Genomic DNA, 136,184 nt, shown 5'->3' on the forward strand with positions numbered 1-136,184 from the left:
AGTGTTACCATTTAACATAATAGGGCAGACTGTGGGATGATCAGATTGGGACTAGGGTCGGGAAAAGGGATGTGAAGTAGAAAAGAACAAACATAAAAATCTTTCATCTTCAGAAATCTTAAAATTTCTTTGTGTTTAAATAACAGTATCTTTTATTTATTCTTTACTATGTATCAGACACAATGCTAAATTCAATGCCTGAATTAATTTATTTAACTTCCCAACAATTGCATGAGGTAAATCTTATCAATTTTTCAGATTAAAAGAGTATTAGAATCTGGGCATGGTGGCACCCCCCTGTAATCCTAGTGATTTGGGAGGTTGAGGTAGGAGATTCACAAGTTCAAAGCCAGACTCAAAAACTTCGTGAGGCCCTGTCTCAAAATGAAACATAAAAAAGACTGGGGATGTATCTCAGTGGTAAAGCACCCTGGGGTTCAATCTCTGGCAATAATAAAAAAATTACTTGTCTGGGATACAGAATGTAAATGCAATGTGGGCTGGGGTGTAGCTCAGTGGTTAAGTGTCCCTGGTTCCACTCCTGGCACCAAAAACTTTTTAAAAATTTTAAAGAGACTATTAGAGAGATAATATGGCATACACATACACAGTGTTAATCATAATCTTTTTTCAAATAAATGTTTAAACTTTATTTTTCTCATTAGTCATCAAAAATTGTAATATTAATTGGAAAGTACATTTAGATTAGACAGGAGTATAGAAATTGTTACGTAATAAATGTGTCAAATTGAAAATTGATTTTTCAGTGTTCCAACATCTATTTGTCTCATTTCTAGACATTTTTTATTCTTATTTGTTATATATGACAGAAGAGTGCATTACAGTTCATATTAAACCTATAGAGCACAATTTTTCATATCTCTAGTTGTATATAAAGTATATTCACACTATTTGAGACTTTATACATGCACTTAGATTAATAATGTCCATCTCATTCCACCATCTTTCCTACCCCCATACCCCCTCTATTTCCCTCCCACCTCTTTGCCCTATCTAGAATTTGTCTAATCCTCCCTTGCTCTCCCTCCCTTCCCCACTATAAATCAGCCTCCTTATATCAGAGAAAACATTCGGCATTTGGTTTTTTGTGATTGGCTAACTTCACTTAGCATGATATTCTCCAACTTCATCCATTTACCTGCAAATGGCATGATTTTATTCTCTTTTATTGCTGAGTAATATTCCATTATGTATATATATACCACATTTTCTTTACCCATTCATCTACTTAAGGGCATCTAGGTTGGTTCCACAGTTTAGCTACTGTGAATTGTGCTGCTATAAACATTGATGTGGCTGTGTCCCTGTAGTATGCTGTTTTTAAGTCCTTTGGGTATAGACTGAGGCATGGGATAGCTGGGTCAAAAAGTGGTTCCGTTCCCAGTTTTCCAAGGAATCTCCATACTGCTTTCCGTATTGACTGCACCATTTTGCAGTCCCACCAGCAATGTATGAGTGTACCTTTGTCGTTTATATTTGTTAATAGCAGTCATTCTGACTGGAGTGAGATGAAAGCTTAGAATAGTTTTGATTTTCATTTCCTTAATTGCTAGAGATGTTGAACATTTTTTCATATATTTGTTAATTGACTGCATATCCTCTTCTAAGACGTATCTGTTCAGTTCCTTGGCCCATTCATTAATTGGGTTGTTTGTTTTTTGAGTTCTTTATTTACCCTAGAAATTAGTTCTCTATCTGATGTGCAAGTGGTAAAAATTTGCTCCCAAGATGTAGGTACTCTATTCACATCACTGATTGTTTCTTTTCCTGAGAGGAAACTTTTTACTTTGAATCCGTCCCATTTATTAATTCTTGATCTAATTCTTGCACTATAGGAGTCTTATTAAGGAAGTTGGAGCCTAATCCCACATGATAGAGATTTGGGCCTACTTTTTCTTCTATTAGACGAAGTGTCTCTGGTTTTATTCCTAAATCCTTGATCCACTTTGAGTTGAGTTTTGTGCATGGTGAGAGATAGGGGTTTAATTTCATTTTGTTACATATGGATTTCCAGTTTTCCCAGCACCATTTGTTAAAGAGGCTATCTTTTCTCCAATGTATATTTATGGCTCCTTTGTCTAATATGAGATAACTGAATTTATGTGGGCATGCCTCTTATCTTCTATTCTGTTCTATTGTTCTTCATGTCTGTTTTGTGCCAATACCATGTCATTTTTATTACCATAGCTCTGTGGTATAATTTAAGGTCTGGTATTGTGATGCCACCTCTTCCACTCTGCTTGCTAAGGATTGCTTTAGCTATTCTGGGTCTCTTATTTTTCTAGATGGATTTCATGACTGCTTTTTCTATTTCTATGAGGAATGTCATTGGGATTCTGATTGAAATTGCACTAAATCTGTATAGTGCTTTTGGTAGTATGGTCTTTTTGACAATATTAATTCTGCCTATCCAAGGACAAGGAAGATCTTTCCATCTTCTAAAGTCTTCTTTAATTTCTTTCTTTAGTGTTCTGTAGTTTTCATTGTAGAGGTCTTTCACCCCTTGTTAAGTTGATTTTTTTTTTTGAGGCTATTGTAAATGGGGTGGTTTTCCTCCTTTCCCTTTCAGAGGATTTGTCACTGTTATACAGAAATGCCTTTGATTTATGGGCATTGATTTTGTATCCTTCTATTTTGCTGAGTTCCTTTACTAATTCTAGAAGTTTTCTGGTGGAATTTTTTGGGACTTCTAGGTATAGAATCATATCATTGACAAATAGTGCTAATTTAAGTTCTTCTTTTCCTATACATATCCCTTTAATTTCTTTTGTCTGTCTAATTGCTCTGGCCACTGTTTCAATAACTATGTTGAATAGAAGTGACGAAAGAGGGCATCCCTGTCTTGTTCCATTTTTTAGAGAGAATGCATTCAATTTTTCTCCGTTTAGAATGATATTAGGGCACTGTGCGGCCCACGCAAGGACATCATTAAGCTCCAGGCTGCAGCTGGCTCCAGCTGGGGGACCATGGGCACCTCCACCTCCAGGGGCCGGGCCACCTGGGTCCCCAGGCCAAAGCTGGACCTCAGGAGGCACTGGACCTGAGCCAACTGCCACCCAAGCTGCTCCTGGTGGTGCTGAGCCATGTGCCCCCATGCTGGCTCCTCACCCGCTGCCACCAGGTGTGCTGGGAGTGGCGCACCCTGGTGCATGGCCAGGCCCTGTGGCTACTGATCTTGGCCCAGGACCATGGCACCGCTTGGCCGCGCCCTGCTGTTGTTTGTCTGCAACTGCCTGCCTCCCCAACCCGCTTGCGATGCCAGGCTTTGTCCTCTGGGCCGCTTCTGCGAGCGCAGACCTTTGGGAAGCAACCTCATCTGCAAACCACACGGCCAAGAAAGCCTCCGGAAATGGATGGTGCAGCACAGTGGAGATGGCCGCGTGGTGGGAAAAAAAACCAAGAAAACCGTGCGGGGGGGGGGGGGGGGGGGGAGCCCGACATGACAGTGGCTGTATGTATCCACTCCTTGTCCAACTTCTAGACACTGACCAGATCGTCCTAGATAAATTCTCTGCTGTGCCTGACCCCATTAAGCAGTGGAACAACAATATCTGTCTTCAGGTCACCCATGTGTTCTTCAACATCAAGACAGGCGTCCGTTTTGTGTCTTTTGAACACTGGGGGCAGGACACGCAGTTCTGGGCTGGCCACTATGGAGCCCGTGTGACCAACTCCAGTGTGATCATACGTGTCTGTCAGTCCTAGGCAAGGGCTGCCTTTCTTGTGAGAGAGCCTGACCATGCCGTCTAGGTGCTGGGACGTTTGGCTGGGACCCCTCATTAACCAAGTGCTTCTACCTCTCTGGCACAGTGAGAACTACAGGGTTCAGTCAGGGGTCCTTCTGGGCCCTGCATTCAGGTTCTGGAAACCACTGGAAGCATGGTCTTCCATCAGGTCTACCTACGGCTGCTGCTTTTGGTGGGCACAGCGCTGCTTAATGGAGACCCACAGGTGATGCCCGAGGAGGCCTTCTCACCCCCTCTTCTCTCTACCAGCATTTCAGCACAGCACCCTCTGCCTGTCCCCTCTGTTGGTCTCTTGTCCCCTCTCCTTTCTGCTTCAGGGACTTAGCTGGTCCTTTCAGGGAAGTCCTGTACTTGACTCTGAACTCTGACTTTCATCCTGACTAGCCAAATTCCAGCTGCCTTGGGTGATAAACTTGACCTCCGGGCCTTCTGAGCTACAGGGCTGGACCCAGGCCTTGAAGCTAAAGGTCACCTAGGTTCAAACAGGATTTGGAGATAAATCTGCCCACACTGACTTCCCTGGGAAATGAGGAGGTACTTCAAGTCCAGCCCTGATCCTCAAGGACCTCTGTAATTGTGTGATATTTAAAATGATTTTATTTTTCATTTTGACATTTTGTTTTCTGAACAGCAAGAGAATAATCTATCAGCTATAATATATAATGCATCTCGAATGTATCTGGCAATCATATATAATAAATTTATTATTTTGCCAAAAAAATAGAATGATAGAATGATGTTGGCCTGGGGCTTAGCATAGATAGCTTTTACAATGTTGAGATATGTTCCTGTTATCCCTAGTTTTTCTAGTGTTTTGAACATGAAGGGGTGCTGTATTTTGTCAAATGCTTTTTCTGCATCTATCGAGATGATCATATGGTTCTTATCTTTAAGTCCATTGATGTGATGAGTCACAATTATTGATTTCTGTATGTTGAACCAACCTTGCATCCCTGGGATGAGCCCCACTTGATAGTGGTGCGCTATCTTTTTTATATGTTTTTGTATTCGATTCGCCAGAATTTTATTGAGGATTTTTGCATCTATGTTCATTAGAGATATTGGTCTGAAGCTTCCTTTCTTTGATGTGTCTTTGCCTGGTTTTGGATGAAAGACCTAAGCAATCTCATTCTACTTGGGACCTCATTTTGCTCTGAAACTTAACCTCTGACCTACTGTAGTCCTAAAGTCAGGAAAATACCACGGAAAAGCTCTGCGGAAACAGTTCTCAGAAAAGCCACCGCAGATGGTGATCACCTAAGATAGGCCAAGATATCCACATATCTGAAATTCCAGATGGCCCCCACCTAGGTGTGGTGACCAATATCTAAACTAGAAGCCCTGCAGTTTGGCACATACCCCCCTTGCGACATCCTCACGATTTAAACCAATCAATTTTATGTGCATCAACCCCTTGAACTAACCAATAATTCTTTCCAGATTCTTTCCCACCACTTGATACACTAATCATGTTTTAGAGTTGTTATTTGATTTTCCCGCAGTGTGTGATGATTTGCTAAGAGATGCTATGATATATGTGGGGGGCCCTGCCTTCTCCAAAGAATGTATAAAACTACTGCAAATTCTGGGCTTGGGGCCTCTTAGCGTCATCTGTTGCTGTGTGTGCGTGCGGAGGACCAAGCTAGCTCGCAATAAACACCTCTTTGCTGTTTACATCGAACTTGGTCTCTGTTGGTCTTTTGGGGGTCCTGAATTCGAGCATAACATGGAATCAGGGTGATATTGGCCTCATAGAATGAGTTTGGAAGTGCTCCCTCTTTTTCTATTTCCTGAAATAAATTGAAGAGTATTGGTATTAGTTCTTCTTTAAATTGTGTATATCATCCTGATTCAACTTGGGCAAATCAAATGACCCTAGAAATTTGTCTATGCCTTCAATATTTTCTATTATATTAGAGTATAAGTTTTCAAAATATTTTTTAATAATCTTCTGTATTTCTGTCTGTTGTGATTTTTCCTTTTTCATCACATATGTTAGTAATTAGAATTTTCTCTCTCCTCTTCATTAGCATGGTTAAGGGTTTGTTAATTTTATTTATTTTTTCAAAGAACCAACTTTTTGTTTTGTCAATTTTTTCAATTATTTCCTTTGTTTTGATTTCATTGATTTCAGCTCTGATTTTAATTATTTTGTGTCTTCTACTGCTCTTGGTGTTGATTTGTTCTTCTTTTTCTAGGGCTTTGAGATGTAATGTTAAGTCATTTATTTGTTGACTTTTTCTTTTTTTAAGGAATGAATTCCATGCAATGAACTTTTCTCTTAGCACTGCCTTCATAGTGTCCCAGGGATTTTGATACGTTGTATCAGTGTTCTCATTCACCTCTAAGAATTTTTTAATCTCCTCCTTGATGTCTTTTGCAACCCATTGTTCATTCAGTAGTGTATTATTTAGTTGAAGTAGCTTTGATTTTTTATTTTATCATTGATTTCTAATTTCTTTCCATTATGATCTGACAGAATGCAAGGTAGTATCCCTACTTTTTTATATTTGCTAAGAGTTGGTTTGTAGCATAATATATGGTCTATTTTAGAGAAGGATCCATGTGTTGCTAAGAAGAAAGTGTATTAGTTCATTGAAGGATGAAATATTCTATATATATATCAGTTAAGTCTAAGTTATTGATTGTATTATTGAGTTCTTAATCATAATCTTGAAAGACACAATCTCAAATGTCATAATCCTAAATGTTGAAACCCTGAAAGACGGGCTGGGGATGTGGCTCAAGCAGTAGCGCGCTCACCTGGCATGTGTGCGGCCCAGGTTCGATCCTCAGCACCACATACAAACAAAGAGGTTGTGTCCGCCGAAAACTAAAAAAATAAATAAAAATTCTCTCTCTCTCTCCCTCTCCCTCTTAAAAAAAAAAAGAGACCCTGAAAGATTAAAATTCCTAAAGTCTAATATTCCCAATGTCTAAATTCCTTAAAGATCAAAATTCCAAAAATTATAATCCCAAAATATTAAAATCCCAAATACTGAAATCTTAAAAACCCAAATTCTGAAAACTACATGTCACATTTTTTTAATGCAAAAGCTTCTATAAGAAGGATATACAGCCAAATTCTAGGAAGGGCTTAGTGCATTTTCAACTATATGCAGAATAGTTGCCAAATTATTCAATCAGACTACTTCTTCTCCTGCTCTTTCAATAATAACAACAACAATGCCCTTCCTCAGACAATAAAAAGAACTTGACAAACTCAAGTTTGTCATACTGGTCTGGGAAAATCAGGATGGAGTCCTCATCCCCCCATCCCCCATACCCCCCACATCCCACCAAGTGTTGAAGATTAAACACCAGAGAAACACCAAGGCAAGCATAGAAAGCAAGTTTTATTTAAGAGACAACAGCTGGGACCCAGAGCTGGTGCCTGCAGGAGTGGGGGTCTTTTGTGCCTTTATAGATGTCAGGTTTCCTTTCCTCCCTCAATGCTCCTCCTCCTATCTTGCCTACCAAAAGGCAGGAAAGAGGCACCCCAGGGATTAATTGCTTGTGTTGGAAAATGGGATCTTTCCCATCCCCTGGAGGTATCAGCACCTCCCATTTCCTTTTCTTGGATAATCAGCCACCTGTCCTTTGCCTAGGTCTCTCACAGGCAATCATCCAAACACACAAAATACTTGGTTAGAGGTTACATACTTTCCTTCTGTGTTATAAAACCCAGGCATGCAGTCAGATAAGAAGAATAACTTCTAGTGTTCTATGGAATAGTAGGATAACTATGGTTGACAACAGTTAATTATATATTTCAAAATAGCTTGTAGAGAAGATTTTAAATGTTCCCAGTACAAAGAAATGACCGATGAGGCAGTGGATATGTCAATTACCCTGATCTGATCATTACACATTGTATACATGTATTGAAATGTCACACATGTATACAATATATTATTATACATGTATACATATTGATTTAATATAAATATAATTATTAGATTAATTGAAATAAAAATATATTTTAGATAAAATACATCTAAAAAAACATTAAATGGTGAACTCTTCTTGGTTAGGGATTTGACTGCTAAAAAAGATCAGTATTTACCACTAAATCTATCATTTTTAAAAAACTTCATGCATTTCACTTTGGCTAATGGACAGCATTTCTGAAATTGTCTCCACTGTTTTTTTATAATCTATATATAACATATAGATTATATATATGTATGTATTTCATGTCCCTGATGGATCAGAAAATTCTGAACTTTTCTGTTCATTTATCTGTTCAGGATATCTCAAATGTCATAATCCCAAATGTTGAAACCCTGTTGAAGCACTTTATAGTTAAGATTTGGAGACTTTGTAGAAAAAAAAATAGGATTTCAAGATAATTTCCAAACCATAATGACAAATTTGGAATCAGATGCAACCAGGGCTTCTAAAAGTGAATTTCAAAATGTTACCAATAAAGTTTGTTGTTGCCCATTAAGCCCAATACCTTTGGTGGAAATATCTCATGAGTGGACTGGCCATGCAATATAGTAACAATGAAAACTTCAGTTTAAAAACTTGCCATTTTGGGCTGGGGATATGGCTCAAGCAGTAGCGCGCTTGCCTGGCATGTGTGCGGCCCGGGTTCGATCCTCAGCACCACATACAAACAAAGATGTTGTGTCCGCCGAGAACTAAAAAATAAATATTAAAAAAAAATTCTCTCTCTCTCTCTCTCTCTCTCTCTCTCTCTCTCTCTCTTTAAAAAAAAAAAACTTGCCATTTGTCTGCATTGGCATTCCTTCCAGCTAATAAAAATCCAAGAACTTTCAATACATTAAAGCCACATTTACTTGAAGAAGCCAGCAAAGTTACTGACAGGTTAAAAAATAATTATGTGCACAGAATGACAAGAAGACACACAACAGTGGTGCTGTTCAATCACCAGTATTTCTGTCAAATCTGTGGTCTGTATATGAGTGTATGCAAAATAGATTTTCACATACTCAAATAAGATAGAAGCATAGCATAGAAAATGGGAAAACTTAATGGGGAATGTTCGTGTTGGTGACTATCAAATCATAGAAGAATTTCAAAAAAGAGCAGCACCACATAGAAAATAAACGCAAACACATTTTCCAAGAAGATTCATGCCCTGAAAGCAAAACAGCAGCTATTCATTACTATGCAAGACTTCAAAATATAGTTAAGGATCATGCGGGATGCTGTATGCTTCCTTCTACACACCTTCTCATGATCGTCCCTGAATATACCTTTACTCACAGTATTACCCCTTGTTTCCTCTGTCCACCTAGTTAAAATGATGACTTACTAATCACTCAACATGAAGTTTGTGGATCATATTCTCTATGAGACTGTAACTGACACTACTTTTGCTTCTAGACAGACAAAATAAGATAAAAATGCAGCTAACAATTACATAGTCACTACTCTGTGTCAGTTTCTATCCCAGGCACTTTGCATGCAATGTACTCATTCAGATCTCACAATGTATTCATTTAGATCTAGTACCATAAACTAGGTACCATTATTTATTACCACTTCACAGATAAGAAAAATGAGATACAGAAAACTTAGCTCACACAGGTAGTCCAGATTTCAATGAACATCTATATTTTTCACATTCATGCTCTCCTGCCTGGCCTTCACACTAGCTTTCTTGGCTGTTTAGCCAGTTTTTTGTCACTGTGGTCAAAATACCAGACATAAAGAATTTACAAGAAAGGTCCATTTTGGCTCACAGTTACAGAGGTTTCAGTCCATGGACAGACAGCTGGCTCCACTGCTTTAGGGTGAAGCGAGTCAAAACATCATGACAGGGCTGGGGCTATAGCTCAGTTGGTAGAGTGTTTGCCTTGCATGCACAAGGCCCTGGGTTCAATCCCCAGCACCACACACACACACAAAATCATGGCAGAAAAGAATAACAGATAAAGTTGCACTTCATGGCAGCCAGAAAACACAGAGAGGGAGATCAGTCTCTCCAGGACACACCCCCCAGTGATCTACTAGCCCAACCAGGGCCCATGTTCCTATAGCTTCCATCACCTCCTGTAGTCCACTCAGTTATCAGTAGAATAAAGCAATGATGAGGTCAGAGCCCTCGTGATCTAATCACTTCCCCCAAATCCTCACCTCTGAATATTGCTGCACTGGGGACCAAGCCCTCAGTGCATGAGTTTTAGGGAGACACCTCATATCCAAACCAAAATACTGGCCAGCATGCAGTCTTCTCTATGCCCTTCCTTCAGAGCACTGGCAAGGTTTGAATCCCTTCCTTGTTCATTTGTGCACCCCCAAAAGAGTCAGTTGTTGAAATCATTATTGTGTACCTAACAAGGAGTACAGGAACTGGTATACAATAAGTATTTGATAAACATTTTCTGAATTAATGAATTAATTTAGTACCATTCTTGAGAATGATGATCTTAGACCTACACTTTCCCATGAATTGTTGCATTTGGATTTTCCTAATTTTAGTAAAATATTATTTTTAGCATGGTTACATGTTGAGTAAATGAAAGAAGTGAAGCTAGAACTCATACATTTTTATACAAAAACCCTATGCTTTCCCTGGGTGTATATACTGGCTCATCTAGTGGTCTCTTTGCAGCATAAAATGAAACAGCAACAATTTTAAATTTTCTCATTTCTGCCTCAGGGACTAGGTCAAGCATCCACATCTTTAGAAAGATGACCAGGATTAAGCAGAATTTTATAGATTTGAAGATGAAATTTAGTCCATCAACAGATGAATGGGCAAAGAAATGTGGTACACACACACACACACACACACACACACACACACACACTGTGGAATATTAATCAGCCATAAAAAGAATGAAATCCTGATCCAGGTGTGGTGCCACTCACCTGTAATCCCAGCAGTTAGGGAAGCTGAAGCAGGAGGATCATGAGTTCAAAGCCAGCCTCAGCAATGGTAAGGCACTAAGCAACTCAGTGAGACCTTGTCTCTAAATAAAGACAAAATAGGTATGTGGTTCAATGGTCAAGTGCTCCTAGGTTCAATCCTCAGTACAAAAAAGAAAAAAGAAAAAGAATGAAATCCTGTCATTTGTGGCAACAGGGATGAACCTGGAAGACATTGTGCTATGTAAAATAAGTCAGACAGAGAAAGATAAATACTGCACCATGTCACTAACTTCTGGGATCTAAGAAAGTTGACCTCATAGAGATAAAGAATACAATAGTAGTTGCCAGACGATATAAAGGGGAAGAGAAAAGGGCAAGAGGAGGAAGTTATTGGTAAACAGAAAATTAGTTCAATAAGAGGAATAAGTTCTGGTATTCCGTTGCACAGTAGGGTCACTATAGTCAACAATATTATATTGTGTATTTCAAAATAACTAGAAAAGAGGACGTTGCATGTGCTCACCATGAAAAAAAGTGCTAAATGTTTGAGCTGATGGATATGCTAAATACCTTGATTTGATCCTTACAGAATTTATACATGTATTGAAACACTGCATCACACTATACCCCATAAATATGTAGTTATATAATTAAAAACTAAAAACAATTATGTAATCAAAAACTAAAAAGTTTTACTTCATCAGAGAAGATCATTCTAACAGAAAATGAGATTTAGCAAGACATCTACTTTTTTTTTCTTTTTGTTCAATATTGGGGATTGAACCCAGAAGTGTTCCACCACTGAATTACACACCTATTCCTTTTTATTTTTGAGACAGGATCTTGATAAACTGCACAGGCTAAAACAAGTCATCTACTTTAAAGAAAAGTTGTATGCTGTATTTTCCAATGTGTTAGGACTGCAACATATTAAAGAGAATAGTATAAGCATTGCAAGTATCCTTACCTTCAATGTTAAAGATTCCTTTCCTGATTCAGTTATACCACTCCTCGGTTTATATCCAAAGGACTTAAAATCAGCATACTACAGTGACACAGCCACATCAATGTTTATAGCAGCTCAATTCACAATACCTAAGCTATGGAACCTGGATAAAGAAATTGTGGTATATGTACACAATGGACTATTACTCAGCCATAAAGAAGAATGACTTTATGGTGTTCTCATAGAAGGTATTCTCATAGAAGGTATTATCAGTAGAAGGATGGATCTGGAGACTCTCATGCTAAGTGAAATAAGCCAATCTCCAAAAAATAAAGGTTGAATGTTCTCTCTGATACATGGATGCTAACACACAACAAGGGTGGAGGGGAAGAATAGTTCAGTGGATTAGACAAAGGGGAATGAAGGAAAGGGAGGTGGTAAGAATAGGAAAGACTGTGACATGAATCCAACATAACTTTCCTATGTACATATATGAATACACCACAGTGAATGTCCACATGATGTACATCCACAAGACTGGGATCCTGGGGCTGTGATTGTGGCTCAGTGGTAGAGCACTCCCCTAGCATAGGTGGGATCCAGGTTCGATTCTCAGCACCACATAAAAATAAAGGCATTGGATTGTGTCCATCTACAAAAAAAGATTCTCTCTCTCTCTCTCTCTCTCTCTCTCTCTCTCTCTCTCTCTCTCTCTTTAAAAAATAAATAAATAAATAAATAGGGAACTGTCTTTTTCTCATTGATTAAAAAAAAAGACTGGAATACTAATTAAAATATGATATATTCCATGCTTGTTTAAATATATCAAAATAGATTCTATTGTCATGTAAAAAAAAGAACCTTCCCCTCCCTCAGTACCCTACATCAGAATCTTTTGAAAGCTCCCCAGGCAATCCTCTTAGCAAGATTGACTAACATTTAGATCTATTAAATTAAGTCCCTTAGTTGGTTCTTTGAAGCTCATTGAAAGTGTTATTAATGTATTTTTCCACTCAGACAACAAAGAAGTATGGGCCAGAATTTAAATCATTGTCACATATTGAAAATAATTGCAATAGTTCATAGAAACAAATGGTCATGTAAACATTGATTAAACTTGTAATATATTCTAGGGATTGTGCTTAGTACAAATGGAAACAAAATAAATTCCATGAGGCTGAGGATGCAGTTTTAACTCACTATTGTATATACATAAATTAGCACAGGGCTTGACAGAATGAATGAATAAAGTATTTAAAATCAACAGCCTCTACTCTTGACAATATTGCAATTTACTGTATTTGAACTATACAAAATCCTATCATGAGTTCATGGGCAAGTTCAAGCTCCACAATTGTACATGAGCAACTGTGGGCCACAAGGTCAACACAGGGTAGCTAATTCAGTATGATTTGACATGCAGAACACTACACCAGCACATGTGGCTTTGTAGGGAAAGGAAAAGGCTAAGGAAAAGAATAGTAACCCAAGTGTGCCCAGGGCATCTTATAATGCTCATAGTAGAGAGCTATGTTTCTCTAATTTGTCCCTTTGGAGAAAAAAGTAAGGCTGTGGAATGTAGAGGCTGCTCATTTGTAGAATTCAGATCTTACATATTGTAGCTTGAGTCATTCTATGACCTCTGTGACCCAGATGCGGATCCTAGCACAGGGCTATGACTTAGTAGGTTCTTAATGAGAATAGTGGAATGTATGAAATTGGGTCAGATAAAATGGCTGCCCTTGATCTTGGGATCCTAAGGGGAAACTTCTAGACAAGCTCTATCAACATCTTGTGGTTATCATTGTACATAATGCCTGACCTGAGAACTGAGGAAGAACAACTCACTTTTACAAGTGGCTGAGAGGAGAAGAGGTTACTTAGTTGGGGTATGGGGTGGAGGTAAGTGATTTCTAAGTGAAGTCTCCCACTTTGATGTCTTTGTTCCAGAGAAGGGGCTTTAACAGTCTATTAGCCTCCCATCAGTATATCAAACACTTGAGACACTCAACTAATAAAGAGAAGAGGTTTATTTTGGCTCACAGTTTTAGCAGATTCAGTCCATGATATGTTGGCCCACTGGTTTGGGCTTGTAGTGAGGCAATACATCATGGCAGAAATGTACAGTGGAGTGAAGATGCTCACCTCATGGCTGAGAAGTGAAAGAAAGAAATGAAGAGATTGGGGTCCCACAGTCCCCTTCGAGGAATGCTCTCAAATACTTAAAGACTGCCCACTAGACCTCACCCCTTAAACTTCCCACTACCTCCCAATAATACCAATAAAGTTTCCAATAAAGAACGATGCCTTTGGGCTGGGGTTGTGGCTCAGTGGCAGAGCATTTGCCTAGCATGCATAAGGCACTGGGTTCGATCCTCAGCACCACATAAAAAATAAACAAATAAATAAAATAAAGAGAGTGACAAAGAATGATGGGAGAGTGACAAAGAATGATGGGAGAGTGACAAAGAATGATGGGAGAGTGACAAAGAATGATGGGAAAGTTAATAAGGTGCTTGAAAGAAAACGTGTCCTCTCTCTTCGGATTAAGAAAGAGGTTAAGAATCTGTTTTTTCACAAATCTATAGAAGAGAGCAGAAACACGACAATCAAAAAGAACTGGAAAGTAACGTGGACAACATGAGAAAACAAGGGAAAAAAGGATTTCAAACAATGCAAGACAACTCAATTCTACAAGAGGACATAGAAACTTCAGAAACAGGGATATGGAAAGAACTCAGGGGATACCTAACTCGAATGGAAAGGAATATTAGAGAAGACATGAGACAGCAAGTCCAAGCAATAAAAGTATATTTTGAAAATGAATTAAACAAACAAATTCAAATGGCAAAGAACGAGATCTACCAGGAGATAGAGATCTTAAAAAAAAATCAAACAATAATCCTAGAATTGCAGGAAACTATAAGCCAAATTAAAAACTCAAACGAGAATATTACAAATAGACTTGATCAAGTAGAAGTCAGAACATCAGATAATGAAGACAAGGTTTATCAACTTGAAAAGAATATAGTCAACACAGAAAAGATGCTTAAATCCCACGAACAATCTATTCAAGAGTTATGGGATGTCATAAAAAAACCAAATTTGAGAGTCATAGGGATAGAAGAAGGCACAGAGATTCAAACCAAAGGAATGGACAGCATATTAAATGAAATAATTCTAGAAAACTTCCCAGAGATGAAAGATGGAATGGATTGCCAAATCCTGGAAGCCTACAGGACCCCACACATTCAAAACCATAATAGACCAACCCCAAGACATATAATTATGAAGATAGCCAACGTACAGAACAAGGAGAGAATATTAAAAGCTACGAGAGAAAAGAGGCAGATTACTTTCAGGGGTAAACCAATTAGGTTAACGACCGATTTCTCATCACAAACTTTGAAAGCGAGAAGATCCTGGAATAATGTATTTCAAACGCTGAAAAATAATGGATTCCAACCAAGAATACTATATCCAGCAAAATTGAGCTTCAAATTTGACAATGAAATTAAAATCTTTCATGATAAACAAAAGCTAAAAGAATTTGCAGCAAGAAAACCAGCTCTGCAAAGCATTTTGAACAAAACACTACAAGAAGAGGATTTGATAAATAGTGCCCAAAACTAACAGCAGGAGGTATCTCAGTAAAGGGGGAGGAAAACAACCAAAAAGCAAAACTAGCCAAACTAAAATAAATAAATAAAGAAGCATGACTGGAAATACAAATCATATCTCAATTGTAACCTTAAATGTTAATGGCCTAAATTCACCAATCAAGAGACATAGGCTAGTAACCTGGATCAAAAAAACAAATCCAACAATATGCTGCCTTCAGGAGACTCATATGATAGGAAAAGATATACACAGGCTGAAGGTAAAAGGTTGGGAAAAATCATACCACTCATATGGCCCTCGGAAGCAAGCAGGAGTGGCCATACTCATATCGAATAAAATCAACTTCAAACCTAAGTTAATCAAGAAGGATAAAGAAGGTCACTATATACTGTTAAAAGGAACCATCCACCAACAAGACATAACAATCATCAATTTGTATGCACCAAACAATGGAGCTGCAACGTTCATAAAACAAACTCTCCTCAAGTTCAAGAGTCAAATAGACCACAACACAATAATTATGGGTGACTTCAACACACCGCTCTCGCCATTAGACAGATCCTCTAGACAAAAGCTGAATAAAGAAACTATAGAACTCAACAGCACAATCAATAACCTAGACTTAACCGACATATATAGAATATATCAACCATCATCAAGTGGATACACGTTCTTCTCAGCAGCACATGGATCCTACTCAAAGATAGACCATATATTATGCCATAAGGCAACTCTTAGTAATTATAAGGGTGTGGAGATAATACCATGCACCATATCTGACCATAATGGAATGAAATTGGAAATCAATGATAAAAGAAGGAAGGAAAAATCCTACATCACATGGAAAATGAACAATATATTATTGAAGGATCAATGGGTTGTAGAAGACATAAAGGAGGAGATGAAAAAATTCTTAGAGTCAAATGACAACACAGACACAACATACCAGAATCTATGGGACACAATGAAAGCAGTTTTAAGAGGGAAATTCATTTCTTGGAGTTCTTACCTCAAAAAAAGAAAAAACCAACAGATAAATGAACTCACACAACACCTCAAAAACCTAGAAAAGGAAGAGCAAAACAACAGCAAATATAGTAGAAGACAAGAAATAATTAAAATTAGAGCAGAAATCAACGAAATTGAAACAAAAGAAACCATTGAAAAGATAGATAAAACTAAAAGTTGGTTCTTTGAAAAAATAAATAAGATAGACAAGCCCTTAGCCATGCTAACGAAAAGAAGAAGAGAGAGAACTCAAATTACTAACATACGGGATGAAAAAGGCAATATCACAACAGACACTACAGAAATACAGAAGATAATTAGAAAGTATTTTGAAACCCTATATTCCAATAAAATAGAAGATAATGAAGATATCGATAAATTTCTTAAGGCATATGATTTGCCCAGATTGAGACAGGAAGACACACACAATTTAAACAGACCAATAACAATAGAAGAAATAGAAGAAGCCATCAAAAGACTACCAACTAAGAAAAGCCCTGGACCAGATGGCTATACAGCGGAGTTCTACAAAACCTTCAAAGAAGAATTAATACCAATACTTTTCAAGCTATTTCAAGAAATAGAAAAAGAAGGAGCTCTTCCAAATTCATTCTATGAGGCCAACATCACTTTGATCCCAAAACCAGACAAAGATACTTCAAAGAAAGAAAACTACAGACCAATATCTCTAATGAACTTGGATGCAAAAATTCTCAATAAAATTCTGGCGAATCGAATACAAAAACATATCAGAAAACTTGTGCACCATGATCAAGTAGGATTCATTCCTGGGATGCAAGGATGGTTCAATATACGGAAATCAATAAATGCTATTCACCACATCAATAGACTTAAAGACAAGAACCACATGATCATCTCGATGGATGCAGAAAAAGCATTTGACAAAGTACAGCATCCCTTTATGTTCAAAACACTAGAAAAACTAGGGATAACAGGAACTTACCTCAACATTGTAAAAGCTGTATATGCTAAACCTCAGGCTAGCATCATCCTAAACGGAGAAAAACTGAAGGCATTTCCTCTAAAATCTGGAACAAGACAGGGATGCCCTCTATCACCACTTCTATTCAATTTAGTTCTCGAAGTACTAGCCAGAGCAATTAGACAGACAAAAGAAATTAAAGGCATAAAAATAGGAAAAGAAGAAATTAAACTATCGCTATTTGCGGATGACATGATAATATACTTAACAGACCCAAAAGAGTCTACAAAGAAGCTGCTAGAGTTAATAAATGAATTCAGCAAAGTGGCAGGGTATAAAATCAACACGCATAAATCAAAGGCATTCCTGTATATCAGCAACAAAACCTCGGAAATGGAAATAAGGAAAACCACTCCATTCACAATATCCTCAAAGAAAATAAGATACTTGGGAATCAACCTAACAAAAGAGGTGAAAGATTTATACAATGAAAACTACAGAACCATAAAGAGAGAGATAGAAGAAGATCTCAGAAGATGGAAAAATGTACCCTGTTCATGGATAGGCAGAACTAACATCGTCAAAATGGCAATATTACCCAAACTTCTCTACAGATTTAATGCGATGCCAATCAAAATCCCAATGGCATTTCTTGTAGAAATAGACAAAGCAATCATGAAATTCATATGGAAAAACAAAAGACCCAGAATAGCAAAAGCAATTCTAAGCAGGAAGTGTGAATCTGGAGGCATAGCGATACCAGAGGTCAAACTGTACTACAAAGCAATAGTAACAAAAACAGCATGGTACTGGTACCAAAACAGGTGGGTAGACCAATGGTACAGAATAGAAGACACAGAGACTAATCCACAAAGTTACAACTATCTTATATTTGATAAAGGGGCTAAAAGCATGCAATGGAGGAAGGATAGCATTTTCAACAAATGGTGCTGGGAAAATTGGAAATCCATATGCAACAAAATGAAATTGAATCCCTTTCTCTCGCCATCCACAAAAATTAACTCAAAATGGATCAGGGAGCTAGGTATCAAATCAGAGACACTGCGTCTGATAGAAGAAAAAGTTGGCTACGATCTACAAATTGTGGGGTCAGGCTCCAAATTCCTCAATAGGACACCCATAGCCCAAGAGTTAACAACAAGAATAAACAAATGGGACTTAATTAAACTAAAAAGTTTTTTCTCAGCAAGAGAAATAATAAAAGAGGTAAATAGAGAGCCTACATCCTGGGAACAAATTTTTACCCCCCACACCTCCGATAGAGCCCTAATATCCAGAATGTACAAAGAACTCAAAAAATTAAACAATAAGATAACAAATAACCCAATTAACAAATGGGCCAAGGACCTCAACAGACACTTCTCAGAGGAGGACATACAATCAATCAACAAGTACATGAAAAAATGCTCACCATCTCTAGCAATCAGAGAAATGCAAATCAAAACCACCCTAAGATACCATCTCACTCCAGTAAGATTGGCAGCCATTATGAAGTCAAACAACAACAAGTGTTGGCGGGGATGTGGGGAAAAGGGTACACTTGTACACTGCTGGTGGGACTGCAAAATGGTGAGGCCAATTTGGAAAGCAGTATGGAGATTCCTGGGAAAGCTGGGAATGGAACCACCATTTGACCCAGCTATCGCACTTCTCGGACTATTCCCTGAGGACCTTAAAAGAGCGCACTATAGGGATACGGCTGCATCAATGATTATAGCGGCACAATTCACAATAGCTAGACTGTGGAACCAACCTAGATGCCCTTCAATTGATGAATGGATAAAAAAAATGTGGCATCTATACACAATGGAGTATTATGCAGCACTAAGAAATGACAAAATCATAGAATTTGCGGGGAAATGGATGGCATTAGAGCAGATTATGCTAAGCGAAGCTAGCCAAGCCCTAAAAAACAAATGCCAAATGTCTGCTTTGATATAAAGAGAAAAACTAAGAACAGAACAGGAAGAAAGAGCATGAGGAAAAGACTACGGTAAACAAAGACGAATGGGGGGAGAGAAACGGAGAGAGAAGGGAAAGCATATGGAAATGGTAGGAGACCTTCAAGGATACATAAAATTATAAGAGGTTATGAGGGGCAAGGGGGAGGGAAAAAAAAAAGGGAGAGAATTGAACAACAGCAGGGGAGGTAGAGAGGGAAGATGGGAGGGGAGGGGAGGGGAGGGGGGATAGTAGGGGATAGGAAAGGTAGCAGAATACAACAGTCACTAATATGGCATTATGTAAAAATGCGAATATGTAACAGATGTGATTCTGCAATCTGTATTTGGGGTGAAAATGGGAGTTCAAAGCACAATTTGAGTCTAATGTATGAAAGATGATATATCATGAACTATGTAATGCGATAAATAATCAATAAAAAAAATAAATAAAAAAATAAAAAATAAAAAAATAAATAAATAAATAAATAAAATAAAGATATTGTGTCCAACTACAACTAAAAATTTATAAATAAATAAATGAGAAGAAAGCTTTTAACATATATGCCTTTGGGGGAAAGTCCAGATCCAAACTGCAGTACAATCTATTTTTCATTTAGAAAGGCACACCTCTGGGCTGGAGCTGAAATGGGAAAATTATTTATTTCAAGGAGTTTAGGGCTTCCAGAACTCAGAGAACAGGGTCCAGGAAAGTTCCTGCCATACCTTTCCAATAGCAATGCTAAGCAATTGGGATGAAGGTGAGGAATTGATCTGCCATATCACAGCCATGGGAAAACAAAAGGAAGACTCAGATCTGAAAAAAGGCAAGACTGAGAGAATATAGGTATTCTGGTCCTGAAACAGAGGGATCCGCTGCATAGGAATGGTTACATTAATCCCAGAATCTTAAAATTGCTTCAAAAAGACAAGGATGATGAACCACATTTTGTTTATCCATTTATCAGCCAGAAAAAGGAATGAAGAAAAGTACTGATACATGCAACAACATACACGAACCTTGAAAACAGTGTTAAGTGAAACAACTTAGACACAAAAGGCCACAGATTGTATGATTCCATTTATATGTAATATCCAGAATACATAAATCCATAGAGACAGAAAACAAATTAATCATTTTCAGGAACTTAGGGGAAGGGGAAAGAATAAGGAATGACCTTTTAATGGGTATAGGCTTTTTGGGGGGTGGCATGAAAAAGTTCTGGAATTACATAGAGAGGATGGTTGCAAAACTTTGAGGATCTATTAAAACCCACTGAATTATGCAACCTAAAAGGACAAACTGTATAATATGGGAATTCTCTCTCAATTTTAATAAAATATAAGAAAGGAAATTTAGGACAGATAGAAGAAGGAAATCCTAAGCCAAGCTGAATTTGGTGCACAATTCCATAGGAACCATCAGTCTTTGCGGAACCTTGGGGCCTATCACAAGTCATTGTCAAGCAGCATTGTATACTGCAGTGGACACAAGATCTCCTGGGGGAAGCTTGTCTGAAGTCCCAGGGCAATATTTTACCTCACCTCCCTGTGCAAGTTCAAAGCCAACCTCAGCAACTTAACAAGGCCCCAAGCAACTTAGCAAGGACTTGTCACAAAATGGAACATTTAAAAAAGGGCTGCGGATGTGACTCAGTGGTTAAGCACCCCTGGGTTCAATTCCCAGTACCAAAAAAGAAAAATGTATGTAGGTACTACTACAAAGACTGTTGTGTACATGAGGAAACCTGAGAATAGAGAGACCAAGCAGCTAGCTTAAAGTCACAGAGCAACTAAGATGTGACCCATGACATCAGTCAAGCCCACAGGTGTCCTGGTCATTTGAGTCAATTATACTGAGGTCAAGAGACAACCAGGATCCCAGTCCCCTACCACATAGTGAAGGCAGGCAGTAGGTATAGGGAAAACGTGGACAGCCAAAGATGACTACACCCACAGCTCCTGCCCTGTGTGATGTTGTATGTGCCAATATTCGTTCACTGTTGTTGGGTGCAGAGCAGGTTGAACTGTGTTGTCTGCAGGGCAGGCTGAACAGATGTTGGCTGCAAGATAGCCCACGCACTCAAACCCCCCTCTATCTGGTCCTTTATCACCTGTTTGCGTTAAGTCTGAACATTCAACCCCTCTCAAGGCTGAACACTTAACCCCCCCTTGGGCCAGCAAGGCAGCTTGCAGACCCAGAGGCCCCATTAGATTTGGGCTATAAAAACTCCCTCCTGCCAGGCCCCCCTCTCTCTTGCTCTCTCTCTCTTGCTCTCTTTGTCTTTCTTGCATGCGCTCTGTCTCTCTCTTGCTCTTGCTCTCTCCCTCTTCATCTCTCCTCTTCTCTTTTCTCTCTTTCACTCTCTCTCTCCTTCTTTCCTTCTTCCTTTTCTCTTTGTTGCACTGCTGCAATAAAGATCTCTTTGTTGCTCCGAGTGTTGTGGTCACTTTTCTTTCAACTGTGCCATGTGGAAGGGAAAAGGAACATCAAGGGAGGTGTGTCCCAGGTGTGAGCAGAAAGTGGTTTTCACCCTTGTTGACTCAAAGGCTTGAGAGGAGAGGGGAAGGTATCTGGGCACTGGTTTGTCTTGAGGCCTAATTTCACCAGTTGGAACAGGACAAACTTGACCTGGGAAAAGTTTGTCCCCATCCTTAGATCTCTGTCGGCATCTAGTGGTCACTGGCGCGCATGACATGCAACTGGAACTGCCAGGTTGGTAATGAGCACCCAGAACTGGGTTCTCATCTGCGGCAAATGGCTTAGAAAAGCAATTTGACTATATGTCCAGCAGGTGTCATCAGATGCACAGTAGGGTTGGTGACCCGCGCCCCTGAGGACCACAGTCAGAGGGTGAGGAATCCTATCCCAGGCAGTAGGGTCTTGCAGCTGGTCCCAAGGCTGTGCAGACATGAGGGGAGGGGAGAGGACCTGAGGGGTCAAAGAGGGAGGGCAAGGGAGCAGGCTGAAGCGGGGCCCAACCCTGCGCTCTGCTCACTGAAGTGCCCTGGGACAACTTCTTGGTGGCTCTCAGAGCTTTCCCTGATAGCCCCTTGCCTTTCCTCAACCAGAAAGGGGCCTGGCTAGAACCCCTCCAATCTCTGCTCAGCAGCCTGGGGACCCCTCTCGGGCCCCCATTCTCTCCTTGTCCTGTAAGATCCAAGAGACCCCGCCTCCTCCTCTCTCCATAGCTGCCACCTCCTGCTGCTCAACCTTTGGGGTTCAGTGGCCCCCTGGACTGTGGCTGCCTGCAGCTCACCAGCCTCCTCCCTTCCCTGGGAGCCAGGTGGCCAGCACTGACGGTACCTGCTTTAAGGACTTCCCTCTGGGTCCTTAAAGGGCAACATTCAGGAAACACGTGGGGGGGGGGGTAGAGGGAGACAAACAGCAAAGAACCTCCCAGAAGGCCCCTAGGCACCATGGCTAATCTTCAGATTCCTCCTGCCTTTTGACTCAGAGAGGACACCTGGAAGCCCTCTTGGGCTCTAACCCAGGTGCTCCTCTCTGACGGTTGGCTCATGACAACTTTCTCTGTTTTCATTTCATGTCTGGAGAAATAATCCTGATCCAAACAGGACCTCCAGACAGAATGTGAACTGTACCCAACCCTCCACAGTGCAAAAGCCCACCAGGATCCTTGGCTGGGACCCCCAAGGCGCGACAATGAATCCAGGGAGACCAGTGTTAGACATGGGGCAGTCTCCAAGGTCTACCCCACTGGCCCACACACTGCCCCGCCTTCTGGGTGGTAACTTCATGCTCAAGAATGCTCCTCTGTTATGAAAAGACGGGATCTCATGAACGTTAGCAGAGCCTTAGGACCAAATGAAATGGCCATACAAAGACTACCCCCCAAAAAAGGATCAGTTATCCTGTTATCAAAATGGACTTAGGGCTAGGGATGTGGCTCAGTGGTAGATTACTTGCCTAGCATGCACAAAGTACTGGGTTTGCATCCCAGCACCCACCCCCAAAAAGATGAACTTTAAATTTGGAGTGCAGAAGAGGCCTGCTTAGGGGTGTGGTAAGGCTCAGTGCCAGAAACAACCATTACTGACTCCACAAAACATCTGTGACCAATTCTAAAGTTTAGCCTTTTCTTTATACCTTCTCCATGCATCCTCTACCTCACTCCATTCCAAACCCTGACATTATCTGAGACGCACGCATCTTCCCTCCTGACTTTGTAAAAAAACTGACAAACAAAACCCCACCGGATTTTATTACCAAAGGAAATTTCCTAACACGTCCTCTCTATTCCTCAAGCCATACCTTTGCCTCCCCCATACCTTACCCACCTTTAAGAAGTATCTGCCCCTTGCTGGGTGTGCTGGTGCACATCTGTTATCCCAGCGGCTTGGGAGACTGAGGCAGGAGGATCATGAGTGAAAGCCAGCCTCGGCAACTTATTGAGGCCCTAAGCAACTCAACGAGGCCCTGACTCTAAATAAATTAAAAAGAGGGTTGGGGATGTGGTTCAGTGGTTAAGTACCCCCCCCCCGGGTTCAATCCCCAGTAAAAAAAAAAAAAAAAACTGCCCCTCACTTTGTCTCTGAAACCATCCCATTTTACATCCAATGGGAGATCAATTTTCTTTTTAAAAAGATATATTACTAAGTAGGGGGTCAACTAGATATCTCTGAACCCAATATTTCTACACTATCCATAATCTTTAACATTTCCCTTACTCTGTACCCATTGAACCCCTTGCCTTTATAATGTTATACATGAATTCTTTAAAATAAACTTTGAATTTGAGACTAGATTGATCTTTACAGAAAAGTTGCAAATATAGCACAGAGTTCCTACATCCCCCTAAGCAGTTCCACCCAATTTTCCCTATTGTTAATCTTACATGATTATCATGCATTTGTCTCAATTGATGAACCAATATTGACATATTATTAATCACTACAGTCTGTAATTTATTCATATTCCCTTAGGTTTTTTTTTTTCTTTTTCTGTTCCAGAACCCTATTCAGAATCCCAAATTTTGGCATTTAGTCCTTAGGGTTAAAGGACCTAGGCTTATGGCATTTAGTCTGGGCACAAATCTGCACGGTAACAGTTCCCTCAGACTTTCTTCTTTTTGAACCCAGCAGTGCTTCACCACTGAGCCACATCCTCAGCCCATTTTATTTTTTGTTTAGAGATGGTTTCACCAGGTTGCCAAGGCTGGCTTTGAACTTGTGATCCTCCTGCCTCAACCCCCCCCCCCCAAAAAAAAAACGGCTAGGATTACAGATGTGCACCACCCTGTCTGGCCCAGGTTTTCTTTGTTTTTTATGAGGTATCAATCAGATATTTTATGGAATGCCCCTGTATTTAAATTTGTCTGATGTTTTTCTCATTATTAAACTCAGAAATCTGAGTATTTTGAGAAGAGATCACAGAGTCAATGTACCATTTTAATCACATCATACCAAGGATACATATGGTTAACGTGACGTCAGTGAGATACGAACCTTGATCTCCTGGCTGAGGTCGAGTTTGTCGGAATACTCTTTGTTTCACTTTGTTTTATACTGTATCTTTGGAAGAAAGTCATTATGTCCCCATCCTTAAAAGCTGAGTATCTGGGGCTGGGGATGTGGCTTAAGTGGTAGCGTGCTCGCCTGGCATGCATGGGGCGCTGGGTTCGAGCCTCAGCAGCACACAAAAATAAAATAAAGATGTTGTGTCCACCAAAAACTAAAAAATAAACATTAAAAAATCTCTCTCTCTCTCTCTCTCTCTCTCTCTCTCTCTCTCTCTAAAAAAAAGCTGAGTCTCTACATAAATTATTTGGAATTCATTTGTATGAGAAATCTGTTTCTTTTCCCTCATTTATTGACTGATTTTATTTATTTAATTTAGTATGGACACAAGGATATATTATTTATTTGTTCATTCATTTTTTACTTCGGGTTGTATTCAATAGTACTTTATTTTGTTGCTGTAATAGTTCCAGCTTTAGCTATTAGGAGCACTGCCTGTTGACGCCAGGTTCTCTTTGATACACCTCCATGGGATGTTTTAGGAACACTTCTTTACTTTCTGGCTTTAGAGATGCTCCAGGTTCATTTTCTATACTTCTTGTTCCAGTCCTACAGTTCAATCATTTTTCCAAGCAAACTTGGTCCCTTTCATTGGAGAATGATATTAAAAATCAACTTTAGGGGCAGGGACTGTGGCTTAGTGGTCGAGCGCTCGCCTAGCATGGGTGGGACCTGGTTTGATTCTCAGCACCACATAAAAATAAAGGCATTTTGTTGTGTCCATCTACAAAAAAAAAAAAGTCTCTCTCTCTCTCTCTCTCTCTCTCTCTCTCTCTCTCTCTCTCTCAAAAAAAAAAAAAAATCAACTTTAGGAGCTGGGCATGATGGTGCATGCCTGCCATCTTTATCTACTTGGGGCACTGAGGTGGGAGGATTACTTGAGCCCAAAGTTGGAGAACAGTCTGGACAACATAGCAAGGACCTCTCTCTAAAAGAAATTAATGAATTAATTTTTTTTTAAAGAGAGAGTGAGAGAGAGGAGAGAGAGAGAGAGAGAGAGAGAGAGAGAGAGAGAGAGAGAGAGAGAGAGAGAGAATTTTTTTTTAATATTTATTTTTTACTCGGCGGACACAACATCTTTGTTGGTATGTGGTGCTGAGGATCGAACCCGGGCCGCACGCATGCCAGGCGAGCGCGCTACCGCTTGAGCCACATCCCCAGCCCTAATGAATTAATTTTAAAAATCAAGACTTCTGCTAGGTACGATCATTGCTAGTGGGCAGTTGGTTTTCAAAAATCAAGTCATGTATGGTGCAGATATCCCTGAACTTGACCTCAAAACATTCCTGATTACAGTGTACAGTTTCATTACAGTGTGAACCCAAACTTATTTCTCATGTAGAATCATTGTTTTTTACTACAGAGTAATATAGCAAACATACATTTATGAAACTTATTCCATTACTAAAGCCTTAAAGTACCATTTGTTTCCATGTAAAATCTGCATATTTCATAGCCAAGTGGACATCCATGCTCCATGCTCTTTTCTGACTCACATCTCTCTTACTAGGCACTGTTTTTCTGGTGAATTAATAAGTGCTCATTCGTAGTACACCCCTTCTTCTAATATTTCTTTGATCTCTCACTCCACCCCTGACTTGACCTTATCCCTGACTCTAATCCAGTACTTTCTTTCTGTAAGTAAATCAGTACTTCAACGACTGTCAATGATATGGAAAATAGTTGCCAGTCATCCTTCCCCTCACAAAATCCCACTCCATCCCATTCCTACCTCATATCCTCGCATGCGTATAATAGGAGTAAAAACGTGTATCTAAATAGAACAAATAAAACATTTTAAAAAGAAAAAAAGTAAATGAACAGCTAATTGAATGAATGAATGCAACCTTATACCATCGGTAAATAAAATAGATACACATGGCTCTCACCCCATCAGTGACAGTCACTTGATCCTTGACTCCTACCAACACCCTTTTAGATGGTAGATGGCTGTTCTCTAATGTCCAAGTGATGTTCAAAGCACACATTCCCTGATTTCATCTGATCACTAATCCCGAGGCCATCTTTAACTCTCACCAGCTGTTAGACCCACACCTGATCTTTATCCCCTGTAAAGCCAGTGATTAGGTGATCATCCAGTACTATGAGAAAACAATGTCCCTGAATTTTAATCCATCCATCACCATCATTCTACTTAAAATCACTCTTTTTTCTACGAGTAATATAGTAAACAGAAATCTATGATCCTCATGCCATGGACAGCTGCCATGGAATTCAATTACATTGAAGCAAAACTACTACTGCATATTATCAAGTGTCTCCCCAACAACAACAATCAACTTCTGTGAAGACCACACACATGATTCTCACCCATCACTTACCTGTCACTTGGTCATTCTAATCATCGTGTCACCCTGATAACGACACTACTCTGTCTTATTTAAATGTCCAATTTCACAGAATTTCCAAGCCATGTAATGAACAGATAGACCTGATTCTTGCACAGCTGATCCTGATTTCACCCTGTTCCCCTACATCATCCCATACAAAGAGGAAAATTAACCATAGCCATAAAAGTGAAGTTGGCAACAGGCATTCCTGACCCTTTCCTGATCTCCAAAATGAATGCAACCTTATACCATCGCTAAAAAGCCCCGAAAATTAGCAAGGAAAATGCAGAACAGTCTCCCTCACCCTTTATTCGTCCCTGGTCCAGTCAACTTTCCTGACAATCTTGCACAGCTGTTCCTCACTCACCTCACGAAACCACTAACCTTCCCTCATACTTACTCAGACGCTCTTACTTCAATCCTCTCTGCTAACTACATCCTATAAGAATTAGTATTTGTAGTCTCCAAATAGTTTGAGAAGTCTTCTTGATTCACACCCAAGCACGGAACGTCACCCTCACCCTGGCTCTTCCCTTGGAATAGTATGTGTTTTCAAAAGACAATAAGTGTGAGAAAGAGATATTGCTCATTCTGTGAGAAATGCATCTCATTACAGAGCAAGATATATCATAGTCCAGAGAAGGAAAGGGAATTGTAACACGGGGCCTGGAACAGCATGGGGGTTCCATAATTATTTGATAAGAGAATGGAAATGAGTTGGCAACTTCCCTTATGAAATGGTTGCTTTCAGGTACTGCACTCAAAGGTGGTACTGTTTATAAAATGTCCTTGGCATTAGGTGACCATGGGTGTTTATAACTTAGATCCATAAATGCAAAAGGAAGAATGAGAATACAGGTTTTAATGAGAGAGAGAGAGAGAGAGAGAGAGAGAGAGAGAGAGAGAGAGAGAGAGAAACGAGCAAGAGAAGGAGTTTACCCCTTTCTTCTCTTCTCCTTTCTCATCCAACTCTGCATTCTTACTTTCCCCCACACTGCCATTCCTAACTGTGTTTGGTGGCTCTGCACCCTTGTCTTCCAAAGCTTGGCTACATAGGAGGGTTCCCTGTTCCTCCCTTCCTTAGGACCCCAGCTGGCCAGCACCCAGACACTTCATAAATTAAGGATATGACTATTCACCATGCAAAAACATTCAGAGCACTGCCGGGCTATCATGTGTAGAAACAAGAGATTTTGGTTTTTCGTTTTGGTACCAGGGATGGAACTCAGGGGCACTTGAGCCACTTCCCCAGCCCCATTTTGTATTTTATTTAGAGACAGGGTCTCACTGAGTTGCTTAGCACCTCCCCATTGCTGAGGTTGGCTATGAACTCGAGATCGTCCTGTCTCAGCCTCCCGAGCGGCTGGAATTACAGGCACGTGCCACTGCGCCTGACAAAACAAGAGATTTTAAAGAACTTAACAGAGTTCTCAAAATGAAGATCCTGGCTCTAGAGTTCCCAACTTCATTTTGACTCCATGGTGCTCCTGAGCTAAAAGCCCAATGGTTTCTTGCTTTCCCCTTCCCCCTACCCCACAACTTGCTGTCTTTTGAAAACGTTAAGATCTGGAAATAGAAGGCCATTAGAAATCCAGGAGCTGGCCCCTTGGTTCTTTGTGACAGTGGTCAGAGAGGCCTCCAGAAAAGGTGGAACTCTGCTCCCCGTGATGCACTGGGCCTGTGTCTTTCATTCAGGAATGGTGTCCATTGGTTTCCTGTAAGGCCATGTCATACAGAAGGTTATAACTTGTGTCTGGATGTCATTCCTGTGGCGTATTTCCAGGGCATGGCCGAACATGAAGTGCTGGTGTGTTTCATATAATGTTGACTTCAGTGAAATCATCTTCATGATGAGGAAGCGTGCATGAAATGAGAATGAGACTTCAAGAAAATGTTCTTTTTTGTGCTTTCATTAGTGCACAATAGTTTTACATAATAGTTGGGTTTATTCTGACATAATCATACATGCATGGAATTTAATTTTCTCATTTCAGGCCTGGGTGCGCCCGTTCCCTCCCCTTCTTTGACTCCACAGGTCAATGATCAACCACTGTGTTAGATGTTCATGCTCACCTCTTAAATCCATCAAAGCTCTCCCTGATCACTTGGTTTTCCATAACATTAGTGCAGGTTTATGATGATTTCTTTACCTGAAAAGGGACTAGGGATTGATTTTTGTGTACAGAGTGAGAGAGGAATGATGTTGCATTTGCATACATGGATACCCAGTAGTCCTTAGACCACTTATCGAAGGCAGTCATTTCCCCCATGGACTTGAAATGCTACCTCTGTCATAAATTACATGTTTTATTCAAAAAGCTGTGGCTTGCTCAACAGTGACTACAGAGCCTATTAGACAGTACAACCTCCTATTGAAAGTGGCGACAAAAAAAAAAAAAAAAAATCAACCCAGAGTTCTTCATCCACTGAGAATATCATTCACAGATGAAATAAGTGAAATAAATGTTTTCAGACAAAAAATGAGAAATTGTTTGGCACCAGCAGACATGCATCAAAATGGATGCTGTAGGACATTCTTCAGGTTGAAGAAAAATGGCAATGGAAGCAGATGTTCTGGTGCTAATCAAGAACATCAGAAATATTGAATATCTGTGTAAATACAAAAGACTGAATTTCCACTTAGCTCCTTTCCAATACACATGAATGCTTAAAAGAAAACTTATGGGGGCTGGGGTTGTGACTCAGCGGTAGAATGCTTGCCTAGCACATGAGGGGCCCTGGGTTCGATCCTCAGCACCACATAAAAATAAATAAAAGGATTGTGTCCAACGACAACTAAAACATTTAAAAAAAGAAAACGTATGACATTATTTTGTGGTGTTTATAATATAATGTAGATGAATTACATATTACAACACTAGAATAAAGGATGCTATGGAATAGACCTAAATTGTTGTAAGGATTTACATTCTGCATGGGGTGCTAAACTATCAATTCTGCATAGATTGCAAAATGTTAAGGACGCACAATCTCTAGAATAACCACTAGAAAATAACACAAAGAGGGGATGTCAGTCAGCGATAGAGCACTTGCCTGGCATACGTGAGGCCTTGGATCTCATCTCCAGCATACCATACACACATAAAAAGCCCACAAAGAGAAGTGATCAAGCGGCCCACAGATAAATTATAAGAGACAAGATGGCACCCACAAATTTAAATGTATTAGTAAATACATTAGCACATTAGCCATCAATAGACTAAACACCCCAAATTTTTTTAAAAAGCTTTTTTCTGGTTGGATATAAAGCCAAGACCTAATCATACCTTGTCTAGAAGATATAGATTTCAAATTATCAGCTTTCTCTATGTGTGTTCTCTCTGAATAGTAATATCAGTAAAAGCACTTTTACTTCTTTTTTTCCAAACTGTAATTTTTTTCCCCTTGCCTTAATGAACTTCCTAAAACATTTGGCACCAGATTCAGCACAAGAGGTGACAGATCTCTTCCTTGCTTTGCTCTAGATCTTAAAAAGTGTTGAATTTTTCACTGTTAAAGATGATATTGAATATATTTTTTTGTGGTTAGTCTTTATCATTTTGAGAGTGTTTTCTCAGATTTGTAATTCCCTGAGAGTTTTTTAAAATCATGATTGATGCTTGATTTTGTGAAATGCTTTTTTGTATACAATATGAGATAAGTATGTTTTCCTCATTAATTTTATAGATGTTGTGAATGAACTGCTCAATTTTTAAAATGTTTTAAAACAAATTTATTGAGATACACTATTAAATTATTCGCACACTATTAAATCTACCCTTTAAAAGTACACAATCAATGTACATATTCACAGAATTGTGCACTTATTACCACAATAAACTTTAGAATATTGTCATCATTCCCAAACGATACCTTATACCTGCTAGCAGTCAGTCTGTGTTCACAGCTTCTGAAAAACACTAGTCAAATTCCTTTCTCTGTGGATTCACCTATTCTGGATTTTTTATATATATATAAATGGAGTCATACAATATGTAGACTTTTGTGTTTGGCATTTATTTATTTATATAGTAGTGGAATTTTTTTTTTTTATTCCAGGCATTGAACCCACGAGTTTTTAACCACTGAGCCATGTCCCTAGGCCTTTTTTTTTTAAGAGAGAGAGAGAGAGAGAATTTTAACATTTATTTTTTAGTGTTCAGCGGACACAACATCTTTGTACGTGGTGCTGAGGATCGAACCCTGGCCGCACGTATGCCAGGCGAGCGCGATACCACCGAGCCACAACCCCAGACCTGAGTTAGTGTTTTTTTTCTATTATTGAGTTGTAAGTGTTCTTTATATTCTAGTTACAAGAACTTAGGCATAATTTGTAACTATTTTCTGCTATTCTGTACATTGTCTTTTCTCTTTCTTAACGGTATCATTTGCAACAAAAACATTCTTAGTTTGATGAAGTTCAACTAAACTCTTTTGTTGCCTGTGCTTTTGGTGGCCGTAAGAAATCATTGCCTGAATCAAGGTCATGAAAATTGCTCCTAGGAGATACTGTTTTCTCTGTTTCATGATTCTATGGAACCATATATACATATGAACAAAACAAAATATCTGGGAGACTTGAAGCAAACACCAGTATGGTTTTCCTCCCAAGAAAACAAGATGGTGCCGGGCATGGTGGTGCATGCCTGTAATCCCAGATGCAGGAAGCTGAGGCAGGAGAATTGCAAGTTCAAAGCCAGCCTCAGCAACTTGTGAGACCCTGTCTCAAAATGAAAAATAAAAAGAGCTGCAGATGTGGTTCAGTGGTTAAGAACCTCTGGGTTCAATCCCTGATACCAAAATAATAATAATAATAACAACAACACAAGATGGCACCCACATGGCACCTATGCTTGTATTAAGTATTGAAATGTTGAAACCCAGCAAGAGTTGCTTTTGAAATTCTCAGAAGGAAAAAAATGATCCCAATGCATATTTATTAAAACTGCAAGTTATAAAACATCTTTTATTTTCAATTTCTCTTTTTCTATAAGAATAGACAGTTCTATATACATGCCAGAATGACCAAATGTCCTACACTTAATGGTTTTGGATGCAAAAATTTTTGGAAATAATTAATTAACTTAAAATCCAGTCTTCTGAAGCATATTTAATGACTTCTGAAGTGGTAATTCTATAAAAGTCCAGAGAAAAGCACACAAAAAAGGAAATTTTTCAAACCACTCAAAAATCCCATATATAGATTATGTCATTAGAAGTTCATGTCTTCGAACCTCTGCACACAACCACAGACACATACACGTGCATGCTCACACCAGAATACACAGGGAAGAGAGGGCAGATACAATGCATTGAAATATGGAGTTGATATAATGAAGAGTATCCCCTCATACCTGTTTTATATTACTCCATTTATCATTTCTTTGCCATATGTATATGTTAGGTCTAGGAACTGATCAACACTAAAGGAGTTTTATGGAATTTAAAAATAAACTACTACCATGAAAACTTGGGCTATTGGAAAGGATCGATCATGTAATGCTGAGCAAAGAAAGAAGAGCCCAAAACTCCACCTACATTTTTAAAAAAATATTTATTATTTAATTTAGTTTAGTTTAGTAATGTGTCCATCTGTGGGTTAATGCATGTGTGCTTCAGGCATCTTGTAAGCAGATAGGGGAGTTTCTTGATATGCAGTAGGATATATTTATTTAGTTAAATAACGTTAGTTCTCATGAGCCATTGTACATCTCGTTTACAACACTTGAACACATGTACCCATTAAGCTGCCAATAGTGTATCCCCTGGCATAAGCTGATCGGGGATAAAGTGTTTCCATAAGACTTTCATAGATTTGTGAAAGATTTTTCATAATGCGTATATTATATTTGTAATTCAATAGCAAATCCAGAACAAATGTGTACTGAGGCAATTATTGGTGAAAACTTACTGTGCTGCCCACATGAGGGAGCCCTAAGGAATCTGTATTCCTGAGCATACACAACAGGAGACATGAAGACACAACTGTATCTCACAAGTCTCTGTCTGCTTCAGGTTGAATCATCCATGATTTCACTGTACTTCTTTATAAACAGATGTGGTATTTGAGCATATTGTTAAAGAAACAAGTCTAATTTTTTTAATTTAATTTTTTAACGGTACTGAGGAGGGAACCAGGGCCTTGCACATGCGCCACAAGTACTCTACCACTGAGCTACGCCCCCAGCCCCAAGAAGCATGTCTAATTTTGAGAATATCAAATATGATAGGTTACTTTTAAAAAAATCTATTTCAAAGAGTGGATAATGAAGCCTGGAAACTATTCTAGCTACAATAAGTATAGAAAACATATTTGAACACTGAAAGTACAAAGGAATTTTAATTTTTCTTTAGTATAAGAGATGAGACAAACATTGTAAACATTTTACTCCTGTTGAGATGGACCACCATTTAGTTTTGGATTTATGACTTCTCAAAATTTGAATAGTTTGCTTGTAGCAGTTATTGTTTTAAATCTCTGAGATAATAAGGCTCTTTGTAGAGTACAATAAACAAATTTTAATTTCTTAAAATATATGTGTGTGGGAATATGGAAATTATATAATATAATGATGACTATTTTGTTAAAAATTACCTTAAGGATTCATTCAATTGCTTTAAGAGAAATATATTACTATGTAACCATTTATATGTGTGGGCATGTTCAAAATTTATCTGTCATCCATCTATGTATCTATCTATGTATGTGTCTATCTATCTATCAATCTTCTGTGATGCTGGGGATTGAACCCAGGACCTCTCACATATTAGGCAAATAGTCTACCACACAGTAATTATAGCTTCAAGTCCCACAATATTATATATTTTAAAGCATGATACTTATTATAGTAATGTTGTAATTAAACTTCACCCTCTTTGTTCATATGTCCATTTAGTTTTTATAATGTCACAGATGTCTCTATGAGCTGTAGTTATCTAATGCCGTCTGATTTTTGCACACTACCTTTCTATTGGCATTACCTCTATGATTAGTAGAGATCTCTTTAACAGAGTTGTTTATGACCTTGCTTTACTTTTTTAAACTTTGTGTGTGTGTGTGTGTGTGTGTGTGTGTGTGTGTGTGTGCGCGCGCGCGCTTTACTCTTGATCAGCACCTGTTTATTTTGGGAATCCTTTGCAAGTACCATTCCTTAGTAACTTACCAGAAAAGGCTGTTAAGACTGCTCCCTAAGTTGCATGTACCTTTGCAATCAACTTATAGGAAGCCATTGGCAGACATAAAAATAACACGGGAACATGCCTGTATTCCGATATTAGATAAAACCATGAGACTCGGTTTCCTCTGGCTGGCATTCACCCATATTTGAGTATCTGTATCACTGCTAATGGGTGCTATAGAGTGGGAAGTCTTGAGACTCTCTGGACACTTAAGAATTCCAGAAAAACAGAAGCTTCAGGACTCCCAGGGAACCTGGGGAGCCAGCCAAGCCAAGAAGCGCAAGTACTGGTGCTTAGATTTGCTGTTATCCAAGCTCTTAGGTGTAACCCTTTCCTTTTCCCACGAGGTCTGAATCCCTGAGGTTTGTCCCCTGATACTCCAAGACGATTTGTGCCATGAGAAAATGTTGGAGATATATTGCTGAGTGCAGAAAAGCGAAATTGTTGAGATTTAGGTAGGTGGAAATTGAATTCTTGAACTGAAAAGACCCCTGATGAGAGCAGGTTTAAGCCTCAGTTTGACTTTAGATGGAACCAAAAGCAGAATCACAATAGTGGGAGCAGGTTTTTTTCAAACTGGGCAAAACAACAAGGCAACCTTATTTCCTGGGGGTTTATCTCTGGGTAGCCTTTTTTTTTTTTTTCCCCCACACGGGAGGGGCGGAGGAGAGGGCCGACCGAGGTGGCAGGGAGGACAGGGCAGTGTAAAATCCAGTTCCTGGAGCAACACTGACATCATGAGGCCATTCTGGGAAAAGCCCCTAGGCTTTCTCCTTGAGAGGAAAGATCCTCCTTAGTTTGGAAGGATTTGTTGTGTGAATCCTTCCAGGAGGAACGGGGTCTCAGTTCCTTTTCCTGAGGAAAGGTCCCAGTGTAGGTGACAAAGACTGGGCTGCTGTGAGGATGTCCAGACACAGGAAGTCCTGGGGTGGAGTCTTGGGATCCTCCCAGTGTGGGAGGGACTAGAGGAAGCCACCAACAAAGTTCTGGGCCTCCGGATATTTGCATCTTTCCCTGCCCCTTAGATCTTGAGAAAGGCTGACACGTGGTCTCCACAAAGAGTGGGGCCTTGGCCCTTTTAGGTCGGAGGGTCAGGGGACGGAGGCAGGACAATAGCAGGTGGCTTAGAGAAGGACTCCATGTGCTTGCCGGGGGTCTCAGGTACACCTAAATGGCTTGGAGCAACCCAGCCAGGCCAAGAAGGGTTAGCGCTTCTCCTGGGAGAGCAGAACACCCACAAGCAGATGGGGACCCAAATCAAGGCAAGAGGATGAAGACGAACCGACATTTTCAAAGCCCCGGGCTGCTGGAGGTGGCATTCATGACCTGTGACCTCGCTTCACTTCTTCATTCTTGGCTGTCCTACCAGGTACATTGTAAAGAAGCATGATTCTTTCTAGAAATGCAAAAAGAGGCACCAATTTTAAATATGTTAGTATTCCAGGGAATATTTCATAATATTTTTAAAGTGTTAAAGCTACAGATGGAGGGAGCTTCTTTGAGCGCTCCAAGTACCAGGGAATTTGAACATTACTTTTTAAAAGTAGGTATTATACCTGCAAAGATGAAAGAATGATGGCAACGCCATTTTGATTATTTCTTCTTACCGGGATTGAGGTACCATGTACTGTCCATTAATAGTTTCTCAAATATTGAATGCTTTGCCAGCAGCAGGTAAATTTTGATAGATTTCTTGAACTAGAAATCTCGAAGTTGCCTGGGAATGTGGGAATGTAAGTCAGGTGGTACTGCCCTTGCCTAGTGTGCACAAGGCCTGGGTTCCATCCCTGGCACGCACGCACGCGCGCACACACACACACACACACACACACACACAAATAGAAAAGTAAACTACAAAAACATTCCTAAGCACTCAGAAATCTGTGCCTATGTGCATGTGTCCCAAAGACTTGATGGGAACTATACCCAGTGTGCATCCAGTTCCTTTAAGGAGAAGCAAACATGCATCCTAGTGCATAAGTGTGGAAACATTTTGAAGTTACATGTTTATGATCATGGTCCATGTTACACTTGGTGTGAGTAGGCATTTGAATGAAATTCTCAACCAACATATTAATGTCTGCTTGTCCAAACAATTATATTAGCAGATGTTAAGGAAGATTATAGCTTCATGTAAAGAGTTTTCTTAGGATAGGCATGTGGGTGATGGAATTTGAGAAATAGCAGTTTCTTCTTGTTTGAAACGTCCCCTTAAAACCAAAACATCTGCTAAATTTTGGTCCTTCCTGATCTTGAGTAGATACTTGAGCTGATAGGGTGACTACTTAATTTTCAAACCAGTATACTTTTCCCAGCTTTATTGAGGTTTGATCAAAAAGGGAAAATTGGATAATTTCAGGTATACAGATTGTATTGAGACGTATTTACATGGTGAAAGGATGACCACAATCAAGCTAATTAATGGATCCAGCCCCTCATGAATACCTTTTTGTGCACATGTAGTTAGAACCCTTGAAATCTTATTTTCAAGAGAAATGCCACTATCAACCTTCATTTATGGAATTCTGTTTGCTCTCCAGTTTACCCAGAAAAAGATAAAAATTTGGTATACATTCTGAAAAGTAGATAAAAAGAGGAACCCTAGTGTTCTGAGACAAAATACACAGTGCCTGTTTAATTATATATATATATAATTATGAGTACATGTATTTTAGATATTTTATGTCTAAGTATATAAATCTCACCATAGCAATGATCAAGTAAGGCAGGACTGAAAATTGTTGAGTCGCAGTATTACAAGTATTTTATGTACTATACATAAATTTTGAACAATTAGATGAGAACCTAATATTCTTTCATGAATGGGTCAACCTAGAAAGTCTTTGGAAATATTGTATTGTCTAAAATCCAGGTCTTGCAAACTTTTCAGAATAATTTCAGTGTACCTGGAATCAGAAATGAAAATTTGAGGTTTAAGAAATGATGCATATATAGATCCAATTTAATTGTAAATTTAGTGTAGTGTGACACTATAAATAAGAATGGGAGTGAATATTATTGGTGATTAGCACTTTTACTCTTGATCAGCATTTGGTGATTTTTCTAAATTCTATGCAAGCAGTATATCTTGCTTATGCTAAAGCACTAAGACTGACCCCCAGGATTAAATGAGTGGGACATGCATACACAATAATGTCATTAAAGGTCACGTAATGACTTACGTGAAGGCACTGTGCTTGTATTGCACTGCTATATGATGAAACCGTGGGGAAAACTCATCAGCTTCTTGACCAGAATTTATACGAGTTCAAGAATATGCGTCAGTCTGAGAGATACATACTGTGGAATTTGGATATGAGAACCCACTGGCCCCTTCTCTTAAGGTGCTACAACTTCCATTTGAACACACAAAGCCTAAGGCTCAGGTCAGAAAATGGAGGCCTCCCAGAGAAAATGGCCATGAGACAAGTCACCTGACCCGGGGCCCAGGATTTTAATTCTCTAGGCCCTTATTTGCATCTGTTTTTTCACTTTCTTACCCCGACCTCTGAAAATTGCTCTCAGAAGCAAATAACTTGAGGAAATGTTGGGAATCCAGGATGAAGGAAGGAGACCAGATCTGCAAAGGCTTGGTAGAATGCAAATGGAATTCCTGAAAGACAAAGAGCAGTTGATGCTCTGGGTGATTTAGTCCTCAGGTGGATTTCAGAGTGAGGCCAGAAGCAGGATTTCCCCAAACAAGGCAAGCTCCCTAGGGCAGCTTCCTTTCTGGCTCTTTTTTGTCTTTGGGTGGCTGGCTTTTTTTTTTTTTAAGTCAAGTGGGTGGGAGTACAGGGGCCTGGGAAGCAGGTCTAAGCAGCTTTCCCAAGGCAGTACTGCCACCAAGAGGAAGTAGTTTGACAGAACCCCAAATTGTGAGGGAACTCCCTGAGGCCCAGCAGTTGGGCCTTTTGTGAAAGTGAGTGGACCTTAGTCCTGAGTAGGCCTCCTGGACTTCAGATCAGGAGCTCTGGACAAAGGCGGGAAGCCAGGAAATGGGACAGTCTCCGCAGTGAAGGAAAGCCTAGAGTAAATCACTCAGATCCTTTTTTTTTTTTTTGCAGGGGAGGAGTCTGGGCATCCTTCTTTTTCTAAGGGACAGAAATGGGTTATTTAGCTGTTGGCCTTCTCCTAAGGAAGATGACACCCTTGAGGCTTGGGACATAACCGTTCATTCCATGATAGCAAGTATTGTTCTCTGTGCCTGCGACTTAGTGAACACACAGCCACACTCCACAGGAAGTAGAAAGTTGGCACCAAAGAGGACCACTGAGGCTTCTTTGCAAGAGTGGCAAGGGAGAGTGGCAGAATATCCATTGTCCAGGTTCTGCTACAGCATGTAGTTTTGTTTTGTTTTGTTTTTTTTTATTTTAGTTGTACATGGACACAATACCTGTATTTGATTTATTTGTATGTGGTGCTGAGGATCCAACCCAGGACTTCACGTGAACTAGACCAGGCGCTCTACTGCTAAGCTATAGCTCCAGGCCCTAACACTTGGTTTTCTTAAGCCTCTGGAAAGACTGAAATCCTACTCCAAGTCCTCACGAAGGGAGTTGTGCACAACTCGACTTAGGGATGAAAAAACAAAATTGGAACTTCAGGATCAAACCGTTCCACTTGGTGAATACGAGGAAAACGGAATTTTTTTAAAAGCCTCTCTTGGGCTGGGGATATAGCTCAGTTGGTGGAGCGCTTTCGTAGAATGCACAGGCCCTGGGTTCAATCCCCAGCACCACAGATAAATAAATAAATCAAAAGCCTATCATTCTCTTCTTATTACATACATGGATAATTGAAGTTCAACACACACAAACATGGATTCAGAAAAGGGAATGAGATACCTTCAAGCCAAGCAGCTAACTTTGTAAGTTTTTAGAGTGCTTCCAATAGTTTGCTTTATTAAGCTTCTTGACTGAAGACGATCTTTGACTGCTATATATTTGCTCCATTTGTGCATTTTTTTCAAGATAAGTGTTAGTCTTAGGATTTGAGCAACCATAAAGGAATACTACAAGATTTACCCATAAGAAAACTGTCAGGTTTCCCATGAATATTTAATGTTATTGGAAAGTGCTTATCATCCAGTGTTCAGTCAAGAATCCATGGTACCATTAAGGTGGCATAATGAATTCCAATATTATAATGTACCTCTTAAACAAAAAAAAAAAAAAAAAAGAATTTGCTCAGCATGGTGATGCATGCCTGTAATCCCAGAAACTTGGGAGACTGAAGCAGGAGGATCACAAGTTCAAGGCCAGCCTCAGCAATTGAGCGAGTCCCCAAGCAACTTAGCGAGACCTTGTCTTAAAATAAAAAATAAGGGGCTGGGGTTGTAGCTCAGTGTCAGTGGTTGCCTAGCATGTGTGAGGCACTAGTTTGATCCCTAGCACTGCATTAAAAAATAAATTAATAAACAACTAAATTTTTTTTATATTTTATTTTTTAGTTGTAGTTGGACACAATACTTTCATTATTTTTTAAATTGATTTTTATGTGGTGCTGAGAATCGAACCCAGGGCGTTGCACTTGCTAGGTGAGGGCTCTACTGCTGAGCCACAACCCTAGCCTCTAAAAAAACATTTTAAAAAAATAAAAGGGGCTGGGGATGTGGTTCAGTGGTTAAATGCCTTTGGGCTCAATCCCAGAACCAAAAAACAAAACAAATCAAAAAGCCCCAGGACATCAAACTCCATGTATATTATAACCTGTATTGATTTGAAAAAATGGAAATGTTTAGTATATGTGTGCATGTGTTTTGAGCACTGTGCTGGCCACTGAGATGTAGGCTAAGTCTATTTAATTAAATATCAGTTCTTTATTCACTTTTTAAAAAATTTCAGTTGTAGTTGGACACAATACCTTCATTTTTAAATTTATTTTTATGTGGTGCTGAGGATCGAACCCAGCGCCTAGCACGTGCTAGGGAGCGCTCTACCACTGAGCCACAACCCCAGCCCTCTTTATTCACTTTTACAATATTTAAACAAACACACTCATCAAGCTGCTAATAGTAGTTCCCTTCGGGAAAGCGGGAGGTGGGATCAAGCGTTTCCATTTGTCCTTGATAAGCTGTGTATTTAAGAAGGCATCAACAGTTTTGTAAGGTGAGGACCAGTAAAGGACAAATGTGTGCAGTACAGAAGTCATTGTTGTAAGTTTCAACTTGTTGGCCATTTGAGATTTTGAATATTTGTGTCTCTAACTGAGCAGGGAAAACAGGGGAAATCAAGATACTCTAGGTTTATAAGTCCTTGTCTCCTCCAGTGGGCCTTACTTGTGACCTCTCTGTACTTCCCTTTACATGGCTAATGTGGCTGGTTATTTTGTATGCAGGGATGCTTATTCTAAGAAATGCAAAAGCTAAGAAGCAAAATTAAAATTATTACATATTCTGAAGAATAGTTGATGATGTTTGCAATGACCTCAAACTATAATAACTCAGGAAAGCTTATCTGAACACTTGAGATGAAAGATAACCGGGATTTTAGGTTAAAAAAACGTATATTTGGAGCCGGGCGTGATGGCGCACGCCTGTAATCCTGGGGGCTCCAGGGGCTGAGGCAGGAGGATCACAAGTTCAAAGCCAGCCTCAGCAATTTAGTGAGGCCCTAAGAAACTCAGTGAGACCCTATCTCAAAATTAAATATTCAAAAGGGATAGGGATGTGGCTCACCAGTTAAGCACCCCTGGGTTCAATCCCCAGAACCAAAAAAAAAAAAAAAAGGAATTCAGTTTGCTTTGTATTGATCTTATACCTAGACAGTTTTGATACATTGTCTTATATGTATCTATAGTTATACAGGACATTTTATTCTATGATTTTAGTTCTGGGGCAATTGACCACGGAGGTACATCCCCAGTTCTTTTTATTTTTCTGCTTTGAGACAGGGTCTTGCTAAGTTGAAGAGCCTGGTCTCCAACCTGTGATCCTCCTGCCTCAGCTTCCCAAGTCGCTGGGATAACAGGCGTGCTTCACCACATCTGGCTATATGTGATATTTTAATTTTTTTAATAATCCCAATGCTTCCATTCCATTTTTCTTTCTTCATTGCCTGCAGGAATCTATGCAGTAGAATTGTGATTGAGTAAACATCCATTTTTACAGCTGAGAAAGGAATTCTTTTGCTATTTCCTCACTGACCATTATACTTAGGCGTAGGTTTCTTAGGTGCCTAAAGTACACTGAGTGTGTAAATGCCCTAATTGTTCCTTTCCGTGTGTCCAAGCCCTTGAAATGTGAATTTTCAGCTCCTTCCATCAGAAGATTGAGTCTGAGCCTGGTGTGGTGGCACTTGTAATCCCAGCGACTCAGGAGGCTGAGGCAGGAGGATCATAGGTTGGAAGCCAGCCTCAGCAATTTAGCAAGACCCTAAAGAGAAAATGTCTCAAAATAGAAAACGTAAACAGGACTGGGTATGTAGTCAGTGATAGAGTGCCTCTGAGTTCCACCCTGCATATTGAAGAAAAAGAAATGTGGAGTCTGTCAGTGGTGAGCCGATTGTCAACGTAGGCCTCGGGGTCTTGTGTACTTCCATTTCTGCCTTGCAGACTTGCTGTCAGGGTATAAATACACTCAGGCGAGGCTCCTTGAGGATGAGATGCATGGGGAGGAGAAACTAGCAGCCTCCTCAGTGAATTTACCCCTAAACATGGAAGAGACAGGATTTGTCAAGCCTCCAACATGGCCCAAAGCCCATGACAGACGCTGGAGAGTCCTTGCAAGACCTGGAAAACAACAGCATACTTGCAGATTGGTGAGTGATAATTAAAGTTCTTCTTTAAAACCAAGTTACAAACTAGTTGTCGAGTGGAGTTGAAAAGTAGTTTTTCACACAGCATGACAAATTGATAACAATAATCTGATTATGGAAATCCCTTTATTTTCATGGCTTCATTAAAACTTATACTGTGAATGCTCTTGTGTTTTGTTTTGTTTTGTGCCAGGAGGAGCACTTAACCACTGAGCCACATCCCCAGCCGTATATTTTGTATTTTATTTAAAGACAGGGTCTCACTGAGTTGCTAAGCACCTCGCCATTACTGAGGCTAGCTTTGAACTCACCATCCTCCTGTCTGGGCCTCCCAAGCTGCTGGGATTACAAGCATGCGCGACCGCACCTGGCTGCTATTCAGATTTACCAAATCTGTTTTTGGTTTTTTGAACCTATTGAGATGACCATATACTTCTTTCCTTTTCTTGGAAAATCAGGGAGTGACAAGTATTCCTTTTACAGGTTATCCTCCCTTGTGCTCATGAGGTGAATACAACCTGGTTATTTTATTTTCTTTTACATAATTCTGAATTCATTTTACTAAGATACTAGAATTTTTACGCTTATATTCATGAGTGGGTCTCTAATTTTATTTGTACTCACACTCTTCTTTTTAGGGGGAGGGTACCGTGGGTTGAACCCCCAGGGGTGATGAACCACTGAGCCACATCCCTAGACCTTTTTATTTTTTATTTGGAGAGGGTCTCACTAAGTTGCTCAAGCTGGCCTCAAACTTGCTGTCCTACTGCCTCAGCCTACCAAATCACTGGAATTACAGGCAAGTTGATGGGCTCACAGGTATGTGCCATCATGCCCGGCTATTTTGTTTTGTTTTAGTTTTGTTGTTGTTGTTTTTTATATTTTTTTTAAAGAGAGAGAGAATTTTTTAATATTTATTTTTTTAGTTTTTGGTGGACACATCTTTATTTTATTTGTATGTGGCGCTGAGGATCAAACCCAGCGCCCCGCGCATGCCAGGCGACCGCGCTGCCGCTTGAGCCACATCCCCAGCCCCTGTTGTTGTTATTTTTAATTTTTTTTTTTTTTTTTTTTGTACTGGGGACTGGACCCAGGAGCACATCCTCAGCCCTTTTTATTTTTTATTTTGAGATGAGATCTGGCTAAGTTCCTTTGGGCCTTACTAAGTGGCTAAGGCTGGCTTTGAACTCGTGATCCTCCTGCCTCAGCCTCGAGAGCTGCTGGGATTACAGGCATTTGGCAATGCATCCAGCCCCCATAGACTTTTTCACTTGGTAGTTTGTTTGTCTCATGCAAATTCTTTGATATATGAAAGGAGAGTATTTCATCTTTTATATTTTGTTTTCAGTAGAGGGAGATGAAGTCGTGGTCCAATGTTAAAGCCAACCATAAACAAAAATGAATCAGATCTGAAACTTTTACCTGTTTAAAAACATGTTTTCGGGAGGCTGGGGCTGTAGCTCAGTGGCAGAGCGCTTGCCTAGCATGTGTGGCACTGGGTTCCATCCTCAGCACCACATATAAATAAACAAATAAAATAAGGGCATTCTGTCCATCTACAACTACAAAAGAATTTTTTTAAAAAACGTGTTGTTATTACCTGTTAAGTAATATTTGTCATTTGTTTCAATGATTTGTTGTTTTCTGAAAAAGCAACAAGGAATAATAACATTGCTTTGCAAATGAGAAGAAATATAAACTAAAATGAAATAAAATCTTTAAAAATAGAGGGCACAAAACTAATAATATGAGAAACTTCCTATGTTCCAGTGTAAAAAGATGAATTATGGGACAAACTCTGAACACGCTTGTTTGGGATTTATTCGTATTTGAAAACATACTGTTCAGGGCTTGGGGGTGTTGGTTCAGGGGTAGAGCACTTGCCTAGCACGTGTGAAGCACTGGGTTCTATCTTCAGCACCACATACAATTTCATGAATAAAATAAGGGTATTGTGTCCATCTACAACCAAATATATATCATGGTTTTCAATGTGAGGGACTGTATGTCACACAGAGATGAGAGATATCAAAACGTTCCTCCTAGGGACCCAAACCAGCAGTTGCCTCCCAATTGACATAGACCTAGTGTAACCCAATCAATGGAGAAGGACTCCTTGAGAGCCTGAATACTGGTCATTTCCTTGACCAAACTTTGCAGATTCCTCTGAGCTTGCTCTTTGAGGAGACTTATGTTAGGGCCCTTTCTTGGGTCTGCCTAGCCCAGTTGTAACTAGAATCTTATTGAGTCACTTTAGCAAGGCTCCTCCTACCCTTGAGGTCACCTCCTAGTGATTTCCCATGTACTGGTCTCCATCACTGTGCTCCTTGGCTATAATTCGGTCTTCGTGTGTTCAAAGTTAATCCTATCTTTTTCTTTCTCCCGTTGTTATTATTATCAGCATTCTGGGGATTGAACTCAGGGCCTGCCTCATGCTGGGCAGGTGATCTAGCAACATTCCCAGCCCAATGCTCTTTTTTTAAGAAAAAGATATGGCCTTTAATTACGTATATGAAAAATAACATGAGAACAAGGTGTTCTAAGGCTTGTACATTCTCTATAGATGAAAGGAGTTCTACTTAGTTCACTTGTAGTATGGCATCACTGAAGAGAAGGAAGAAGCCTAGCATAGTTATTCCTGAAGCAGAAAGCCAGTTTACTACAATCAATACTGATTTCCCTACCATTTTTCTGTAGAAATACTGATTTGCTGTCGGAAACGTCCGGTGTTTAGCTATGAGTGATTAAAAGGGGCAGAGCGAGGAGTTTGGTATTTTTTTTCCAGGTGAATTCTTCCTATTTCCTGGCTTCTCCTTCCACAAATCTATGACTATGTATCCTCTTAGGCGCAGTCATGTGACTTCTCCCTACTGATCTGGGCAAATGCAATGGGTTGTTGTGGGGAACAGAGGGAGGCAGCTAATCCCATGCCACCAGGCCTACCTGCAAGCTTTTGATATTTGAACCTTTGGGCTGGGGATGTTGCTCGGTGGTTGAGAATGTGCTTAGCATGCCTGAGACCCTGGGTTCAAGAAGGAAGGGAGGGAGAAATAGGGAGGAAGGAAAGAAAAAAGTCCAATACTCTTGAATAAAATCTTCCTTACCATTTTCGCAAGCAAATGGATAATTTTGTCATTGGCAATGGGAAGCCAAGTAAAGAAACATGATGCCTGATGCCTACAAATACCTTAATCCTGCCCCTGATTTTTCACAAGTTTCTTTTTTAGGTCTGAGAATGGATGTTCGGCTTCAAAAGCACACAACTTGATTATACTTGATTATATAAGGGTACTTGGGTACCCTTGAGATGTAAAATCGAGTAAACAACACAACTGCAAGACCACCGAGAGTAAAAATTGCTGAGAAAACGAGATTCCTGATGACGGTGCTGGTTAGGCCACAGTTTGGTGTCCAACAGAAATCAAAAGCGTCGTGAGCTTCATTAACTGAACTGTGCACAATATTAGGCTGCCATGTTTCTTTGGGCCTTTTTTCTCTGGGTAGAGTTTTGTGAGACAGGAAGGGTGGGAGAAGAGTGCCTTGTCAGGGCTTGTTGGACTATTTAGAGCACTACTGCCATCACCTGCAAGTAGTTTCAGAATACTCCTGTCATTACAGTTTCCTAAAGTGAGGCCTACTCGTTGGGAAAGATCCTGCCTGTCGAGAGACCTAACCCTGGGCTCCAAGGTGGGCCTCTGTGCCTTCTCTGGAGGCCCCAAGGGAGACCTGGACCCTGGCACTCACTTAGCATAGAATCTGGAGAGTCATGGGGCCTGGCGTGAATCAGCAGCAGCCTGGAGATGCTGTCACAGGACAACGTGGGGAGGAGCCTCAGCTCCTTTTGACAGTGTGGAATCTTAATCTCAAGCGTCACAAGAAAAGACCTGTCTTAAACTCATTATGCGTTAGCTATGAGTCCACCACAGGAGAAATGCAGTGGCGTCTGGTATGCTTATTGTGTGCCAAAGACCACCCTAAATTCTGGAGCCCAGTCCACCTTTGGCTAGCTGAAGATATTCACGGGTCCAAATGGGGTTACCAAGACATGAGGCTGATCTCCCTGTGACATGTCACCCTGTTGATCTCCAAGGTCGATGGAGCTGGTCCGGCTGGCTAGGGGGAGACCCACTTCATCCTTCACTGCTCCGTGTGCATCTTTCCTGAACCTCACTACATTCAAAAGAATGATCTTCCACATCGACGAGAACCATACTTTGGTGAAGGTTATACAAGGAGCTGTGCTCCCCTGCTAGAAGCTTCAAACAAACTCTCAAAACAGGGATGCCAAGTGGAGAGGGAGGGAGAAGGAAGAATTCTCCATGTCCAGAAGGAGGAGGTAGGTACACTGGTGTAGCTGATTTCTCAGGCCTAGAGAAAACGGTTGGTGGAGTTTGTTCTTATCTCCCACCTCACAAGAAACAGGCCCATGAGGCCTCTTGGTCATCGATGAGACAGGAAAAGGAGAAGAATGCTGAGTAGTAGAATAGGATTTGTGAACCCAAGCCTCAAGGGCTTTAAATTCCTCTGGAAAAGATCAGGGACAGAGAGTTCCATGCACTCCCCTTTTGACTTCATCTGAGATAGGTCTTTGCTTTCAGCAAATTTTGTTTGATCTGAGAGTTCTACCAAGCACAGCAAATGTGCTGAATGTCCATTAGGAAAAGACTGTTATACTCTGCCAGAAGCTACGAGGGATCCTCACACCATAGCATAGTGACCTCACATAAGGGCCTGCTGGGTTGCGTTCCAAAAGGAAGAAAACAGAGAGGAATGCACCATAGGGCCTGCATTTATCTTTGAGTGGGTTCTTTGGGTGCGGTGCACATGGCTTCCTATGACTTTTTGCGAACTTGAGTTCCTCCTGCCTTAGCCTCCCACAGTGCTGAGATTACAAGTGTGCTCCACTGAGCCCTACCTCTACTGCCTTACCATAGTGTGAACGTTGGCAATATCTTGAAAGGAACCGGAAGAAGTGAGAGGCCAGTAGTAGTCCAGCGGCTACCAGCAGATTGTGACCCACTGTCATATGGCAGGCAGAGGTCTCTACCTGGTGTGGGTAGGTTTGCAGGAATCTCCCCAGAGTGAAATGCAGGTCCTGGTGGGCACTTCTCTGTTGTTTGCGCCTCTTGGTGCAAGAGTTAGCAGGCGTCCACTTGGTCTCGCTGTGCTAGGAGCCATGCGTCCCACGTTGTGGCACGGCCACAATGTCAATAATAAGCCAGTCCTTGTGGCGTGTTGCACGAACAGGTGTGCTTTTGAAGGTCTCAGGCACGCCTAAATGTCTCATTACCTGTAACTGAGACACCTGGAGAGAAGTCAAATTACCTATCTGGGACAGGAATCACTTCTTCTAAGGGAGCATTGGCTTAAAAGCATGGAGCCTGAGCAGCGCACACCTGGAATCCCAGCAGCTCAGGGACTGAGGCAAGAGAACAGTTCAAAGCCAGTCTCAGCAATTTATCAAGACCCTGACTAAAAATAAAAGATAAAAAGAGTTGAGGATATGACTCAGTCAGTGGTTGATCTCCGCAGGGTTCGTTCGGTCCCAGGTACCAAATAAAAATAAAAACAGGTGGAAAAGGAATTCAGTTATTATTGTCAATTTCAAAAAATGCAAATTAGACACTAGTGGACAGTGCAAACAATTGAATATGATCGTGAATTTTTTAAAGTTATTGCCTTCCACGGTGACATTGCTCTGCCATTACTTCATTTGATAGAGGCTGTTGTATAATGTGGATTGTGAAGAAGCAAAGATTGTGTCTTGAAATGAAAAAAAAAAAGTGGATATATGTCAGTGGTACAAGGTGATACTGAAGACTTTGTATAAAGTTAAAATATATAAAATTATATCGAAACAGAAATTGAATGTTAGTTGTGTGTGGGTACATCCATTTATATAAACACACGATCATTAAAAGCTTTATATTTGTGATCATGGTCTGTGTGAGAGTATGTCTGAAGGTGATATTTTTGATCGACCTATTTTATCCTTAGTTTTCTGTTCTTTTTCTTTTCTGGTGGGGCCAAGGATGATTGAACCCAGGGACCCTTAACCACTGAGCCACCCCCAGGCCTTTTAATTTTTGTTTATTTTGAGACAGGGTCTTGTGAAGTTCCTGAGGCTGGCTGTGAACTTGGGATTCTCCTGCCTCAGCCCTGGGAGCTGCTGGGATTACAGGTCTGTGTTACTTGCCCAGTTTCTATCTTTCATCCTTTTATTTCTATTTCAGTAAGCACACTTGAATGAAAGTCTTGAATGTGAAAGGTGTGAATACAGATACCTTGATGTGCTCTCAGAGCACACATCTGCATGACTGGATTCCAGAGATGGCTACTTTGAGCATTTGTTGAATTTTGCTTTCTTCATGGATTTTAAAGATAAAATTATAAGACAAAAATTTAGGATAAAAACATGGGAATCATGTAAAGCTACTGAATGTCTCTAGAATAAAATTGTATAACATGAAGATATAAGTAAATTTACATAATATGCAAGGAATTTAGTTATGTATCTATATCTATAGATAATTAGATTTTTATGGATGAGAATAGTTAAGATATTTGGTGATGAACAGGCCACATGATATAACTCAAAGGTTTAAGAAAATCTGTACAATTCAACTACTGAAATTATTTTATGGCGATAACAAAAATGGCTCAGGAATGGGAAGAAAAAATATGGGGTTGGAAACACAGTGTGAATTCAATTTAAGATCAGATTTATCGTGCTACTTGAATATCTACATACAAGTTCGTGACAATGTATTAAAAGAATGGCAATAATATTCAAAGTGGTATAGGCATTGAAGCAAAAGTGTGAAGACACTGCTTTTCTCTAGATCTGCATATGGCTAATTTCTGAGTCTTTTGGAAGCCCCATATATTAGTTATCAAAGAGAAAACATGTGACTAATCCCTAAGTGAAAACCGACAGTACACCTATAGCACAGCCATAGGAAACAGTCATCGGAAATTCAACGATAAGGGAACATGCTCATGCTCCTAGGTCAGATGACAAAGCCATGAGAGAATATAGGTTTTTTTTTTTTTTTTAAAGGTGTTCATGGGATGAAAGCCAGGACTGTGCACATTAGTTCTTAAAAAAAAAAAAAAAAATCGACAAATAAAAAACCAGGGAGAAAATACAGTTGAAGAAAAAAAAAAAATGTTTACAAGCGAGATGATTCTGTAACCCATGTGATAAAATATTATGTATAAGAACACGTAGAACACATAAAGATACACACCCCATAGAGTCAAGACTAGTAGTAGAAGCATATTTCATGCCATGGACACATGTCATGTTCTCATCTTTAATGAGGAGAAAAAGGGAAATGGATGCTAAAGGAAGTTTAAGCATCATGGCCTCCTTGGAAACCTCCTGAGAAATTATTGCCTCTAATTCAGTTCAGAGGATGTGGAACCAAAGGAATGCTGGAATCCCTGCTGGCCTTGGAGCATGGCCAGGTCACTGACCACCTGGGTTGGTGACCGGTTGGCCACAGAAGATCGCCTCCAGCTTCAGCAGCCTGCTCACTTGTCTGCTTTCATCCCAGGGATTTATCCTCTGATGCTATGTCATCTCCAGGGGCAGGAACACTGAGTATAGTAAGCCACACCTGAATGGACGAAGGAGATCCTGTGGAAAATGAAGTTCCACCAGGACAAGAGTCCTGAGGAAAGAAGAGGAGATCCAGGCCCCAGTGTGGTTTCTGATGAAACCTGAAAGTGTTACCACTATTTACCGGTGCCAAGACCTTGCTTCCCCAAATGCTGAAGTACAACACCAGAGAAGCAAGCCTAGGCGAGTTTAGAGTGGAAAGTAGAAGCTGTATTAAAGGACAGCAGAGGTTTCTTCTCTTTATAGGTTTCTTCTCCCCAGAGGCAAAAAGGGACCCAAAAGGCAAATCCCTGGAAGAGCAAGGTCTTCCCTTTTTTTTTTTTACAGCTAAGGTCTTCTTTCAGCTTTCCTACACTTATGTCCTTTGTTTCCCTTTGTCTTTCAGTGATAGAATGCAGATGGGAAGCCCCAAAAGGTGGTAGATATAGGTGGGCTGAGGGGTAATCTGGGCAGGAAGGGCCTTGGGCAGCTCTAGATTACCACTTCCTTGTTTGCTGCCAGCTGATTCATGAACATTTCCTTAGGATGGGCTCTGGGCCTTGGGGACATTAACATTTCAATTTCCCCAAGTGCTGCTCTGGTTTCCTGGACTCCATTCTCTATAATGGCCTCCATTTTGTTTATCTTACTCTACATTACACCTGATTTACCTAACTACACTAATTACCTATCTGCAAACCTAGCTTCAAAAGCAATCTCAAGTTGGAGGCCAGTCTGACCAATATGCAACATCCCCTCTCAAAATAAGAAATGAAAAAGTTTTTGAAAATCTCAATTCCAGTTCCAGCACACACAAAAAGCATCCTAGACAGCTTGTTCCAAAGCAGAGGGCAAAAGGCCAGAGAGCCAAGTTTCCTAAGCCCTAGTCTCTGGGAGGCGTTTTTTCAAACAGGAAGGGCGGGAGAAGGGCGCTCATGAAGAGGGCTGGTGGCCATGTCTGCAGCTCTACTGCCATCGTGCGGGAACGGTTTCTAGATACCCAGCGCCATTCAACCCTCCTTCCCAGGAGGCCTAGTTCTTGGGCAGATCCGGCAGGCAGGGAGTTGGAAGATCCTTGGGCTCACATCTGGGCCTCCTTGCCTTCTCCTAGGGCCCTGAGGGAGACCTGGGCACTAGCGCGGCCTCAGCATAGAACCTGCAGAGCAAGGGGCCAGATTTGACCCACAGCAGCCAGGAGGTGTTTCCCACAGGAAGTTGTGGGGCGGGGCCTCAATGTCAAGCTGTGTGGACTGGGCCTGAGGGACACAGTGAAAAGGATAATGTAGGTGCTTCTGGATGCTTCTTTCCTTCTTTCTCTCTCTCTTTCTTTTAATAATTTATTTTGTAGTAGAATGCATTTGGACTTATAGTACACAAATATATGTACTTCTCCTTCCTGTGGCTGTACATGGTTCAGAGTCAATCCACTAGTATGTTCATTCAGGGATACTTATTTCCTGTTCAGGTTCCTTTGAGCAAGAGATGGCACTCCCTTTTGTGAAGTCACCTTGCTGTTGTGCTTGAGTCCCTTGTCCCCCAGGACAGGGACAAAAAGGAGAGGCCACTTGAAGGTGGCACAGGGCAGCATCAGATGTGTTTCCAGTAAGTCACGTGCAGACCCAATTGTATGTATGGTGGCCATGATGCCCTGAAGAGAAGGGCAGAGGAGAGTAGGAACGACTCTTAGTGCAGGCGATGTGCTAGAGCAATAAGCACCACGAACAAGAAGGATCAACACTCCAAACTACACTTGGAAAGCTGTTATTTGGTGGAACCTATGCAAAAATTCACTAAATGTGTGTCCACGTTCTTAATATAAAAGCCAAACGTATGCGATTTTAGACGAAAATATAGGCATAAATCTTCCCCTTCTGGGATTTGGTAGTGGTTTCTTGAAAACAGTGATGAAAGCAGAACTATGAGAAGACAGGATGGATGGTGGGGAAGTCCTCTCCTTTTGCCTCAAAGGACATGATTGACAGCAGGAAGATGGAGTTAACAGAATAAGAGAAGGTAGTTTCAATTATCTGGAAAGCTTCTGACACTCAGAATTCATGAAGTAGCTGGTTCCATAACTTGTAAATTGTGCTCTTATCAAGATGGGTATGCATGTATCACAATACTGTGCCGACTTTATAATCCCTTGGTTCAAAAAGAAAAATGGTATAGCAGGCTGGAATGGTGGTTCCTGTCCCCGTTTTGGAGGAACCTCCATACTGATCTCCACTGTGGCTGTGCTAACATACCCTCCCGCCAAGTGTGTCCAAGGGTTCCTTTCCCCAAGATTCGCCTGATTATACCCATTTTGGAAGTGGGATTGGCTCCCTGTGATATCCCTGCCATAGGCTTTCCACTTTGTGATTCCTGAAAGTTCTTGTAGCGAAAGTATGAAATTTCAAGCATTCCAAACTTGATACGGAAGTGGATATGTGCCAGTGGTGTACAGTGATGCCGCAGACTGCATGAAATGACACAGGGTGCCCTTTATCTTCAGAGAAACACAAATGTGCAATGTGTGGGTGCATGCATTCATAAGCAAACGCAGCATTTTTAAAGCTGTGTATTTGTGTGCCGATGGTCACTGTTAGAAGGATTGTCATGCAGTATGACAATCTTGGGCAAGGCATTTATATCTTTAGTTTTATTTCCATGTAAATAAAGAGACTTTAATGAAAGTGGATAGCGACTTGTGAGCGCAGGGAACACTCCTTGGCAAGGTGCCATGGTGGCATATATCCTGGTGTCCAAATAGGAGAGATGTGGACTTTTGTTTTCTTGCCTCGTTGTCTTGGAAGTAGGAATTTTTAAAAGCTGAATATTGTCTTAGTATGTAATTATTTACACATTAATACGATATGGAGAGCATTATTCAAAGAAGCATATGTGTTATATAGATCTACGCACACACATGCACACATATATCTGTTGAAGGATTTTATGGGAAAAACTGTTAATAAACGTGAAATATTTCGTAGAAACCAAGCCAATACATATGAGAACTTTGTGAAGGTTTTAAACCTTCTGCTAAGCCAAGTCTTTCAAATATGCTGGGAGTATGCCAAACACTGCCCAATAATCAGAAGGGAAAATATGGTGTCTAAGCACAAGGCATAACACTGTCAAGTTTCAATGCAACGTTATTGTAGTATCTCGTGATATACAACTTTGTATCTATGGATTGAAAAAGTGGGGTTGAGTAAGCAAAAGATTATGGGTGTTTCACATGATGTCTGATGATGGTGGTTTTCTCTCAGTCCGAACATGGCTGATTTCTGAATCCTTTGCAAGTTTCATGTCCTAGTTACCAAAGACAAAAGACATGACCCATCTGTAGGTGACAAGCAGTCATAGACATGCAGGGTAAAGCCAGGGAAAGCTGTCACAGGCCATTCTGTGATATGGGAAAACGCTTGTGCTCTAGGGTCAGATGATGAAGTCGTGAGAGAACATCTGTCAACTGTTGGAGAAGAACTGATGGTCCCTCCCATGCACATGTCGCTGCTGGTGGGATTGTAGAGCATTCAGTCTTGAGCTCTCTGAACCCCCCCGTGTAAGGACTGCACCTAAGGGAGGCCTCTCCCTGGGCCCACCCAGCCTAGAGCCTGGGTCCCAGTGGAATAGGAGTCCAGGGAGCCTGGGAAGGAAGTGAGTTGGGCTGACACCCAAGTGTCCTGGGGCCTACTTTGCTGCTTCCCTGAGCCCTTGGTGTAAACATTTTCCAACTCCTTCCTAGGCAAGGATGCCAGAGGTTTGCCTCCAAGAGCCCGAGACAAGTGGATACCATGAAGAAATGCTGTAGAAACAACACTGAGTGAGGAGCAGAAAGGGGAAGACTTGTGACATGGAAACAGAGTTCTGGAAGAGAGAAGGTGCCCATGGGGTGAGTGGCTAAGGTCTTAATGGTTTTGATTTTCTTCCTTTTTTTTTTTTAGTTGTAGATGCACACCGTGACTTTTTAGACTTTTCATTTATTTACTTTTTGTGTGGTGGTGCTGAGAATCGAACCCAGTGCCTCATATGTGCTAGGCACACGCCTTAATGCTACACCAAATGCCCAGCCCTTAAAGTTTTTTGTTTTTAATTTTGTCCTTTTCTCTCTCTCTGCTTCTGTGCTACTGGCTCAGAACCCAGGGCTTGTATATTGGATCTCATATTGATATCAAATGGAAACTAAGCCAAATTTTAAGAGTGGAACACATTTCCGAGAATTGAGCAAAATGCAAAGTTTTGAAAATTACAATCCAAATTCCAAAACAAAAATACATCCTGGCCAGCTTGTTCCAACACAAAGGGCAGAAAAGAAGGGAGCCAGGTTTCCTGAGCCTTTTTCTCTGGGCCGCGTTTTTTTCAGACAGGAAGGGCGGGAGAAGGGCGGTCAGGATGAGTTCTGGTAGCCATGTCTGCAGCTCTACTGCCATCGTGCGGGAACAGTTTCACGACACCCAGCGCCATTCAAGCCTCCTTCCCAGGAGGCCTAGCTGTTGGGCAGATCAGGCAGGCAGGGAGTCCAAAGATCCTTGGGCTCAGATCTGGGCCTCCTTGCCTTCTCCTAGGGCCCTGAGGGAGACCTGGGCACTGGTGGCACTTCAGCCTAAACCTGCAGAAAGAGGGGCACAGAGGGGACTCCCAGCAACCTAGAGATGCTCTCACAGGAAGTTGAGGGCGGGGCCTGGGTGCTCAAGTTTGTGGACCGCCACTGAGGGACACTTGGAAAAGGATAATGCAGGCCCTTGTGGATACTGTTTCCTTGTTCAGGTCCCTTGGAGCAAGATATAGCAGTCCCTTATGTGAAGTCACCATGCTGTTGTGCTCAGATCCCTTAGCCCCCAGGTGGAGCCCAAAGGACATGTCAGTTTTTGGTGGCATAGGGCAGCATCAGAAGTGTGTCCAGTAGTTCACAGGCAGGCCCAAGTGTCTGGAGGCCAGGGTGGTCTGAAGAGAAGGGCAGAGAAGAATTGGAAGAACTTGCAGTGTAGCCGATCTGCTAGAGACAAGCACCAAGAACGCTTACGTTTGCAAAGCTGTTATTTGGTGGAGCCTATGCAAAAATTCACTTAAAATGCATCAAGGATCTCCTCATGAAAACCACACGTACAGTATTTGAGAGACAAATGTAGGCCTACATCTTGCTGTCCATGGATGTGGCAATGGTGTCTTGAAAACACTGCTGAAAGCAGAAATGAGAGAAGACAGACTGGATGGTCAGGAAGTCATCTCCTTTTGCTTCCAAGGGAGTGACCAACAATAGGAAAAGGCAGCTCCCAGAATAAGAGAAAAAAAGTTGCAATTACCTGGGAACATTCTCACACTCAGAATTTTTGAGGAAACTTGGCTTCGCAACCTCTTTGTATCGCCAGGCTGAAACAAAGCAGAAATGCAGAGTCTGGGTGCAGAACCTGGATAATGATGGACACCAGGAATGTGCACACAGCTACCACCAGAACAGACCTGACCTTGATGTTCTCAACACTGTGAGGAAGGATCCCCGTGCCATTGCACAGTGACATCAAGAAAGTGCATGTTCCTTCTTGTTCCAAGGGGAACAACACAAGGCTGGTACCCTCAAGAGACTGCATTAGCCTTTTTCCTGTTTGTTTTTTCTTTTTTCTTTTTTTTTTTTTGACAAGAGTATAGAGGTGGTTTATTTTACTGAGTTGTAAAGTTTCCGTGTTTATTAATCTAAATGTTATAATGAATGACCCCTTCCCAGATAATTAACACTTTGCATTTTAAACGTTTATTTCTGTAGGACATCTTCTATCATTGGAAGTACAAGGCACGAGGGAAAAGATAGTCATCCACCTCCCCTTGAGGGCTCACATCCAGCAGTCCATGGGGCGCCCCAGGATCCACAAGCAGCTTATAGTAGGTGACAGAAACCTGTTCTTCTGGGCTCAGTAATTGCAAGGAAGGGCACTTCTCAGTAGCTGGTGAGTCACAGAAAGCCTCACAGCCTTGCAGGTGAGTAACAGAGGGCGCTCCCAGGTCAGCTGCTCAGTGGGGCCTGGGCCCCCATAGCTGAATACACTGGAAATGCCCTATTATGGGGTTCGGAGAGCAACAGGCTGCCCTTCTAAGAGGGACTCGGGCCCGCAGGGACCTTAGGACCTTCCAGTGCCCGCAGGTAGCCCAGTACACCTGTCCAAGGGCTGTGGCCTGTCCTTCCAGTGCCTAGCCATTGGGCACTCTGTGGGGGGGGGGAGGGGCGGGGGTTGGGGTGTAGGTTGCTCATCTCTTGAGGGAAGATGCTGCTGCCAGGTATTGCAGCAGTCAGTGGGCTGCCTAGCCAACCTCAGCCCCTGATGAGTGCAGACCCAGTAGCCAGGCACAACTGTCACTGCATGACCAGCTCTCCTGGAGTTAGCTGCTGCCTGCACACAAAATTTCCTCTTCCCAGCAGGTGGCGGCAGCAACAACACAGGAAACAGACGCCCTGGCTCAGGTTCCTGTTCTCCCAAAAGAGCTGCCCCTGGCCGCGGCTTCCGGGAATTCAGCCCCTCCTCGCGCTGGGCACCTAGGGCCAGGGCGACCTCCCTGCATTAGGTCTTTGTGGGTCCCTCCGCTCCAGTCCACACAGCTCCGAATCGAAGTCCCGCCCCACGACTTCCTGTGACACCAGCTCCTGCCCACTGCTAGTCCCCTCAGGTCCCTGGCTCTCCAGGTTCTTTGCTGGGAGCGCGCCAGAGCCCAGTCTCCCTCAGGACCCTGGGAGAAGGCCAGGAGGCCCAGAGGGCAGCCCAAGCCGCCTGGAACTCACTCCTTGAAACGTGGGTCCTCCCCCACAGCGAGGCCTCCCGGGAAGGAGGCTTGAGTGGCGCAGGGCGTCTTGAAACTGGTTCCGCACGGTGGCGGTAGAGCTCCAGCTATGGCCACCAGCCCTGGGCCTGAGCGCGCCTCTCCCGCCCTGGCTGTCTCAAAAAACGCCACCCAGCCAAAGGCACCAGGCAACATGGCCGCCCTGGCCTTTGCCCAGTTCTGAGGAAGCAGCTCCCAAGGCTGCTTTTTCTTTTTCAGTATTTGTGGCTTTTGGTTTCCAATGGTTTGGTTTCTGTCGTGATTCTGCCTGAGACAGGCTTTTTCCGTGTTGCCCAGGACCTACTGGAAATCGTGGCGCCAGTGCAGCAGCCTCCAGCTCCTGTCTCCTGTTGTTTTCCATCTGAACTCTGACCAAGGCCTGAGTGCCATCCTCCCCTGGGCCTTCCCTCCTCTGTAGTTTGTGAGTGCTGGGACCAGGTGAGAGAAATGACAGGGTTCGGTTTGTTTTATGTTCTTTTTAAGACTTGAGAAGCTTGGAAACACTGGCATAAATGCATTCTGGCTTCTAGAGAACCAGTACGCACAGGTTGATGTGTCTTAGGTTCTGTTGCCATGAAGTCCAGTAAATTGTAAAGAGTAGATATTTCTCGGCCTCATGGTTCTGGAGATTGGCATTTCTAAGAACGCAGCATGTGGGCATCTGCTGAGCCTTTGGTGTGGGTCTGAGTCATACTGTGTCTTGCTCTAAGGTGAGGAACTCCATGCAAGTGCCCCCAGTAGCCTGCATTAACCTCTGACAGGGTTTCTCTGGTCCAGTCCTCACAGATTCCTACCAAGGCCCTGGCCCCAAGACCTCTGTGACACCACCTCTTGGCTGCTACTGGTCCCCTGGGGAACCCTGGCTGTCCAGGTTCTTTGCTGAGAGAGCACCAGTGCCCAGGTCTCCCTCAGGGCCCTGGGAGAAGGCAAGGAGGCCCAGATGGCAGCCCGAGCCTCTTGCAGCTTGCTCCACAAAAGCCAGATCCTCCCCAACAGCTAGGTCTCCTGGGAGGGAGGCTTCAGTGGAGCGCCGTGTTTGCTGCCTGTTCCCTCAGGATGGTGGGAGTGCTCCAGCCGAGGCCACCAGCCTGGATCCTGAGTGCTCTTCTCCTGCTCTTCTTTTCTGTACAAGTGCCAGCCAGAGACAAAGTCACCAGGGAACCGTCAACTTGAGCTTTGCCTCCATTTTTGGAAAATATTCTTAATGGTGTCTATTTGGTTTGCATTGTTTCATTGTTATTAACTTTTTTTTTTTTAAATTCCAGTTTTTTTCCTAAGGGATGTACCAAAGACTGAGTTCAAGGTTACCGAGCCACATCCCTAGCCTTATTTTGTATTTTTTTTTTTTTTTTATTTACAGACAGAGCCTCCCTGAGTTGCTTAGTGACTCCGTTTTTCCTGAGGCTGGCTTTGAACTTAGGATCCTCAGGTATCAGCGTCCTGAGCCGCTGCGATCACAGGCATGAGCCATTGGGATCACAGGCCTGTGTCATCACGACCAGATTTAATTTTGAATTTTGAGGTAGGTTGAGCAGGCTGGCTTTCATCTTTTGGCATTCTTGCTTCAGCCTCCCATTCCTTTCTGGTTTTGTTTTCCATTTGCAGTTAAACGAAAGCATGAATCCTCAGAGGACATTATTGCTCTGGTTTTGGGGAATTTAATTTGCAAGTCTACCTTGTGCACTCCCTTATTGTTTGCTTGGTGTCACTTACCCAGCGGTTTCTCAGAGCTAACACCAGATCAGAGAAACGAAAAAGTCAAGTGTGTTTGACTTTATTTCTAACATATTTGATAATTTTGAAAAAAATTCTATAGAGCTGACAGGTATATCAATCACGTATCTTAGGCAACTTTTTTTGTTGCTATAATAATCCTAGAGGGCCAGGTCGTAGCTCAGTGGTACAGTGCTTGCCTAGCACATGTGAGGCACCGGTTTCCATCCCCAGCACCACATTAAAAAAACTAAACATATAAATTAGAGCTATTATGTCCATCTACAATTAAAAAATAAAAATAAAAAAACCTGGAGGTTGAATTTTCTAAATAATAAAATGTCTCCAGGTGCCTGGCACATGCCTACGATCTTGGCTGCCTGGGTGGCTGAGGCAGGGCAATCGCAAATTGTAATCTTGCTATGACTTAGGGAGACCCTTAGGTAACTTGGATAAATCCTGTCCGAAAATAGAAAATCCTAATGATTTGAAGAAAATGACTGGATATGTTGCTCTGTAGTTAAGTACCCCTGAGTTCAACGTCCAGTACCAAAGATAAAAAAGGAATAAAATTTGTTTAGCTTATGGTGCTGGAGACAGGAACGTCCACGAACATGGCCTGGGGATATGCTTGACCATTGGTGAGGGTCTTTGGGCTACATCCTAACATAGAAGAGGCCATCCTGAGACAGAGCAGTCCCGCTGGAGAGAGTTGACTTTGATAGCAAAGTCACTCCTGAGCACACCTATTAATCCATGAATGGACTGATCTCTGCATGAAGGCAGGGTCCTCATGAGCCACTCACCTCCCACAGGCCCTACACACACTGCCCTTTCAGAGATAAGTCATGCTGTCATTTCAATGTTTGTTCCATGCTGAGGTTTCCATCAATACCATTAAAACTCCAGGTCAGTGGTGCATACCTGTGATCCTATTGGCTAGGAATTTCACCTTTCTCCTTTGGGCTTCAAATGTGGTAAAACAAAGTTTTAGGAAGGATGACATTCATGAGAGTTCATGTTCTTCAGCTCCTGAAAGCTGTGCTAAACAGAAGTGTGCTCTAAATGATACTAGGGGCATTAATTCCAATTTATTACAGTATTTTTTCCCCTCAAGTGAGGTTAACTCTACACAAATGTGGGTATAGATTTAACAGTATACATAGAAAGAATCCAAAAGGTTAATGGGTCCTCTGGAAGGTTACTGCTGGTGCTTTTCTTTTTCTCGGCACGTGCTCATTTTCGGATTCCTTGTCAAACATCACTCTTCAAAGCACTAATGAGTAAGTAGGGCTTTGTGGCCCACAAGTATAATCCCCACAACATGAGCTGCCAAGGAACGAGGCATGTTAACTTGAGGCCAGACTCAGCAATCAGTGAGGCCCTCAGGAAGTTGGCAACACCCTGTGTCAGGATAAAAAGTTAATCGATCGAGGGCCGGGAGGGTACTGGGTATGTTGCTGTGTGGTTCAGCATCCCCGTATTGAGTCCTCGGTACAAAATCAATGAATCAATCAGTCAATAAAATGAACTGAAGGGAAAATACTGTTGAAGGAAGAGAGCTAAAACTGCCAATGAGATGATTCTGTAAGCCATGTGATGAAATATCACTTATAAGGAACAAAATATTCAGAAAACACATAAAGATACACACCCCAGGGAGCAGGTAAGTAGTAGACGTGCATTTAATGGTATGGGAAAATGTTAATTGCTCACGTTTAATGAGAAGACAAGGATGGAAATGAACGCAAAAGTAAATACAAGTCACATGCCCTCCTCCATTGCTCATGAGAAATTGTTGCCCCCCCCCCCCCCCCATTGAGTTCAGGAGAAGAGAAAACCAAAGGACTGATGGAATCCCCACTGCCCTGGGAGCATGGCCAGGTCACTGACCACCTGGGTTGGTGACTGGTTGGCCACAGAAGATCTCCTCCAGCTTGAGCACCTTCCTCAGTTGTCTGCTTTCATCCCAGGGATTTTTCCTCTGATGGCTGTTTGCTGTTTGTGATCTGCAGAGCCTGTAACACTGAGCCACACTCCAGTGGACCAGATCCTATGGAAATGAAGTTCCACCAGGACAGGTGTCCTCAGGAAGGAGGAGTAGATTCAGGCCCCAGTGTGATTTCTGATGAAACCTGAAAGCAGTCCCCTGCTGGAGACCAAGGTAGGAAGGTCTCAAGTTGGAGGCCAGTCTGGCCAACATGCAAAATCCTGTCTCAAAATTAAGAACTGAAAAAGTTTTTGGAAATCCCAATCCAAATTCCAAAACAAAAACACATCCTGGCCAGCTCGTTCCAACACAAAGGGCAGAAAAGAAGGGAGCCAGGTTTCCTGAGCCTTTTTCTCTGGGCCGCGTTTTTTTCAGACAGGAAGGGCGGGAGAAGGGCGGTCAGGATGAGTTCTGGTAGCCATGTCTGCAGCTCTACTGCCATCGTGCGGAAATAGTTTCTAGATACCCAGCGCCATTCAAGCCTCCTTCCCAGGAGGCCTAGCTGTGGGGCAAATATGCCCAGGTGGATGTTCTAAGAGGCTTCCGTTCTGATCTGGGCCCCCTTCTCTTCTCCTAGGGCACTAAGGTAGACCAGGGCACTGGCGCCCCCTCACCTCAGAACCTGCAGAGGATGGGCCCAGAGCTAACTAGGGGCAGCCAGGAGGTGGTCCCACAGGAAGTCATGGGGCGGGGCCTAGGTGCCAAGCTCTGTGGACTTAACTCTGAAAGGATCATGCAGGCGCTTGTGGATACTTCTTTGTTGTTCAGGTTCCTTGGTGCAAGAGGTAGCAATGCCTTTCGTGAAGTCACCATGGTGTTGTGCTCAGATCCCTTCAGCCCCTAGGTGGAACAGAAAGGCAGGACAGTTCTAGGTGGCACAGGGCCGCATCAGATGTGTGTGCAGTAAGTCACAGGCAGGCCAATTGTCTAAGGGTTAGGGTGGTCAGAAGAGAAGGCAGAGAATTGGAAGTTCTTCTAGTGCAGCCAATGTGCTAGAGACACAAGCACCAAGAACACCCAGGAGGATCAACTCAAACCTAAGTTTGGAAACCTGTTATTTGGTGGAGCCTATGCAAAAAATTGGCTTAAAATGTATCAGTGGTATTATTATAGAAGCCAAACCTATGCAAGTTTAGAGGAACATATAGGCATAAATCTTCCCATCCTTGGATTTGGGAGTGGTTTCTTGAAAACAACGCTGAAAGCAGAAATAAAAGACAGATGGGTGCTCAGGAAGTCATCTCCTTTTGCCACAAAGGGGCTGACCAACAATATGAAGAGGCAGCTGGCAGCTGGCAGAATAAAATAGTTGCAAGTATCTGGAAACATTCTAACACCCAGAATGTTTGAGGAAAATTGGAGTTGAGTAAGCAAAAGATTATGGGTGTTTCACATGATGTCTGATGATGGTGGTTTTCTCTCATTCCGAACATGGCTGATTTCTGAATCCTTTGCAAGTTTCATGTCCTAGTTACCAAAGACAAAAGACATGACCCATCTGTAGGTGACAAGCAGTCATAGACATGCAGGGTAAAGCCAGGGAAAGCTGTCACAGGCCATTCTGTGATATGGGAAAACGCTTGTGCTCTAGGGTCAGATGATGAAGTCGTGAGAGAACATCTGTCAACTGTAGGAGAAGAATTGATGGTCCCTCCCATGCACATGTCGCTGCTGGTGGGATTGTAGAGCATTCAGTCTTGAGCTCTCTGAACCCCCCGTGTAAGGACTGCACCTAAGGGAGGCCTCTCCCTGGGCCCACCCAGCCTAGAGCCTGGGTCCCAATGGAATAGGAGTCCAGGGAGCCTGAGAAGGAAGTGAGTTGGGCTGACACCCAAGAGTCCTGGGGCCTACGTTGCTGCTTCCCTGAGCCCTTGGTGTAAACATTTTCCAACTCCTTCCTAGGCAAGGATGCCAGAGGTTTGCCTCCAAGAGCCCGAGACAAGTGGATACCATGAAGAAATGCTGTAGAAACAACACTGAGTGAGGAGCAGAAAGGGGAAGACTTGTGACATGGAAACTGAGTTCTGGAAGAGAGAAGGTGCCATGGGGTGAGTGGCTGAGGTCTTCAATATCACTTTTAATTTTATCCTTTTTTTCTCTCTCTCTTTCTTCCTCTAAGTGTTACTGGCGGGAAACCCGGTAACAGTGGAAAAAAAGAGCCAAATCTTAGGAGTGGAACACATTTCCTCAAAAGAGCAAAATGCAAGGAAGGCAGCCATAGTTTCTGGTGTTTCCTCTGTTCTGGAATTGTTTTTTTTTTTCCCCTCATTGGATGAGCGGAAGCAGAGTACCTGAGGCAAGGCTAGTTCTGTCTTGTGGGGCAATACTACCATCCCGAGGACAGAGTTTCGTAGTGCTCAGAGCCCATAGCTCAGAGCTCAGAGCTCTTCTGCACTAAAGCCCCTGCAGGTGAGGAAGGTAGGGCCCCTGGGAGGTCCAAGGGGGCAGGTTCAAGCTTGGCGTCCCAACGTCTATGTGTCCTCCGGCAGAAACAAAGCACAAATGCAGAGTCTTGGTGGGGAACCTGGGTAATGATGGACACCAGAAGAAAGCACAGAGGTGCTACCAGATCAGACCTGTCCTTGCTGTTCTCACACTGCGAGGAAGGATCCACGTGCACAGTGACATCAAGAAAGGGCATCCCTTGACTTGCTATCTATATCCCCAGGTTTTAAGGTATGCATTAAACCATGAATTCCGTTCAGTTATGAATATCATCAGTGTATTCAGATTTTCCACTTCGTCTTCTGGTTTTTGATGTTGTTGTTGTTTGTTCTTTTTTGTACTGGGGATTGAACCGAGGAGCACTTAAGCACCGATCCACATCCACAGCCCTTTTTTGTATTTATTTAGAGACAGGGTCTCACTGACTTGCTGACTGGCTTTGAACTCATGAACCTCCTGCCTCAGCCTGGAGAGCTCCTGGGATCATAGGCGTGTGCCACCACACCTGCTTCTTTCTTCTTCTGTCGGTTTTTGAAAACTTATTTTTTAAAGTTGCTCATTTCGAGTAAGTTGTTAAATTTGTTAATGGCCGTACATGGTAGCACAAGCCTGAAATTCTCGCACCTTAGCACGTGGAGGTAGTGTTGTAGGAGACATATGAGGCAGGACACCAGATAGGAAACAGGCAGCAGGGTTATTTGGCTGCAGCCAGGGTCAGAGGGTGAAGATTTCACTGTAATCTCTCAGTGCCCTGAACCCCGATTTCAGGCAGTTTCAGAACTTCATACCCAGCGTGTAAGGGAAGGGGCTCAGAAGGTCACAGCCTGTAGAAGTTCACACAAAAACAGCTTTTTCTTCGGCTGTTCTTGGCAAGTTAACCCTTCAAGGACAGCACCTGAGAAGGGGAGAGCTTCTTCTCCCCTCTCTTCCCCCTGCCAGCTGTTATCATGGAACCCTATTAGTATCCTCTTCTATTATCTTTGAAATGTACACATCTACGGATCTGTTTTTTTTTTTTTTTTTTTTTTTACACTTTGCAAAACTGTGCAAACTACTATACTGGATATTCCATAAATGTTTGTGAAAAACTAGTAAAGGGGCATTCAGCACCTGGAGTGGTGATTTCTTTCAGGTCAGTGGCCAAGTAAGATACACCAACAGCAAATAGGAAGTTTAACCACACTGAACTCAATTCTGGTGAAGATTTCTGGAGAAGCTTAATTAAGATTTTCTATGGAGGGGGGGCGGTGCCACTAGAGTCGGAGAATCACAAATTCAGCCAGCCTGGGCAACCCAGTGAGACCCTGTCTCAAAATAAAAGAAAAAGAACTGGAGGTCTAGTTCAGTGGCAGAGCACGCCTGAGTTCAGTTCCCCGTATCATACACAGAGTTGTTCAGGATATTTTCTCATATTTAACATCTGTGGCATCTTTTGTTTCTGATAATAGTTGTTTACTTTTACTTCAGTCTTGCTAAGGATTATAGTAATTCTTGTAGTCCTATTTATTTATTTAATACTGTGAATTGAACCCAGGGCCTCACACATCCTAGGCAGGAGCTCTAACACAGAGCTACAACCCCAGCCCTCCTTGTAGTTCTTTTTTGCCTTGATTTTTTTTTTTTTTTTTTTGTGATTCTGGGGATTGAACCCATGGCCTTGTGCATGCGTGGCAAGCACTTTACCAATTTTCACCCCTTTATTTTCTTCTTCTACTTATTTGGAGCAAATTTCTTTTCACTCTTACCTGCTGAGGCTGGTAACTGAAATCATTGTTTTTCTTAAGTATTTTAAGTTACAAATTTCTTAAAAAAAAAAAAGAAAGGGTATGCTTCTTCTTGCTCCAAGGACCAAGAACACAAAGCTGGGACCTTCAAGAGCCTGCATTAGCCTTTTTTTCTTTTCGAGCTCTTCCTTGACATCAGAGGTGGTTTATTTTATTGAGTTGTACAGTTTTCATTTTGATATTATTTAAATGTTGAACGAATGACCCCTTTCCAGAATATTAACACTTTGCATATTAAAAACTCATTTCTGTAGGATATCTTCTCTTATTGGAAGTACAGGGCACTAGGATCCACAAGCGGCTTATAGTCCATGAAAGAAACCCACTCTTTGGGGCTCAGTAATTGCAAGGAAGGGCTCTTCTCAGTGGCTGATGAGCCACAGAAAAGCCTCACAGTGCTTCAGGTGAGTAACAGAGGGCGCTCCCAGGTCAGCTGCACACCCTGGCCTGGGCTTCAGGAACAGAGCACATCAAAAAGGCCCTGTTAGGGCATCAGAGATTCAGGCCTCAGTGTAGTTACTGATGAAACCTGAAAGCAGTCTCATGCTAGAGGCCAAGGTAGTAAGGTCTCAAATCGGAGGCCAGTCTGGCCAACATGCAAAATCCTGTCTCAATATTAAGAAATGAATAAGTTTTTGAAAATCTCAATTCCAGTTCCAACACACACAAAAAAGCATCCTGGACAGCTTGTTCCAACATGGAGGGCAAATGACAAGGGAGCCAGGTTTCCGGAGCCTTTTTCTCTGGGTGGCGTTTTTTCAGACAAGAAGGGCGGGAGAAGAGCGCTCAGGAAGAGGGCTGGTGGCCATGTCTGCAGCTCTACTGCCATCGTGCGGGAACAGTTTCACGACACCCAGCGCCATTCAAACCTCCTTCCCAGGAGGCCTAGCTGTTGGTCAGATCGGGCAGGCAGGGAGTCGGAAGATCCTTGGGCTCAGATCTGGACCTCCTTGCCTTCTCCTAGGGCCCTGAGGGAGACCTGGGCACTGGTGGCACTTCAGCCTAAACCTGCAGAAAGAGGGGCACAGAGGGGACTCCCAGCAACCTAGAGATGCTCTCACAGGAAGTTGAGGGCAGGGCCTCGGTGCTCAAGTTTGTGGACCGCCACTGAGGGACACTTGGAAAAGGATAATGCAAGCACTTGTGGATACTGTTTTCTGGTTCGGGTCCCATGGACCAAGAGATAGCAGTCCCTTATGTGAAGTCACCATGCCATTGTGCTTGAATCCTTTCTGCTTCCAGGTGGAGCCCGAGGACAGGTCAGTTTTTGGTGGCATAGGGCAGCATCAGAAGTGTGTCCAGTAGTTCACAGGCAGGCCCAATTGTCTGGAGGCCAGGATGGCCTGAAGGGGAGGGCAGAGAAGAATTGGAAGAACTTGCAGTACAGCCGACCTGCTAGAGACAAGCACCCAGAACGCTTCCATTTGGAGAGCTGTTATTTGGTGGAGCCTATGCAGAAGTTCACTTAAAATGCATCAAGGATCTCCTCCCGAAAACCTCACATACAGCATTTGAGAGAAAAATGTAGGCAGGTGGGGCTGGGCGGGGCAGGTCGGGGCAAGTCCTAAGGGGGGGGGGGGCAGGCTAGAGCAGGGCACAGGTTCTTCCAAAAGAGCTGCCCCTGGCAGCTGTTTCTGGGAAATTAGCACGTCCTTGCGACCTCGCTGCATTAACCCTCTGTGGGTCCTGCGGCTCCAGTCCACACAGCGCCAGAGCCCAGTCTCCCTCAGGACCCTGGGAGAAGGCCAGGAGGCCCAGAGGGCAGCCCAAGCCGCCTGGAACTCACTCCTTGAAACGTGGGTCCTCCCCCACAGCGAGGCCTCCCGGGAAGGAGGCTTGAGTGGCGCAGGGCGTCTTGAAACTGGTTCCGCACGGTGGCGGTAGAGCTCCAGCTATGGCCACCAGCCCTGGGCCTGAGCGCGCCTCTCCCGCCCTGGCTGTCTCAAAAAACGCCACCCAGCCAAAGGCACCAGGCAACATGGCCGCCCTGGCCTTTGCCCAGTTCTGAGGAAGCAGCTCCCAAGGCTGCTTTTTCTTTTTCAGTATTTGTGGCTTTTGGTTTCCAATGGTTTGGTTTCTGTCGTGATTCTGCCTGAGACAGGCTTTTTCCGTGTTGCCCAGGACCTACTGGAAATCGTGGCGCCAGTGCAGCAGCCTCCAGCTCCTGTCTCCTGTTGTTTTCCATCTGAACTCTGACCAAGGCCTGAGTGCCATCCTCCCCTGGGCCTCCCCTCTCTCTGAGGGAACCTTCAAGGGGGCCCTGCTCATTCAGTCTGTTCTGAGTTGAACTGCACTCAGTCTTCCTCCCTCAGTAGTTTTGTGAGTGCTGGGACCAGGTGAGAGAAATGACAGGGTGTCGGGGTCTACTGAGCTTTTGTGAGGGTCTTCTTGCTAAGTAATAACCTGCAGGAGGTCATCACAAGGAGAGACAGGAAGCTTCCTGGTAGCACCTGGCCTTTATAGCAAAGTCACTCCCAAGAAAACCTATAAATGTATGAGTAGACTGAACCGGACTCTGCATGAAGGCAGAGTCCTCGTGAGCCAATCACCTGCCGGTATTCCTTCAAGTCCCTGTAAGATATAATTTCGGGAATTGAGTTTCCAACAGAGGATCTCCAGGACACAGCCACTGAAACCATACCATGAAGAAACTTTTCAAGTTGAAACAAAAGCGCTAGGAGAGCCTCCTTTTTAAATCCCCATTGATGAGGGTTTATTTTCAACATTCCCCTATAGATTTCAGGCTGGGAAATTTGAGGTGGGAGACTTGGTGGTGGTGATATTCATGTACCTTATGTCCTGTCAGCTGTGGTGAATGCAAATCTGCTCTAATCTCAACAAGGGTATACCCATGCATTAAAATTTCGTAGAAATTTATTTTATGTGAGAGACAAAATGTTGATGAAAAGTATGGGGATGGAGCTTTTTTTCTCATGGGCACATACCTGTTTTCTGACTCCCTGGCAGGCATCATTCCTGAATCTACTTATAGAGGATGTCACAAATCATGTGATGAAATATAAAATGGAGTGTCTGGGGCTAAAACTCAGTGGCAGATGGCTGGCCTAGCTTAAGTGAAGCTTGGGCCAGAGCAAAGCACTATAAATGCAGAGTACTAGTGTAGAACATGGAGCATTAGGGATAGCACTTCATAAATACATAAACAAATAATGTAAGGGCATGTTCTTCATCTATGTTTAGCAATATATATATATGTGTGTGTGTGTGTGTGTGTGTGTGTGTGTGTGTGTATATATATATATATATATATATATATATATAAAATCTACAATAAAATCTACGAAAGTAACTACAACCTAGGGTCCCCATAAAGTCACAGAAAATAGGGGAACTGTATTCATGCCATGGGAACATGTGCGGTTCTCATGTTTAATTAGTAGAAAATGATGTATCATGCCCTCTTCTGGTGGCACATGAGGAATTATGGCCTCACATTCAATTCCTAAGACTAGGGCAGAAGGAATGCTGGAATCCCTGCTGGTCTTGGATCATGTCCAGGTCACTGACCACTTGGGTTGGTGCGTTGTTGGCTAGAGAAGATCTCCTCCGGCTTCAGCAGCTTCCACAGTTGTCTGTTTTCAGCCAAAGAGTTGATCCCCAAGGAGATAATGTGATGCTCTGGGATCTCCAGACCCAGTGACACTGTGTAAAATAAGACCTGAATGGACGAAATCCTGTGGAAAATGAAGTTCTACCAGAACAAGAGTTCTGAGGAAAGAAGAGGAAATTCAGGCCCCAGTGTGGTTTCTGATGAATAATGAAAGGCACCAGGTACTGAAAGCTGAGCTCCTGGGTGAGTCCCGTGTTGGAGGCCAGCGTGGCAAATTTGCCTGGCTTTGCTCTTCCTTCCAGCCTGCCTCCCTTTCTTTCCTTCCTGGAGATAAGAGCCAGGGTCTTACCTATTCCTTCTCAGTTTGGCATCCACTAGAAATGAAAACCAAACTTGTAATGGTGAAGCATGTTACATCAAATTGAGCCAAATGCAAGGAGCCATAGTTTCTGGAAATGACTGGCTTGATTTTCTTTCTCTCCTTTTTTTATTTTTCAAATTGGCGTGGTAGAAGCAGAGCAACAGAAAGGAAGGCTGGTTCTCTCTTGTGGGGCAATACTACCATCCTGAGGAAGTCCTTTGAAGAAGCCCCACCCCCTGAGCCCATCCTGCATGAAAGGCCTAGGAGCTGACCAAGACAGGACCCTGGGGTGCCTGAGGTCCCATTACCAATCTAGGCCTCCAGGCCTATTATTGGTCTAAGGCCAGGTCAGAGCAAAGCACCGTGAATGCAGAGTCCTATTGTAGAATGTGGAGCTTTAGGGACAGCAGGACTGAGCCTACAGGTGCCTCAGTATGCCCCGTCCTGCAAGGAGGGATCATACTGCATTCAGTCTTGATCCATCTGGACCCTCCTGGGAGAGCTGCTTCTACTGTAGGCCTCCCACTGGTCCCACCAGGTCTGGTGCCTGGGTCTACATCTGGGACGGAAGTGAGTCAGGCACACAACCAAGTGTCCTGCTGCCTACATTCCCTCTTCCCCATGTCCTTGGTGTAAACATTTTCTACTCCTTCCTAGGCAAGCATACCTGAGCTTTGGCATCCAAGAGCCCAAGACAACGGGATACCATGAGGAACCACCAGAGAAGAAGGCTGAGTGAAGAGCAGACATGGGAAGAGGTGGTCACGTGGAAAGTGAGTTCACAAAGAAGGAAGATGAAGTAGGGTAGGACCCCCCCTTTTTTTTTAAAGAGAGAGAGAGAGAGAGAATTTTAATATTTATTTTTTAGTTTTCGGCGGACATAACATCTTTGTTGGTATGTGGTGCTGAGGATCGAACCCGGGCCGCACGCATGCCAGGCGAGCGCGCCACCGCTTGAGCCACATCCCCAGCCCAAGGGTAGGCCCTTTTTGACTTTTTGGTTATTGTTTGTTCAATGTGGTCCTGCCATGGAACCCAGGACTGTGAATGTTAGATCTCACGTTAGTATCCAATAGAACCCAAAAGGAAAATTTAAGCAGGGGAGCACATTTCCCAAGACTGAGGAAAATGCAGGTCAGCCACACTTTCTGGAGTGTCGCTTCTTCTGACAATTTTTTTTTCCTTTTAAATTGGAGAGGCACACACAATGGGCCTGGAGTCAAGTCTGGTGAAAGAAAAAATTTCATAGAGTCCCACCCCATGAATAAGTTCTGCATGAATATCTTAGCAGGTAAAGGAGGCAGGGCCAATAGCAGGTCTATTGGGCTGAAGTTCCAGCTGGGCTTAGCAACCTCCTCGTTGGGGGCCATGCAGGACCAAAGCACAAAGGCAGAGTCTTGCAGAAGCAGATCCGTGAGAGACACCAGCTTTGCCTCCAATGGTGCCAAAAAAACTGGCCTGTCCTGCTGTTCTCACACAGCTTCGAGGCAGGATCCATGCGCTATTAAACTGATGTCACAAAAGGGCATTCTGTGTCTTGCTCCAATGGAGAAACACGAGGCAAGTGCCCTCAGTAACCTGTGTTGGCCTTTGACAGGGTTTCTCTGGTCCAGTCCTCACAGATTCCTACCAAGGCCCTGCCCCCAAGAGTGTTACTGGTCCCCTGGGGAACCCTGGCTCTCCAGGGTTCTCTCTTTCTTCTTTCTTTGGCTCTCCAGGTGCTTTGCTGACAGAGCACCAGTGCCCAGGTCTCCCTCAGGGCCCTGGGAGAAGGCAATGAGGCCCATTCATTCAAGCCTCCTTCCCAGGAGGCCGAGCTGTTGGTCAGATCAGGCAGGCAGGGAGTTGGAAGATCCTTGGGCTCAGATCTGGGCCTCCTTGCCTTCTCCTAGGGCCCTGAGGGAGACAGAGTCGGTTCAAGGATTGTGGCCCGTCCTGCCCAGATGGCAGCCCAAGCCTCTTGCAGCTTGCTCCACAAAAGCCAGATCCTCCCCAACAGCTAGGTCTCCTGGGAGGGAGGCTTCAGTGGAGCGCCGTGTTTGCTACCTGTTCCCTCAGGATGGTGGGAGTGCTCCAGCCGAGGCCACCAGCCTGGATCCTGAGTGCTCTTCTCCTGCTCTTCTTTTCTGTACAAGTGCCAGCCAGAGACAAAGTCACCAGGGAACATTCACCTTGGGTTTTGCTACCATTGTTGGAGTACATTCTCAATGGTGCCTTTTTCTTTTGCATTGTTTCATGGTTAATAATTTTAAAAAAAATTTTTTTTAGTTGTAGATGGAAACAATACCAATATTTTATTTTTTAATTTATTTTTATGTGGTGCTGAGGATCGAATCCAGTGCCTCACACGTACGAGGCAAGCACTCTGCCACTGAGCCATAATCTCAGTTTAAAAAATTTTTTTTCCTATTATTATTTTGTAGGGGGGAGGCATACCAGGGATTGATCTCAGGAGCACCGGACTACTGAGCGACATCCCCAGCCCTATTTTGTATTGTTTAATTTAGCAACAGGGTCTCACTGAGTTGCTTAGTGCCTTGCAGTTGCTGAGGCTGGCTTTGAACTCGGGATTCTCCTGCCTCAGCCTCCCCAGCCTCTGGGATTACAGGTCTGCATTACTGCACCAGGTTTAAGTTGTGAACTTTTGAGGTAGGTTGACCAGGAGGGCCTCCATCTGTTGGTGTTTTGCTTCAGCCTCCCAGGCCTTTCTTCTGCTTTTGTTTTTAATTTGGAATTAAGTGGAGGCATGAATCCTCACCCTGGCATCATTACTCTGGTTCTTGGGAATTTAATTTGCCCCATGGTACCTTCTCCACTCCCTTATTATTTATTTACTTTGCTTCTCTTTACTTGCCCAGCGGTTCACAGAGCTAACACAAGACCAGATAAATTACAAAGTATCTTTGACTCTTTTTCTAACACATGTGATAATTTTGAAAAAATATATAGTCATATATGTGTCCTTCAGAGTTGAGAGGTAGATCAGTCATGCATCCTAGGCATTTTTTTTTCCATGCTATAAGAATACTGGAGGGTTACTATTTTGTAAAAAATAAAATTTTGCCAGTTGTCCTGGTGCATGCCCGTGTCCTGGTGGCCAGTATGGGTAAGACAGGAGGAACGCAAATTGCAAAGTTGCTACCACGTAGCGAGACAATTAGTTACCTTAAAAGATCCTGTCCCAAAATAAAAACTCATTAGAAGTTTAAGAAAAGGATTGGGCATGCTGCTCTGTGGTTGAGCATTCGTGGGTTCAATGCCCAGTACCAAAGCCAAAAAAGGAATAAAATTTGTTTGGCTCATGGTTCTGGAGACAGGAATGTCCACGAACATGGCCTGGGGATGTGCATGCTATCATGAGGCCAGACAGAGCAGTCCCGCTGAAGAGTGTTGACTCTGATAGCAAAGTCACTCCTGAGCACACCTATTAGTCCCTGAATGGCCTGATCTCTGCATGAAGGCAGGGTCCTCATGAGCCACTCACCTCCCACAGTCCCTCCAAATACCATCAACCTGTAATTCAGGGATTCAGGTTTCAACCCAGGAATTCCAGGGGACACACACTGCCCTTTCGGAGATAGGTCATGCTGTCATTTCAATGTTTGTTGGATGCTGTGGTTTCCATCAAAACCACTAAGACACCAGGTCAGGAGTTCATAGCTGTGATCCTATTGACAAGGAATTTCACCTTTCTCCTTTAGGCTTCAAATGTATGAAACAGAGTTTTAGGAAGGATAACATTCATGAGAGTTCATGTTCCTCAGCTCCTCAATGCTGCGTTAAATAGAAGTCTGCTCTAAATTATGTTAGGAGCATTAATTCAAATTTATTATGGATTTTTTTCCCCTCAAGTGAGACTGATTGTGTAGAATGTAGGTATAGATTTAACAATATACATAGAAAGAATCCAAAAGGTTAATGGGTCATCTGGAAGGTTTCCTGCTGATGCTTTTCTTTGTTTTAGCACATGCTCCTTTTGGACTCCTCCTCAAACATCACTCTTTAATTCACTAAATTCTAGGGCTTTCTGGCCCATACCTATGATCCCAGCAATATGAGAGGCCAAGGCAGGAGGACTGCAAGCTAGTAGGCAGACTCAGCAATGAGTGAGGCCCTAAGCAAGTTAGCAAGAGCCTGTTTCCCGAGAAAAAAATTAAAATTTCAGGGGTAGGGTGGTATGGGGTTTGTTGCTCAGTAGTACAGCAAAAATGCAGAAATAAATACTTTCTTCGAAGGGGAAAAAAAACCTATTTCTTGATGACGTGATTCTGTAAGCCTTTTTTTTTTGTGGTGTTTTTTCAGACAGGAAGGGCGGGAGAAGAGCTCTCAGGCAGAGGGCTGGTGGCCATGTCTGCAGCTCTACTGCCATCGTGCGGAAACAGTTTCACAATACTCAGCTCCATTCAAACCTCCTTCCCAGGAGGCCTAGCTGTTGGTCAGATTGGCAAGCAGGGATTTGGAGGATCCTTAGGCTCAGATCTGGGCCTCCTTGCCTTCTCCTAGGGCCCTGAGGGAGACCTGGGCACTGGCCCTAGAGGTCGGTTCAAGGACTGTGGCCTGTCCTGCCAGTGTCTGGGCCTTTGGCGCTTGGCGGGTGGGTTGCTCATCTCTACCATAGAGGAGTCCATCAGGCCAACGGGACCTATGCAGGTTGCTGCCGGGTACTTCTGTGATCAGCGAGGAGGAGAGCCACCGCAGCCCATGATAAGCATAGACATGGTGGCCATGCACAGCTGTGGCTGCAGGCACAGCTCTGGGGGCACTACCTTCTGCCTGCAGCACATAATCTCCTCTCTGCTTGGGACACATCAGCCCTGGACATCAGTAGCTAAGCATGGAACAGCTGTCTTGCCTCTGGTTGTTGCCCTGCCAAAACAACTGCCCCCAGCCCCTGCTTCAGGGATTTCAGCTCCTCCCTGCACTGGGCGCCTTAACCCTGGGCGATCTCCCTGCATTGCAATTCCTCAGTGGGTCCCTCCGCTCCAGTCCACACAGCTCCGAATCGAAGTCCCGCCCCACGACTTCCTGTGACACCAGCTCCTGCCCACTGCTAGTCCCCTCAGGTCCCTGGCTCTCCAGGTTCTTTGCTGGGAGCGCGCCAGAGCCCAGTCTCCCTCAGGACCCTGGGAGAAGGCCAGGAGGCCCAGAGGGCAGCCCAAGCCGCCTGGAACTCACTCCTTGAAACGTGGGTCCTCCCCCACAGCGAGGCCTCCCGGGAAGGAGGCTTGAGTGGCGCAGGGCGTCTTGAAACTGGTTCCGCACGGTGGCGGTAGAGCTCCAGCTATGGCCACCAGCCCTGGGCCTGAGCGCGCCTCTCCCGCCCTGGCTGTCTCAAAAAACGCCACCCAGCCAAAGGCACCAGGCAACATGGCCGCCCTGGCCTTTGCCCAGTTCTGAGGAAGCAGCTCCCAAGGCTGCTTTTTCTTTTTCAGTATTTGTGGCTTTTGGTTTCCAATGGTTTGGTTTCTGTCGTGATTCTGCCTGAGACAGGCTTTTTCCGTGTTGCCCAGGACCTACTGGAAATCGTGGCGCCAGTGCAGCAGCCTCCAGCTCCTGTCTCCTGTTGTTTTCCATCTGAACTCTGACCAAGGCCTGAGTGCCATCCTCCCCTGGGCCTTCCCTCCTCTGTAGTTTGTGAGTGCTGGGACCAGGTGAGAGAAATGACAGGGTTCGGTTTGTTTTATGTTCTTTTTAAGACTTGAGAAGCTTGGAAACACTGGCATAAATGCATTCTGGCTTCTAGAGAACCAGTACGCACAGGTTGATGTGTCTTAGGTTCTGTTGCCATGAAGTCCAGTAAATTGTAAAGAGTAGATATTTCTCGGCCTCATGGTTCTGGAGATTGGCATTTCTAAGAACGCAGCATGTGGGCATCTGCTGAGCCTTTGGTGTGGGTCTGAGTCATACTGTGTCTTGCTCTAAGGTGAGGAACTCCATGCAAGTGCCCCCAGTAGCCTGCATTAACCTCTGACAGGGTTTCTCTGGTCCAGTCCTCACAGATTCCTACCAAGGCCCTGGCCCCAAGACCTCTGTGACACCACCTCTTGGCTGCTACTGGTCCCCTGGGGAACCCTGGCTGTCCAGGTTCTTTGCTGAGAGAGCACCAGTGCCCAGGTCTCCCTCAGGGCCCTGGGAGAAGGCAAGGAGGCCCAGATGGCAGCCCGAGCCTCTTGCAGCTTGCTCCACAAAAGCCAGATCCTCCCCAACAGCTAGGTCTCCTGGGAGGGAGGCTTCAGTGGAGCGCCGTGTTTGCTGCCTGTTCCCTCAGGATGGTGGGAGTGCTCCAGCCGAGGCCACCAGCCTGGATCCTGAGTGCTCTTCTCCTGCTCTTCTTTTCTGTACAAGTGCCAGCCAGAGACAAAGTCACCAGGGAACCGTCAACTTGAGCTTTGCCTCCATTTTTGGAAAATATTCTTAATGGTGTCTATTTGGTTTGCATTGTTTCATTGTTATTAACTTTTTTTTTTTTAAATTCCAGTTTTTTTCCTAAGGGATGTACCAAAGACTGAGTTCAAGGTTACCGAGCCACATCCCTAGCCTTATTTTGTATTTTTTTTTTTTTTTTATTTACAGACAGAGCCTCCCTGAGTTGCTTAGTGACTCCGTTTTTCCTGAGGCTGGCTTTGAACTTAGGATCCTCAGGTATCAGCGTCCTGAGCCGCTGCGATCACAGGCATGAGCCATTGGGATCACAGGCCTGTGTCATCACGACCAGATTTAATTTTGAATTTTGAGGTAGGTTGAGCAGGCTGGCTTTCATCTTTTGGCATTCTTGCTTCAGCCTCCCATTCCTTTCTGGTTTTGTTTTCCATTTGCAGTTAAACGAAAGCATGAATCCTCAGAGGACATTATTGCTCTGGTTTTGGGGAATTTAATTTGCAAGTCTACCTTGTGCACTCCCTTATTGTTTGCTTGGTGTCACTTACCCAGCGGTTTCTCAGAGCTAACACCAGATCAGAGAAACGAAAAAGTCAAGTGTGTTTGACTTTATTTCTAACATATTTGATAATTTTGAAAAAAATTCTATAGAGCTGACAGGTATATCAATCACGTATCTTAGGCAACTTTTTTTGTTGCTATAATAATCCTAGAGGGCCAGGTCGTAGCTCAGTGGTACAGTGCTTGCCTAGCACATGTGAGGCACCGGTTTCCATCCCCAGCACCACATTAAAAAAACTAAACATATAAATTAGAGCTATTATGTCCATCTACAATTAAAAAATAAAAATAAAAAAACCTGGAGGTTGAATTTTCTAAATAATAAAATGTCTCCAGGTGCCTGGCACATGCCTACGATCTTGGCTGCCTGGGTGGCTGAGGCAGGGCAATCGCAAATTGTAATCTTGCTATGACTTAGGGAGACCCTTAGGTAACTTGGATAAATCCTGTCCGAAAATAGAAAATCCTAATGATTTGAAGAAAATGACTGGATATGTTGCTCTGTAGTTAAGTACCCCTGAGTTCAACGTCCAGTACCAAAGATAAAAAAGGAATAAAATTTGTTTAGCTTATGGTGCTGGAGACAGGAACGTCCACGAACATGGCCTGGGGATATGCTTGACCATTGGTGAGGGTCTTTGGGCTACATCCTAACATAGAAGAGGCCATCCTGAGACAGAGCAGTCCCGCTGGAGAGAGTTGACTTTGATAGCAAAGTCACTCCTGAGCACACCTATTAATCCATGAATGGACTGATCTCTGCATGAAGGCAGGGTCCTCATGAGCCACTCACCTCCCACAGGCCCTACACACACTGCCCTTTCAGAGATAAGTCATGCTGTCATTTCAATGTTTGTTCCATGCTGAGGTTTCCATCAATACCATTAAAACTCCAGGTCAGTGGTGCATACCTGTGATCCTATTGGCTAGGAATTTCACCTTTCTCCTTTGGGCTTCAAATGTGGTAAAACAAAGTTTTAGGAAGGATGACATTCATGAGAGTTCATGTTCTTCAGCTCCTGAAAGCTGTGCTAAACAGAAGTGTGCTCTAAATGATACTAGGGGCATTAATTCCAATTTATTACAGTATTTTTTCCCCTCAAGTGAGGTTAACTCTACACAAATGTGGGTATAGATTTAACAGTATACATAGAAAGAATCCAAAAGGTTAATGGGTCCTCTGGAAGGTTACTGCTGGTGCTTTTCTTTTTCTCGGCACGTGCTCATTTTCGGATTCCTTGTCAAACATCACTCTTCAAAGCACTAATGAGTAAGTAGGGCTTTGTGGCCCACAAGTATAATCCCCACAACATGAGCTGCCAAGGAACGAGGCATGTTAACTTGAGGCCAGACTCAGCAATCAGTGAGGCCCTCAGGAAGTTGGCAACACCCTGTGTCAGGATAAAAAGTTAATCGATCGAGGGCCGGGAGGGTACTGGGTATGTTGCTGTGTGGTTCAGCATCCCCGTATTGAGTCCTCGGTACAAAATCAATGAATCAATCAGTCAATAAAATGAACTGAAGGGAAAATACTGTTGAAGGAAGAGAGCTAAAACTGCCAATGAGATGATTCTGTAAGCCATGTGATGAAATATCACTTATAAGGAACAAAATATTCAGAAAACACATAAAGATACACACCCCAGGGAGCAGGTAAGTAGTAGACGTGCATTTAATGGTATGGGAAAATGTTAATTGCTCACGTTTAATGAGAAGACAAGGATGGAAATGAACGCAAAAGTAAATACAAGTCACATGCCCTCCTCCATTGCTCATGAGAAATTGTTGCCCCCCCCCCCCCATTGAGTTCAGGAGAAGAGAAAACCAAAGGACTGATGGAATCCCCACTGCCCTGGGAGCATGGCCAGGTCACTGACCACCTGGGTTGGTGACTGGTTGGCCACAGAAGATCTCCTCCAGCTTGAGCACCTTCCTCAGTTGTCTGCTTTCATCCCAGGGATTTTTCCTCTGATGGCTGTTTGCTGTTTGTGATCTGCAGAGCCTGTAACACTGAGCCACACTCCAGTGGACCAGATCCTATGGAAATGAAGTTCCACCAGGACAGGTGTCCTCAGGAAGGAGGAGTAGATTCAGGCCCCAGTGTGATTTCTGATGAAACCTGAAAGCAGTCCCCTGCTGGAGACCAAGGTAGGAAGGTCTCAAGTTGGAGGCCAGTCTGGCCAACATGCAAAATCCTGTCTCAAAATTAAGAACTGAAAAAGTTTTTGGAAATCCCAATCCAAATTCCAAAACAAAAACACATCCTGGCCAGCTTGTTCCAACACAAAGGGCAGAAAAGAAGGGAGCCAGGTTTCCTGAGCCTTTTTCTCTGGGCCGCGTTTTTTTCAGACAGGAAGGGCGGGAGAAGGGCGGTCAGGATGAGTTCTGGTAGCCATGTCTGCAGCTCTACTGCCATCGTGCGGAAATAGTTTCTAGATACCCAGCGCCATTCAAGCCTCCTTCCCAGGAGGCCTAGCTGTGGGGCAAATATGCCCAGGTGGATGTTCTAAGAGGCTTCCGTTCTGATCTGGGCCCCCTTCTCTTCTCCTAGGGCACTAAGGTAGACCAGGGCACTGGCGCCCCCTCACCTCAGAACCTGCAGAGGATGGGCCCAGAGCTAACTAGGGGCAGCCAGGAGGTGGTCCCACAGGAAGTCATGGGGCGGGGCCTAGGTGCCAAGCTCTGTGGACTTAACTCTGAAAGGATCATGCAGGCGCTTGTGGATACTTCTTTGTTGTTCAGGTTCCTTGGTGCAAGAGGTAGCAATGCCTTTCGTGAAGTCACCATGGTGTTGTGCTCAGATCCCTTCAGCCCCTAGGTGGAACAGAAAGGCAGGACAGTTCTAGGTGGCACAGGGCCGCATCAGATGTGTGTGCAGTAAGTCACAGGCAGGCCAATTGTCTAAGGGTTAGGGTGGTCAGAAGAGAAGGCAGAGAATTGGAAGTTCTTCTAGTGCAGCCAATGTGCTAGAGACACAAGCACCAAGAACACCCAGGAGGATCAACTCAAACCTAAGTTTGGAAACCTGTTATTTGGTGGAGCCTATGCAAAAAATTGGCTTAAAATGTATCAGTGGTATTATTATAGAAGCCAAACCTATGCAAGTTTAGAGGAACATATAGGCATAAATCTTCCCATCCTTGGATTTGGGAGTGGTTTCTTGAAAACAACGCTGAAAGCAGAAATAAAAGACAGATGGGTGCTCAGGAAGTCATCTCCTTTTGCCACAAAGGGGCTGACCAACAATATGAAGAGGCAGCTGGCAGCTGGCAGAATAAAATAGTTGCAAGTATCTGGAAACATTCTAACACCCAGAATGTTTGAGGAAAATTGGAGTTGAGTAAGCAAAAGATTATGGGTGTTTCACATGATGTCTGATGATGGTGGTTTTCTCTCATTCCGAACATGGCTGATTTCTGAATCCTTTGCAAGTTTCATGTCCTAGTTACCAAAGACAAAAGACATGACCCATCTGTAGGTGACAAGCAGTCATAGACATGCAGGGTAAAGCCAGGGAAAGCTGTCACAGGCCATTCTGTGATATGGGAAAACGCTTGTGCTCTAGGGTCAGATGATGAAGTCGTGAGAGAACATCTGTCAACTGTAGGAGAAGAATTGATGGTCCCTCCCATGCACATGTCGCTGCTGGTGGGATTGTAGAGCATTCAGTCTTGAGCTCTCTGAACCCCCCGTGTAAGGACTGCACCTAAGGGAGGCCTCTCCCTGGGCCCACCCAGCCTAGAGCCTGGGTCCCAATGGAATAGGAGTCCAGGGAGCCTGAGAAGGAAGTGAGTTGGGCTGACACCCAAGAGTCCTGGGGCCTACGTTGCTGCTTCCCTGAGCCCTTGGTGTAAACATTTTCCAACTCCTTCCTAGGCAAGGATGCCAGAGGTTTGCCTCCAAGAGCCCGAGACAAGTGGATACCATGAAGAAATGCTGTAGAAACAACACTGAGTGAGGAGCAGAAAGGGGAAGACTTGTGACATGGAAACTGAGTTCTGGAAGAGAGAAGGTGCCATGGGGTGAGTGGCTGAGGTCTTCAATATCACTTTTAATTTTATCCTTTTTTTCTCTCTCTCTTTCTTCCTCTAAGTGTTACTGGCGGGAAACCCGGTAACAGTGGAAAAAAAGAGCCAAATCTTAGGAGTGGAACACATTTCCTCAAAAGAGCAAAATGCAAGGAAGGCAGCCATAGTTTCTGGTGTTTCCTCTGTTCTGGAATTGTTTTTTTTTTTCCCCTCATTGGATGAGCGGAAGCAGAGTACCTGAGGCAAGGCTAGTTCTGTCTTGTGGGGCAATACTACCATCCCGAGGACAGAGTTTCGTAGTGCTCAGAGCCCATAGCTCAGAGCTCAGAGCTCTTCTGCACTAAAGCCCCTGCAGGTGAGGAAGGTAGGGCCCCTGGGAGGTCCAAGGGGGCAGGTTCAAGCTTGGCGTCCCAACGTCTATGTGTCCTCCGGCAGAAACAAAGCACAAATGCAGAGTCTTGGTGGGGAACCTGGGTAATGATGGACACCAGAAGAAAGCACAGAGGTGCTACCAGATCAGACCTGTCCTTGCTGTTCTCACACTGCGAGGAAGGATCCACGTGCACAGTGACATCAAGAAAGGGCATCCCTTGACTTGCTATCTATATCCCCAGGTTTTAAGGTATGCATTAAACCATGAATTCCGTTCAGTTATGAATATCATCAGTGTATTCAGATTTTCCACTTCGTCTTCTGGTTTTTGATGTTGTTGTTGTTTGTTCTTTTTTGTACTGGGGATTGAACCGAGGAGCACTTAAGCACCGATCCACATCCACAGCCCTTTTTTGTATTTATTTAGAGACAGGGTCTCACTGACTTGCTGACTGGCTTTGAACTCATGAACCTCCTGCCTCAGCCTGGAGAGCTCCTGGGATCATAGGCGTGTGCCACCACACCTGCTTCTTTCTTCTTCTGTCGGTTTTTGAAAACTTATTTTTTAAAGTTGCTCATTTCGAGTAAGTTGTTAAATTTGTTAATGGCCGTACATGGTAGCACAAGCCTGAAATTCTCGCACCTTAGCACGTGGAGGTAGTGTTGTAGGAGACATATGAGGCAGGACACCAGATAGGAAACAGGCAGCAGGGTTATTTGGCTGCAGCCAGGGTCAGAGGGTGAAGATTTCACTGTAATCTCTCAGTGCCCTGAACCCCGATTTCAGGCAGTTTCAGAACTTCATACCCAGCATGTAAGGGAAGGGGCTCAGAAGGTCACAGCCTGTAGAAGTTCACACAAAAACAGCTTTTTCTTCGGCTGTTCTTGGCAAGTTAACCCTTCAAGGACAGCACCTGAGAAGGGGAGAGCTTCTTCTCCCCTCTCTTCCCCCTGCCAGCTGTTATCATGGAACCCTATTAGTATCCTCTTCTATTATCTTTGAAATGTACACATCTACGGATCTGTTTTTTTTTTTTTTTTTTTTTTTTACACTTTGCAAAACTGTGCAAACTACTATACTGGATATTCCATAAATGTTTGTGAAAAACTAGTAAAGGGGCATTCAGCACCTGGAGTGGTGATTTCTTTCAGGTCAGTGGCCAAGTAAGATACACCAACAGCAAATAGGAAGTTTAACCACACTGAACTCAATTCTGGTGAAGATTTCTGGAGAAGCTTAATTAAGATTTTCTATGGAGGGGGGGCGGTGCCACTAGAGTCGGAGAATCACAAATTCAGCCAGCCTGGGCAACCCAGTGAGACCCTGTCTCAAAATAAAAGAAAAAGAACTGGAGGTCTAGTTCAGTGGCAGAGCACGCCTGAGTTCAGTTCCCCGTATCATACACAGAGTTGTTCAGGATATTTTCTCATATTTAACATCTGTGGCATCTTTTGTTTCTGATAATAGTTGTTTACTTTTACTTCAGTCTTGCTAAGGATTATAGTAATTCTTGTAGTCCTATTTATTTATTTAATACTGTGAATTGAACCCAGGGCCTCACACATCCTAGGCAGGAGCTCTAACACAGAGCTACAACCCCAGCCCTCCTTGTAGTTCTTTTTTGCCTTGATTTTTTTTTTTTTTTTTTGTGATTCTGGGGATTGAACCCATGGCCTTGTGCATGCGTGGCAAGCACTTTACCAATTTTCACCCCTTTATTTTCTTCTTCTACTTATTTGGAGCAAATTTCTTTTCACTCTTACCTGCTGAGGCTGGTAACTGAAATCATTGTTTTTCTTAAGTATTTTAAGTTACAAATTTCTTAAAAAAAAAAAAGAAAGGGTATGCTTCTTCTTGCTCCAAGGACCAAGAACACAAAGCTGGGACCTTCAAGAGCCTGCATTAGCCTTTTTTTCTTTTCGAGCTCTTCCTTGACATCAGAGGTGGTTTATTTTATTGAGTTGTACAGTTTTCATTTTGATATTATTTAAATGTTGAACGAATGACCCCTTTCCAGAATATTAACACTTTGCATATTAAAAACTCATTTCTGTAGGATATCTTCTCTTATTGGAAGTACAGGGCACTAGGATCCACAAGCGGCTTATAGTCCATGAAAGAAACCCACTCTTTGGGGCTCAGTAATTGCAAGGAAGGGCTCTTCTCAGTGGCTGATGAGCCACAGAAAAGCCTCACAGTGCTTCAGGTGAGTAACAGAGGGCGCTCCCAGGTCAGCTGCACACCCTGGCCTGGGCTTCAGGAACAGAGCACATCAAAAAGGCCCTGTTAGGGCATCAGAGATTCAGGCCTCAGTGTAGTTACTGATGAAACCTGAAAGCAGTCTCATGCTAGAGGCCAAGGTAGTAAGGTCTCAAATCGGAGGCCAGTCTGGCCAACATGCAAAATCCTGTCTCAATATTAAGAAATGAATAAGTTTTTGAAAATCTCAATTCCAGTTCCAACACACACAAAAAAGCATCCTGGACAGCTTGTTCCAACATGGAGGGCAAATGACAAGGGAGCCAGGTTTCCGGAGCCTTTTTCTCTGGGTGGCGTTTTTTCAGACAAGAAGGGCGGGAGAAGAGCGCTCAGGAAGAGGGCTGGTGGCCATGTCTGCAGCTCTACTGCCATCGTGCGGGAACAGTTTCACGACACCCAGCGCCATTCAAACCTCCTTCCCAGGAGGCCTAGCTGTTGGTCAGATCGGGCAGGCAGGGAGTCGGAAGATCCTTGGGCTCAGATCTGGACCTCCTTGCCTTCTCCTAGGGCCCTGAGGGAGACCTGGGCACTGGTGGCACTTCAGCCTAAACCTGCAGAAAGAGGGGCACAGAGGGGACTCCCAGCAACCTAGAGATGCTCTCACAGGAAGTTGAGGGCAGGGCCTCGGTGCTCAAGTTTGTGGACCGCCACTGAGGGACACTTGGAAAAGGATAATGCAAGCACTTGTGGATACTGTTTTCTGGTTCGGGTCCCATGGACCAAGAGATAGCAGTCCCTTATGTGAAGTCACCATGCCATTGTGCTTGAATCCTTTCTGCTTCCAGGTGGAGCCCGAGGACAGGTCAGTTTTTGGTGGCATAGGGCAGCATCAGAAGTGTGTCCAGTAGTTCACAGGCAGGCCCAATTGTCTGGAGGCCAGGATGGCCTGAAGGGGAGGGCAGAGAAGAATTGGAAGAACTTGCAGTACAGCCGACCTGCTAGAGACAAGCACCCAGAACGCTTCCATTTGGAGAGCTGTTATTTGGTGGAGCCTATGCAGAAGTTCACTTAAAATGCATCAAGGATCTCCTCCCGAAAACCTCACATACAGCATTTGAGAGAAAAATGTAGGCAGGTGGGGCTGGGCGGGGCAGGTCGGGGCAAGTCCTAAGGGGGGGGGGGGCAGGCTAGAGCAGGGCACAGGTTCTTCCAAAAGAGCTGCCCCTGGCAGCTGTTTCTGGGAAATTAGCACGTCCTTGCGACCTCGCTGCATTAACCCTCTGTGGGTCCTGCGGCTCCAGTCCACACAGCGCCAGAGCCCAGTCTCCCTCAGGACCCTGGGAGAAGGCCAGGAGGCCCAGAGGGCAGCCCAAGCCGCCTGGAACTCACTCCTTGAAACGTGGGTCCTCCCCCACAGCGAGGCCTCCCGGGAAGGAGGCTTGAGTGGCGCAGGGCGTCTTGAAACTGGTTCCGCACGGTGGCGGTAGAGCTCCAGCTATGGCCACCAGCCCTGGGCCTGAGCGCGCCTCTCCCGCCCTGGCTGTCTCAAAAAACGCCACCCAGCCAAAGGCACCAGGCAACATGGCCGCCCTGGCCTTTGCCCAGTTCTGAGGAAGCAGCTCCCAAGGCTGCTTTTTCTTTTTCAGTATTTGTGGCTTTTGGTTTCCAATGGTTTGGTTTCTGTCGTGATTCTGCCTGAGACAGGCTTTTTCCGTGTTGCCCAGGACCTACTGGAAATCGTGGCGCCAGTGCAGCAGCCTCCAGCTCCTGTCTCCTGTTGTTTTCCATCTGAACTCTGACCAAGGCCTGAGTGCCATCCTCCCCTGGGCCTCCCCTCTCTCTGAGGGAACCTTCAAGGGGGCCCTGCTCATTCAGTCTGTTCTGAGTTGAACTGCACTCAGTCTTCCTCCCTCAGTAGTTTTGTGAGTGCTGGGACCAGGTGAGAGAAATGACAGGGTGTCGGGGTCTACTGAGCTTTTGTGAGGGTCTTCTTGCTAAGTAATAACCTGCAGGAGGTCATCACAAGGAGAGACAGGAAGCTTCCTGGTAGCACCTGGCCTTTATAGCAAAGTCACTCCCAAGAAAACCTATAAATGTATGAGTAGACTGAACCGGACTCTGCATGAAGGCAGAGTCCTCGTGAGCCAATCACCTGCCGGTATTCCTTCAAGTCCCTGTAAGATATAATTTCGGGAATTGAGTTTCCAACAGAGGATCTCCAGGACACAGCCACTGAAACCATACCATGAAGAAACTTTTCAAGTTGAAACAAAAGCGCTAGGAGAGCCTCCTTTTTAAATCCCCATTGATGAGGGTTTATTTTCAACATTCCCCTATAGATTTCAGGCTGGGAAATTTGAGGTGGGAGACTTGGTGGTGGTGATATTCATGTACCTTATGTCCTGTCAGCTGTGGTGAATGCAAATCTGCTCTAATCTCAACAAGGGTATACCCATGCATTAAAATTTCGTAGAAATTTATTTTATGTGAGAGACAAAATGTTGATGAAAAGTATGGGGATGGAGCTTTTTTTCTCATGGGCACATACCTGTTTTCTGACTCCCTGGCAGGCATCATTCCTGAATCTACTTATAGAGGATGTCACAAATCATGTGATGAAATATAAAATGGAGTGTCTGGGGCTAAAACTCAGTGGCAGATGGCTGGCCTAGCTTAAGTGAAGCTTGGGCCAGAGCAAAGCACTATAAATGCAGAGTACTAGTGTAGAACATGGAGCATTAGGGATAGCACTTCATAAATACATAAACAAATAATGTAAGGGCATGTTCTTCATCTATGTTTAGCAATATATATATATGTGTGTGTGTGTGTGTGTGTGTGTGTGTGTGTGTGTATATATATATATATATATATATATATATATAAAATCTACAATAAAATCTACGAAAGTAACTACAACCTAGGGTCCCCATAAAGTCACAGAAAATAGGGGAACTGTATTCATGCCATGGGAACATGTGCGGTTCTCATGTTTAATTAGTAGAAAATGATGTATCATGCCCTCTTCTGGTGGCACATGAGGAATTATGGCCTCACATTCAATTCCTAAGACTAGGGCAGAAGGAATGCTGGAATCCCTGCTGGTCTTGGATCATGTCCAGGTCACTGACCACTTGGGTTGGTGCGTTGTTGGCTAGAGAAGATCTCCTCCGGCTTCAGCAGCTTCCACAGTTGTCTGTTTTCAGCCAAAGAGTTGATCCCCAAGGAGATAATGTGATGCTCTGGGATCTCCAGACCCAGTGACACTGTGTAAAATAAGACCTGAATGGACGAAATCCTGTGGAAAATGAAGTTCTACCAGAACAAGAGTTCTGAGGAAAGAAGAGGAAATTCAGGCCCCAGTGTGGTTTCTGATGAATAATGAAAGGCACCAGGTACTGAAAGCTGAGCTCCTGGGTGAGTCCCGTGTTGGAGGCCAGCGTGGCAAATTTGCCTGGCTTTGCTCTTCCTTCCAGCCTGCCTCCCTTTCTTTCCTTCCTGGAGATAAGAGCCAGGGTCTTACCTATTCCTTCTCAGTTTGGCATCCACTAGAAATGAAAACCAAACTTGTAATGGTGAAGCATGTTACATCAAATTGAGCCAAATGCAAGGAGCCATAGTTTCTGGAAATGACTGGCTTGATTTTCTTTCTCTCCTTTTTTTATTTTTCAAATTGGCGTGGTAGAAGCAGAGCAACAGAAAGGAAGGCTGGTTCTCTCTTGTGGGGCAATACTACCATCCTGAGGAAGTCCTTTGAAGAAGCCCCACCCCCTGAGCCCATCCTGCATGAAAGGCCTAGGAGCTGACCAAGACAGGACCCTGGGGTGCCTGAGGTCCCATTACCAATCTAGGCCTCCAGGCCTATTATTGGTCTAAGGCCAGGTCAGAGCAAAGCACCGTGAATGCAGAGTCCTATTGTAGAATGTGGAGCTTTAGGGACAGCAGGACTGAGCCTACAGGTGCCTCAGTATGCCCCGTCCTGCAAGGAGGGATCATACTGCATTCAGTCTTGATCCATCTGGACCCTCCTGGGAGAGCTGCTTCTACTGTAGGCCTCCCACTGGTCCCACCAGGTCTGGTGCCTGGGTCTACATCTGGGACGGAAGTGAGTCAGGCACACAACCAAGTGTCCTGCTGCCTACATTCCCTCTTCCCCATGTCCTTGGTGTAAACATTTTCTACTCCTTCCTAGGCAAGCATACCTGAGCTTTGGCATCCAAGAGCCCAAGACAACGGGATACCATGAGGAACCACCAGAGAAGAAGGCTGAGTGAAGAGCAGACATGGGAAGAGGTGGTCACGTGGAAAGTGAGTTCACAAAGAAGGAAGATGAAGTAGGGTAGGACCCCCCCTTTTTTTTTAAAGAGAGAGAGAGAGAGAGAATTTTAATATTTATTTTTTAGTTTTCGGCGGACATAACATCTTTGTTGGTATGTGGTGCTGAGGATCGAACCCGGGCCGCACGCATGCCAGGCGAGCGCGCCACCGCTTGAGCCACATCCCCAGCCCAAGGGTAGGCCCTTTTTGACTTTTTGGTTATTGTTTGTTCAATGTGGTCCTGCCATGGAACCCAGGACTGTGAATGTTAGATCTCACGTTAGTATCCAATAGAACCCAAAAGGAAAATTTAAGCAGGGGAGCACATTTCCCAAGACTGAGGAAAATGCAGGTCAGCCACACTTTCTGGAGTGTCGCTTCTTCTGACAATTTTTTTTTCCTTTTAAATTGGAGAGGCACACACAATGGGCCTGGAGTCAAGTCTGGTGAAAGAAAAAATTTCATAGAGTCCCACCCCATGAATAAGTTCTGCATGAATATCTTAGCAGGTAAAGGAGGCAGGGCCAATAGCAGGTCTATTGGGCTGAAGTTCCAGCTGGGCTTAGCAACCTCCTCGTTGGGGGCCATGCAGGACCAAAGCACAAAGGCAGAGTCTTGCAGAAGCAGATCCGTGAGAGACACCAGCTTTGCCTCCAATGGTGCCAAAAAAACTGGCCTGTCCTGCTGTTCTCACACAGCTTCGAGGCAGGATCCATGCGCTATTAAACTGATGTCACAAAAGGGCATTCTGTGTCTTGCTCCAATGGAGAAACACGAGGCAAGTGCCCTCAGTAACCTGTGTTGGCCTTTGACAGGGTTTCTCTGGTCCAGTCCTCACAGATTCCTACCAAGGCCCTGCCCCCAAGAGTGTTACTGGTCCCCTGGGGAACCCTGGCTCTCCAGGGTTCTCTCTTTCTTCTTTCTTTGGCTCTCCAGGTGCTTTGCTGACAGAGCACCAGTGCCCAGGTCTCCCTCAGGGCCCTGGGAGAAGGCAATGAGGCCCATTCATTCAAGCCTCCTTCCCAGGAGGCCGAGCTGTTGGTCAGATCAGGCAGGCAGGGAGTTGGAAGATCCTTGGGCTCAGATCTGGGCCTCCTTGCCTTCTCCTAGGGCCCTGAGGGAGACAGAGTCGGTTCAAGGATTGTGGCCCGTCCTGCCCAGATGGCAGCCCAAGCCTCTTGCAGCTTGCTCCACAAAAGCCAGATCCTCCCCAACAGCTAGGTCTCCTGGGAGGGAGGCTTCAGTGGAGCGCCGTGTTTGCTACCTGTTCCCTCAGGATGGTGGGAGTGCTCCAGCCGAGGCCACCAGCCTGGATCCTGAGTGCTCTTCTCCTGCTCTTCTTTTCTGTACAAGTGCCAGCCAGAGACAAAGTCACCAGGGAACATTCACCTTGGGTTTTGCTACCATTGTTGGAGTACATTCTCAATGGTGCCTTTTTCTTTTGCATTGTTTCATGGTTAATAATTTTAAAAAAAATTTTTTTTAGTTGTAGATGGAAACAATACCAATATTTTATTTTTTAATTTATTTTTATGTGGTGCTGAGGATCGAATCCAGTGCCTCACACGTACGAGGCAAGCACTCTGCCACTGAGCCATAATCTCAGTTTAAAAAATTTTTTTTCCTATTATTATTTTGTAGGGGGGAGGCATACCAGGGATTGATCTCAGGAGCACCGGACTACTGAGCGACATCCCCAGCCCTATTTTGTATTGTTTAATTTAGCAACAGGGTCTCACTGAGTTGCTTAGTGCCTTGCAGTTGCTGAGGCTGGCTTTGAACTCGGGATTCTCCTGCCTCAGCCTCCCCAGCCTCTGGGATTACAGGTCTGCATTACTGCACCAGGTTTAAGTTGTGAACTTTTGAGGTAGGTTGACCAGGAGGGCCTCCATCTGTTGGTGTTTTGCTTCAGCCTCCCAGGCCTTTCTTCTGCTTTTGTTTTTAATTTGGAATTAAGTGGAGGCATGAATCCTCACCCTGGCATCATTACTCTGGTTCTTGGGAATTTAATTTGCCCCATGGTACCTTCTCCACTCCCTTATTATTTATTTACTTTGCTTCTCTTTACTTGCCCAGCGGTTCACAGAGCTAACACAAGACCAGATAAATTACAAAGTATCTTTGACTCTTTTTCTAACACATGTGATAATTTTGAAAAAATATATAGTCATATATGTGTCCTTCAGAGTTGAGAGGTAGATCAGTCATGCATCCTAGGCATTTTTTTTTCCATGCTATAAGAATACTGGAGGGTTACTATTTTGTAAAAAATAAAATTTTGCCAGTTGTCCTGGTGCATGCCCGTGTCCTGGTGGCCAGTATGGGTAAGACAGGAGGAACGCAAATTGCAAAGTTGCTACCACGTAGCGAGACAATTAGTTACCTTAAAAGATCCTGTCCCAAAATAAAAACTCATTAGAAGTTTAAGAAAAGGATTGGGCATGCTGCTCTGTGGTTGAGCATTCGTGGGTTCAATGCCCAGTACCAAAGCCAAAAAAGGAATAAAATTTGTTTGGCTCATGGTTCTGGAGACAGGAATGTCCACGAACATGGCCTGGGGATGTGCATGCTATCATGAGGCCAGACAGAGCAGTCCCGCTGAAGAGTGTTGACTCTGATAGCAAAGTCACTCCTGAGCACACCTATTAGTCCCTGAATGGCCTGATCTCTGCATGAAGGCAGGGTCCTCATGAGCCACTCACCTCCCACAGTCCCTCCAAATACCATCAACCTGTAATTCAGGGATTCAGGTTTCAACCCAGGAATTCCAGGGGACACACACTGCCCTTTCGGAGATAGGTCATGCTGTCATTTCAATGTTTGTTGGATGCTGTGGTTTCCATCAAAACCACTAAGACACCAGGTCAGGAGTTCATAGCTGTGATCCTATTGACAAGGAATTTCACCTTTCTCCTTTAGGCTTCAAATGTATGAAACAGAGTTTTAGGAAGGATAACATTCATGAGAGTTCATGTTCCTCAGCTCCTCAATGCTGCGTTAAATAGAAGTCTGCTCTAAATTATGTTAGGAGCATTAATTCAAATTTATTATGGATTTTTTTCCCCTCAAGTGAGACTGATTGTGTAGAATGTAGGTATAGATTTAACAATATACATAGAAAGAATCCAAAAGGTTAATGGGTCATCTGGAAGGTTTCCTGCTGATGCTTTTCTTTGTTTTAGCACATGCTCCTTTTGGACTCCTCCTCAAACATCACTCTTTAATTCACTAAATTCTAGGGCTTTCTGGCCCATACCTATGATCCCAGCAATATGAGAGGCCAAGGCAGGAGGACTGCAAGCTAGTAGGCAGACTCAGCAATGAGTGAGGCCCTAAGCAAGTTAGCAAGAGCCTGTTTCCCGAGAAAAAAATTAAAATTTCAGGGGTAGGGTGGTATGGGGTTTGTTGCTCAGTAGTACAGCAAAAATGCAGAAATAAATACTTTCTTCGAAGGGGAAAAAAAACCTATTTCTTGATGACGTGATTCTGTAAGCCTTTTTTTTTTGTGGTGTTTTTTCAGACAGGAAGGGCGGGAGAAGAGCTCTCAGGCAGAGGGCTGGTGGCCATGTCTGCAGCTCTACTGCCATCGTGCGGAAACAGTTTCACAATACTCAGCTCCATTCAAACCTCCTTCCCAGGAGGCCTAGCTGTTGGTCAGATTGGCAAGCAGGGATTTGGAGGATCCTTAGGCTCAGATCTGGGCCTCCTTGCCTTCTCCTAGGGCCCTGAGGGAGACCTGGGCACTGGCCCTAGAGGTCGGTTCAAGGACTGTGGCCTGTCCTGCCAGTGTCTGGGCCTTTGGCGCTTGGCGGGTGGGTTGCTCATCTCTACCATAGAGGAGTCCATCAGGCCAACGGGACCTATGCAGGTTGCTGCCGGGTACTTCTGTGATCAGCGAGGAGGAGAGCCACCGCAGCCCATGATAAGCATAGACATGGTGGCCATGCACAGCTGTGGCTGCAGGCACAGCTCTGGGGGCACTACCTTCTGCCTGCAGCACATAATCTCCTCTCTGCTTGGGACACATCAGCCCTGGACATCAGTAGCTAAGCATGGAACAGCTGTCTTGCCTCTGGTTGTTGCCCTGCCAAAACAACTGCCCCCAGCCCCTGCTTCAGGGATTTCAGCTCCTCCCTGCACTGGGCGCCTTAACCCTGGGCGATCTCCCTGCATTGCAATTCCTCAGTGGGTCCCTCCGCTCCAGTCCACACAGCTCCGAATCGAAGTCCCGCCCCACGACTTCCTGTGACACCAGCTCCTGCCCACTGCTAGTCCCCTCAGGTCCCTGGCTCTCCAGGTTCTTTGCTGGGAGCGCGCCAGAGCCCAGTCTCCCTCAGGACCCTGGGAGAAGGCCAGGAGGCCCAGAGGGCAGCCCAAGCCGCCTGGAACTCACTCCTTGAAACGTGGGTCCTCCCCCACAGCGAGGCCTCCCGGGAAGGAGGCTTGAGTGGCGCAGGGCGTCTTGAAACTGGTTCCGCACGGTGGCGGTAGAGCTCCAGCTATGGCCACCAGCCCTGGGCCTGAGCGCGCCTCTCCCGCCCTGGCTGTCTCAAAAAACGCCACCCAGCCAAAGGCACCAGGCAACATGGCCGCCCTGGCCTTTGCCCAGTTCTGAGGAAGCAGCTCCCAAGGCTGCTTTTTCTTTTTCAGTATTTGTGGCTTTTGGTTTCCAATGGTTTGGTTTCTGTCGTGATTCTGCCTGAGACAGGCTTTTTCCGTGTTGCCCAGGACCTACTGGAAATCGTGGCGCCAGTGCAGCAGCCTCCAGCTCCTGTCTCCTGTTGTTTTCCATCTGAACTCTGACCAAGGCCTGAGTGCCATCCTCCCCTGGGCCTTCCCTCCTCTGTAGTTTGTGAGTGCTGGGACCAGGTGAGAGAAATGACAGGGTTCGGTTTGTTTTATGTTCTTTTTAAGACTTGAGAAGCTTGGAAACACTGGCATAAATGCATTCTGGCTTCTAGAGAACCAGTACGCACAGGTTGATGTGTCTTAGGTTCTGTTGCCATGAAGTCCAGTAAATTGTAAAGAGTAGATATTTCTCGGCCTCATGGTTCTGGAGATTGGCATTTCTAAGAACGCAGCATGTGGGCATCTGCTGAGCCTTTGGTGTGGGTCTGAGTCATACTGTGTCTTGCTCTAAGGTGAGGAACTCCATGCAAGTGCCCCCAGTAGCCTGCATTAACCTCTGACAGGGTTTCTCTGGTCCAGTCCTCACAGATTCCTACCAAGGCCCTGGCCCCAAGACCTCTGTGACACCACCTCTTGGCTGCTACTGGTCCCCTGGGGAACCCTGGCTGTCCAGGTTCTTTGCTGAGAGAGCACCAGTGCCCAGGTCTCCCTCAGGGCCCTGGGAGAAGGCAAGGAGGCCCAGATGGCAGCCCGAGCCTCTTGCAGCTTGCTCCACAAAAGCCAGATCCTCCCCAACAGCTAGGTCTCCTGGGAGGGAGGCTTCAGTGGAGCGCCGTGTTTGCTGCCTGTTCCCTCAGGATGGTGGGAGTGCTCCAGCCGAGGCCACCAGCCTGGATCCTGAGTGCTCTTCTCCTGCTCTTCTTTTCTGTACAAGTGCCAGCCAGAGACAAAGTCACCAGGGAACCGTCAACTTGAGCTTTGCCTCCATTTTTGGAAAATATTCTTAATGGTGTCTATTTGGTTTGCATTGTTTCATTGTTATTAACTTTTTTTTTTTTAAATTCCAGTTTTTTTCCTAAGGGATGTACCAAAGACTGAGTTCAAGGTTACCGAGCCACATCCCTAGCCTTATTTTGTATTTTTTTTTTTTTTTTATTTACAGACAGAGCCTCCCTGAGTTGCTTAGTGACTCCGTTTTTCCTGAGGCTGGCTTTGAACTTAGGATCCTCAGGTATCAGCGTCCTGAGCCGCTGCGATCACAGGCATGAGCCATTGGGATCACAGGCCTGTGTCATCACGACCAGATTTAATTTTGAATTTTGAGGTAGGTTGAGCAGGCTGGCTTTCATCTTTTGGCATTCTTGCTTCAGCCTCCCATTCCTTTCTGGTTTTGTTTTCCATTTGCAGTTAAACGAAAGCATGAATCCTCAGAGGACATTATTGCTCTGGTTTTGGGGAATTTAATTTGCAAGTCTACCTTGTGCACTCCCTTATTGTTTGCTTGGTGTCACTTACCCAGCGGTTTCTCAGAGCTAACACCAGATCAGAGAAACGAAAAAGTCAAGTGTGTTTGACTTTATTTCTAACATATTTGATAATTTTGAAAAAAATTCTATAGAGCTGACAGGTATATCAATCACGTATCTTAGGCAACTTTTTTTGTTGCTATAATAATCCTAGAGGGCCAGGTCGTAGCTCAGTGGTACAGTGCTTGCCTAGCACATGTGAGGCACCGGTTTCCATCCCCAGCACCACATTAAAAAAACTAAACATATAAATTAGAGCTATTATGTCCATCTACAATTAAAAAATAAAAATAAAAAAACCTGGAGGTTGAATTTTCTAAATAATAAAATGTCTCCAGGTGCCTGGCACATGCCTACGATCTTGGCTGCCTGGGTGGCTGAGGCAGGGCAATCGCAAATTGTAATCTTGCTATGACTTAGGGAGACCCTTAGGTAACTTGGATAAATCCTGTCCGAAAATAGAAAATCCTAATGATTTGAAGAAAATGACTGGATATGTTGCTCTGTAGTTAAGTACCCCTGAGTTCAACGTCCAGTACCAAAGATAAAAAAGGAATAAAATTTGTTTAGCTTATGGTGCTGGAGACAGGAACGTCCACGAACATGGCCTGGGGATATGCTTGACCATTGGTGAGGGTCTTTGGGCTACATCCTAACATAGAAGAGGCCATCCTGAGACAGAGCAGTCCCGCTGGAGAGAGTTGACTTTGATAGCAAAGTCACTCCTGAGCACACCTATTAATCCATGAATGGACTGATCTCTGCATGAAGGCAGGGTCCTCATGAGCCACTCACCTCCCACAGGCCCTACACACACTGCCCTTTCAGAGATAAGTCATGCTGTCATTTCAATGTTTGTTCCATGCTGAGGTTTCCATCAATACCATTAAAACTCCAGGTCAGTGGTGCATACCTGTGATCCTATTGGCTAGGAATTTCACCTTTCTCCTTTGGGCTTCAAATGTGGTAAAACAAAGTTTTAGGAAGGATGACATTCATGAGAGTTCATGTTCTTCAGCTCCTGAAAGCTGTGCTAAACAGAAGTGTGCTCTAAATGATACTAGGGGCATTAATTCCAATTTATTACAGTATTTTTTCCCCTCAAGTGAGGTTAACTCTACACAAATGTGGGTATAGATTTAACAGTATACATAGAAAGAATCCAAAAGGTTAATGGGTCCTCTGGAAGGTTACTGCTGGTGCTTTTCTTTTTCTCGGCACGTGCTCATTTTCGGATTCCTTGTCAAACATCACTCTTCAAAGCACTAATGAGTAAGTAGGGCTTTGTGGCCCACAAGTATAATCCCCACAACATGAGCTGCCAAGGAACGAGGCATGTTAACTTGAGGCCAGACTCAGCAATCAGTGAGGCCCTCAGGAAGTTGGCAACACCCTGTGTCAGGATAAAAAGTTAATCGATCGAGGGCCGGGAGGGTACTGGGTATGTTGCTGTGTGGTTCAGCATCCCCGTATTGAGTCCTCGGTACAAAATCAATGAATCAATCAGTCAATAAAATGAACTGAAGGGAAAATACTGTTGAAGGAAGAGAGCTAAAACTGCCAATGAGATGATTCTGTAAGCCATGTGATGAAATATCACTTATAAGGAACAAAATATTCAGAAAACACATAAAGATACACACCCCAGGGAGCAGGTAAGTAGTAGACGTGCATTTAATGGTATGGGAAAATGTTAATTGCTCACGTTTAATGAGAAGACAAGGATGGAAATGAACGCAAAAGTAAATACAAGTCACATGCCCTCCTCCATTGCTCATGAGAAATTGTTGCCCCCCCCCCCCCCCATTGAGTTCAGGAGAAGAGAAAACCAAAGGACTGATGGAATCCCCACTGCCCTGGGAGCATGGCCAGGTCACTGACCACCTGGGTTGGTGACTGGTTGGCCACAGAAGATCTCCTCCAGCTTGAGCACCTTCCTCAGTTGTCTGCTTTCATCCCAGGGATTTTTCCTCTGATGGCTGTTTGCTGTTTGTGATCTGCAGAGCCTGTAACACTGAGCCACACTCCAGTGGACCAGATCCTATGGAAATGAAGTTCCACCAGGACAGGTGTCCTCAGGAAGGAGGAGTAGATTCAGGCCCCAGTGTGATTTCTGATGAAACCTGAAAGCAGTCCCCTGCTGGAGACCAAGGTAGGAAGGTCTCAAGTTGGAGGCCAGTCTGGCCAACATGCAAAATCCTGTCTCAAAATTAAGAACTGAAAAAGTTTTTGGAAATCCCAATCCAAATTCCAAAACAAAAACACATCCTGGCCAGCTCGTTCCAACACAAAGGGCAGAAAAGAAGGGAGCCAGGTTTCCTGAGCCTTTTTCTCTGGGCCGCGTTTTTTTCAGACAGGAAGGGCGGGAGAAGGGCGGTCAGGATGAGTTCTGGTAGCCATGTCTGCAGCTCTACTGCCATCGTGCGGAAATAGTTTCTAGATACCCAGCGCCATTCAAGCCTCCTTCCCAGGAGGCCTAGCTGTGGGGCAAATATGCCCAGGTGGATGTTCTAAGAGGCTTCCGTTCTGATCTGGGCCCCCTTCTCTTCTCCTAGGGCACTAAGGTAGACCAGGGCACTGGCGCCCCCTCACCTCAGAACCTGCAGAGGATGGGCCCAGAGCTAACTAGGGGCAGCCAGGAGGTGGTCCCACAGGAAGTCATGGGGCGGGGCCTAGGTGCCAAGCTCTGTGGACTTAACTCTGAAAGGATCATGCAGGCGCTTGTGGATACTTCTTTGTTGTTCAGGTTCCTTGGTGCAAGAGGTAGCAATGCCTTTCGTGAAGTCACCATGGTGTTGTGCTCAGATCCCTTCAGCCCCTAGGTGGAACAGAAAGGCAGGACAGTTCTAGGTGGCACAGGGCCGCATCAGATGTGTGTGCAGTAAGTCACAGGCAGGCCAATTGTCTAAGGGTTAGGGTGGTCAGAAGAGAAGGCAGAGAATTGGAAGTTCTTCTAGTGCAGCCAATGTGCTAGAGACACAAGCACCAAGAACACCCAGGAGGATCAACTCAAACCTAAGTTTGGAAACCTGTTATTTGGTGGAGCCTATGCAAAAAATTGGCTTAAAATGTATCAGTGGTATTATTATAGAAGCCAAACCTATGCAAGTTTAGAGGAACATATAGGCATAAATCTTCCCATCCTTGGATTTGGGAGTGGTTTCTTGAAAACAACGCTGAAAGCAGAAATAAAAGACAGATGGGTGCTCAGGAAGTCATCTCCTTTTGCCACAAAGGGGCTGACCAACAATATGAAGAGGCAGCTGGCAGCTGGCAGAATAAAATAGTTGCAAGTATCTGGAAACATTCTAACACCCAGAATGTTTGAGGAAAATTGGAGTTGAGTAAGCAAAAGATTATGGGTGTTTCACATGATGTCTGATGATGGTGGTTTTCTCTCATTCCGAACATGGCTGATTTCTGAATCCTTTGCAAGTTTCATGTCCTAGTTACCAAAGACAAAAGACATGACCCATCTGTAGGTGACAAGCAGTCATAGACATGCAGGGTAAAGCCAGGGAAAGCTGTCACAGGCCATTCTGTGATATGGGAAAACGCTTGTGCTCTAGGGTCAGATGATGAAGTCGTGAGAGAACATCTGTCAACTGTAGGAGAAGAATTGATGGTCCCTCCCATGCACATGTCGCTGCTGGTGGGATTGTAGAGCATTCAGTCTTGAGCTCTCTGAACCCCCCGTGTAAGGACTGCACCTAAGGGAGGCCTCTCCCTGGGCCCACCCAGCCTAGAGCCTGGGTCCCAATGGAATAGGAGTCCAGGGAGCCTGAGAAGGAAGTGAGTTGGGCTGACACCCAAGAGTCCTGGGGCCTACGTTGCTGCTTCCCTGAGCCCTTGGTGTAAACATTTTCCAACTCCTTCCTAGGCAAGGATGCCAGAGGTTTGCCTCCAAGAGCCCGAGACAAGTGGATACCATGAAGAAATGCTGTAGAAACAACACTGAGTGAGGAGCAGAAAGGGGAAGACTTGTGACATGGAAACTGAGTTCTGGAAGAGAGAAGGTGCCATGGGGTGAGTGGCTGAGGTCTTCAATATCACTTTTAATTTTATCCTTTTTTTCTCTCTCTCTTTCTTCCTCTAAGTGTTACTGGCGGGAAACCCGGTAACAGTGGAAAAAAAGAGCCAAATCTTAGGAGTGGAACACATTTCCTCAAAAGAGCAAAATGCAAGGAAGGCAGCCATAGTTTCTGGTGTTTCCTCTGTTCTGGAATTGTTTTTTTTTTTCCCCTCATTGGATGAGCGGAAGCAGAGTACCTGAGGCAAGGCTAGTTCTGTCTTGTGGGGCAATACTACCATCCCGAGGACAGAGTTTCGTAGTGCTCAGAGCCCATAGCTCAGAGCTCAGAGCTCTTCTGCACTAAAGCCCCTGCAGGTGAGGAAGGTAGGGCCCCTGGGAGGTCCAAGGGGGCAGGTTCAAGCTTGGCGTCCCAACGTCTATGTGTCCTCCGGCAGAAACAAAGCACAAATGCAGAGTCTTGGTGGGGAACCTGGGTAATGATGGACACCAGAAGAAAGCACAGAGGTGCTACCAGATCAGACCTGTCCTTGCTGTTCTCACACTGCGAGGAAGGATCCACGTGCACAGTGACATCAAGAAAGGGCATCCCTTGACTTGCTATCTATATCCCCAGGTTTTAAGGTATGCATTAAACCATGAATTCCGTTCAGTTATGAATATCATCAGTGTATTCAGATTTTCCACTTCGTCTTCTGGTTTTTGATGTTGTTGTTGTTTGTTCTTTTTTGTACTGGGGATTGAACCGAGGAGCACTTAAGCACCGATCCACATCCACAGCCCTTTTTTGTATTTATTTAGAGACAGGGTCTCACTGACTTGCTGACTGGCTTTGAACTCATGAACCTCCTGCCTCAGCCTGGAGAGCTCCTGGGATCATAGGCGTGTGCCACCACACCTGCTTCTTTCTTCTTCTGTCGGTTTTTGAAAACTTATTTTTTAAAGTTGCTCATTTCGAGTAAGTTGTTAAATTTGTTAATGGCCGTACATGGTAGCACAAGCCTGAAATTCTCGCACCTTAGCACGTGGAGGTAGTGTTGTAGGAGACATATGAGGCAGGACACCAGATAGGAAACAGGCAGCAGGGTTATTTGGCTGCAGCCAGGGTCAGAGGGTGAAGATTTCACTGTAATCTCTCAGTGCCCTGAACCCCGATTTCAGGCAGTTTCAGAACTTCATACCCAGCGTGTAAGGGAAGGGGCTCAGAAGGTCACAGCCTGTAGAAGTTCACACAAAAACAGCTTTTTCTTCGGCTGTTCTTGGCAAGTTAACCCTTCAAGGACAGCACCTGAGAAGGGGAGAGCTTCTTCTCCCCTCTCTTCCCCCTGCCAGCTGTTATCATGGAACCCTATTAGTATCCTCTTCTATTATCTTTGAAATGTACACATCTACGGATCTGTTTTTTTTTTTTTTTTTTTTTTTTACACTTTGCAAAACTGTGCAAACTACTATACTGGATATTCCATAAATGTTTGTGAAAAACTAGTAAAGGGGCATTCAGCACCTGGAGTGGTGATTTCTTTCAGGTCAGTGGCCAAGTAAGATACACCAACAGCAAATAGGAAGTTTAACCACACTGAACTCAATTCTGGTGAAGATTTCTGGAGAAGCTTAATTAAGATTTTCTATGGAGGGGGGGCGGTGCCACTAGAGTCGGAGAATCACAAATTCAGCCAGCCTGGGCAACCCAGTGAGACCCTGTCTCAAAATAAAAGAAAAAGAACTGGAGGTCTAGTTCAGTGGCAGAGCACGCCTGAGTTCAGTTCCCCGTATCATACACAGAGTTGTTCAGGATATTTTCTCATATTTAACATCTGTGGCATCTTTTGTTTCTGATAATAGTTGTTTACTTTTACTTCAGTCTTGCTAAGGATTATAGTAATTCTTGTAGTCCTATTTATTTATTTAATACTGTGAATTGAACCCAGGGCCTCACACATCCTAGGCAGGAGCTCTAACACAGAGCTACAACCCCAGCCCTCCTTGTAGTTCTTTTTTGCCTTGATTTTTTTTTTTTTTTTTTTTTTTTTGTGATTCTGGGGATTGAACCCATGGCCTTGTGCATGCGTGGCAAGCACTTTACCAATTTTCACCCCTTTATTTTCTTCTTCTACTTATTTGGAGCAAATTTCTTTTCACTCTTACCTGCTGAGGCTGGTAACTGAAATCATTGTTTTTCTTAAGTATTTTAAGTTACAAATTTCTTAAAAAAAAAAAAGAAAGGGTATGCTTCTTCTTGCTCCAAGGACCAAGAACACAAAGCTGGGACCTTCAAGAGCCTGCATTAGCCTTTTTTTCTTTTCGAGCTCTTCCTTGACATCAGAGGTGGTTTATTTTATTGAGTTGTACAGTTTTCATTTTGATATTATTTAAATGTTGAACGAATGACCCCTTTCCAGAATATTAACACTTTGCATATTAAAAACTCATTTCTGTAGGATATCTTCTCTTATTGGAAGTACAGGGCACTAGGATCCACAAGCGGCTTATAGTCCATGAAAGAAACCCACTCTTTGGGGCTCAGTAATTGCAAGGAAGGGCTCTTCTCAGTGGCTGATGAGCCACAGAAAAGCCTCACAGTGCTTCAGGTGAGTAACAGAGGGCGCTCCCAGGTCAGCTGCACACCCTGGCCTGGGCTTCAGGAACAGAGCACATCAAAAAGGCCCTGTTAGGGCATCAGAGATTCAGGCCTCAGTGTAGTTACTGATGAAACCTGAAAGCAGTCTCATGCTAGAGGCCAAGGTAGTAAGGTCTCAAATCGGAGGCCAGTCTGGCCAACATGCAAAATCCTGTCTCAATATTAAGAAATGAATAAGTTTTTGAAAATCTCAATTCCAGTTCCAACACACACAAAAAAGCATCCTGGACAGCTTGTTCCAACATGGAGGGCAAATGACAAGGGAGCCAGGTTTCCGGAGCCTTTTTCTCTGGGTGGCGTTTTTTCAGACAAGAAGGGCGGGAGAAGAGCGCTCAGGAAGAGGGCTGGTGGCCATGTCTGCAGCTCTACTGCCATCGTGCGGGAACAGTTTCACGACACCCAGCGCCATTCAAACCTCCTTCCCAGGAGGCCTAGCTGTTGGTCAGATCGGGCAGGCAGGGAGTCGGAAGATCCTTGGGCTCAGATCTGGACCTCCTTGCCTTCTCCTAGGGCCCTGAGGGAGACCTGGGCACTGGTGGCACTTCAGCCTAAACCTGCAGAAAGAGGGGCACAGAGGGGACTCCCAGCAACCTAGCGATGCTCTCACAGGAAGTTGAGGGCGGGGCCTCGGTGCTCAAGTTTGTGGACCGCCACTGAGGGACACTTGGAAAAGGATAATGCAAGCACTTGTGGATACTGTTTTCTGGTTCGGGTCCCATGGACCAAGAGATAGCAGTCCCTTATGTGAAGTCACCATGCCATTGTGCTTGAATCCTTTCTGCTTCCAGGTGGAGCCCGAGGACAGGTCAGTTTTTGGTGGCATAGGGCAGCATCAGAAGTGTGTCCAGTAGTTCACAGGCAGGCCCAATTGTCTGGAGGCCAGGATGGCCTGAAGGGGAGGGCAGAGAAGAATTGGAAGAACTTGCAGTACAGCCGACCTGCTAGAGACAAGCACCCAGAACGCTTCCATTTGGAGAGCTGTTATTTGGTGGAGCCTATGCAGAAGTTCACTTAAAATGCATCAAGGATCTCCTCCCGAAAACCTCACATACAGCATTTGAGAGAAAAATGTAGGCAGGTGGGGCTGGGCGGGGCAGGTCGGGGCAAGTCCTAAGGGGGGGGGGGCAGGCTAGAGCAGGGCACAGGTTCTTCCAAAAGAGCTGCCCCTGGCAGCTGTTTCTGGGAAATTAGCACGTCCTTGCGACCTCGCTGCATTAACCCTCTGTGGGTCCTGCGGCTCCAGTCCACACAGCGCCAGAGCCCAGTCTCCCTCAGGACCCTGGGAGAAGGCCAGGAGGCCCAGAGGGCAGCCCAAGCCGCCTGGAACTCACTCCTTGAAACGTGGGTCCTCCCCCACAGCGAGGCCTCCCGGGAAGGAGGCTTGAGTGGCGCAGGGCGTCTTGAAACTGGTTCCGCACGGTGGCGGTAGAGCTCCAGCTATGGCCACCAGCCCTGGGCCTGAGCGCGCCTCTCCCGCCCTGGCTGTCTCAAAAAACGCCACCCAGCCAAAGGCACCAGGCAACATGGCCGCCCTGGCCTTTGCCCAGTTCTGAGGAAGCAGCTCCCAAGGCTGCTTTTTCTTTTTCAGTATTTGTGGCTTTTGGTTTCCAATGGTTTGGTTTCTGTCGTGATTCTGCCTGAGACAGGCTTTTTCCGTGTTGCCCAGGACCTACTGGAAATCGTGGCGCCAGTGCAGCAGCCTCCAGCTCCTGTCTCCTGTTGTTTTCCATCTGAACTCTGACCAAGGCCTGAGTGCCATCCTCCCCTGGGCCTCCCCTCTCTCTGAGGGAACCTTCAAGGGGGCCCTGCTCATTCAGTCTGTTCTGAGTTGAACTGCACTCAGTCTTCCCTCCTCTGTAGTTTGTGAGTGCTCGGACCAGGTGAGAGAAATGACAGGGTTCAGTTTGTTTTTTACTCTTTTTAGGACACAAGAAGTTGGGAATCCAACGTGTCAATATGTATGTCTTCCAGAGAGCCAATGTGCACATGGTGATGTGTCTTGGTCTAGGTTCTGTTGCCATAACAAAAATACCTGAAGCTGAGTATTTTGTAAGAAATGGACATTTCTTGTCCTCATGGTTGTGGAGATGGGAAATCTAAGAATAGGACCTCAGTGTCTGCTGAGCTGTTGGTGGGGGTCTTCTTGCTAAATCATAATGTGGAAGAGGGCCAGCACAGGAGAGACAGAGGAAGCTTCTTGGAGACACCTGGCTTTTATAGCAAAGTCACTCCCCACAAAACCTATAAATTCATGAGTGGACTGATCAGTGCCTGTGCATGAGGGCAGAGTTCTCGTGAGCCAATGACCTCCCAGAAATACTTCAGTTCCCATTCACACATAATTTTGGGATTAACTTTCCAACAATGTGTTTTCAGGGCCCAACCATTGATACCATACTATGAAGTGACTTTTAAAGTTGAATGAAAATCGCTAGCATTATCTACTTTTCTAAAGTGGCCTTCAAAAATGAGTCTGTCACAAGGAGAGAGAGAGGAAGATTCTTCAAGACACCTAACTGGTGTCCTCCAGCCTGGATGATGGTTTATTTTCAAGTTTCCCCTTTAGATTTCAGGCAGAGAATGTTGAGGTAGGGGACTTAGTGTTGTGGTATTCATGTATCTTATGTACTCTAGGCTGTGGTGAATGCAGATATGGGAAGAAGTGGTCACGTGGAAAGTGAGTTCAAAAAAGAGAGAGAGAACATGAAAATGGGGTGAGTTGTTTTTTTTTTAAAGTCTTTGTTTTTTTGTTTGTTTGTTTGTTTTAATGTCGTCCTGGGATATAACCCAGGACTCTGTTCATTAGATCTCACGTTGATATGCAATGGAACCCAAAAGAAATTTTTTTATCAGGGGAGCAAGGTTTCTGAGATTGAGCAAAATGCAAGGCAGCCGTAGTTTCTGGAGTGTTTCTCCTGTGGCCATTTTATTTATTTATTTCTTCCAATTGGAGGGGCACAAGTGGAGCACCTAGAGGGAAGTCTAGTTAGGGAAACATTTTCATTGGGTCCCATCCCATGAGCACTTAATGCATGACAGCCCTAGCAGATAAGGCAGGGAGGGCCAGTACCAGGTCTGATGGTCCAAGATCCAAGCTGGGCTTAGCAACCTCCTTGTCGAGGGCCACGCAGGACCAAAGCACAAAGGTAGAGTCTTGTAGGAAATGATTTGCGAGGGACACTAGGATTGATTACACAGGTGCCACCTGAGCTTGTCTGTCGGGCTTTTCTCACTGAGCTGAGAGGACAGTGACATCACAAACGGGCATTGTGTGTCTTGCTCCAAGGTGAGGGACAAAGAGGCTACTGTCCCCAGAAACCTGCAGTAGCCTGTGAGAGGGTTTGTCTGTTTCTGTCCACACAGCTTCCTACCAAGGCCCTGCCTTGTGACTTCCTATGACACCATCTCCTGGCTGCTGCTGCTTCCCTGGGGACCCCTGGTCCTGTGGGTTCTTTGGGACGAAACAGCCATTGATCAGGTTTGGAAATCCAGATTGCACCCAAACCTCTTGTAACTCCCTACACAATTCAGTTTATCCGAGCTAAGACCAAGAGCAGATAAATAATAATGTCAATTGTTTTTGACTCTATTTCTAACATATGTGATAACTTTGAAAAAACACATCAGGGGCTGGGGATGTGGCTCAAGCGGTAGCGTGCTCGCCTGGCATGCGTGCGGCCCGGGTTCGATCCTCAGCACCACATACCAACAAAGATGTTGTGTCCGCCGAGAACTAAAAAATAAATATTAAAAAAAAATTCTCTCTCTCTCTCCTCTCTCACTCTCTCAGTATGTATGTGTCTTACAAAGTTGATAGGCATATCTGTCATGCATCTTAGGCATATGTGTATGTATTCTTTTTTCGATAAGACTATTGGATGGTGATTGTTTTAAAAAGAATCAAATTTCACTAAGTGCCCTGGCACCTTCTTGTGTTCCTGATGGCCTGGGTGGCTGAGGTAGGATTTGCAAACTTGTTACAACTTAGCAATACCCTTAGATAACTTAAGAGAGATCCTGTACCAAAATAAAAAATAATAATCAAAGAAAAGGATTAGACGTTTTTCTCCATGGTTAAGCACCCCTGTGATCAATGCCCAATACCAAAGCCAAAAAAAGAAAAAAAAAGTTTATTTGGCTCAAGTTTCTGAAGACAGGAGTGTCCACGAATGTGGCCTGGGGATCTCCTTGACCATTGGTGAGGGTCTTTGGGCTAAATCCTAACATAGAAGAGGCCATCCTGAGGCCAGACAGAGCTGTCCCGCTGGAGAGAATTGACTTTGGTAGCAAAGTCACTCTCCTAAGGAAACTTATGAATCCTTGAATGGACTGATCTATGTATGAAGGGTGAGTCCGGTAGAACCAATCACCTCCCAAAGTGCCTCCAAATATGATCAACCTATAATTCAGGGATTCAGGTTTCAACACAGGAATCCCAGCGGACACACACTGCCCTTTCGGAGATAGGTCATGCTGTCATTTCAATGTTTGTTCAATGCTGTGATTTCCATCAAAACCACTAAGACGCCAGGTTTGGTGGTCCTCTCCTGTAATCCCAGCAGCTATGGATTTCACCTTTCTTCTTTAGGCTTCAAAGGTGGTAAAAAGGGTGTAGTACAGATAACAGTAATGAGAGTTTATGCGCACCAACTCCTTAAAGCTGTGTAAACAGCAACCAGCTCCAAACAATAATATAAGCATTAATTCAATTTTATTACAGATTTTTCTTTCGAGTGAGACTATTCTACAGAAATGTAAGTGTAGATTGATCATCAGGCATAGAAAGAATCCAAAAAAGTATTGGGTCCCCTGGAAGATTGCCTGAAGGTGCTTTTCTTTCTTGAAGGGGGGGGGGGAACAGCTAATGATGATTCTGTAAGCCAGTTGATAAATTATTTATGGTCAAAAAATATACATAAAATACACAGATACAACACCATAGAGTCACTGTAAATAGTAGAAGTGTATTTCATGCCATGGGAAAATGTTATGTTTTATGGAAACAAAATGATGGAAATGGATGTAAAAGTCTAAGTATCACACCATCCTCGGATTGCTCATGAGAAGTTATTGCCACTAATCTAGTTCACAAGACACCAAACCAAAGGAATACTGGAGTCCCTGCTGGCCTGGGAGCGTGGCAAGGTCACTGACCACCTGGGTTGGTGACTGGTTGGCCACAGAAGATCTCCTCCAGCTTGAGCACCTTCCTCAGTTGTCTGCTTTCATCCCAGGGATTTTTCCTCTGATGGCTGTTTGCTGTTTGTGATCTGCAGAGCCTGTAACACTGAGCCACACTCCAGTGGACCAGATCCTATGGAAATGAAGTTCCACCAGGACAGGTGTCCTCAGGAAGGAGGAGTAGATTCAGGCCCCAGTGTGATTTCTGATGAAACCTGAAAGCAGTCCCCTGCTGGAGACCAAGGTAGGAAGGCCTCAAGTTGGAGGCCAGTCTGGCCAACATAGAAACTCTGGTCTCAAAATTAAGAAATGAAAAAGTTTTTGAAGATCCTAATTCAAATCCCCAAATAAAAAGGCAACTTGGTATCCCAGTGGTGGCTCCACAGGTTGAGACAGGAGGATTTCCAGTTGAAAGCCAGCAAGGGCAAGTTGAGGGACTAAGCAAATCAGTGAGAGCCTGTCTCTAAATAAATTACAAAATAGGGATGCGGATGTTGCTCAGTGCTTAAATGCCCCTGAATTCAATGCCTGGTACCCAAAAAAAAAAAAAAAAAAAAGGCAGACTGGATAGCTTGTTACTACTCTGAGGGCAAAAGACAAGGGAGCCAGGTTTCCTTAGCCTTTTTCTCTGGGCAGCGTTTTTTCAGACAGGAAGGGCGGGAGAAGGGCTCCCAGGATGAGTCCTGGTAGCCATCTCTGCAGCTCTACTGCCATCCTGCGGAAACAATTTCAAGACATCCAGTGCCATTCATGCCTCCTTCCCAGGAGGCCTTGCTGTTGGGCAGATCGGGCAGGCAGGGAGTTGGAAGATCCTTGGACTGCCATCTGGGCCTCCTTGTGTTCTCCTAGGGCCCTGAGGGAGACCTGGGAACTGACGTTCCCTCACCATAGAACCTGCAGAGCAGGGGGCCCAGAGCTGACTAGCAGCAGCCAGGAATTGCTCTCACAAGAAGTCGTGGGGCGGGGCCTAGTTGCTCAACTGTGTGGACTTCACCTGAGGGACACTCTGCAAAGGGTAATGCAGGCCCTTGTGGATACTGTTTCCTTGTTCAGGTCCCTTGGAGCAAGATATAGCAGTCCCTTATGTGAAGTCACCATGCTGATGTGCTCAGATCCCTTAGCCCCCAGGTGGAGCCCAAAGGACATGTCAGCTTTTGGTGGCATAGGGCAGCATCAGAAGTGTGTCCAGTAGTTCACAGGCAGGCCCAAGTGTCTGGAGGCCAGGGTGGTCTGAAGAGAAGGGCAGAGAAGAATTGGAAGAACTTGCAGTGTAGCCGATCTGCTAGAGACAAGCACCCAGAACGCTTACGTTTGCAAAGCTGTTATTTGGTGGAGCCTATGCAAAAATTCACTTAAAATGCATCAAGGATCTCCTCATGAAAACCACACGTACAGTATTTGAGAGACAAATGTAGGCCTACATCTTGCTGTCCATGGATGTGGCAATGGTGTCTTGAAAACACTGCTGAAAGCAGAAATGAGAGAAGACAGACTGGATGGTCAGGAAGTCATCTCCTTTTGCTTCCAAGGGAGTGACCAACAATAGGAAAAGGCAGCTCCCAGAATAAGAGAAAAAAAGTTGCAATTACCTGGGAACATTCTCACACTCAGAATTTTTGAGGAAACTTGGCTTCGCAACCTCTTTGTATCGCCAGGCTGAAACAAAGCAGAAATGCAGAGTCTGGGTGCAGAACCTGGATAATGATGGACACCAGGAATGTGCACACAGCTACCACCAGAACAGACCTGACCTTGATGTTCTCAACACTGTGAGGAAGGATCCCCGTGCCATTGCACAGTGACATCAAGAAAGTGCATGTTCCTTCTTGTTCCAAGGGGAACAACACAAGGCTGGTACCCTCAAGAGACTGCATTAGCCTTTTTCCTGTTTGTTTTTTCTTTTTTTTTTTTTTTTTTTGACAAGAGTATAGAGGTGGTTTATTTTACTGAGTTGTAGAGTTTCCGTGTTTATTAATCTAAATGTTATAATGAATGACCCCTTCCCAGATAATTAACACTTTGCATTTTAAACGTTTATTTCTGTAGGACATCTTCTATCATTGGAAGTACAAGGCACGAGGGAAAAGATAGTCATCCACCTCCCCTTGAGGGCTCACATCCAGCAGTCCATGGGGCGCCCCAGGATCCACAAGCAGCTTATAGTAGGTGACAGAAACCTGTTCTTCTGGGCTCAGTAATTGCAAGGAAGGGCACTTCTCAGTAGCTGGTGAGTCACAGAAAGCCTCACAGCCTTGCAGGTGAGTAACAGAGGGCGCTCCCAGGTTAGCTGCTCAGTGGGGCCTGGGCCCCCATAGCTGAATACACTGGAAATGCCCTATTATGGGGTTCGGAGAGCAACAGGCTGCCCTTCTAAGAGGGACTCGGGCCCGCAGGGATCTTAGGACCTTCCAGTGCCGGCAGGTAGCCCAGTACACCTGTCCAAGGGCTGTGGCCTGTCCTTCCAGTGCCTAGCCATTGGGCACTCTGTGGGGGGGAGGGGCGGGGGTTGGGGTGTAGGTTGCTCATCTCTTGAGGGAAGATGCTGCTGCCAGGTATTGCAGCAGTCAGTGGGCTGCCTAGCCAACCTCAGCCCCTGATGAGTGCAGACCCAGTAGCCAGGCACAACTGTCACTACATAACCAGCTCTCCTGGAGTTAGCTGCTGCCTGCAGGTGGCGGCAGCAACAACACAGGAAACAGACGCCCTGGCTCAGGTTCCTGTTCTCCCAAAAGAGCTGCCCCTGGCCACGGCTTCCGGGAAAAACAGGTGCAGGAACCACCATTGCAGTCAGCTGTACCATTTTGCGTTTTTATCCAAAGAAGTTATAAAGTCAACACACTGCAGTGATACATGCGTACCCATCTTTTTTTTTCTTAATTTTAAATATTTTATTTTTCAGTTTTCGGCGGACACACATCTTTGTATGTGGTGCTGAGGATTGAACCCGGGCCGCATGCATGCCAGGCGAGCGCGCTACCCATTGAGCCACATCCCCAGCGCATCCCATCTTGATTGGAGCACAATTCAAAAGTTATGGAAACAGCTTCTTCAAAAATTGTGAGCGTAAGAAGGTTTCCAGATAATAGAAACTTTTTTCACTTATTCTGCTAGCTCCTTCTTCCTGTTGTACATCATTCATGTTTTTTGAGGCAAAAGGAGATGACTTCCTGACCATCCAGTCTGTCTTCTCTAAACTCTGCTTTCAGCAGTGTTTTCTAGACACAATTGACACATTCATGGTCAGCAAGAGGTAGGCCAATATTTTCTTCTCAAATACTATAGGTTTGGTTTTCATAATGAAATCCTTAGTTAGACCAGATTTGCATTCAACACAGCTTACAAGACATAAGGTACATAAATATTAGTCTCCTACCTCAACATTCTCAGCCTGAGATCTAAAGGAGAACCTTGAAAATAAACCCACATCAATAACACTTTAGAAAAGTAGACATCTCTTAGTGATTTTGTTTCGATTTAAAGAATTACTTCATGGTATGGTTTCAGTGTTTGTGTCCTGTAAATCCTCTGTTGTAAACTTCATTCCCAAAATTATGAGTTAACGAGAACTGAAGAACATCTGGGAGGTCATTGACTCATATTTCCCATCTCCACAACCATGAGGACAAGAAATGTCCATTTCTTACAAAATACTCAGCTTCAGGTATTTTTGTTATGGCAACAGAACCTAGACCAAGACACATCACCATGTGCACATTGGCTCTCTGGAAGACATACATATTGACACGTTGGATTCCCAACTTCTTGTGTCCTAAAAAGAGTAAAAAACAAACTGAACCCTGTCATTTCTCTCACCTGGTCCGAGCACTCACAAACTACAGAGGAGGGAAGACTGAGTGCAGTTCAACTCAGAACAGACTGAATGAGCAGGGCCCCCTTGAAGGTTCCCTCAGAGAGAGGGGAGGCCCAGGGGAGGATGGCACTCAGGCCTTGGTCAGAGTTCAGATGGAAAACAACAGGAGACAGGAGCTGGAGGCTGCTGCACTGGCGCCACGATTTCCAGTAGGTCCTGGGCAACACGGAAAAAGCCTGTCTCAGGCAGAATCACGACAGAAACCAAACCATTGGAAACCAAAAGCCACAAATACTGAAAAAGAAAAAGCAGCCTTGGGAGCTGCTTCCTCAGAACTGGGCAAAGGCCAGGGCGGCCATGTTGCCTGGTGCCTTTGGCTGGGTGGCGTTTTTTGAGACAGCCAGGGCGGGAGAGGCGCGCTCAGGCCCAGGGCTGGTGGCCATAGCTGGAGCTCTACCGCCACCGTGCGGAACCAGTTTCAAGACGCCCTGCGCCACTCAAGCCTCCTTCCCGGGAGGCCTCGCTGTGGGGGAGGACCCACGTTTCAAGGAGTGAGTTCCAGGCGGCTTGGGCTGCCCTCTGGGCCTCCTGGCCTTCTCCCAGGGTCCTGAGGGAGACTGGGCTCTGGCGCGCTCCCAGCAAAGAACCTGGAGAGCCAGGGACCTGAGGGGACTAGCAGTGGGCAGGAGCTGGTGTCACAGGAAGTCGTGGGGCGGGACTTCGATTCGGAGCTGTGTGGACTGGAGCGGAGGGACCCACTGAGGAATTGCAATGCAGGGAGATCGCCCAGGGTTAAGGCGCCCAGTGCAGGGAGGAGCTGAAATCCCTGAAGCAGGGGCTGGGGGCAGTTGTTTTGGCAGGGCAACAACCAGAGGCAAGACAGCTGTTCCATGCTTAGCTACTGATGTCCAGGGCTGATGTGTCCCAAGCAGAGAGGAGATTATGTGCTGCAGGCAGAAGGTAGTGCCCCCAGAGCTGTGCCTGCAGCCACAGCTGTGCATGGCCACCATGTCTATGCTTATCATGGGCTGCGGTGGCTCTCCTCCTCGCTGATCACAGAAGTACCCGGCAGCAACCTGCATAGGTCCCGTTGGCCTGATGGACTCCTCTATGGTAGAGATGAGCAACCCACCCGCCAAGCGCCAAAGGCCCAGACACTGGCAGGACAGGCCACAGTCCTTGAACCGACCTCTAGGGCCAGTGCCCAGGTCTCCCTCAGGGCCCTAGGAGAAGGCAAGGAGGCCCAGATCTGAGCCTAAGGATCCTCCAAATCCCTGCTTGCCAATCTGACCAACAGCTAGGCCTCCTGGGAAGGAGGTTTGAATGGAGCTGAGTATTGTGAAACTGTTTCCGCACGATGGCAGTAGAGCTGCAGACATGGCCACCAGCCCTCTGCCTGAGAGCTCTTCTCCCGCCCTTCCTGTCTGAAAAAACACCACAAAAAAAAAAGGCTTACAGAATCACGTCATCAAGAAATAGGTTTTTTTTCCCCTTCGAAGAAAGTATTTATTTCTGCATTTTTGCTGTACTACTGAGCAACAAACCCCATACCACCCTACCCCTGAAATTTTAATTTTTTTCTCGGGAAACAGGCTCTTGCTAACTTGCTTAGGGCCTCACTCATTGCTGAGTCTGCCTACTAGCTTGCAGTCCTCCTGCCTTGGCCTCTCATATTGCTGGGATCATAGGTATGGGCCAGAAAGCCCTAGAATTTAGTGAATTAAAGAGTGATGTTTGAGGAGGAGTCCAAAAGGAGCATGTGCTAAAACAAAGAAAAGCATCAGCAGGAAACCTTCCAGATGACCCATTAACCTTTTGGATTCTTTCTATGTATATTGTTAAATCTATACCTACATTCTACACAATCAGTCTCACTTGAGGGGAAAAAAATCCATAATAAATTTGAATTAATGCTCCTAACATAATTTAGAGCAGACTTCTATTTAACGCAGCATTGAGGAGCTGAGGAACATGAACTCTCATGAATGTTATCCTTCCTAAAACTCTGTTTCATACATTTGAAGCCTAAAGGAGAAAGGTGAAATTCCTTGTCAATAGGATCACAGCTATGAACTCCTGACCTGGTGTCTTAGTGGTTTTGATGGAAACCACAGCATCCAACAAACATTGAAATGACAGCATGACCTATCTCCGAAAGGGCAGTGTGTGTCCCCTGGAATTCCTGGGTTGAAACCTGAATCCCTGAATTACAGGTTGATGGTATTTGGAGGGACTGTGGGAGGTGAGTGGCTCATGAGGACCCTGCCTTCATGCAGAGATCAGGCCATTCAGGGACTAATAGGTGTGCTCAGGAGTGACTTTGCTATCAGAGTCAACACTCTTCAGCGGGACTGCTCTGTCTGGCCTCATGATAGCATGCACATCCCCAGGCCATGTTCGTGGACATTCCTGTCTCCAGAACCATGAGCCAAACAAATTTTATTCCTTTTTTGGCTTTGGTACTGGGCATTGAACCCACGAATGCTCAACCACAGAGCAGCATGCCCAATCCTTTTCTTAAACTTCTAATGAGTTTTTATTTTGGGACAGGATCTTTTAAGGTAACTAATTGTCTCGCTACGTGGTAGCAACTTTGCAATTTGCGTTCCTCCTGTCTTACCCATACTGGCCACCAGGACACGGGCATGCACCAGGACAACTGGCAAAATTTTATTTTTTACAAAATAGTAACCCTCCAGTATTCTTATAGCATGGAAAAAAAAATGCCTAGGATGCATGACTGATCTACCTCTCAACTCTGAAGGACACATATATGACTATATATTTTTTCAAAATTATCACATGTGTTAGAAAAAGAGTCAAAGATACTTTGTAATTTATCTGGTCTTGTGTTAGCTCTGTGAACCGCTGGGCAAGTAAAGAGAAGCAAAGTAAATAAATAATAAGGGAGTGGAGAAGGTACCATGGGGCAAATTAAATTCCCAAGAACCAGAGTAATGATGCCAGGGTGAGGATTCATGCCTCCACTTAATTCCAAATTAAAAACAAAAGCAGAAGAAAGGCCTGGGAGGCTGAAGCAAAACACCAACAGATGGAGGCCCTCCTGGTCAACCTACCTCAAAAGTTCACAACTTAAACCTGGTGCAGTAATGCAGACCTGTAATCCCAGAGGCTGGGGAGGCTGAGGCAGGAGAATCCCGAGTTCAAAGCCAGCCTCAGCAACTGCAAGGCACTAAGCAACTCAGTGAGACCCTGTTGCTAAATTAAACAATACAAAATAGGGCTGGGGATGTCGCTCAGTAGTCCGGTGCTCCTGAGATCAATCCCTGGTATGCCTCCCCCCTACAAAATAATAATAGGAAAAAAAATTTTTTAAACTGAGATTATGGCTCAGTGGCAGAGTGCTTGCCTCGTACGTGTGAGGCACTGGATTCGATCCTCAGCACCACATAAAAATAAATTAAAAAATAAAATATTGGTATTGTTTCCATCTACAACTAAAAAAAATTTTTTTTAAAATTATTAACCATGAAACAATGCAAAAGAAAAAGGCACCATTGAGAATGTACTCCAACAATGGTAGCAAAACCCAAGGTGAATGTTCCCTGGTGACTTTGTCTCTGGCTGGCACTTGTACAGAAAAGAAGAGCAGGAGAAGAGCACTCAGGATCCAGGCTGGTGGCCTCGGCTGGAGCACTCCCACCATCCTGAGGGAACAGGTAGCAAACACGGCGCTCCACTGAAGCCTCCCTCCCAGGAGACCTAGCTGTTGGGGAGGATCTGGCTTTTGTGGAGCAAGCTGCAAGAGGCTTGGGCTGCCATCTGGGCAGGACGGGCCACAATCCTTGAACCGACTCTGTCTCCCTCAGGGCCCTAGGAGAAGGCAAGGAGGCCCAGATCTGAGCCCAAGGATCTTCCAACTCCCTGCCTGCCTGATCTGACCAACAGCTCGGCCTCCTGGGAAGGAGGCTTGAATGAATGGGCCTCATTGCCTTCTCCCAGGGCCCTGAGGGAGACCTGGGCACTGGTGCTCTGTCAGCAAAGCACCTGGAGAGCCAAAGAAAGAAGAAAGAGAGAACCCTGGAGAGCCAGGGTTCCCCAGGGGACCAGTAACACTCTTGGGGGCAGGGCCTTGGTAGGAATCTGTGAGGACTGGACCAGAGAAACCCTGTCAAAGGCCAACACAGGTTACTGAGGGCACTTGCCTCGTGTTTCTCCATTGGAGCAAGACACAGAATGCCCTTTTGTGACATCAGTTTAATAGCGCATGGATCCTGCCTCGAAGCTGTGTGAGAACAGCAGGACAGGCCAGTTTTTTTGGCACCATTGGAGGCAAAGCTGGTGTCTCTCACGGATCTGCTTCTGCAAGACTCTGCCTTTGTGCTTTGGTCCTGCATGGCCCCCAACGAGGAGGTTGCTAAGCCCAGCTGGAACTTCAGCCCAATAGACCTGCTATTGGCCCTGCCTCCTTTACCTGCTAAGATATTCATGCAGAACTTATTCATGGGGTGGGACTCTATGAAATTTTTTCTTTCACCAGACTTGACTCCAGGCCCATTGTGTGTGCCTCTCCAATTTAAAAGGAAAAAAAAATTGTCAGAAGAAGCGACACTCCAGAAAGTGTGGCTGACCTGCATTTTCCTCAGTCTTGGGAAATGTGCTCCCCTGCTTAAATTTTCCTTTTGGGTTCTATTGGATACTAACGTGAGATCTAACATTCACAGTCCTGGGTTCCATGGCAGGACCACATTGAACAAACAATAACCAAAAAGTCAAAAAGGGCCTACCCTTGGGCTGGGGATGTGGCTCAAGCGGTGGCGCGCTCGCCTGGCATGCGTGCGGCTCGGGTTCGATCCTCAGCACCACATACAAACAAAGATGTTATGTCCGCCGAAAACTAAAAAATAAATATTAAAATTCTCTCTCTCTCTCTCTCTTTAAAAAAAAAGGGGGGGTCCTACCCTACTTCATCTTCCTTCTTTGTGAACTCACTTTCCACGTGACCACCTCTTCCCATGTCTGCTCTTCACTCAGCCTTCTTCTCTGGTGGTTCCTCATGGTATCCCGTTGTCTTGGGCTCTTGGATGCCAAAGCTCAGGTATGCTTGCCTAGGAAGGAGTAGAAAATGTTTACACCAAGGACATGGGGAAGAGGGAATGTAGGCAGCAGGACACTTGGTTGTGTGCCTGACTCACTTCCGTCCCAGATGTAGACCCAGGCACCAGACCTGGTGGGACCAGTGGGAGGCCTACAGTAGAAGCAGCTCTCCCAGGAGGGTCCAGATGGATCAAGACTGAATGCAGTATGATCCCTCCTTGCAGGACGGGGCATACTGAGGCACCTGTAGGCTCAGTCCTGCTGTCCCTAAAGCTCCACATTCTACAATAGGACTCTGCATTCACGGTGCTTTGCTCTGACCTGGCCTTAGACCAATAATAGGCCTGGAGGCCTAGATTGGTAATGGGACCTCAGGCACCCCAGGGTCCTGTCTTGGTCAGCTCCTAGGCCTTTCATGCAGGATGGGCTCAGGGGGTGGGGCTTCTTCAAAGGACTTCCTCAGGATGGTAGTATTGCCCCACAAGAGAGAACCAGCCTTCCTTTCTGTTGCTCTGCTTCTACCACGCCAATTTGAAAAATAAAAAAAGGAGAGAAAGAAAATCAAGCCAGTCATTTCCAGAAACTATGGCTCCTTGCATTTGGCTCAATTTGATGTAACATGCTTCACCATTACAAGTTTGGTTTTCATTTCTAGTGGATGCCAAACTGAGAAGGAATAGGTAAGACCCTGGCTCTTATCTCCAGGAAGGAAAGAAAGGGAGGCAGGCTGGAAGGAAGAGCAAAGCCAGGCAAATTTGCCACGCTGGCCTCCAACACGGGACTCACCCAGGAGCTCAGCTTTCAGTACCTGGTGCCTTTCATTATTCATCAGAAACCACACTGGGGCCTGAATTTCCTCTTCTTTCCTCAGAACTCTTGTTCTGGTAGAACTTCATTTTCCACAGGATTTCGTCCATTCAGGTCTTATTTTACACAGTGTCACTGGGTCTGGAGATCCCAGAGCATCACATTATCTCCTTGGGGATCAACTCTTTGGCTGAAAACAGACAACTGTGGAAGCTGCTGAAGCCGGAGGAGATCTTCTCTAGCCAACAACGCACCAACCCAAGTGGTCAGTGACCTGGACATGATCCAAGACCAGCAGGGATTCCAGCATTCCTTCTGCCCTAGTCTTAGGAATTGAATGTGAGGCCATAATTCCTCATGTGCCACCAGAAGAGGGCATGATACATCATTTTCTACTAATTAAACATGAGAACCGCACATGTTCCCATGGCATGAATACAGTTCCCCTATTTTCTGTGACTTTATGGGGACCCTAGGTTGTAGTTACTTTCGTAGATTTTATTGTAGATTTTATATATATATATATATATATATATATATATACACACACACACACACACACACACACACACACACACACACATATATATATATTGCTAAACATAGATGAAGAACATGCCCTTACATTATTTGTTTATGTATTTATGAAGTGCTATCCCTAATGCTCCATGTTCTACACTAGTACTCTGCATTTATAGTGCTTTGCTCTGGCCCAAGCTTCACTTAAGCTAGGCCAGCCATCTGCCACTGAGTTTTAGCCCCAGACACTCCATTTTATATTTCATCACATGATTTGTGACATCCTCTATAAGTAGATTCAGGAATGATGCCTGCCAGGGAGTCAGAAAACAGGTATGTGCCCATGAGAAAAAAAGCTCCATCCCCATACTTTTCATCAACATTTTGTCTCTCACATAAAATAAATTTCTACGAAATTTTAATGCATGGGTATACCCTTGTTGAGATTAGAGCAGATTTGCATTCACCACAGCTGACAGGACATAAGGTACATGAATATCACCACCACCAAGTCTCCCACCTCAAATTTCCCAGCCTGAAATCTATAGGGGAATGTTGAAAATAAACCCTCATCAATGGGGATTTAAAAAGGAGGCTCTCCTAGCGCTTTTGTTTCAACTTGAAAAGTTTCTTCATGGTATGGTTTCAGTGGCTGTGTCCTGGAGATCCTCTGTTGGAAACTCAATTCCCGAAATTATATCTTACAGGGACTTGAAGGAATACCGGCAGGTGATTGGCTCACGAGGACTCTGCCTTCATGCAGAGTCCGGTTCAGTCTACTCATACATTTATAGGTTTTCTTGGGAGTGACTTTGCTATAAAGGCCAGGTGCTACCAGGAAGCTTCCTGTCTCTCCTTGTGATGACCTCCTGCAGGTTATTACTTAGCAAGAAGACCCTCACAAAAGCTCAGTAGACCCCGACACCCTGTCATTTCTCTCACCTGGTCCCAGCACTCACAAAACTACTGAGGGAGGAAGACTGAGTGCAGTTCAACTCAGAACAGACTGAATGAGCAGGGCCCCCTTGAAGGTTCCCTCAGAGAGAGGGGAGGCCCAGGGGAGGATGGCACTCAGGCCTTGGTCAGAGTTCAGATGGAAAACAACAGGAGACAGGAGCTGGAGGCTGCTGCACTGGCGCCACGATTTCCAGTAGGTCCTGGGCAACACGGAAAAAGCCTGTCTCAGGCAGAATCACGACAGAAACCAAACCATTGGAAACCAAAAGCCACAAATACTGAAAAAGAAAAAGCAGCCTTGGGAGCTGCTTCCTCAGAACTGGGCAAAGGCCAGGGCGGCCATGTTGCCTGGTGCCTTTGGCTGGGTGGCGTTTTTTGAGACAGCCAGGGCGGGAGAGGCGCGCTCAGGCCCAGGGCTGGTGGCCATAGCTGGAGCTCTACCGCCACCGTGCGGAACCAGTTTCAAGACGCCCTGCGCCACTCAAGCCTCCTTCCCGGGAGGCCTCGCTGTGGGGGAGGACCCACGTTTCAAGGAGTGAGTTCCAGGCGGCTTGGGCTGCCCTCTGGGCCTCCTGGCCTTCTCCCAGGGTCCTGAGGGAGACTGGGCTCTGGCGCTGTGTGGACTGGAGCCGCAGGACCCACAGAGGGTTAATGCAGCGAGGTCGCAAGGACGTGCTAATTTCCCAGAAACAGCTGCCAGGGGCAGCTCTTTTGGAAGAACCTGTGCCCTGCTCTAGCCTGCCCCCCCCCCCCTTAGGACTTGCCCCGACCTGCCCCGCCCAGCCCCACCTGCCTACATTTTTCTCTCAAATGCTGTATGTGAGGTTTTCGGGAGGAGATCCTTGATGCATTTTAAGTGAACTTCTGCATAGGCTCCACCAAATAACAGCTCTCCAAATGGAAGCGTTCTGGGTGCTTGTCTCTAGCAGGTCGGCTGTACTGCAAGTTCTTCCAATTCTTCTCTGCCCTCCCCTTCAGGCCATCCTGGCCTCCAGACAATTGGGCCTGCCTGTGAACTACTGGACACACTTCTGATGCTGCCCTATGCCACCAAAAACTGACCTGTCCTCGGGCTCCACCTGGAAGCAGAAAGGATTCAAGCACAATGGCATGGTGACTTCACATAAGGGACTGCTATCTCTTGGTCCATGGGACCCGAACCAGAAAACAGTATCCACAAGTGCTTGCATTATCCTTTTCCAAGTGTCCCTCAGTGGCGGTCCACAAACTTGAGCACCGAGGCCCCGCCCTCAACTTCCTGTGAGAGCATCTCTAGGTTGCTGGGAGTCCCCTCTGTGCCCCTCTTTCTGCAGGTTTAGGCTGAAGTGCCACCAGTGCCCAGGTCTCCCTCAGGGCCCTAGGAGAAGGCAAGGAGGTCCAGATCTGAGCCCAAGGATCTTCCGACTCCCTGCCTGCCCGATCTGACCAACAGCTAGGCCTCCTGGGAAGGAGGTTTGAATGGCGCTGGGTGTCGTGAAACTGTTCCCGCACGATGGCAGTAGAGCTGCAGACATGGCCACCAGCCCTCTTCCTGAGCGCTCTTCTCCCGCCCTTCTTGTCTGAAAAAACGCCACCCAGAGAAAAAGGCTCCGGAAACCTGGCTCCCTTGTCATTTGCCCTCCATGTTGGAACAAGCTGTCCAGGATGCTTTTTTGTGTGTGTTGGAACTGGAATTGAGATTTTCAAAAACTTATTCATTTCTTAATATTGAGACAGGATTTTGCATGTTGGCCAGACTGGCCTCCGATTTGAGACCTTACTACCTTGGCCTCTAGCATGAGACTGCTTTCAGGTTTCATCAGTAACTACACTGAGGCCTGAATCTCTGATGCCCTAACAGGGCCTTTTTGATGTGCTCTGTTCCTGAAGCCCAGGCCAGGGTGTGCAGCTGACCTGGGAGCGCCCTCTGTTACTCACCTGAAGCACTGTGAGGCTTTTCTGTGGCTCATCAGCCACTGAGAAGAGCCCTTCCTTGCAATTACTGAGCCCCAAAGAGTGGGTTTCTTTCATGGACTATAAGCCGCTTGTGGATCCTAGTGCCCTGTACTTCCAATAAGAGAAGATATCCTACAGAAATGAGTTTTTAATATGCAAAGTGTTAATATTCTGGAAAGGGGTCATTCGTTCAACATTTAAATAATATCAAAATGAAAACTGTACAACTCAATAAAATAAACCACCTCTGATGTCAAGGAAGAGCTCGAAAAGAAAAAAAGGCTAATGCAGGCTCTTGAAGGTCCCAGCTTTGTGTTCTTGGTCCTTGGAGCAAGAAGAAGCATACCCTTTCTTTTTTTTTTTTAAGAAATTTGTAACTTAAAATACTTAAGAAAAACAATGATTTCAGTTACCAGCCTCAGCAGGTAAGAGTGAAAAGAAATTTGCTCCAAATAAGTAGAAGAAGAAAATAAAGGGGTGAAAATTGGTAAAGTGCTTGCCACGCATGCACAAGGCCATGGGTTCAATCCCCAGAATCACAAAAAAAAAAAAAAAAAAAAAAAAAATCAAGGCAAAAAAGAACTACAAGGAGGGCTGGGGTTGTAGCTCTGTGTTAGAGCTCCTGCCTAGGATGTGTGAGGCCCTGGGTTCAATTCACAGTATTAAATAAATAAATAGGACTACAAGAATTACTATAATCCTTAGCAAGACTGAAGTAAAAGTAAACAACTATTATCAGAAACAAAAGATGCCACAGATGTTAAATATGAGAAAATATCCTGAACAACTCTGTGTATGATACGGGGAACTGAACTCAGGCGTGCTCTGCCACTGAACTAGACCTCCAGTTCTTTTTCTTTTATTTTGAGACAGGGTCTCACTGGGTTGCCCAGGCTGGCTGAATTTGTGATTCTCCGACTCTAGTGGCACCGCCCCCCCTCCATAGAAAATCTTAATTAAGCTTCTCCAGAAATCTTCACCAGAATTGAGTTCAGTGTGGTTAAACTTCCTATTTGCTGTTGGTGTATCTTACTTGGCCACTGACCTGAAAGAAATCACCACTCCAGGTGCTGAATGCCCCTTTACTAGTTTTTCACAAACATTTATGGAATATCCAGTATAGTAGTTTGCACAGTTTTGCAAAGTGTAAAAAAAAAAAAAAAAAAAAAAAACAGATCCGTAGATGTGTACATTTCAAAGATAATAGAAGAGGATACTAATAGGGTTCCATGATAACAGCTGGCAGGGGGAAGAGAGGGGAGAAGAAGCTCTCCCCTTCTCAGGTGCTGTCCTTGAAGGGTTAACTTGCCAAGAACAGCCGAAGAAAAAGCTGTTTTTGTGTGAACTTCTACAGGCTGTGACCTTCTGAGCCCCTTCCCTTACACGCTGGGTATGAAGTTCTGAAACTGCCTGAAATCGGGGTTCAGGGCACTGAGAGATTACAGTGAAATCTTCACCCTCTGACCCTGGCTGCAGCCAAATAACCCTGCTGCCTGTTTCCTATCTGGTGTCCTGCCTCATATGTCTCCTACAACACTACCTCCACGTGCTAAGGTGCGAGAATTTCAGGCTTGTGCTACCATGTACGGCCATTAACAAATTTAACAACTTACTCGAAATGAGCAACTTTAAAAAATAAGTTTTCAAAAACCGACAGAAGAAGAAAGAAGCAGGTGTGGTGGCACACGCCTATGATCCCAGGAGCTCTCCAGGCTGAGGCAGGAGGTTCATGAGTTCAAAGCCAGTCAGCAAGTCAGTGAGACCCTGTCTCTAAATAAATACAAAAAAGGGCTGTGGATGTGGATCGGTGCTTAAGTGCTCCTCGGTTCAATCCCCAGTACAAAAAAGAACAAACAACAACAACATCAAAAACCAGAAGACGAAGTGGAAAATCTGAATACACTGATGATATTCATAACTGAACGGAATTCATGGTTTAATGCATACCTTAAAACCTGGGGATATAGATAGCAAGTCAAGGGATGCCCTTTCTTGATGTCACTGTGCACGTGGATCCTTCCTCGCAGTGTGAGAACAGCAAGGACAGGTCTGATCTGGTAGCACCTCTGTGCTTTCTTCTGGTGTCCATCATTACCCAGGTTCCCCACCAAGACTCTGCATTTGTGCTTTGTTTCTGCCGGAGGACACATAGACGTTGGGACGCCAAGCTTGAACCTGCCCCCTTGGACCTCCCAGGGGCCCTACCTTCCTCACCTGCAGGGGCTTTAGTGCAGAAGAGCTCTGAGCTCTGAGCTATGGGCTCTGAGCACTACGAAACTCTGTCCTCGGGATGGTAGTATTGCCCCACAAGACAGAACTAGCCTTGCCTCAGGTACTCTGCTTCCGCTCATCCAATGAGGGGAAAAAAAAAAACAATTCCAGAACAGAGGAAACACCAGAAACTATGGCTGCCTTCCTTGCATTTTGCTCTTTTGAGGAAATGTGTTCCACTCCTAAGATTTGGCTCTTTTTTTCCACTGTTACCGGGTTTCCCGCCAGTAACACTTAGAGGAAGAAAGAGAGAGAGAAAAAAAGGATAAAATTAAAAGTGATATTGAAGACCTCAGCCACTCACCCCATGGCACCTTCTCTCTTCCAGAACTCAGTTTCCATGTCACAAGTCTTCCCCTTTCTGCTCCTCACTCAGTGTTGTTTCTACAGCATTTCTTCATGGTATCCACTTGTCTCGGGCTCTTGGAGGCAAACCTCTGGCATCCTTGCCTAGGAAGGAGTTGGAAAATGTTTACACCAAGGGCTCAGGGAAGCAGCAACGTAGGCCCCAGGACTCTTGGGTGTCAGCCCAACTCACTTCCTTCTCAGGCTCCCTGGACTCCTATTCCATTGGGACCCAGGCTCTAGGCTGGGTGGGCCCAGGGAGAGGCCTCCCTTAGGTGCAGTCCTTACACGGGGGGTTCAGAGAGCTCAAGACTGAATGCTCTACAATCCCACCAGCAGCGACATGTGCATGGGAGGGACCATCAATTCTTCTCCTACAGTTGACAGATGTTCTCTCACGACTTCATCATCTGACCCTAGAGCACAAGCGTTTTCCCATATCACAGAATGGCCTGTGACAGCTTTCCCTGGCTTTACCCTGCATGTCTATGACTGCTTGTCACCTACAGATGGGTCATGTCTTTTGTCTTTGGTAACTAGGACATGAAACTTGCAAAGGATTCAGAAATCAGCCATGTTCGGAATGAGAGAAAACCACCATCATCAGACATCATGTGAAACACCCATAATCTTTTGCTTACTCAACTCCAATTTTCCTCAAACATTCTGGGTGTTAGAATGTTTCCAGATACTTGCAACTATTTTATTCTGCCAGCTGCCAGCTGCCTCTTCATATTGTTGGTCAGCCCCTTTGTGGCAAAAGGAGATGACTTCCTGAGCACCCATCTGTCTTTTATTTCTGCTTTCAGCGTTGTTTTCAAGAAACCACTCCCAAATCCAAGGATGGGAAGATTTATGCCTATATGTTCCTCTAAACTTGCATAGGTTTGGCTTCTATAATAATACCACTGATACATTTTAAGCCAATTTTTTGCATAGGCTCCACCAAATAACAGGTTTCCAAACTTAGGTTTGAGTTGATCCTCCTGGGTGTTCTTGGTGCTTGTGTCTCTAGCACATTGGCTGCACTAGAAGAACTTCCAATTCTCTGCCTTCTCTTCTGACCACCCTAACCCTTAGACAATTGGCCTGCCTGTGACTTACTGCACACACATCTGATGCGGCCCTGTGCCACCTAGAACTGTCCTGCCTTTCTGTTCCACCTAGGGGCTGAAGGGATCTGAGCACAACACCATGGTGACTTCACGAAAGGCATTGCTACCTCTTGCACCAAGGAACCTGAACAACAAAGAAGTATCCACAAGCGCCTGCATGATCCTTTCAGAGTTAAGTCCACAGAGCTTGGCACCTAGGCCCCGCCCCATGACTTCCTGTGGGACCACCTCCTGGCTGCCCCTAGTTAGCTCTGGGCCCATCCTCTGCAGGTTCTGAGGTGAGGGGGCGCCAGTGCCCTGGTCTACCTTAGTGCCCTAGGAGAAGAGAAGGGGGCCCAGATCAGAACGGAAGCCTCTTAGAACATCCACCTGGGCATATTTGCCCCACAGCTAGGCCTCCTGGGAAGGAGGCTTGAATGGCGCTGGGTATCTAGAAACTATTTCCGCACGATGGCAGTAGAGCTGCAGACATGGCTACCAGAACTCATCCTGACCGCCCTTCTCCCGCCCTTCCTGTCTGAAAAAAACGCGGCCCAGAGAAAAAGGCTCAGGAAACCTGGCTCCCTTCTTTTCTGCCCTTTGTGTTGGAACGAGCTGGCCAGGATGTGTTTTTGTTTTGGAATTTGGATTGGGATTTCCAAAAACTTTTTCAGTTCTTAATTTTGAGACAGGATTTTGCATGTTGGCCAGACTGGCCTCCAACTTGAGACCTTCCTACCTTGGTCTCCAGCAGGGGACTGCTTTCAGGTTTCATCAGAAATCACACTGGGGCCTGAATCTACTCCTCCTTCCTGAGGACACCTGTCCTGGTGGAACTTCATTTCCATAGGATCTGGTCCACTGGAGTGTGGCTCAGTGTTACAGGCTCTGCAGATCACAAACAGCAAACAGCCATCAGAGGAAAAATCCCTGGGATGAAAGCAGACAACTGAGGAAGGTGCTCAAGCTGGAGGAGATCTTCTGTGGCCAACCAGTCACCAACCCAGGTGGTCAGTGACCTGGCCATGCTCCCAGGGCAGTGGGGATTCCATCAGTCCTTTGGTTTTCTCTTCTCCTGAACTCAATGGGGGGGGGGGGGGGCAACAATTTCTCATGAGCAATGGAGGAGGGCATGTGACTTGTATTTACTTTTGCGTTCATTTCCATCCTTGTCTTCTCATTAAACGTGAGCAATTAACATTTTCCCATACCATTAAATGCACGTCTACTACTTACCTGCTCCCTGGGGTGTGTATCTTTATGTGTTTTCTGAATATTTTGTTCCTTATAAGTGATATTTCATCACATGGCTTACAGAATCATCTCATTGGCAGTTTTAGCTCTCTTCCTTCAACAGTATTTTCCCTTCAGTTCATTTTATTGACTGATTGATTCATTGATTTTGTACCGAGGACTCAATACGGGGATGCTGAACCACACAGCAACATACCCAGTACCCTCCCGGCCCTCGATCGATTAACTTTTTATCCTGACACAGGGTGTTGCCAACTTCCTGAGGGCCTCACTGATTGCTGAGTCTGGCCTCAAGTTAACATGCCTCGTTCCTTGGCAGCTCATGTTGTGGGGATTATACTTGTGGGCCACAAAGCCCTACTTACTCATTAGTGCTTTGAAGAGTGATGTTTGACAAGGAATCCGAAAATGAGCACGTGCCGAGAAAAAGAAAAGCACCAGCAGTAACCTTCCAGAGGACCCATTAACCTTTTGGATTCTTTCTATGTATACTGTTAAATCTATACCCACATTTGTGTAGAGTTAACCTCACTTGAGGGGAAAAAATACTGTAATAAATTGGAATTAATGCCCCTAGTATCATTTAGAGCACACTTCTGTTTAGCACAGCTTTCAGGAGCTGAAGAACATGAACTCTCATGAATGTCATCCTTCCTAAAACTTTGTTTTACCACATTTGAAGCCCAAAGGAGAAAGGTGAAATTCCTAGCCAATAGGATCACAGGTATGCACCACTGACCTGGAGTTTTAATGGTATTGATGGAAACCTCAGCATGGAACAAACATTGAAATGACAGCATGACTTATCTCTGAAAGGGCAGTGTGTGTAGGGCCTGTGGGAGGTGAGTGGCTCATGAGGACCCTGCCTTCATGCAGAGATCAGTCCATTCATGGATTAATAGGTGTGCTCAGGAGTGACTTTGCTATCAAAGTCAACTCTCTCCAGCGGGACTGCTCTGTCTCAGGATGGCCTCTTCTATGTTAGGATGTAGCCCAAAGACCCTCACCAATGGTCAAGCATATCCCCAGGCCATGTTCGTGGACGTTCCTGTCTCCAGCACCATAAGCTAAACAAATTTTATTCCTTTTTTATCTTTGGTACTGGACGTTGAACTCAGGGGTACTTAACTACAGAGCAACATATCCAGTCATTTTCTTCAAATCATTAGGATTTTCTATTTTCGGACAGGATTTATCCAAGTTACCTAAGGGTCTCCCTAAGTCATAGCAAGATTACAATTTGCGATTGCCCTGCCTCAGCCACCCAGGCAGCCAAGATCGTAGGCATGTGCCAGGCACCTGGAGACATTTTATTATTTAGAAAATTCAACCTCCAGGTTTTTTTATTTTTATTTTTTAATTGTAGATGGACATAATAGCTCTAATTTATATGTTTAGTTTTTTTAATGTGGTGCTGGGGATGGAAACCGGTGCCTCACATGTGCTAGGCAAGCACTGTACCACTGAGCTACGACCTGGCCCTCTAGGATTATTATAGCAACAAAAAAAGTTGCCTAAGATACGTGATTGATATACCTGTCAGCTCTATAGAATTTTTTTCAAAATTATCAAATATGTTAGAAATAAAGTCAAACACACTTGACTTTTTCGTTTCTCTGATCTGGTGTTAGCTCTGAGAAACCGCTGGGTAAGTGACACCAAGCAAACAATAAGGGAGTGCACAAGGTAGACTTGCAAATTAAATTCCCCAAAACCAGAGCAATAATGTCCTCTGAGGATTCATGCTTTCGTTTAACTGCAAATGGAAAACAAAACCAGAAAGGAATGGGAGGCTGAAGCAAGAATGCCAAAAGATGAAAGCCAGCCTGCTCAACCTACCTCAAAATTCAAAATTAAATCTGGTCGTGATGACACAGGCCTGTGATCCCAATGGCTCATGCCTGTGATCGCAGCGGCTCAGGACGCTGATACCTGAGGATCCTAAGTTCAAAGCCAGCCTCAGGAAAAACGGAGTCACTAAGCAACTCAGGGAGGCTCTGTCTGTAAATAAAAAAAAAAAAAAAATACAAAATAAGGCTAGGGATGTGGCTCGGTAACCTTGAACTCAGTCTTTGGTACATCCCTTAGGAAAAAAACTGGAATTTAAAAAAAAAAAAGTTAATAACAATGAAACAATGCAAACCAAATAGACACCATTAAGAATATTTTCCAAAAATGGAGGCAAAGCTCAAGTTGACGGTTCCCTGGTGACTTTGTCTCTGGCTGGCACTTGTACAGAAAAGAAGAGCAGGAGAAGAGCACTCAGGATCCAGGCTGGTGGCCTCGGCTGGAGCACTCCCACCATCCTGAGGGAACAGGCAGCAAACACGGCGCTCCACTGAAGCCTCCCTCCCAGGAGACCTAGCTGTTGGGGAGGATCTGGCTTTTGTGGAGCAAGCTGCAAGAGGCTCGGGCTGCCATCTGGGCCTCCTTGCCTTCTCCCAGGGCCCTGAGGGAGACCTGGGCACTGGTGCTCTCTCAGCAAAGAACCTGGACAGCCAGGGTTCCCCAGGGGACCAGTAGCAGCCAAGAGGTGGTGTCACAGAGGTCTTGGGGCCAGGGCCTTGGTAGGAATCTGTGAGGACTGGACCAGAGAAACCCTGTCAGAGGTTAATGCAGGCTACTGGGGGCACTTGCATGGAGTTCCTCACCTTAGAGCAAGACACAGTATGACTCAGACCCACACCAAAGGCTCAGCAGATGCCCACATGCTGCGTTCTTAGAAATGCCAATCTCCAGAACCATGAGGCCGAGAAATATCTACTCTTTACAATTTACTGGACTTCATGGCAACAGAACCTAAGACACATCAACCTGTGCGTACTGGTTCTCTAGAAGCCAGAATGCATTTATGCCAGTGTTTCCAAGCTTCTCAAGTCTTAAAAAGAACATAAAACAAACCGAACCCTGTCATTTCTCTCACCTGGTCCCAGCACTCACAAACTACAGAGGAGGGAAGGCCCAGGGGAGGATGGCACTCAGGCCTTGGTCAGAGTTCAGATGGAAAACAACAGGAGACAGGAGCTGGAGGCTGCTGCACTGGCGCCACGATTTCCAGTAGGTCCTGGGCAACACGGAAAAAGCCTGTCTCAGGCAGAATCACGACAGAAACCAAACCATTGGAAACCAAAAGCCACAAATACTGAAAAAGAAAAAGCAGCCTTGGGAGCTGCTTCCTCAGAACTGGGCAAAGGCCAGGGCGGCCATGTTGCCTGGTGCCTTTGGCTGGGTGGCGTTTTTTGAGACAGCCAGGGCGGGAGAGGCGCGCTCAGGCCCAGGGCTGGTGGCCATAGCTGGAGCTCTACCGCCACCGTGCGGAACCAGTTTCAAGACGCCCTGCGCCACTCAAGCCTCCTTCCCGGGAGGCCTCGCTGTGGGGGAGGACCCACGTTTCAAGGAGTGAGTTCCAGGCGGCTTGGGCTGCCCTCTGGGCCTCCTGGCCTTCTCCCAGGGTCCTGAGGGAGACTGGGCTCTGGCGCGCTCCCAGCAAAGAACCTGGAGAGCCAGGGACCTGAGGGGACTAGCAGTGGGCAGGAGCTGGTGTCACAGGAAGTCGTGGGGCGGGACTTCGATTCGGAGCTGTGTGGACTGGAGCGGAGGGACCCACTGAGGAATTGCAATGCAGGGAGATCGCCCAGGGTTAAGGCGCCCAGTGCAGGGAGGAGCTGAAATCCCTGAAGCAGGGGCTGGGGGCAGTTGTTTTGGCAGGGCAACAACCAGAGGCAAGACAGCTGTTCCATGCTTAGCTACTGATGTCCAGGGCTGATGTGTCCCAAGCAGAGAGGAGATTATGTGCTGCAGGCAGAAGGTAGTGCCCCCAGAGCTGTGCCTGCAGCCACAGCTGTGCATGGCCACCATGTCTATGCTTATCATGGGCTGCGGTGGCTCTCCTCCTCGCTGATCACAGAAGTACCCGGCAGCAACCTGCATAGGTCCCGTTGGCCTGATGGACTCCTCTATGGTAGAGATGAGCAACCCACCCGCCAAGCGCCAAAGGCCCAGACACTGGCAGGACAGGCCACAGTCCTTGAACCGACCTCTAGGGCCAGTGCCCAGGTCTCCCTCAGGGCCCTAGGAGAAGGCAAGGAGGCCCAGATCTGAGCCTAAGGATCCTCCAAATCCCTGCTTGCCAATCTGACCAACAGCTAGGCCTCCTGGGAAGGAGGTTTGAATGGAGCTGAGTATTGTGAAACTGTTTCCGCACGATGGCAGTAGAGCTGCAGACATGGCCACCAGCCCTCTGCCTGAGAGCTCTTCTCCCGCCCTTCCTGTCTGAAAAAACACCACAAAAAAAAAAGGCTTACAGAATCACGTCATCAAGAAATAGGTTTTTTTTCCCCTTCGAAGAAAGTATTTATTTCTGCATTTTTGCTGTACTACTGAGCAACAAACCCCATACCACCCTACCCCTGAAATTTTAATTTTTTTCTCGGGAAACAGGCTCTTGCTAACTTGCTTAGGGCCTCACTCATTGCTGAGTCTGCCTACTAGCTTGCAGTCCTCCTGCCTTGGCCTCTCATATTGCTGGGATCATAGGTATGGGCCAGAAAGCCCTAGAATTTAGTGAATTAAAGAGTGATGTTTGAGGAGGAGTCCAAAAGGAGCATGTGCTAAAACAAAGAAAAGCATCAGCAGGAAACCTTCCAGATGACCCATTAACCTTTTGGATTCTTTCTATGTATATTGTTAAATCTATACCTACATTCTACACAATCAGTCTCACTTGAGGGGAAAAAAATCCATAATAAATTTGAATTAATGCTCCTAACATAATTTAGAGCAGACTTCTATTTAACGCAGCATTGAGGAGCTGAGGAACATGAACTCTCATGAATGTTATCCTTCCTAAAACTCTGTTTCATACATTTGAAGCCTAAAGGAGAAAGGTGAAATTCCTTGTCAATAGGATCACAGCTATGAACTCCTGACCTGGTGTCTTAGTGGTTTTGATGGAAACCACAGCATCCAACAAACATTGAAATGACAGCATGACCTATCTCCGAAAGGGCAGTGTGTGTCCCCTGGAATTCCTGGGTTGAAACCTGAATCCCTGAATTACAGGTTGATGGTATTTGGAGGGACTGTGGGAGGTGAGTGGCTCATGAGGACCCTGCCTTCATGCAGAGATCAGGCCATTCAGGGACTAATAGGTGTGCTCAGGAGTGACTTTGCTATCAGAGTCAACACTCTTCAGCGGGACTGCTCTGTCTGGCCTCATGATAGCATGCACATCCCCAGGCCATGTTCGTGGACATTCCTGTCTCCAGAACCATGAGCCAAACAAATTTTATTCCTTTTTTGGCTTTGGTACTGGGCATTGAACCCACGAATGCTCAACCACAGAGCAGCATGCCCAATCCTTTTCTTAAACTTCTAATGAGTTTTTATTTTGGGACAGGATCTTTTAAGGTAACTAATTGTCTCGCTACGTGGTAGCAACTTTGCAATTTGCGTTCCTCCTGTCTTACCCATACTGGCCACCAGGACACGGGCATGCACCAGGACAACTGGCAAAATTTTATTTTTTACAAAATAGTAACCCTCCAGTATTCTTATAGCATGGAAAAAAAAATGCCTAGGATGCATGACTGATCTACCTCTCAACTCTGAAGGACACATATATGACTATATATTTTTTCAAAATTATCACATGTGTTAGAAAAAGAGTCAAAGATACTTTGTAATTTATCTGGTCTTGTGTTAGCTCTGTGAACCGCTGGGCAAGTAAAGAGAAGCAAAGTAAATAAATAATAAGGGAGTGGAGAAGGTACCATGGGGCAAATTAAATTCCCAAGAACCAGAGTAATGATGCCAGGGTGAGGATTCATGCCTCCACTTAATTCCAAATTAAAAACAAAAGCAGAAGAAAGGCCTGGGAGGCTGAAGCAAAACACCAACAGATGGAGGCCCTCCTGGTCAACCTACCTCAAAAGTTCACAACTTAAACCTGGTGCAGTAATGCAGACCTGTAATCCCAGAGGCTGGGGAGGCTGAGGCAGGAGAATCCCGAGTTCAAAGCCAGCCTCAGCAACTGCAAGGCACTAAGCAACTCAGTGAGACCCTGTTGCTAAATTAAACAATACAAAATAGGGCTGGGGATGTCGCTCAGTAGTCCGGTGCTCCTGAGATCAATCCCTGGTATGCCTCCCCCCTACAAAATAATAATAGGAAAAAAAATTTTTTAAACTGAGATTATGGCTCAGTGGCAGAGTGCTTGCCTCGTACGTGTGAGGCACTGGATTCGATCCTCAGCACCACATAAAAATAAATTAAAAAATAAAATATTGGTATTGTTTCCATCTACAACTAAAAAAAATTTTTTTTAAAATTATTAACCATGAAACAATGCAAAAGAAAAAGGCACCATTGAGAATGTACTCCAACAATGGTAGCAAAACCCAAGGTGAATGTTCCCTGGTGACTTTGTCTCTGGCTGGCACTTGTACAGAAAAGAAGAGCAGGAGAAGAGCACTCAGGATCCAGGCTGGTGGCCTCGGCTGGAGCACTCCCACCATCCTGAGGGAACAGGTAGCAAACACGGCGCTCCACTGAAGCCTCCCTCCCAGGAGACCTAGCTGTTGGGGAGGATCTGGCTTTTGTGGAGCAAGCTGCAAGAGGCTTGGGCTGCCATCTGGGCAGGACGGGCCACAATCCTTGAACCGACTCTGTCTCCCTCAGGGCCCTAGGAGAAGGCAAGGAGGCCCAGATCTGAGCCCAAGGATCTTCCAACTCCCTGCCTGCCTGATCTGACCAACAGCTCGGCCTCCTGGGAAGGAGGCTTGAATGAATGGGCCTCATTGCCTTCTCCCAGGGCCCTGAGGGAGACCTGGGCACTGGTGCTCTGTCAGCAAAGCACCTGGAGAGCCAAAGAAAGAAGAAAGAGAGAACCCTGGAGAGCCAGGGTTCCCCAGGGGACCAGTAACACTCTTGGGGGCAGGGCCTTGGTAGGAATCTGTGAGGACTGGACCAGAGAAACCCTGTCAAAGGCCAACACAGGTTACTGAGGGCACTTGCCTCGTGTTTCTCCATTGGAGCAAGACACAGAATGCCCTTTTGTGACATCAGTTTAATAGCGCATGGATCCTGCCTCGAAGCTGTGTGAGAACAGCAGGACAGGCCAGTTTTTTTGGCACCATTGGAGGCAAAGCTGGTGTCTCTCACGGATCTGCTTCTGCAAGACTCTGCCTTTGTGCTTTGGTCCTGCATGGCCCCCAACGAGGAGGTTGCTAAGCCCAGCTGGAACTTCAGCCCAATAGACCTGCTATTGGCCCTGCCTCCTTTACCTGCTAAGATATTCATGCAGAACTTATTCATGGGGTGGGACTCTATGAAATTTTTTCTTTCACCAGACTTGACTCCAGGCCCATTGTGTGTGCCTCTCCAATTTAAAAGGAAAAAAAAATTGTCAGAAGAAGCGACACTCCAGAAAGTGTGGCTGACCTGCATTTTCCTCAGTCTTGGGAAATGTGCTCCCCTGCTTAAATTTTCCTTTTGGGTTCTATTGGATACTAACGTGAGATCTAACATTCACAGTCCTGGGTTCCATGGCAGGACCACATTGAACAAACAATAACCAAAAAGTCAAAAAGGGCCTACCCTTGGGCTGGGGATGTGGCTCAAGCGGTGGCGCGCTCGCCTGGCATGCGTGCGGCCCGGGTTCGATCCTCAGCACCACATACCAACAAAGATGTTATGTCCGCCGAAAACTAAAAAATAAATATTAAAATTCTCTCTCTCTCTCTCTCTTTAAAAAAAAAGGGGGGGTCCTACCCTACTTCATCTTCCTTCTTTGTGAACTCACTTTCCACGTGACCACCTCTTCCCATGTCTGCTCTTCACTCAGCCTTCTTCTCTGGTGGTTCCTCATGGTATCCCGTTGTCTTGGGCTCTTGGATGCCAAAGCTCAGGTATGCTTGCCTAGGAAGGAGTAGAAAATGTTTACACCAAGGACATGGGGAAGAGGGAATGTAGGCAGCAGGACACTTGGTTGTGTGCCTGACTCACTTCCGTCCCAGATGTAGACCCAGGCACCAGACCTGGTGGGACCAGTGGGAGGCCTACAGTAGAAGCAGCTCTCCCAGGAGGGTCCAGATGGATCAAGACTGAATGCAGTATGATCCCTCCTTGCAGGACGGGGCATACTGAGGCACCTGTAGGCTCAGTCCTGCTGTCCCTAAAGCTCCACATTCTACAATAGGACTCTGCATTCACGGTGCTTTGCTCTGACCTGGCCTTAGACCAATAATAGGCCTGGAGGCCTAGATTGGTAATGGGACCTCAGGCACCCCAGGGTCCTGTCTTGGTCAGCTCCTAGGCCTTTCATGCAGGATGGGCTCAGGGGGTGGGGCTTCTTCAAAGGACTTCCTCAGGATGGTAGTATTGCCCCACAAGAGAGAACCAGCCTTCCTTTCTGTTGCTCTGCTTCTACCACGCCAATTTGAAAAATAAAAAAAGGAGAGAAAGAAAATCAAGCCAGTCATTTCCAGAAACTATGGCTCCTTGCATTTGGCTCAATTTGATGTAACATGCTTCACCATTACAAGTTTGGTTTTCATTTCTAGTGGATGCCAAACTGAGAAGGAATAGGTAAGACCCTGGCTCTTATCTCCAGGAAGGAAAGAAAGGGAGGCAGGCTGGAAGGAAGAGCAAAGCCAGGCAAATTTGCCACGCTGGCCTCCAACACGGGACTCACCCAGGAGCTCAGCTTTCAGTACCTGGTGCCTTTCATTATTCATCAGAAACCACACTGGGGCCTGAATTTCCTCTTCTTTCCTCAGAACTCTTGTTCTGGTAGAACTTCATTTTCCACAGGATTTCGTCCATTCAGGTCTTATTTTACACAGTGTCACTGGGTCTGGAGATCCCAGAGCATCACATTATCTCCTTGGGGATCAACTCTTTGGCTGAAAACAGACAACTGTGGAAGCTGCTGAAGCCGGAGGAGATCTTCTCTAGCCAACAACGCACCAACCCAAGTGGTCAGTGACCTGGACATGATCCAAGACCAGCAGGGATTCCAGCATTCCTTCTGCCCTAGTCTTAGGAATTGAATGTGAGGCCATAATTCCTCATGTGCCACCAGAAGAGGGCATGATACATCATTTTCTACTAATTAAACATGAGAACCGCACATGTTCCCATGGCATGAATACAGTTCCCCTATTTTCTGTGACTTTATGGGGACCCTAGGTTGTAGTTACTTTCGTAGATTTTATTGTAGATTTTATATATATATATATATATATATATATATATACACACACACACACACACACACACACACACACACACACACATATATATATATTGCTAAACATAGATGAAGAACATGCCCTTACATTATTTGTTTATGTATTTATGAAGTGCTATCCCTAATGCTCCATGTTCTACACTAGTACTCTGCATTTATAGTGCTTTGCTCTGGCCCAAGCTTCACTTAAGCTAGGCCAGCCATCTGCCACTGAGTTTTAGCCCCAGACACTCCATTTTATATTTCATCACATGATTTGTGACATCCTCTATAAGTAGATTCAGGAATGATGCCTGCCAGGGAGTCAGAAAACAGGTATGTGCCCATGAGAAAAAAAGCTCCATCCCCATACTTTTCATCAACATTTTGTCTCTCACATAAAATAAATTTCTACGAAATTTTAATGCATGGGTATACCCTTGTTGAGATTAGAGCAGATTTGCATTCACCACAGCTGACAGGACATAAGGTACATGAATATCACCACCACCAAGTCTCCCACCTCAAATTTCCCAGCCTGAAATCTATAGGGGAATGTTGAAAATAAACCCTCATCAATGGGGATTTAAAAAGGAGGCTCTCCTAGCGCTTTTGTTTCAACTTGAAAAGTTTCTTCATGGTATGGTTTCAGTGGCTTTGTCCTGGAGATCCTCTGTTGGAAACTCAATTCCCGAAATTATATCTTACAGGGACTTGAAGGAATACCGGCAGGTGATTGGCTCACGAGGACTCTGCCTTCATGCAGAGTCCGGTTCAGTCTACTCATACATTTATAGGTTTTCTTGGGAGTGACTTTGCTATAAAGGCCAGGTGCTACCAGGAAGCTTCCTGTCTCTCCTTGTGATGACCTCCTGCAGGTTATTACTTAGCAAGAAGACCCTCACAAAAGCTCAGTAGACCCCGACACCCTGTCATTTCTCTCACCTGGTCCCAGCACTCACAAAACTACTGAGGGAGGAAGACTGAGTGCAGTTCAACTCAGAACAGACTGAATGAGCAGGGCCCCCTTGAAGGTTCCCTCAGAGAGAGGGGAGGCCCAGGGGAGGATGGCACTCAGGCCTTGGTCAGAGTTCAGATGGAAAACAACAGGAGACAGGAGCTGGAGGCTGCTGCACTGGCGCCACGATTTCCAGTAGGTCCTGGGCAACACGGAAAAAGCCTGTCTCAGGCAGAATCACGACAGAAACCAAACCATTGGAAACCAAAAGCCACAAATACTGAAAAAGAAAAAGCAGCCTTGGGAGCTGCTTCCTCAGAACTGGGCAAAGGCCAGGGCGGCCATGTTGCCTGGTGCCTTTGGCTGGGTGGCGTTTTTTGAGACAGCCAGGGCGGGAGAGGCGCGCTCAGGCCCAGGGCTGGTGGCCATAGCTGGAGCTCTACCGCCACCGTGCGGAACCAGTTTCAAGACGCCCTGCGCCACTCAAGCCTCCTTCCCGGGAGGCCTCGCTGTGGGGGAGGACCCACGTTTCAAGGAGTGAGTTCCAGGCGGCTTGGGCTGCCCTCTGGGCCTCCTGGCCTTCTCCCAGGGTCCTGAGGGAGACTGGGCTCTGGCGCTGTGTGGACTGGAGCCGCAGGACCCACAGAGGGTTAATGCAGCGAGGTCGCAAGGACGTGCTAATTTCCCAGAAACAGCTGCCAGGGGCAGCTCTTTTGGAAGAACCTGTGCCCTGCTCTAGCCTGCCCCCCCCCCCCTTAGGACTTGCCCCGACCTGCCCCGCCCAGCCCCACCTGCCTACATTTTTCTCTCAAATGCTGTATGTGAGGTTTTCGGGAGGAGATCCTTGATGCATTTTAAGTGAACTTCTGCATAGGCTCCACCAAATAACAGCTCTCCAAATGGAAGCGTTCTGGGTGCTTGTCTCTAGCAGGTCGGCTGTACTGCAAGTTCTTCCAATTCTTCTCTGCCCTCCCCTTCAGGCCATCCTGGCCTCCAGACAATTGGGCCTGCCTGTGAACTACTGGACACACTTCTGATGCTGCCCTATGCCACCAAAAACTGACCTGTCCTCGGGCTCCACCTGGAAGCAGAAAGGATTCAAGCACAATGGCATGGTGACTTCACATAAGGGACTGCTATCTCTTGGTCCATGGGACCCGAACCAGAAAACAGTATCCACAAGTGCTTGCATTATCCTTTTCCAAGTGTCCCTCAGTGGCGGTCCACAAACTTGAGCACCGAGGCCCTGCCCTCAACTTCCTGTGAGAGCATCTCTAGGTTGCTGGGAGTCCCCTCTGTGCCCCTCTTTCTGCAGGTTTAGGCTGAAGTGCCACCAGTGCCCAGGTCTCCCTCAGGGCCCTAGGAGAAGGCAAGGAGGTCCAGATCTGAGCCCAAGGATCTTCCGACTCCCTGCCTGCCCGATCTGACCAACAGCTAGGCCTCCTGGGAAGGAGGTTTGAATGGCGCTGGGTGTCGTGAAACTGTTCCCGCACGATGGCAGTAGAGCTGCAGACATGGCCACCAGCCCTCTTCCTGAGCGCTCTTCTCCCGCCCTTCTTGTCTGAAAAAACGCCACCCAGAGAAAAAGGCTCCGGAAACCTGGCTCCCTTGTCATTTGCCCTCCATGTTGGAACAAGCTGTCCAGGATGCTTTTTTGTGTGTGTTGGAACTGGAATTGAGATTTTCAAAAACTTATTCATTTCTTAATATTGAGACAGGATTTTGCATGTTGGCCAGACTGGCCTCCGATTTGAGACCTTACTACCTTGGCCTCTAGCATGAGACTGCTTTCAGGTTTCATCAGTAACTACACTGAGGCCTGAATCTCTGATGCCCTAACAGGGCCTTTTTGATGTGCTCTGTTCCTGAAGCCCAGGCCAGGGTGTGCAGCTGACCTGGGAGCGCCCTCTGTTACTCACCTGAAGCACTGTGAGGCTTTTCTGTGGCTCATCAGCCACTGAGAAGAGCCCTTCCTTGCAATTACTGAGCCCCAAAGAGTGGGTTTCTTTCATGGACTATAAGCCGCTTGTGGATCCTAGTGCCCTGTACTTCCAATAAGAGAAGATATCCTACAGAAATGAGTTTTTAATATGCAAAGTGTTAATATTCTGGAAAGGGGTCATTCGTTCAACATTTAAATAATATCAAAATGAAAACTGTACAACTCAATAAAATAAACCACCTCTGATGTCAAGGAAGAGCTCGAAAAGAAAAAAAGGCTAATGCAGGCTCTTGAAGGTCCCAGCTTTGTGTTCTTGGTCCTTGGAGCAAGAAGAAGCATACCCTTTCTTTTTTTTTTTTAAGAAATTTGTAACTTAAAATACTTAAGAAAAACAATGATTTCAGTTACCAGCCTCAGCAGGTAAGAGTGAAAAGAAATTTGCTCCAAATAAGTAGAAGAAGAAAATAAAGGGGTGAAAATTGGTAAAGTGCTTGCCACGCATGCACAAGGCCATGGGTTCAATCCCAGAATCACAAAAAAAAAAAAAAAAAATCAAGGCAAAAAAGAACTACAAGGAGGGCTGGGGTTGTAGCTCTGTGTTAGAGCTCCTGCCTAGGATGTGTGAGGCCCTGGGTTCAATTCACAGTATTAAATAAATAAATAGGACTACAAGAATTACTATAATCCTTAGCAAGACTGAAGTAAAAGTAAACAACTATTATCAGAAACAAAAGATGCCACAGATGTTAAATATGAGAAAATATCCTGAACAACTCTGTGTATGATACGGGGAACTGAACTCAGGCGTGCTCTGCCACTGAACTAGACCTCCAGTTCTTTTTCTTTTATTTTGAGACAGGGTCTCACTGGGTTGCCCAGGCTGGCTGAATTTGTGATTCTCCGACTCTAGTGGCACCGCCCCCCCTCCATAGAAAATCTTAATTAAGCTTCTCCAGAAATCTTCACCAGAATTGAGTTCAGTGTGGTTAAACTTCCTATTTGCTGTTGGTGTATCTTACTTGGCCACTGACCTGAAAGAAATCACCACTCCAGGTGCTGAATGCCCCTTTACTAGTTTTTCACAAACATTTATGGAATATCCAGTATAGTAGTTTGCACAGTTTTGCAAAGTGTAAAAAAAAAAAAAAAAAAAAAAAAACAGATCCGTAGATGTGTACATTTCAAAGATAATAGAAGAGGATACTAATAGGGTTCCATGATAACAGCTGGCAGGGGGAAGAGAGGGGAGAAGAAGCTCTCCCCTTCTCAGGTGCTGTCCTTGAAGGGTTAACTTGCCAAGAACAGCCGAAGAAAAAGCTGTTTTTGTGTGAACTTCTACAGGCTGTGACCTTCTGAGCCCCTTCCCTTACACGCTGGGTATGAAGTTCTGAAACTGCCTGAAATCGGGGTTCAGGGCACTGAGAGATTACAGTGAAATCTTCACCCTCTGACCCTGGCTGCAGCCAAATAACCCTGCTGCCTGTTTCCTATCTGGTGTCCTGCCTCATATGTCTCCTACAACACTACCTCCACGTGCTAAGGTGCGAGAATTTCAGGCTTGTGCTACCATGTACGGCCATTAACAAATTTAACAACTTACTCGAAATGAGCAACTTTAAAAAATAAGTTTTCAAAAACCGACAGAAGAAGAAAGAAGCAGGTGTGGTGGCACACGCCTATGATCCCAGGAGCTCTCCAGGCTGAGGCAGGAGGTTCATGAGTTCAAAGCCAGTCAGCAAGTCAGTGAGACCCTGTCTCTAAATAAATACAAAAAAGGGCTGTGGATGTGGATCGGTGCTTAAGTGCTCCTCGGTTCAATCCCCAGTACAAAAAAGAACAAACAACAACAACATCAAAAACCAGAAGACGAAGTGGAAAATCTGAATACACTGATGATATTCATAACTGAACGGAATTCATGGTTTAATGCATACCTTAAAACCTGGGGATATAGATAGCAAGTCAAGG

At 44.9% G+C, this 136,184-nt stretch overlaps 2 long non-coding RNA genes and 1 pseudogene across 3 annotated transcripts; all 3 read left to right on the forward strand.

Moving 5' to 3' along the window:
- Positions 1–2,987: 2,987 nt before the first annotated feature.
- On the forward strand, positions 2,988–3,726 carry LOC308639392 (F-box only protein 27-like; annotated as a pseudogene). The gene has a single exon. The product of its transcript is annotated as an F-box only protein 27-like (transcript).
- A 41,427-nt stretch (positions 3,727–45,153) lies between these two features.
- Positions 45,154–68,941, forward strand: LOC308639294. Its single transcript, XR_014020031.1, has 5 exons — positions 45,154–46,250; positions 48,019–48,095; positions 53,251–53,397; positions 61,918–62,063; positions 68,834–68,941. It is a non-coding gene; the product is annotated as an uncharacterized lncRNA (long non-coding RNA).
- Positions 68,942–96,117: 27,176 nt separating this feature from the next.
- Positions 96,118–106,288, forward strand: LOC308639295. Its single transcript, XR_014020032.1, has 3 exons — positions 96,118–96,213; positions 101,490–101,569; positions 106,083–106,288. It is a non-coding gene; the product is annotated as an uncharacterized lncRNA (long non-coding RNA).
- The last annotated feature ends 29,896 nt before the right edge of the window (positions 106,289–136,184 follow it).

Source organism: Spermophilus citellus, assembly GCF_964194105.1.
Source record: "Spermophilus citellus genome assembly, chromosome: X".
In the NCBI taxonomy this organism is placed as follows: Eukaryota; Metazoa; Chordata; class Mammalia; order Rodentia; family Sciuridae; genus Spermophilus; species Spermophilus citellus.